Consider the following 143,559-nt stretch of genomic DNA (forward strand, 5'->3'; position numbering starts at 1 on the left):
TGCCATTTCAGACATTCCTTTGACGCTACAACATATTCAAGAATTAAAATAACAGAATTCCACGGTGGTTAATTTAAACACTCACCCTTTTTTTTTTTTTTTTTTACAACTGAACTTGAAAAGCAATTAGGAGATTTAATTTTAGCACAAAAAGGTCCAACATTCATTTAATGATTTGTTGAAGGCCACATAGTGTACACATACATAAAACATTTTCATAGTGTTGTGAAGACTGGGTTTGTTACCGTGCTTATGTGATTCCTGCCTTTATATTATGGTTTGTATGGAAGTCAAATTCAGAGTTACTTGTAGGACTGAGACACATTTTTTTTAAATTGACCCTGAGGCTGCTTACAGCATTTCCGACTAATGCTGAGTGGAATTCTCCAGGTAGGAGCTGTTGATAAATACCAACAACTTTTTTCAAATGATGATGAATGCATCCTACACTTCTTTTGGCATCTGGTGAGTTTGGCCTCAGTTACTTATATACATTTAAAAGAAGGTGCTGGTCATGTGAGAGACTGGGGCTGTGCGCAGGGTCCCCAACATAGGTAGAGCAGAGATTCTGCACCGATGTGAATTACAGGGTTTTTTTCCACTCTTATTTCAGAATGGATCAGTGTTGGTTTGTACATACTGTCTCATCCACTGTCAACATGTTCCCCCAAAAGTTGATGGTCTTCCTATGCTTTCGGTGCATTTTACTTGCCACTGTTTATAATGTCTAGATATACAGTATATCAGTCTCACGATCAAAAACCTTTGGTTTTCGGAAACAAATTCTGTCTTATTTTACAAGCTCATCCTGCATTCTGGTCCTCTGTGTGCATGTGTCTTACTCTTTTAATGAGATGGAAACAATTTCACATTCTTTGGTCCTTTTTTTAACAAAAACATAGTCAGAAAAATGAATGAAGGGACTGGAGCCTCTATTTCTATCCCCCTACTTTTGTCCACATCTGCTCTTTAATATGTTGCAAATTCTGTCAAAGTAACTGGAAAACAACATTGTGAACTAGGAGCGCTACCTGTCTGAGTGGGGCAAATTTAGAAAGAAATTGATCATGGGAAAAGTAAAAAAAAAAATCCTTCTCTTATCGTAGCCAAACTACAGCAAAACACAAACAAAACAAAAGTACCAGCCAAGATTGTCAGTGACAGAGACTGAGCTCTTTTCGAATGACGCATTTCTTACACTGAACTACACAACACCAGTGGAAATTACACAAGCAGTTCTCCTCAAACACCAACGTTTCCTCCTGGTAGCCACGCTCGCAGCACAGCAGGTCACAGCCGCTGATGTCCATGGCTGTGCTGTTGCATATGCGGCCCTTTGTCCCCAAGGAGCCAGTTTTTCGATTCGCCAGGCAAAAATCGGGCGAGTCATCAGAGTAGATCAGGTCCTGCTTGTCCGGCGGCTTTATGTTCTCCCCAACAGGAATCAGGGTCTTGCCGTCGTTGCCACCCATCACTTTGAAAGCGCCGTTGAAGCGCTCCAAAAGTTTGTCCCCCACCTCGCGGAAATTAGGCATTTTCCTCCAACACGTTCTCAAGGTGCACGACCCTGACAGTCCGTGACATTTGCATTCTGTCCGCATGTAGAGCTTCACCGCCTGGGATGGAAAACACAGAGGGGGAATTCATATCAGGATCAAAGGAACATGTAAAAGTTGCAACATATGATTGCATTTCTTTAGTATGTCAGAACACTCACTTTCTCTCTCTCTCACACACACTCATATTTCTATATTTGTGTATTAGCTTTATCGTTGTGTTGCCCAGGTACTTACCCTAATCCTTCCAACAAACTCCCAAACTCTGCCTAACCCTGACTCTAATCCGTGACCTCAACCCAATTCTAACCTCCGCCTTAAACCCATGCTTTAACCTTCAAACAGTTTGGAAAAATGTCCTCACTTTGCTGGCGGAATGGGGATGTTGGTGCTCAATATGTAACAAATACTAGCACACACACACACACACACACACACACACACACACTGATAGATAGGTAAGATAAAGCAGACACTATTCAGAAGGAATTTAACTCCACTACCCCCCCCACACACACACACACACACACACACCCACACGTTGCCTCTGGCCTTCCTACATCTAACAAGCCTTGACAACAGATCGTTCACTTATACTGCACATAATTAACTCATCACATACGCACACACACCTGCCAGTTAAGACATACACAAGAAAAATGCGTATACCAGGATCCCGTCATGCGTGCACACAGCCAATCGTGCGTGTCCACAATGCGCTTATTTCTCAATATCTGGGCATTTGTGTGCAAGTCTCGTCTTTTGTTCGGATGATTTCTTCACTAATGCTGAATTTGGACTTTTTCCCAAAATCCTTTGTACCTGCCTCTGACCCCAACCGAAGCGCATTTTGTAACTGTGTCCTGCCTGTGCTTGTGTCTGCGTTTCTGCATGTCGCTGTAACAAAGCAGCTGCCACACTATATTAAAAATTTGCGCAATTAGCTTCTCCGCCGAGCTTTCGGAACCACGTCGGCCTGTCAGTGTTATTCTTCATGTGAGCAACTGAGGGAACCTTTTGCACCTCTAGGAGGACAACAGAAATGTTGGCCTGCCTCGGGGGGTTGAAAACATGTGCGGCACGCTCTTTTTTGTGTGTTTCAGAAACTCGATTCTTGTAAGAATATCGACTTACGCCACCATCCACAAACATGGCCGCGGGTGACATCTTTCACTTTTTGTATTTCTCTTTTGTTCGGGGAACATTCAGCGGGACGCTGAGCAGGTTTGAGTTTTGAACTCATAACAGTGGCATGCAACACTGGAGGGGTCTGATTTGACAGGATGGGCTGGACGGTTCACTCTTAAGATAACTGGTGTTTTGAAAGAAGGCCGCCTGAGTGACATTGCCAATAAACATTGAAAAGAAAATAAAGAGCATAAAATAACACCAGGCAATACAGACACTACCCTGGACTCTGAATAAACATCTCTCACCAGCCGTCCAGCCTCGTTGTTGTGCAGATCAATAAGTGCCCTGATGTCGCTCTTCCCCCGTCTCCTCTTGGCATCCATAAACTGTTTGGACTTTTCGTAACCAAACTCCACGTCATCCGCGCACCCCCCCCACTCCCACTTCACTCCGTCACCATAGGAGGAAGGTGAAGGGGGCTTTGGAGGGGGTCGGTTCCTGGTCGCCTCACAGCCGCACTGCAGCAGGTCTCCCATGCTGCAGGCCTGGGTCACAGCATGAGTGACGCCCGCAGCCGTGATGGCATAGACAAATGCCGTCTCCCGGATATCTGCAATGCGGGAACAAACAAAGGCAAACTGGAGTTTACGTTACGAACTAGAGAGTCTACCGAATGTTTACAACACAGATTTGAACAAGCAAAAAGATAATGTGGTAAATCCGAAATAGCGAAGTCGTCGGAATCAACTATTTCTAACTATTTATCAACCTTCACTGAAAAAGAGGATGGGACTTAGAGCATTTAACACTTTTCAATATAAAGTTTTAGCTTTCAGCTATTCCGAATAGTGAAATAGCAATTAAAAGTTAGGAACGACCGAGGACATTACAAAAATCAATTAGGATTAGGTAATTTTCACTAAATCCAATTTGGAAGTCTGCTTCAAGGGTTGGTAGCTGCCACAGCGACGACTATCACAGCACATCAGCCCCAGCCTCAATCTGGGATCCAGAAGGAGAGATTTATCTGTGGACCTCAGAGGGACAGGTTTAGGGAGGGTGGAGCAAGCCTCCTGACAGCTTTATAGGTAAAAAATAAAATTTAACCTTCATATTTAAGAAATCATGTTTCTAAATATATCAGAGCCTTGATTTGTGTCCATATCACATGTGCGGAGGGGGCTGATCTAGAATCGGTGGTGCTGGGAAGGAGGCAACACATGGTGGTAATAGATTTCCCTGTTAGTGTGAAATTCCCAGTAATGCCTATCAGTAGTGGTTCTCAGCAGTGTGTGCATGTGTGTGAACTGGAGGGTGCTGAGCACATAGCCTCCAAAGATGCACACGGCCAGTTCCGCAACATGATTCGATGAGTGTGATTCATTAGGAGCTGTAAGAGGCAGAGAACGTCGCGTGAGACAAAAACTGCACACCCCAAACAAGCTCTTCTATCAATACCAGCTGTGTCCTAGTACCCAGCAATAGTGTGTGTGTGTGTGTGTGTGTGTGTGTGTGTGTGTGTGTGTGTGTGTGTGTGTGGGTGGGTGGGTGGCTGTGCTCCCTCTGTTGGGATAGGACCACACAAATCTGTTCCCATCGGACAGCACATGCAACATGTTGCAAAGGCAAGCTCAAATCAAGATGTGTCATCTAAAAACTATCTGTGGATCCAGCGAAAAACACGTGTGCGAGACATCAGAACTGACGAATATTATCCAAACAAGCTGGGGGACTGTCCAGATGTCCCTGGATGCAAATGCACCAAACGTGTGCAGGAAATCTGCGTGGAGAGATTGTCATGATGATTTAACATTGATTCAAAGCGATAAAAAAAAAGAAACAAATGATCCGAATAATCCCCAAATGACTTTAAATATCAGCGTTTATTTTTATCCATCAGTATCTGAGCTGGAAATGAAAAACACTTTAGACTTTCAAGCGGGAGATGGATTTACAGTTGGGCATAAGAAGCTATCAGAATATATTTTTTTGAGGAATCTGTTTCCTATTTTCCTTGGAGACATGAATTCCAAACAAATTCCCTGCCATGGCGGGTGCCTGGGCCTGTCTGCTTCTAATTCCAGCAGGCCTTTTTGGGGAATTAGCACTTACTCTTTTAATGCCCTGACTTTAAGGCAATAATACAGGAAGATTTGGGACGTGAGAGCCAAAAGCAATACAGGGCAAAAGAGTTCAAACTCCTACGGCGCCTTCTGTAAAGCATCATCACATTAAATGTGATGTCATTTTATAACATCACATTGGCAAAATATCATGTCCAGTTAAACATAACTTAAAATTGGGCCACTTATTCTCTTATCAAATATGATAGAAGCCTGGGGCAGCACTGCCCCAACTGTACAAATTATATCAGGAACTGCAAGAAGAATCTTTTAATGTTATTTTAGACTGAGTCTATTTACAGATAGGATCTAAGAGATAATGAGGTGACAAAGAGCCTTGTGCACAGACATGCTCTTCACAGCTAACATCTGAGTTGCATTGTCAGACCTCTTAAGTAACCAGACATTCCAAATCCATCCAAGTTTGGTGTTGTAATGAAATTAAGTTTAAAATACATTTAATGCCACTATTTGAGAATCAATTAAATGGATGATTCCTCAAGTAATAAACTACTTGGCTGCACTCCGTCAGTAATCACATATTCAGTTTCTAGTTGTGGATACCAAAAGTAAACAGCAAAGAGAGAGAAGAAAACAAACTACCGGTAGAATAACCAGAAGAAAAACAGAATACAATGTTGTACTTTTTCAGTTGGTACATGTACAGCCTCATTATTGTAATTGACAAATTGGTATTTAAAACTATGAAGAACTAGCCAGTGCAAGTTAATTCTTGTGATATCAAAACAGGGCTTTTGCTTTTGTCATATCATCAGTTTCTCATTGCCAACTTGTCAAACACAGCTCAGTCAGATGCCACATAAGTCTTCACACACTGATGGAAAAAGGTCGCTCTCTGGCATTAAAGCTCTTTAAAATCCTTTTCTCTGCCGAAACTTTCACCAACAACCACGCTGACCACTCACAGCCCAACACTGACATTTGACCTTCTTCTGATCCTGAATATGTATCAACATCCAGTTCTAGAGTTCATTTCATTTCAGATCCGAAAGGAATTGTCATTCTTGTGTCAACGTGCTCATTCATTCACGCCTCTAAATGGCATGGATTCAAAAACATTGTGAAATCAAGTAAAAACCAAATAGCGGTGTACACACACACACAAGCACACACACACACACACCAAAATCAAACAATTACTGTCTAAAGGTGAAACTGATAAAAAAAAATAGAGAAATAGTGCAATGATGTTAGTATTCCTCAGCCTTCAGTTTGGAGAAATGAAGCATATGACAACATTTACGCTTTAAAATAAACCCAACAGACCAATGTTTAGCTTCAGTGGTGGCAGTTCTTGTAGTTCTTCCTCACATGTGTTGCATGTGTCCTGTACCACAGATAACAACGTAAGGATCGTGTTTGAACAGGGCCTGACCATAGCCTGGAGATGTTTTTTGTAATAAGAGACAGAAAAGTATAACACTAATGGCAGAAAAAAACAGATCTACACCCTTCTGGTCTAAAAAACTTTATTTTGAGGGAAAGATCAAAGAAAAATGGGTCAAAACCTTCATGGACCAGGATTATCTCATTTCCCCGTCATTAGAATAATTATCACAGTCCAAAGGGAGTTTACTTAACAGGGGTTATGTAAACCACTTAAAGAGAGTGAGCAATAAATACAAAGGCAGTTTCATTTTGACATTTACTAGTTCTACTTCATGATAAACAACTATTAAGAGCCAAAGAGCAATTAAGGACAAAAGCTTCAAAAAGCAGTACTTTGGCTTCCCCTCATAGAAAGACAGGAATCTATGATTAAGTACCAGTTTGTCTTCCACTGGTAGATCCTTTTCCCATCCCATGTCTGCTTGCCAGTACCAGTTATATATTTTTTACAGATGTTTTGGTTACATTGAAGAGTATGAGGTCAATAATCCCAAAGTGCAAGAATCCTCTGACTAAACTACACTTGACAATGATTTAAATGTCAGGTGTCATTTGATGTTAGTAACACTTGAGCAGTTTCTATGACTTCCAGCAGCGAGATGAAATGTGTTCAATGCATTTTTCTTTGTAGTAAAAGTGCTAATTCGCTATTTGCTGACTAAATAAAGGCTCTCAGTGGCAGCCCTCATACATGAGGTGGTTTCTCCGTGGATCTAATCACGCAGGAGAAAATCCAACATCGTAATTGCAGAGGACCCAGCCGTGACCCAGCATCAGTTACATTACAGACTTCAAAGAGATGGAGGAAGATGTTAAGAGATCTTCAGAGAGATGCTGGGAGAACAGACCAGTCTTAGCTGATCATGTCAAGCGTGCCCAATCTGATGAAGAGGAGAAGCAGTCGAGTGTGGATATGTCTGCGCTCAGATACAGCTAGCCTTGTCTTATGGAGCGCCATCAGAGAGGCAGGTGACCTCAGGTCGGCGTAGCGCTGGTCAAAAGGTCACGGGTTGGCTTCTTAAGGAACTCATTGCAGGAGACAACAGCAGCTCATTTTAGTGTGAGAAGCTTTGCGTGAGTGTCACTGCAAGATCTCTGTCAGACAAGGTCCAGGTTAGTGTTGGGGAGTTACTGCATTCATTTCAATGGGTGGTTTCACAAAAAAAATAAGGTTTTGGACAACCGCCTGGGTTTATTGAGTTATCTGGGTGTAAATGGATCTTATTTTATGCTGAAAATGTTTTTCTGGTTATTGCTCTGACAGCTCTGCAAGAAGCAACCAGCCAATGATGATGTTCCACAACTTGTAGCTGACAGCTGCTGCTACGCCCACAACACAGTCAGGCAAAGGATACACACTCATGGTCAAAACAAGCTTTCAAACACTCCTTCACAGTTTGATTATGTCGACGCGGAGGACGTTGGACCAATAGGTAGGTAGGTAGGTAGGTAGGTAGGTAGGTAGGTAGGTAGGTAGTAGGTAGGTAGGTAGGTAGGTAGGTAGATAGATAGATAGATAGATAGATAGATAGATAGATAGATAGATAGATAGATAGATAGATAGATAGATAGATAGATAGATAGATAGATATAGATAGATAGATAGATAGATAGATAGATAGAAAGAAAGAAACTGGTGCATTATTGTATTGGTTTAAAACTGTGGAAAAATACAGGAACTAACAGCCAGGTATCAGCAAGTTAAGCGTTCCATTTTCTCATCCCTCACCTTGTTGCAGTATTTTTCCGAAATACTTGTTGTGGCTCGTGCAGTTCCATCGGCGGTACCTAAACTGGTATTGGCACTCCCTCACGCCCAGCCTGGCCCCTTTAGCCACCTCTCTGACGATCTCCGGCTGCGTCTGGCACAGCTCGGCCTGCTTGCCGGCCAGGCGCTTCGCCTTCCTGCAAATGGTGTTGGGGTCCATCACCAGCGGACTGCCCACCGCCCTGGAAAAGTTGGGGAAAAAAACGACGTCAGAGTAGAGGACAGGGCATCTCTATCGGAGCAGTGGCAGGAGACAGTCTGCTTTCTCTGGTTGTTGAGTAACACCTGTTCCGTTCACCACAGCGTAAACAGTGTGGCTGAAGTCATCAGCAGCCACAAACCTGAAGGCTTTCTCTGCCGCTGGCGGGCCTGCCAACCCTACCCACCTCTCCTCAGCTGTGATGACAATGTGTTTTTTGAACAGGCACGTGGGAGAGGACAGAGCGCACACTTTCCCTGAGGCATCTTAGCCCTGACGTCAGAATCTCAAGCCTGTGTTTGGCTGTTGGACGGCAGTCAGGAGAACTGTGTGGTCCTTCACGAAGCTGGAATACAACAGTTGGAGGTCTCTGACCAGACGGGCCGCTGACAGGGCAATCTTAAAGCTGCACTTTTTTCTGTTTAAGCTGAAGGCAGACTTTCAAGATTTCCTTGAGATACTCATCTGTGGAAAAATCAAGAACTTTACAGCTTAAACACACATATCTCTGGAACCAGCATTCCTTTATTAAACCCACTGGGATGAAAAAAGTACAGATTATATTACCAATAAGATCAACAGAATAAGAACCTTTAAATGTCTGGCAAAATAAATTGCACATCGCGTGCAGTTCAAATATTTAAAACATTAAATATGCATACATACATCTTGTATTTGATGAAAAGGCCTCTGTGGACCTTTTTAACGGTTTTGACAGATGAGTGTATATAATAAAAATAAATAGTTTATTCAAACTCTTAATGGGAAAGGGGTACTTGGCTCTGCCGCTCATAAGACCTGCCAGAACGTCTATGGATGTCTTCATTATGACGTTTCCATCTCTCCTCAACTTTTCCCTGTTAACGGTACCTAATTTTCATTTACACATCTCTTGCATTCTCCAATTTCTCTATTGAATGCGAGCAGTTCTCAGCAGATAAGATCTGTAACTGACTTTCAGTGTGAAATGAGCCAAGCGTGTGTGCACGGCGGTGGATGAGGGGAATAACAGAAGAAAAACACACGGCTAGTTGGTCCTCGCGGGTCAGTCAGCTCGGCCGCCGTGAATCACATTGCCCGATATCAGTCATCATCAGATATTTATATTTCATATAGCAACAATACAGCAGTCCTGCAGATAGTAAATCCTGCTGTGAGCCATAATATTTACTGAACCATGTGAAAACATTACCTTCAACACAAACTACCCACAAATCCACCACACGGCACACACCATCACCCACTGGTGTAATACACAACTCCACTGTGGAACCAGTGCTTCATTTTCAAGTGTCCTCTCTCTCCCTCTCTCTCTCTCTCTCCCTCTCTCTCTCTCTCTCTCTCTCTCTCTCTCTACCTCTCTCTCTCTCTCCGTGTGTGTGAGAGAGAGAGTTAATTACCAGCTACAGTTACATGACTTAGCAACACTCACTCCCTCTCAACAACCATTCATTATCTACCCACTGTTTTTAGGGTGTGCGTGTTTATGTCTGAGTGTGAGACACACAATGAAAAATGATATGCAGTGTGTCTGCGTGCGTGTGTGTGTTTTATGTCTGTGCACGATAGTCTGTTTTTCAGTTATCTCGTCAGAGATGAGACAAAAGATTTTGAAACCTTTTTTAGTTCCGATAATAAAAGTTTTAAAACCTTTCAACCATTTTATCTTACCCTCCTAACTTTTCACAATGACCTACGACCTGCATGAGTATTTAGTGTGTCGGCATGTTTTCAGCCTGAACAAAAACTTCCCCAGGCAAGTTTTGCAGTACCGGTATTTTTGTTTTTCCACATTAGCTTTTTACCCCACCCTAACATGTCACATATGAAATATTTTACGTATCACACATTGTGTGAACTACACAATACTTCACCCCAGCTGACTTTAAATGCACTGCTCTTGTGGCGTGTGCACAAAACCACTACACATACATTTAAAACCACAACTGTGGGTCCTAATAATCCATTGAAAACCTCTTTAATGCAGAATAATCTCTTAGTTTCCACTCTTAACTCTTGCAGGTGACAGCTGCACTTCACTTCTGTGTGGTATGTGAACTTTTTTATGTTTGTTTCAGCAGTAGCACTCACAAATAATACATGAATTAAGTCAAAGTGATTACACTAAAACATGACTGTAGGGTAAAAATTATCAAACGATGATTTTTTGGGGGGACGATTCCAATTCGGCCAACAGTTGGACCACTGGCTGATTTGGAAAGTGGAGTGAACTGAGGTGTAAAAGCACATTGCAGATCATATACCCAAAAATGGGGAGCATTAATAGGATAATAGGATGACTGTGAGTAGTTTGCATTCTTTTCCTTGTTGGGAAATTGGTCTTTAAACATGTGCATCCCTGTGATGTTGGAAAAATATTGAAATCTGTCACTTGCCCAAACTTTGTTTGTTGCATCGAAATAGATTAAAACATAAGATATGTTAGTTAAATGTCATATTGTATATGAAATTTAGTTGTGATGCGTAATACTGACAGGAAAAATGCTCAGTATTGAATGTAATGATTGGTCAACTAACACTAATGGCAAAACTGCTTACTAATGACTTCAAAGCTGTATAATAGAAAGCCTTTGGAACTGAAACCAAATTTAAAATAAAAATAAATAAATTTTGCACAAGATAATTCACATATTTTACCTTTAGCATTTTATTTAATTTTTTTAAGTGAGTTACGGTTATACCAAAGAATTGTTCGGTTTTAGAATCTTACTCTAATTTTACTTTATATTTTAATTTTGGCTACTTTTCAATAGGAATATAAGTGAGTGCAGAAATACTATCCAGGAATGACTGAATAAACACAGCAAAGCTTGGACCAAGCCTCCAAATTCCCTGGATCCTACTTATCAAGAAGTCCCCCCTCGCTCGGTGACACCCACACGCAATTCAATGTTGTGACGGGTTTCTGTACATGATATAAAGATCAAAGCATGTTTTTAATGTGGGATGTTTCATTTTAAAAGTCCCCTCATATGACACACAAGCGCACGCAACTTGGTGCATTTGCCTCTGTGCAGGCATGCGTGCGCAATAATAAAAATCATCTATGCAAACAGTAATCAGATCTCCTTTGTGCACTGTGCCGCGATTCTTTTGCCTGTTTTATACCACGCCTGGATAGATAACTACAGTGGGGCCATCGATATTATCAGGATATCATCAAGGGAACGCGGTCCAACTTGAAGAGCGTACCGTGATGATGTTCCAAAACACAGACCATGAGTCATTTAGACAAAGCAATGCAAATTAAAAAATAAAATGCATGGATAGCAGGACTTTCAGGGCTGCTACCACCTGGGAAAAAATGTGCTAACAATTCAGTATTTAAAAACTACCTTCAGAGTTGATGGATGGTTTTAGAAAAGCATGCATGATTTTTTTTTCTCACATCGCAGCAATAAAAAGGGTGGGGAGGGGTACATTCACTGGGGTTGATAAAAGATATTAAAACTAGTCTTATCCTGGGCACAGAGGTGGGTCAGAAGGAGATTAAACTGTTGGTCAAAACAACCTCAGGTTTCATTAAGGAACTGGCAGCGGCATAGATAAAGTGCTGTACTGTATGAGGCCCTTTTTTTGTAAACTCCACCCACGAATGAGTGAATTTCATCCTCCTTAATCCCTCAAGTATGCTGGAGATGAAGACAGTCACGACAAGTGCTAAACTGAGACGGCAGAGCGAAGGAGGAAAAGAGGGTGAAGGGAAGAGGGCGGTCTGTATAATGTATTCACTTTTAATACAACAACAAGGTATTACAAGACAAATGGGGCAAACATAAAGAAAAGTCAGAGACACAGACACAATTAATTTAGTTCTCTGCAACATGTTAAACCCCCATAGTCAACTAATCCTTACCTGGGCTCATCCTTATCCCGAGCTCTGAAATCTAGTTTGTTTAAGTGTTCTAGAAGAATACATTTTCTCTGATATTGAGTCCATACCTGCCCTCTGACCTCTGGCCCCACTGACCTGAATGCATGTATGATGCATGCGTCTAGACTTCTCCTCTTTCTGTCCTATCTCATATTCTTCTCTTCTTTTACCTGACCAGCCATCAGCAGGTGGGTCCTCCCACATGATTTTGGTCCTGCTTACGGTTTCTCCCTGTTAAAAGGGAGTTATTCTCCCAGGTCAGGCTCTGAGTTTCTGTAAAGCACCTTGAACAAAGTGAACTGAACTTTAGGATGAGGTTGAGCAGAAAGTGTGTGATAGGAGAAAATAAAGAGAAGTCGGTGCCAAAGCTACGCAGTGATATCACCACAAACCTGCCTGTGTGAGGGTGCGTGCATGTGTGCATGTGCACCCGCAGGTCTGTGTGGCACAGGCCATGCAGGCAGTCTGCCAAACATACACACGTGCACACTGTGGCCAAAATCATTGAAAGAGAGCAAAGGCATCCTCGATCCTCTCTACTCTCAGGCCAAATGATTAGTGGGTTCTAATCAGCAGAGGCTCTGAAAGGACAGCTATCTCCCTGCATTTCATCTGTCTCACTCTCCCTCTATCACTGCACCCCTCTCTCTCTCGCCCCCCCTCTCTTCCTTCAGCGACAACCTATCTATGTGACAGGTATTTTCCTTCTAAAGACAAATATGGCTACAGACGTGAGGAGATAGAGACGCCGGCGAGGAGTGAGCGCGGGACAGAGGAGAGCAGAAGAATGATGGTATGTCCAGCAGCTTTCAACAGAGACCATCATTGTCTTGGCAGATGTGGGAGCAAACCGCAGGTGTGGCTTCCATCTCAGTGCACCTTAGATGGCCACTGTGTGTGTGTGTGTGTGTGTGTGTGTGTGTGTGTGTGTGTGTGTGTGTGTGTGTATTTCGGGAGTGATGAAGGGAAGCAGCCGATTTTTTTAATGAAGTGGATCCAGTTTTATTTGCATTAGGATGAGAAAAGCTCTAATGTTGGAGCACCAAAAAAAGCGCAAATAAGCAGTGATGCAGTAGCATCATCCACAAAAATTGCCCCAAAGTCCATATCCTACTTCATTTTTTATTACAACTTAAATCTACCAATGTGAGTTTATTAACGTATTAAAGTATAGTAAAGTATCCCCGTTTAGTGTGAGAATACAATTAAACTGTATTTTCCCTTTCTGAAGTCCAACTAAATGGAGTGTTGTTATTAACTCATTTATGGACCAAAACAGAACTATAATAATTACAAATCACTCAAAACCGGTTAAGGGACGGTGTTCAGTACGTTCTGTGAATGAATGTGGAGATGGTGAACACAGTGAACTGATGACCTCAGTAGGGACACTGTTTTTCCTCTTTCCCTCCACAGCTGGGTCACACAGTTTAGCCACAGAGCAGCACCCCCCCCCCCCCCCCCCCCGCTAAAGACCTTTTAACATTAATAGTGCTGCAGAGAACACCCCCCTCTGGTCTGTCTTTACTATTTACTCACCGGTGGATTGATTCATTTTTTACATGGAACCAAGGACACTAAACTCTCCTTCAGTGTATAATTTTCAACAGGCATAGCTATATTGCTGTTTTAAATTATTTTCAATCCAATTTCCACATGTGGGGGAGAGATTGACGTCCAAACCACATCGAATCAACATTACATGAAATGACAGGAGATCATTTTCCATTCAGAGAGCACTTGAGTCGTGACCAATTGCTTTTAACCCCAGATATGCAGCACTATCTATATATTTAATATAGAGAAAGAGGAGCGATTGATATTTAGAAGTCATTAAAATACCTGGCGTATTACACTGCCAAAGTAAGGACTAGTTTTTCTCGCTTGTAACATTTGGTGGACTTGTCCAAGGCCACCCACTCACTGACCAGTCATACCAGGACAATCGGCGTCTCTGACACTGCAGCCCACTCTGACCTTGACTGAGCTGTGAATGAACAGTGGGAGGATTCAAAGAAAAAGCAAATCACAAAGCCCCACATTCAACGCACCCGCAAACAAGCGCGTGTGTGTGCGAGATGCACACACAGGCAGACGGATGGACAGAGACCCGGGTGGATAAAAAGTATGTTATCAATAGATCTGCAGCCGCCGTCTGTCTGTCCAGCTGTCACACACCTTGCAAAGCTGAGCCTATATGGATTGTTTTATGATGACATATCTGCTGCGCCTAGAGGGCCACCTGACATTCCAGAGTCCGACCATCCAACACACACACACACACACACACACACACACACACACACACACACACACACACAGTTCTGTCTCCTCCTCTCTCTCCTGTGTGACTGCAGGTAACGAAGAGCCGACACCCCTCTCAACACCCCTTCTTTTTGTCTTATTGTCCTTCACCCTAAAGAGACATATTTCCCAAATGTTTAACAGAAAAGTTGGGTTTTGCAGTGTCCAGGATATTATGAAATATATTTCTTATATTGTGTTGTTAAAAGACAGAAAAAAAACACAAACCATGAAATGATAATTATAAAGTTTATTATTATTATTATTATTATTATTATTATTTATTGTTATTGTTGTTGTTATTATTATTATTATTGTTGTTGTCATTATCATTATTATTATCATTGTTGTTGTTGCTGCTGTTGTTATATTGTTGATGTTGCTGTAGAAGAATAAGTAGACAGGCTGTTGTCTGGTGTTTAGACAAATGTCAGTAAGTCAATGCCGAGCTATGTTGTTGTATAAATATAGAAATTGGGTGTGATACTTTAAATCACGGGTTGACACGGGTCAGAGACACATGAAACACGTGGTGAACAGTGGGCACTTACCACCAGAGTCCGATGATATTGACCGGGCAGAGGAGAATGAAAAAAAGTGCCAACTGGATCCGTGAGAGACGAACCGTCATGGTGAATCCTCCGTAAGGTTCCCCGCAGCAGAAGCTTTAAAGCGCTGGTGAACTCGGCTGATTTCTTAGATGCATGGGAGGATTTTCGGAGTTGCTGGAGGGGGGGAAAAAAGTTTTACCAGGATTTATCAACCGTCAGCAACAGCGCAGAAAGTTCATTGCCCAGATCCTCTCCTGTCGGGCGCATCTTAATGCGCAAAGTCGGTCAAGATGCTGCCGGAGACAAGTCTGCTCTCAGAGGTGCGGTTAACCTCTTCATTGTCGCTCTGCTCTACACGCGGCAGCGTATTACATGCGTTTAAAGTGGTTTGAGGAGGAGCGGTAAATCACTCCTGGTCTTAAAAAGAGTCCCCTCTGACAGCGCAGCAGCGCGCTCAGAGAGTTCTGGGTGTGGAGAACAATGATTCGCACAAAACAGAGCAGATGCTGATAAATAATAATTCTTGTTTTAAATAAAAAGTAAATATATATACGAATTTTGGCGCTGATGGATGCGCCTTCCACACGCGCACTGACAGATTGGGAGAAGAGGTCGTTGCGCAGCAGCTGCAGGTACAGAGGCGCCTGTGCGTCACACCGTCCGCAGATGTGTTTTCCTTGGATGAGGAAGGGGAGAAAACGCGCTTCGTCTTTTGCTTTTTTCCCCCTCTTCGTCTTCCACCTTGGTGTGACGTTGCTCCAGGCGAGGCAAAAATCCTTGCTGTCACTCAGGAGGACCTGGCAGAGCAGAAAGAAAAGTGAGAGAAAGATAGATAGACACGTGGAGAGAGTGGAGAGAGAGAGGCTTTAGGGTGGACCTGAAATCAGGTGTGGTTGCACTTTTTTTTTTACATTTGCACCTGACACATTGAACAGCCATTATCAATGTCCACGTTGTTGTCATGCTCCTCGTGCCAAACGCATTTGTGCATGTGAGCCTGACTGGGTAGGATTCTGGCCAAGGGCATAGCCATTGAAATCCAACACCACTGTACCGTAGTCACCCATAAAAGCCCCGACACCCGATGGTTCCACTGCAGTGATGCAATCAATCACAAGTGTAACACACACTCTGGCATCCCAGTGGGTCAGGGTGGCGTTCATTTATGACAGTACAGTAAGAAGAGCCAGAAATTGGAAATGTTATGTGTATACAGTTTTCTGGAGGACTTGTTTCAGGACCTACTGTACTTTCTGCAACCCTTGACAGAGAAATGTTGATGGAACATAAAGGGTGCAACATACAGAGTTCATCCAAGCTGGTTCCATTTATCCACCCGTCCTCTGCGAAAGACTGAAACAACAAACCCATTAAAACGTGACGCAGTTTCCCTCGATTTGGTCCATTTGCATCAAGTATATTTTACGCCGCTGCCGAGCACGGCGCTCCGGAGTCAGTGCATGATGCACTTTCCTAAACTGTCTGTCTGTCGTGGTTTCCATCCTTCCGACTGCACCGCTCTTGACGTCGGCTTGAGCCGAAGCTTTGCTGTAAAACCCAAGCATATGAGTCCTCTGGAATCCATTAGAGCACGATTCAAGTTAGCCCAAGTTCTTGTCTCCTCGTCAGCAGTACCTTTGAAAATGCAACATTTAATGTCCATAATGGCCTGGACACACACACACACACACACACAATTATTTTACTTTTTAAATAGCAGTGAATATTTCACATGCATGGGTTGTAACAGATTTAATTCTTTTATTCCTTGGGTATCACGCTTGCCGATAACACAGTACAGGTGTTGCATTAGAATATTTCTGTTTCCACTTTGATAACTAGGCCATATCTTGGCTACCAAAGCACACTTTAGTATCCATTTAATCGGGTTTGTCAGGCGAAAAAATGTGCCGTTTCGGCCTTACACACCCACCGCTTCAATTCTTCTTTTGTCTGACTTTATATATAATTTCACTGATAACATTTAGTCAGATGCAGAACTTTAACCAGGCCAATGAAGACCAAACACTGTTACTGCAGGATGACTCGGCAAATTTAGACGCTCCAACTTGAGGTTAGATTGCTAAAAAATGCCAGAAAAGGTCCACACAGGAAGGCTCTCTGCTCATCTCCGCACTCATGTTAGCAGACAGTAGATGTGCTTCTATTTAAATCTAAAAAAAACATATTTTTCCCTCTAGGAACAGGACAAGAAGTGTGTGAATAGAGCATTCAGTATGCCCATGTTTATAGTAGTTTACGGAAATTATTGTAAGGGCTAAAAAGTAATTTCAAATAGATTTATTTCTGGAAAATCCCACACAGTGAAGCTATAAATAAAATCTCTCTGGGCTTGTTAACAATTGCTGTGATTATTTAAGCTTTGCAGTTTAAAACTCATTTTATTTTGGCTGACCTACAGATCCACGTGTAAGAGAATTACGTGCTTTAACCCCACTGACACAAAGAGGGCTATAAATATAAAGGTTTTCGCTTTCTCTAATTTCACACACACGCGGGTGGGGTGTGTGTGTGTGTGTGGGGGGGGGGGGGGTATCTGGTGTCCTCCACTTAATGTTTTCAGGAGAAAGAAGTTCATACAATTAAATTTAGCTTAGCACAATTCTGAAAAGAGGAATACCCGACGCGGCATTCTTGTCATGTCAGGTGTATGTGGAGTATTGCAGCGTGTTGGGGGGGGGGGGCGATGATTGCTTGCTGCTGTTAGACCCTTGTAGAGGCAACCAGCAGATCCTGACATTTGAGTTCAGTTAGGTTGGAGGACAAACTTTATAGATCCATTTACTGGAACATCAGATGCTGCAGAAAATCCAGACCTATAAAGTTTAACTATTTTCAGCCCGATCAAGAGAACCCCTTATACAGCAGGACTTACATTTTATATTTGAATTTCTGTCCCCATGAAATCCAGATTCACTGCGACAGTAATGCAGAGCATGAAATGCACCCTGGGACAGTGACAAGACAATGGGAAAATGGGAGAAACTTTCAGGAAAAGTGCTGTCTGTTACTATATATTTCTTTGTTTTACCTACTATTGTATGGATTTTGTGTCTGTAAGCATCTCAAATGTCATGTACTTCCAGAAACAACTTCATGTTTTGACCTTTTTTTTTTTCATTTTACATTCAAAATGCCATCAATGTCTCTCCCAAAATAAAATATAACCTAGAATCCATCCATCAATCTTTAGATAACTGCTGCTCATTCCTGATCAGGGTCAGGGGGAGTGGTGGAGCGTATCCCAGCAGCCACAGGGACAGAGGTTTAAATAAACACTCACCAGTGGTAACCAGTCATCACAGGACACACACACACATACACACACACTTAAATCAATCCAAGCCGAGGCTCAAGTCAAACTAGTGTGTGTGTGTTTTTGGACCGGGGTTGTACATTTGTATCCACATGTGTTTCGTGTGGTGTCTGAAAACCAAAGGCAGCATGATAGCACAGAAAGCTGATCTCTGTGCAGCTGAGCTCTGTATTGATATGTGAACTGTGACCATCCAGAACAAATTTAGAAAGTTATGAAAATTGAATTATCTCTCAATGGCCTATAAATAACTATGAGCATGAGCATTGTACTGTACTGGCTGCTCTCTCTCCCTCTCGCTCCCCTACATTTACAGTATCCCTTATCCACCTCGCCCTTTCTTTTCCGTTCAGCACTTCGAAATGGCCTCGACTCTCGCCCCTCTCTCTCTGCTGGATGAGCCTGTTTTGGTAGAGAGAGTTGATTCTTCATACTTGGCTGCAGCTTTATGGACAATAAAGATCTGATTTCAAAGTCCAGCAGGGTGTTGGGCCTGGGGTCTTGGCTCACAGCTTTAGTCGCCTGCTGGGAGGAGACACTTCACAGCCCCTTAACAGATGGCCATTAACCCACATATAGATTCGTATTCTCTGTTATACGTATGCAAATTCCCGTCTTTCTGCAGCCTTGTGCTTCCTGCTATAGCCACTAATTGCAAATAACAGTTTAATAACCATTTAATGAATTTAGTCCTTGTTGACCCTCAAATAATCTAATTAGTTGTGATGCTATGCACAAATGTTCAACATCACAAGTAAAATGTAAATTTGTTCCATGAGGTGTCTAAACTGTAGCAGTTGCTCTGAGCGACACCACCGCTGGCAATTATGAGTTGCACCTCTAAACAAACCCGATGGCCTTCGCAAGCCCTCCAGACATGTAAACTCTTTTTCTTTACCTTCTCTGTAGATTCTCTGCGTGACAAGCGAAGGCGCTCCCTCCCTCCTCGCTCCCCTCCCATGATGCTTTGGTGACCTTCGACAGCTTTTCAATGTTAAATCCCCCCTTAGTCATTTCCCATCTCACTCTCACAGCTCAGGGTGAATATTTGATTTGTCCTTATAGTGTGTTTGATACATCTGTGGGGGATTAATTAAGTGTCGTGAAGGAAAACGCCCTGATAGACACGGGAGCTTTGCGAACAGCTGCCAACAACACATTTTTCAGCTGTTACATTCAGGCCTCTATAATGTTGTTTTTGTTTTCTGAGTTATTTCAGTGGGTGACAGAGAAGAAGCACTTAAGAGGTGACAAATGCTGGACCTGACCCGGGAACCATGTGAGGGTCCAGAAGAAAAAGTTCCTGCAACTGTTGAACGCATGAATCCAGCATCCCACTGATGAACCCAGTTATCTCTATGGCCTTGACACTACTCCTTGAGTTTGAGTAAAGGTCCTCACAATATGAGACACTTGGAATTTTAAACCACCTATATTCATGACAAAAGAAGTAAAAGAATATGTTGATGAACACATGTTCTTCAGTGTGCTTTAAACCTTAATGCATCCTCTTTGATGCTTTAGCATGCGAGCATTTCGGTGGTACTGAACATTTATAGGATACCCCTTTCATACCCAATGAGTCCTAGCACCTGTTACCAATGAAGCTATTTACATGTGGAATGTTCCAAATGGGTATTTTTGGACCATTCCAAAAGGAAGAAGTATTTTTGTTGTCTGTTTTCCAGCTCGTTTGATAAAATCTTGGGGAGGAGTTGTTGGATATTGCAGTTGCGACCGTCTCTGCATTCTCTTAAGATTGGCTTGTGTTCGTGTTGTGCACCTGCAGGTTTTCCTGCATGTTTGTGTAACTTCTTGCATGTGCGGCAGCCAGTGCAGCTAGCATAGCTATGGATTTTCTCTATGTGTTCATTTATGAGATGTGTTTTTCAATGTGTTCACGTAGATGTTGGTGTGTTATGAGCAGGCCGGTCGGGAGGATTATTGTGTGTTGCACTGACATTGGACATCGGACTTAATAACTAATAAACAAGTAGCAACAACAGTTCCATTTTATTGCTTTCATTTGGGTTTATCACAGATCTATATGAACAAGCTTTGGTCAAAGGCATGACGTATTCTCTCCCTCCCTCTCACTCTCCGTACTCCACCTCGGAAAAGCTAACAGGCCTAACCCCTGTCCTGCCACACCTATCATCCACAGGCTGCACACACACATTCCCCCTCTCACACTGCTTTCATCTGGGCGTGAAATGGATTCCTACTGTCTGCCAGAATGCACCACCTATCTCTGGATGTGATTCTCTCTAACCCTACCTACCCTTTTCCTGTCTCCCAGTGCCACATGTGTGTCCTTTTATTTCCACAGATAAATGCCTGGCCCACTCCCACCAACATATTCCCAGGGAGGTTATGATCGAGAATGGGTAGAAGTCCCATTGTAGCTAATATACGATACTCGAATTAGATCCAAATCAGAAACATGTGGAAGCTGCAACGATTTTAAAAACAAACCACAGACATCTTTGGAATCCCCAGGTGAAGGGCATGCTCCTGGAATTCCTTTATAACTGGCACACACACACACAAATGCGAGACACCACAGTATAAAATATTGATACCTCCTGTTGCCACATGATTCTACATGTCCATGTGCCCTTAGTTTGTTTTTAGAGTAGAAGGAACTGTGGTTATGCAAAATGATGGTCTTGTTACAGCAAGTAATGAAGGTGATTCCCAGTGCAGACAACAGGCTTTCCACAGAAACGACCTCATTTGGTGCGATTTAGAAATATTCTCCTTTTTTTCTCACAGGGTTGGTCCTGTGTCCGCTCAGCGTCACTATTATATAGTAATTGAACACACATTATTTGAATCACAACAATCTGCAGACAATCAGGCAGTTGACCAGTTATCTGGAAGAATAAATTTGACCTCAGTGAATCATTAGTTCACTTCAACCGCCAGGGGAATTTAAACGGTTCAAGTGGTCCCTGATAGAATCTCCTCCTGCAGCTCTGTATTTGTACACAAGTAGAGAGTCAGGAGGAAAACACGCAGCACGTTGCCTCTGCTTGGAACTCGGCGTTTTTGACTTCGAGGCGGAGATGCTTTCACTGTGTGTCTCCTGTTGCTGGAGTTATCCAGAGGACAGGCAAGCAACAGCCTCCGCTGCAACGGAACACAGAGATGCTGGGATATTTTGACAAAGCGTTCCAGCTGGGAGCTCGGCATCAGTGCGGTCGCTTGATCGCTTTCATCTGTCGTCTGCTGTCTGTCGAGGAGCGTGGAGAACTCCACCATCTGAAGCTTCCCGAGATATCCAGATGGGATGATCGTAGATGTGATGGAAGGATGCAACAGTGCCATGGAGGGAATAGCTGCCGCAAGGCACTGGGACGGTTGCTATTATCACTGTTATCAGGAGAGGAGGGAGGAGAGGGAGAGAGAGGGAGAGTGAGAGGAGAGAGAGAAGGGGAGGGGAGGGGAGGGGAGATGGAGAGGAGAGGAGAGGAGAGGAGAGGAGAGGAGAGGAGAGGAGAGAGAGGAGAGGAGAGGAGGGAAGGAGAGGAGAGGGAGGTGAGGGGAGGGGAGGAGAGGAGAGGAGGGGAAGAGGGAGGAGAGGAGAGGAGAGAGAGAGGATGAGGAGAGGAGAGGAGACGAGAGGAGACGAGAGGAGGGGAGGAACTAAGATGATAGATAAACTTTATACCAGGGTTTTCTGTCCAACAGGTGAACAACTGAAGCGTTCTCAAAGAGGGAAGAGATCAGTCTAATCTTAAAAGTAGCGGAGTGTCAGCCTCCTGTACCTGGACAGGGAGCTGCTTCTACAGGAGGGGGGCCGGATTGTCCTTGTTTGAGGCCTGTTGTACTTTCATTTTTAAAATGGTGGGAACCACAAGTAGCAGTCTATTCTGGATTTTCCGGACAGCCAATGAAGCAATCTCCCTTTCTAACTCCTGCCAGAACCCTGGTCACATCATTTTGGACCAGTTGAAAGCATCCTGTTAATAATGACTTACAATAGTTCAGAGGTAACCTGTGCATTATTCTGATTTAATATGCCCCTGATCTTTGCAATGTTAAATATATAGCAAACACACAGCTAGAGAACCGGTTCGGTGCCAGTAATTCATCAGAATTCATCAGAATTACCGGCAGACCCAGTAACTTTGTTATAACAGATCTTATCTGCGCTGCCATGCTCCCTATTTGAAAGCTCTGGGCCGTTTTACTCTTTCTTCTTTGTCCAACTCATGACCCCAGGCGTGCAGTGTTGAAAAGAGAGAGAGAGAGGGAACAGATGGGTAACACACACAGTCACACACACGCAGAGCTCACACACAGATTGACTCAGAGATATGGCGCGCAGATGACTTTTGGAATCGGCCTCCATTTGCCACGCAGAGAAAAGTGTCACTAAAACCCATCACTTTAAGGTTTCGGGGACTAGACGACTTTATTCATCTGCAATAAACTTTAAACTCCACACAGACAAACACGAGTGTAAGGACATGCAGAATGGTCCAGCTTAAATCTGTGAGCCAGAAGTCTCAGGACTCTTAAAACTCAGTATTGTTGCCACTAAGGCTAAAAAATAGTGCAGAGTTGCGTTTCTGCTCTTTAACAACAGTTTTAACACTATAAAAATGCGATTTTGAAAGTGGAACATCCTCCTATAATTGGCTGCTTAATGTTCATTCATTGTAAAAGACATCTTTGCGGAATTTTCATAGATTTTTACTTAACAAGATAAAAGGAATCTTTCAGTTACCACATGTTGTCTTCGTTCTGTTTCAAATTACGAAAAACTATCCGCGGCATTCAACTGTTGAAGTTCACACTAACACTGCGTATTGTGGAAAATACTGTGATTTACTGTCATTTGTCAAACGAAAACAGATGAGACAGGATTTCATCCACATTCGTCTCAGCAAACTGGACCCTGCCGTCGTGGGCTTGGGGCTGAAGTGGGCGGGGGTCAGACTGGAAAGTGCAACTAGTTTTACTGAACGTGTGCCTGGCAGTTAAACAGTGTTGCTGCCTCTCTTCCTCCCAGCGCGGATGATATTGAGTCAGGACAGTTTCCTGGATAATCTGAAAAAAAAGGGAAACAAAGACTGCTTTTGAACTCTGCAGCAGTCTTTATAATACAGTTTAAACAGAGGATACAGATACAGGATATTAAGACCTAATCTATTAAATAATTATATAGACTGTTTCTTTTTAAGACTTGAATGAACATGATCTGTGATCCACTGCAAAGACCTTTATCGTCAGTAGAGACAATTAAAATTGTCCTTCTGGAGCTGAGATGACACGGCCAAGATGCTGCTTTCAGAAATCACTGTTATAAATGCAGAAATCTGTTATAACTGTCCTGCCACATTATGTACCAATTATGTAACATACCATCCCGGTATTCCATTATCTATAAGTAAAACACATACCTGTCTAGGAGGATCACAGTCCCCAATAAAGACAGGGTTGAAGACATGCTGGAGGATGGACAAGCCTCTGTCCTCTGTCCCCCCTCCAAGATTACCGAAGGCAACAAACGTGTTACATCTAAGCACTGCATTATGTGATTTTTTATGTTTATTCTTCAGAACTCTGGTCTGTCCTGACAAAATCGTGCCTGTGAAACAGTGCAGTTATTTGGCTGATGCTATTACTCTTATATCAAATCCCAATCAGCTGGTTACCCTAGTACTTGTTTACATTGTGCAAAGTGAATCTAATATGTAGGATTCAACGTCAGCATGACACACCTGTAACGGAAGTGTACTGCCTCCTGCTGGACGGGGAGTAAAGTTCCAGAACAGGGAAAGATGTTGAAAAGATGTTTGGCCTGAGCCTTTTAAGAGTCAGATAAAAATATATACGGGTTGTTTTGAGTTATGTTTTACAATTAATATGTAAGATCAGGGAATATTTATGATTCATGACAATAACTCCGTTTTGTATTAAAGATCACGAAGGTCAAGATGAATGAAACGCCAACAAAAATGATTAAATTTTATTGAATGATATTATTTTGGGCTGATCATTCCCTTTATTTTCAAGAGATGAACGTTGGTGAGCAGATCTGAGTTGAATTCTTGTTTGTCCTTTTTATTTTTCAAATTTCTTTTTCTTCTACTGTGGCTTCTGTTGTCCCCTGTAAAAGAATGCAATGTGAATTTTCAATTTCTGATTATAATTAAGGTGTCAATAATTAATGAGCCAGTGTCTCTTGAACCTGTGAGAAGCGTGAGGAGGTGCTGTTAGGTCAAACTCCATTCGGACAGTTTCCACCACCAGGTTGTGGAGGGTTTTCAGAAGAACATCCTCACACATGTCAGGCGGTGTGTCAGCATGTAGCATGTTCTGGGGTTGAAGCTCGCGCCCCGATAGTTCTGCAGTTCCCTTTTTGTCCAGCATGCTGTGCTGTTGCGGCTGCCCACTTATTCTCCCTCCCTGCACTGTCAACCGTTGGGTTGTAGGCTGTGACGACATGTCTTGGTCCCGAGGTTGGCGGGGACTAAAGTTGAACGTAGTCAGTTGCTGCATAATGGCTGGTCCCGTGAGTATGTGCCTAAAAAGAGCCAGATGGAGACAAATTCATGATGAGACACACATTACAACTGACTGCAGAGCAGGTTGTTGTTGGCAGGATTACCAAAACAAAGAGGTGAGCAACTCCATGAGCATATTTCTATCAGGACCATTCGTCAGTTGGGGCAGAATCTTGGGGAGGGATGTGTCTGATACACTGGCTCCACACTGCTGAAAATTCAAGGACCTAAAGGTTCTTAATACAGCACAACACAAAATAATTTAGATAAAGTGATACCCAGTGTGACACATTTTAACCTCTGTTAAAAAAAACTTGCTATGGTCACTGAGTAAATCATATTTCACCCGTGAAGCTTATTGAATTGCTCTGGGAAGTGTTTGAAGCATTCCAAATGTTCATGGGAGCGCGCTGTGACCTCTAGGTGAATTAGGGCAGCTTGGGGGGGCTCTGGACGCATCAATAGTGCTGCTGCTCGCTGCGCCCGCCTCTGAGCTCTCTTGGCACATACGGGAACCACGGGGTCACTGACAGCAGCTGCAGTGATAGGAGGCAAAATCTGCAGGGGGAAAAATGAAAGTGCAGTGGCCATCAGGCTGTGCCGTGACAAAAAATAACACCTTCATTATTTGTACAGTAATCCAGGACAATGTACAATGTACAAAATACCTTGTACTTTTTGAGGGTGGGGTGTGTTATTTTTGTTGCTTCGGCTTTCTGTAACAAGGAAACGACTGGTGATGCTAAAGGAAGTCTGACGTGGTCAAAACTGGTTTGGAATTTTAAAAATCACCCATTCAGTGGAGTTTAAGGACAGCTTCTTGTCAGCGGCAGAGAAGTCGTGTTGGTGACCCACTTCCTCCCAGCGCTGCAGAGCCTGGAGATATGGAGTCAGGAGAGTTTCCTGGGTAATCTGAAGACAAGGGAGATGATGAAAACAACATAAACTGCATTTAAGGAACGCTGCCTCGAATATATGATTCATGGTGTTGTACCTGACAGATCACATCCAGCTGATAACACTTGGGGTGGTCAGAAGCAGTGAAGGTCAGGTCACTAATTGCAGTTTCCCCAGGAGTGAGAAAACCATCTTCTGGATTGATCAGCACAACCTAAACAAAGGATGATCGTTACACTATTATTTAGTATAAAGTTTGAACGGGGGAATAAAGACATATTCACAGCCTACACAAACGCCTTACAGCACCTGCTGATCATCCGTGACCCATTTATAATAGATCGTATCTGTACTGGAAGTGTTGGTCAGGCAGATAAGTCTTGAATACTGTGAGCGCACGGGGATGTCACCGAGACAAATGCTGTCCTGAGAGAGCGATGCCGCCTGTACATGCACAAAGAACCAAGGAAGCAATGTGATTCCGTTATGATGATCATCAAAAGTTCAACGCTGACTGAATTCAGAGGAACAAAATGAATGGAATAAGTAGGAAGACGAGAAGTGTTTGCACCTGTTCTGGGAAAGGTCTGCTCTGTACGCACTGCTCATATGACCTATTTGTGCCCCTGAAAGGTGTCTTGGAACCAAGTACCGGGGTTGTGATTCCACATCCTTCCAATCGAACCAGAATCGAATCCCTGTTCTTTATCTGGATTGGAATTTCAATCTGGGTGGGGAGAATAAGCAAGACTTAAATCACACACACAAATTAAAAGAAAAACAAAGGATTGAAATCTAATACCGGTGTTTTCACTCACCTGGTACATTTTAGCTTCAATTGGTGAGAAGATCCACTCCAGCATTACTCTCCGGTCAGGAAGAACTTCTCCTTCTGGATTGAGGCAGCGCAGAATCTGATGGTTAAAATTGTCCTTCTGGAGCTGAGACAACACGGCCAAGTCCACTTTGTAATGAAACGGCACCGCACAACCATTGTAAAGTTCAAGTATCTGCTGGAAAGAGAGGAAGAACAGCGAGTCAGACAACAACCACACTTTTGTTGCTATAGATGCTGCTTTCAGAAATCACTGTTATAAATGCAGAAATCTGTTATAACTGTCCTGCCACATTATGTACCAATTATGTAACAGTGCTCCCGTATTCCCTTATGTCATATAAGTAAGACACATACCTGTCTAGGAGGATTACAGTCCCCAATAAAGACAGGGTTGAAGACATGCTGCCTGGGTGGACAGACAACACAGAGCCCGTCTCTCTCCACTGTCACCCCCTCCAAGATTAACTTAACGTGGAGACATGGCACAAACACATGAAGGTAACTGACGTTTCAACTACATAAACACTACATTATGTTATTTTCATCTGGTAGTTTATTCAGATATAAAGTGAAACTGAGTTTCTTCTCACCAATAACTCTCTGCCATGTGACAGTTGAAAAACAACAGAAAGCTGGTCTGTCCCGACAAAATCGTGCCTGTGAAACAGTGCAGAGTCATTTGATGCTGATGCTATTGCTCTAATATCAAATCCCAATCAGCTGGTTACCCTAGTACTTGTTTACAGTTTACAAAGTGAATCTAATATGAAGGATTCATGACACACCTGTAACGGAAGTGTACTGCCCCCTGCTGGCCAGGCAGTAAAGTTCCAGAACAGGGAAAGATGTTGAAAAGATGTTTGGCCTGAGCCTTTTAAGAGTCAGATAAAGATATATACGTGTTGTTTGGGGTTGTTTTACAATTGATATGCAATATCAAACAATCTCAATGATTGATTTTGTAACAAAGACACATCTGACCTTTGACTCTGCAACATTTACTATTCCTGTATCAGCCCGGAAGCCCGACTTTATATGTTGGTCATCTGGAAATAAGAAGGCCCTAAAAATAACCACAAGTTCATGAGTATCCAGTGATTGTGTGAGTGGTGATGCAGCCAATATGTACGGTATCCATCAACATCCAGTAGCAGTATTTCTGTACAATAAAAGGAACTGGATGCATATCATACATTATGTTTTTATACCACTTGTATAATAATTACCAGTCCACACTCAGAGAACCCGGGTTGTACAACATCAAGAAAACGGTTGATGTTTCGGAATTGAGTGGCGCTGCATTGAACTTGAGTTCCAGGGCAGTGTTGTCGAAGCTGAAATGGCAAAAACGAATACCAAATTGTAACTAAAGCATTATTTTAGAAAAAACCTTACAAAAACCAAGCGTTATGTATGTGCTCAACCTGTGCCTGCTCGGAGGTCTCTGGGTCAGTTCAGCAGGAGACGGGGGAGAGAGCAGGAGCCCGTTGAGGCTGTCCAGTGAGAAGAGTTTCCACAGATGGAGCTTGCTAACATTGCCAAGACTACCACCACCGCACACATCAACCACCTGTAGGCTGGGAAACAAAGCTTGAGCTTGAACCTCACACACAGCCTGTAGAGGGGATAACACACATCCTAGAGGGAATAAAAAAAAATTGTAGAGTTATCACGCGGCAGCCTCCTATTAAGATATAGTTTGGGTGTTTCTTTACTTACCTGTGGTGCTCAGAATCTGATAACTGATTGTCCACAGGTATCTGGCTTGTCTACGTGGTTTAACAGTCAGTTGAACAGGAAGTTTGGAATGTGAGGCAATTGTTCCCTTCTCAAACTCCAGCTGTATAGCTAATAGATCAAATATAACTGGATAATTAAAGTTCGACTTTGGGACATTTTATTTTACAATTATACATTATTTTCCACAATATACTGTTGCCCAGGGTTCTTGTTGTTAGGCCCTCAGCTGTATCGATATGTAAGAGTGCAATTAGGACTATTTGTACAGTTCTATCCATTTTACACATAATTGAAGAAAATACTTTCTAAACAACATGTACAATCATTTAAAAAGTAACAACAGAAAGTACCATTTGGCATGGTTTTAGGGCCAGCAGCAAAGTTCTTATCCAGCACAGTCTCCGTTACAGAGAGACAAAATGAGACTGAACAGGGGCTCTGGTTCACCAGTGAAAGCTCAGCTGATCGATAACCTCCTGCTACAATCTCTCCAATATCCAGAAATGCTTTTTCTGCCTGGGGAGAAAACAAAATATTGTCTATATACATATTTTCCACACTGTGTGTTTGGTTCCACAATAATTCCTACCAATATAAACCCTTTGGAGCCCACTCCCGTCACATTAAGGATGAGTTCTGAGTTGTTACATCCAGGGGTGTGTGTTGGCCAAAAGGTGAGTTTAGGTGCAAATGTGTATTCTTTTTCTTCCAGTGGGCTGAATGACCACATTTGGACCTGAAAAGGTTATAAGCTGTCAAATCCATAGTTCTCTTTATGGGGTTCTTAGAATGGCATTTGTTGCTCACTGATTTGTCATTTGGATGGAGTTCGCCATGATTTGGCTGAACAATGATAAACCCCTGGTCTGGATCGGCAATGCTCCACTGGAATCTGTCATAAAAGAACAATCACAGAGAGCCGCACGAGGACGCCGTTATCAACGGAGGACCATTATAGACCTTGTGCACAGCACTGACACCATGCTAACCAACCGCAAAGGTAGGTGACTGAGGTTCCTGATACAATGGCGGCGTTGTGTACTTGAGCCCACCACCGTAGGCTGGAAATACAAGCTGCCATCCGCTTCCAGAGACATAGATGGTTTTTGCATCAAAATGGCAACTGTCAACACCTAGAAGAGTTTGAAACATTAAACATCAGAAATAACTGGTGTATCTGTTCTGTGTGCTCAGTATACTGTACCATGGCATTCTCAACTCCATTTAGCTGGAGGTGTATGCTAAACTCCTGTCCAGGACTGTCTTCTGTGGGGTTTGACCAGAGGGTGAGGATCTGGTGGCCCCCAGGGTAGATCAAACCACACCTGGGTGCTACAGCCACAGTTTCAGCCAAGGTACCATACATGTTGTGGTCCAGACAGAAAGTTAAAGGGCAGTCCCCACAATTTTTGAGGAGTGCTGTCTGATAGGAGCGAACATTAAAGGGCACGAACACCTACAGCAGACAAAAAAACCCACACATTTACATCACTGAATATTTGAACAGTGTGTAGTTTGGTATATTTCAGTGTATCATTTTAAATCTTTCATCTCCAAAAAAAAAAAAAAAGGTCTCACCACTCGTGAGGGCTCTAAAGAGCAGCTTGGGATAATTGGTTCTTTGACACGCTGAAACAAGCAGCCTATGACTCTGACATTAATGCAGTAAGGAGGGTACAGCGACTGCTTCTCATCGCAATGGGTTCCCTGCAGCATCCAGATATTGAGGCAAGACAGCACATTTATTCTAATGTTGACATTACTCAAGCGTGCAAAATACATGATTCAGATTAAAAGGCAATACCTGATGGTAGGCAAAGCACTCTAGCTGCACTGCATGAAGAATATTTGGTTGCTTGGGGTCATAGGTCACTATAAATGAAGTGCACTTCAGTGGCATCAGTTTACATGATGGAGGGAATATGGAGAACGGAGAATCTGATGCAGTAGTCCACACCAGGCTGGAAGAGCATCACGTGTCATAGTAAGAAGCCAAAACAAATTATGAGCATATAAATCACTGTGCATAGCATGCTGTATACCAGAGTTCCAGCTTGGTGTGGTTGGTGACAGAGACAGTCTGAGAAGATGACCAAGAAGCGCACACAGGGGATGACATTCTTATATTAAACATGAGATTTGTCGGCTCCACAGTCACAGCCGGAGATGTTGGAGTAGTAAGAGCCAGCGGACCACTGCACCCGAGGCAGGATAGATAATATTCCTCCATGGCAGATTTTTGTTCAGTGGACTCTGGTCTCTGCAACTGTGAATAGAAAAAAAGAAACAGAGGATTTCTGTTGTTTGTTCTATTGTTTCCTTAAAAAGCAATCTCTCTAAAATCTGCCTTTTTCTTGTTACCTTTTCTGATGGTTGTGTGGACTTTGAGTTACAGGTACCAAGCAAGGTGAGGAACACGGGCTCCTGAGGGGGAGATTACATAGATGTAAGGACTTAAATATATGTGCTGTGATCTCCATACTGCCTCCCACCATCCGCAGGATGAGACAGGGCACTCTTCGGTGATGTGCAGCAGGTTGTGTGGGCCTGTAGACTGCCTTCAGGCTGGTCTGGCTATGTGGGCGTACGATCCCACATGCTGGATGGATGTTAAACACACTGTGTGCATTATAGTCCAGGTCCCACTGGTAGACAGCCTCTGCAGGAGAAGAATTTATCAACTCCATTTGGTGCACACGTTCTTCTCCTTCCTCAACACAGCCAAAATCCAGCACAGGTGAGGACAATGAAATCTTTGGACCTGGTTGCAAAAGGAAAAATTAAGATTGTCTTCCTTGGAGATGATCTGTTTTTGGCCGTATGTGGGTCGTGCATGTGCTACCTATGCAGCCTCCACTGAGTTTGAGTAGCGTTTCAATCACTGCTCCTCTGCATTTTAGAGATAAGTACTGAATGGAGGATGAATCCACCACAGTAGGAGTGAAGATAACATTAGCCCACTTTGATCCACCAGGCACCACTTCCCCATCGGTCATGTCACAGGTGAACTCCAACCCCGTCAACGGTACCCAGTCAGTCAGCAGTGAAAGTGTGAAAGAAGTTGTTACCTGGGACAAGCAGAGAGAGAGAGAGAGAGAATAGAGTCAGGGCCCTTAGGAATTTACATTTGCACGTTATGTGGATGCGTATTGCTGTGATTCTCACTGGGGTGGGATTGAAGATTTCAATGGATTTTTGTGAACTTTTGCCAACGGCTACAGAGCCAAATGACAGCACTGGATCACACTGTTTTTCAACACCTGGAATTCGTAGCTGAAGACAAGGCATCTTAGCTGTAAAGCAAAGCACAGATGAGAATAAATAGACTGGAGTTCTTATTGAATTCTCCTCTCAGCATCATTGAAAACAACCAGCCTTTATGGACTACACCCAAAATCTACACTTCCTGTTTAGCTTGTTAGATACTGTACCTTCTCCCTCCAGCAACACCGTGCAGGACCTCTTTGCCTCATTGTTTTCTTCTCCAAACCAGCAGTGGGCATGTTCTCGGTGTACCAGTGCAGCTTGTGGCTGGAAGACCACCGTGATGCAACAGTTCTGTCTGGGACTTAAAAGGCCTTTCTCTGGGTGTAGCTGGAACGGAGGTTTACACTCCCACTGGAAAAAGGTCTCAAGTTTACTGCAGATGAAGGAACAATGGGAGAAAGAAAAAGCAGAAGAGAATAACAGTTTGATTTATTTTGGTAAAGATACACTTCCCTTGTGACAACCACCTCTGTGTCTTTGTCATATACACACCTCAAATTTCTGAGAAGAAACGAAGCATTTGTTGAGTGTTCAACAGCGCATTTTGGCAGCAGAAGAGACTCTGGCACCTCCAGGGCATGATGGGGAACTGTGGCACGAAGGCAGACTCTAAAGCTGCCACCTTTACATTGAAAGTCAATGCTGTCTTCATACTACAAATCAGCCAAAGCATTTACAGACACACAAATGGGACAATAAGATAAAATATGCTAACGTAACGCTATTGTTTAGAATTAAATTTAAAAAGAACATTCTTTTTTTAACAGTGGTGATTTTCATTATATTTACGTTTTGTTTGCCGAAGTAAAGAATGAACCACAAGGTCTGTGTTTTCTATTACCTCTGTTAACTGGAGAGGTCTAAATCTGATTGGAACTGAGAAAGTTGTCCCTGGGCTGATAAAGATTATCCCTTGAGTCAATACAGTGAAAACCTCAGTTGCTGGAGGCCTGGTTGAGAAAAGGAGGTAAAAATAAGGTAGACAGATGCACTGTAACTGTGTGGATTTTATAACTGAGAGTGAGCTTTTTGTATATAATCATGTGTATATTTACCTGACATGAATCATCTTCTGTTTACTGTGAATATTTTTTAGTACTAAGATCTTGGTGAGCTCCCCTTGAAGGTTCCAGTCCTCCCAGACCAGTTCTGGATCAGTTTTGAACCCAAGACTGGCGCTTCTTTGGCTGCTTGTCTGTTGCAGGGTCTTCTCATCCTGCTGCCTCTGGTGATGTGGGGGTCAATATTAAAAATCAATAGAGACACGATTTAGTTTTAACTAGAAATATTTTTTACGTAAAGCAATATTTTGCATATCACACCGCGATCTACGTATCGCTATCCGTTACTTACGTATAGCATTACTTTGACATCTTTCTCGGGGGAGAGTGGTTTCAATGGGGGGCCAGAACAAAGTGAATCAGGATCCTCATCGTCAGCTAGCATGACTAGAAAAGAGACAATGCCTTCATAATATTAACTGTAAAATATGTCTGGACCTTTGCATTCTGCGAATTGCAATAGTGAATAATGAGAGACATAAAGTGAGCAAAAACACCTAAAATATGTTTAAAACTTCACATTTTATCTGTTGATTGTGTTTGATTTCTTTTAATTCTGTCATGACGCCAATTTGTTGTCTTTGATGCAAATATCTTACCTTAATGTATTTTTTTTATTTTGTTCTATAGTTGCTGACTGCGTTTGAAGTTAACCAATACCAGTAGTACAGAGAACAGTGTGTTGCTTTGAACCCTAGGCCCTTTGATCTTTCATCATTGAAAGATGGAATGTCAAAGCTTCTTTTTTAATGTTTTGGGATGTATGGAAAAGGTGAAAGCGGTTTTTTTTTTCTTCCGCTGCCCTGCTCTCTGGGTCACGTGATTCCAAAGCGCGGCTCCGGTTTGGATGAGCGGCGCATGCGCGATGCGTCTTCCCTCAGTCTAGATCTGGGACTGCTGCGGGTCGCTGCGGGACGCTGCGGGACGCTGCGGGCCGCTTGCGCGTACTTTGAAGCGCGTGAAGGGCCTCACGGCAGCAACCGGCTGCGCGTCGCGGACAGTAACAGCAGAACGTTACATGCTTTCACGTCAGTCTCCAGCGCAGCAGCATAAGTTTGTCGCTCTTCGTTTTGAAGTTATAAGTTGCCCAGACGATTTGAAAAGTCGCAGGTTATAGCTGGGAGAAAAATCGTAAAAGAAGAATACCTGCTCGGTCCCGGTACATCTGGTGGAAAAGCCTCCAAACCGTTCCGTGTCAGGTAGAGCCGCGCTGAGTAGGTACTAGTGTTAAAGCGGTTTGCATTTCCGGTGTTACCACGGCAACAACGGGCCGTATGGAAACTGAGGAGGGACAATTGCTCTTCGCAAAAAGTTTGTTTCAATAAGTATTCACTATGGAACCCCCAAACTGTGTAAAACTGTATTGGTTCATAAAAATATGTTCATGGAGCAACTCTTGTATCCACTGTGAACATAATTAAATTCTTCACAAATTCAATCATGTATCTTTCCTTTTTATTTCATACCTACATTACACATAAACACTGTTGTTGCTTTTAATGTGAATATATTACAGTCTATGAAGTTAAATTATGACAACACAACACGCTTAACAAAAAATAGTTTTTCAGAAGAGAAAGACATGATGGCAACAATATTTCAATTTAAAATATATTACAAAAGGGTAGAGACCAAAACAAACACAATTACATGGACAGACAAACAATATTTGCCTTCTCTTCAATCAGCTCAATACTTTTAATATTTAAAGTCATCATAAAGCTCCATTATAAGGTTCTTTTCATAAATTAAATCTGAAAGTGGAATTTTATGCAATGCTCTCTGTGTTCTACCATCAAGTGCTATTACCAACATCCATGCAATTTACACATTTCTAAATAAATTAGATCTTCAGAGTGGGCATACAAGCTTGCATTTGTAGTCTTGCTCCGGAAAACCAAATATACAGTTAAGATTATGCATATTTATAAAGGCAGTTGGATTACAAGTCATTAACCAATTAAATACTTATATTTCTCCGAGAGCCCATCGTGTACATCTCAACACGTGTTAGTTTAAGAGCTCCAGACACACAATATGAAAGTGGGAAAAAAGATGTCCAATTTGCACTCCGATGTTTGTGCCCTGCACTGCTTTATGTATTGTCTTTTTAATAGAAAATAAATATTAGTAAATACTTGATGTTTTTCATGCTAAACTCCTGTTCTTGCTCGTGCCCCTCCCTCCTCCAGCTCCTCCTCTGAGTAAGAGCTGTAGTTCAATGTCCCATTCTTCAGAAAACCAACAGGGGGCAAAGATCCGGCTCTGAGTGCTGCCGTCTCCTCTTTTTCATCATTTTCCTCCCCTTCAAACTCGTCTTCATCTTCCAGGCTGGAGCTGTGTGAGTCATTCTGAGGCTTGATGCTGTGTACATCCACGCTCACATCGGTCAATGGGGAATTCAAGGCTCCTTGTTCTTTGCTTTTACGGCTTCTCTTCCACTTCATGCGCCTGTTCTGGAACCAGATTTTAACCTAATGGAAAGCAAAGTGAACAATGAAAGTGTTGCACATCTCCATTTGTGTGGGATTCAAAGAAGAAATGTGAGAGGGGGATGAAGAAGATACACAAGGCCCTGCCTTGAATGGACATAATACTCGTTACATAATTGTCTACTTATCTTCCACCTTTTGTTTTGTGTGGCCTGTAAAGAAAAATCCATCCATTTGAAAAGACAGAGTTGTCAAGCATGACCATATGAGACCATATGTCCCACAGCCTCCCTCACCTGTGTCTCAGTCAGCATGAGCGTAGTGGCCACCTCAAAGCGCTTTGGTCTGGACAAGTACTTGTTGAGCTTGAACTGGTTTTCTAATTCCAGCAGCTGCTGACTGGTGAAAGCCGTCCTGGGTCTCCGACATTTCCCAAGCAACCCTCCCTGGGATATGGCTACGTGGGGGAAATGCGTGGACAAAACAACAGTAGAAAAATGATATTCCCCTCAGTTTAGATAAGAACATAATGTGTATCTTGTGAAGCTGTTGTGCAGAAGTCAACATTTTAAGCAGACAGTGCTCCCACTGTTTAGATTCCTTCAGCCTGTACCTGTCATCTTGCCAGTACAGTATATCTCAGTTTATCTGAGGTGTCAGATGATATTACTTTGGAAGGGCAATAAATTACACAGGCCCATTATCCTAATGAAAACACTGTCGATTAAGTAGTACTGCTCTTTCAGGTGCTTCTCATGTGATAAATATTGTTATTTTATACAAGATGAATGTTCTTTAAGTGAGAAAAGTCAATATCACAATGTTGAATGAATCCCTGCGTTTGGCCTCTCAAACCCATGACCAAAATAAAACATAGTAAAATAATAAGTAAAAACATTTTTATTTTACTTGGAACAAGCATGGACATCCCTTTGTTAAATAAATATTAAATATGAGAAAGTTTGTTAAGATTATTGGTAATAAAAGTTGTAAAAGTAGGATTTTTGCAAGACCAAATTGACATAGCTGGAGTCTTCTTATATGATCTGCTTACCTCCATACTCTCCAACTCTGGGAACCATCATTCCAGATCTGAGCCAGTGCTCCAGCGGGAGCCCAGCGGCCATGGAAGCGCCCTTGAGTTGCTCTGGGTACGGCTGCAGCAGCTGTGCGAACCCGGGGTACATGAATCCCTGCGTTTGGCCTCCGAGGGCAGCCATAGGATACACGGAGCCGGGGTGAATTCCTAGTAGACCCGCTTGGTGCAGGGCACTGATGCCGGACGGGGACAGGTGGAACCGCTGGGATTTGTATTGGACGTCCTGGGGGGGTGGAGAAGAGTTTGTTTCTTTGGGGTTTGAATGAGGGGACGGCGAGTCGGACCCGCGCAGTGACAACGTGCTGCCGCCGGGGCTTCTGCGGTAGTAAACCCCTGAGGATGCGCCATCCACATCCGTCCTCGGCCCCGCACCGTGCGCCAGTAACGCGTCAATACGAAAGTTATTAGATTTCTCCATGGCGGCAGTCATTTTGCCCCACGACGCTTCAACTTTGAAAGTAGTGGCAGAAGTATTTCCTCTGGGTATTAACTGGATTTTGTCGGCTCTTTTTGTTGTAACAATTTGACACGAATCCGCCTCCTCCGGTTAACTTTATAGATCTTTAAATGTCGATTGGCAAAGCGAGGGACGGCCCAGTACGCACTCACTGCTCTCTTCCCTCTGATCTGCTCTTCATCCACGTGCGTAAAGAATGCGTAAAGAACTGTGGCCCACTCCAGTGTCGTGTGCGTAAACACTCCTTCACTCCCGCGTTGAAATGAAACATCAGCTAAAGGCGCAATAAAGTTTTCTGCTCTCTGATTGGCCAAGCAGCCTTAAAGGGGGGTGTGCTTCTCAAGGTTTAATTTTGGCCACTCATTTACTACTCTGACCTACTCTGATAAACTAACGGGATAAAAAAAAATTGTATTTTCTGGATAATTTGCGTAAAAAGGCAAGCTTTTCTTTCTTTCTTTCTTTCTTTCTTTCTTTCTTTCTTTCTTTCTTTCTTCTTTCTTTCTTTCTTTCTTTCTTTTTTGCTTGCTTGCTTGCTTGCTTGCTTTCACCACAAATATTATATCAGCTGTAATTGAGGTGTAGTTTTCTCACACACAAACACACATAAACAGAGACCCAAGAGTACACTGTGTTAATAACTGTGATGTCACTTTAGAGATATTCATTATTTTACAACTAACTCTTCATTACATTTTATTGCCAGCTGACGGTCACAGAAACAGAGAGGCTCTTATCAGCCGTACCTGCTATGATTATCAGTCATCACCACACTGTGATGCCGATAAAGAGGCAGTAAAGTGACAACAAACTCATTTCCCCCCACATGTGTGATTCCGACCGACACCCAGGCAAGCCCAGATCAGCACGAAGGATTCTGTAGAAAGCTGAAGTGTATTTTTTTTTATGTAAAAAGGAAGTTATCTGGAGCTAATTGAGCAGAAAATACACCAAGATAGCAAATTACTTTCAGTCTACTGGATATTACTTGATAAAAACAACTTAGTGTCAGGTGGGTCTAGTGAATTTCACATAAATGTGTATATGTTTCTGCCATAGCTTAACCAATAGTGATTTCCAGTGCCCAGTTTATAGAGGACTGATAAGGCGGCGTAAGAGGCCTGGGAAAACAGACCCTCTCACTTCAAAAACAAACACATCAACACCTGTTCAACATGCAATAAAGGAAACGGCCTGTGTGCTTACCTGTGGGACCATCGTGACTAATTATTATCGGGTTATTTTTATGTTTATTGAGTTTCTGAGGAAAGCAGAACAGACGTGTTGTAATTAGACCATAAACGGAAAAATAGTCGCCAGTATGGAGTTTTGTCTTTTGAATCATGCAGAAACACAATGAGGCTCTTTGTCGCCACTCATGAATCAGACAAGGATGATATTCAAGTTCCTTTATCAGTCCCGGCAATAAATCATAATGAGCTTTATATTACTGTATCCGAGGTGACATCAAAAGAGGAGCCATATAGAAGTGAAGGCTGGTGGAAGTTTTCAGATCAGACGCTTGCCTGTAATATGTCGATAAGGTTATCAGGGAGAGACACGATTAGCCTGAAGTTACAAAGAAATTCTGACTCATTTTGACAATGACATCTCAGGACTAATAGCACTTTGTCTGACATGGGTTCTGTAAGAACACGGCATTTAGAATCACGCCACTCAGAGGTATCATGGGTTCAACGTTGTGATTTAGGGCCATTGCCTGGTTGGTCATAATTATATTGAGTTTTTGTTCTTACAAACCATGAATGTAAAGTTCCAACTACCCACATGTGGTTTTGTGACGTTCAATCAGGACAATCACTTACAAGAACAATCGCTTATTTTTAATCAGGGCTACGTGGATGCTGGAGCGTATTCCAGTCCGGCCAGGACAGGTCACCAGGTCATCACACAGTCCACACTATTTACTCACACACTCACACAGAGACCAATTTAGAGTCATAGATCAACCTTTAGTCAGGAGGAAGCAAAGTTTGAGCTAAAAACCCACACTGAGATGTAGAGAATGTGAAAACTCCACACAGAACCGCCACAAAAATGAAGTGAATCCAGAACCTCCTGCGCTGACTGCTGCGCCACTCATTTTATGTTTAAATGTAGCTCATAAACAGCTCCGTTCGTGCCAGCATACAGTAACAAAGTCAATATTTACTTGGCATGCACTGTGGCTGCACATTAACAAGTCTTGAGAGTCCTGCATTTGTTTCATTTATGACTCAACTTAACAGATAAATTCTCAAAAAGGTCAGCACATTAGCAAGATTCAAATATAATTTGTCCCAGGACACTTCCAGAAAATCCCCCCAAAATCCCAACACGAAAGAATATAATACAGCCTGTTGTTCTGCTCCTGCTTCTCCTTTTCTTTTGTGATTTCAGTCCTAATATCTCCTTTTGCATTCTATTGTTGCAGCTATTGTGGTGTCCCATCACTGCTCAAATAGGCCTAATGGGCCATGGGGGAATAGGAAACTTCCTGGTTGATCAGAGGTGGGAGTTTGGGGTTGAAGGGTTCAACATCACTCCAAATAAGTTGATTGATGAGCGCCGTCACAACTGAGACTGCAGGCCATAATGTGGAGGACAAGAGGGTGGAGCGAGGGGGGGTGAGGGGAGGGGTGGTGGTGCTGAGATCGGATGATTATTACTCAACACAGTAAAGAGCAGGATGACAGTACAATGAGGGGCAGAAACAGAGGAGCAGAATAGCTAATTAGTCCTAAACAGTAGGCGTGTGAATGAGAGGAGGAGAGGGACACGAGTAGAGCTGGTTACTGCACAAAGACCTGGGAGGAGACGGGGTGGCGAGGTGGTGTCTGCACGGAGCACTTAAACATCTGTTGCTCTGTGGAGGGGGAACCAGACTGCTCGCTCTGGGCGGCACCTTTAAGTGACCGAACCCAGAAAATAGAATTTCAGTTTCCTGGAAAGACCCACTGACGTGGATCTAGTGGTGTTGTTACTGTTTTCTGGCTTGACTTGACACTTGTTCTTCTTTTGAAGATTTCTCCTTCTGTGCTGCATCTTAGCTTTTTGTCTGAAAGGAGACTGACATTTAACTGGTGGTTCAGGATGAAGAAATAGCCTTAGTGAGCTATCCAACTTGAATCATTCAACTGGAATCCAACCTCATCTGATGCTGGAATAACTGAGGAAGCATCAAGAGATGGTATTTATTAAAAAGGTCTTTATTTAATTATCATAATTGTCCCCATAAGGAGATAAACTCCTGCAATCATGAACCCTGCAGAACGGTTGATTCAGATGAATGTAAAGAGGAGGAAACTCAACACAATTCTTTTCCATGACACAAGCTGTTCTTGAGCTGTCACTCAAGGCCAACCAACAAAATCAATCCTGATGTGTGTCGTTTGTTCTCCGGCCGATGCATCCTTGCGCCTCGTACCCTCGTCTGTTTAATCTGGTCACCATCATTCTCCCCACACACCACCATTCTGCCGGTGAGGAGACAGTTCAATTAGCCTCAGCGGCCACGGACACACCCACCAATCCGTGTCTCCAGCCTTTAATCAGGTGGGAGCACGTATCCGCGTTTGCAGGGAAGTGTTGGGGCAAGCCGACGCGAGGAATCATAACTCTCCTCTCTCCTCTCACTCCTCGCTCTCCTCATTGCTCCAGAGGCAGAAACACCTCCACTCCTCCAGTGAGAGATAAAACAATAAAAAAAGGCAGCAGGGAGAGGCGAGAAGGTTATAGGTTCTAGGATGATTACATTGTAGTCTGCGCTGCTCGCGCCTGTTTACACTGAAATGACCTGCCTGCTGATTTATAGCTGCAAAGCAATTTGGATAAAAGAGGCAATAAGCAGTGTGGGTGACACATGCCCTCCACAACGACACATTTTAATACAGGAATTGATTTGAAAAGATATTTGGAGTGTAAACAGCGCTTTTGGTTGTTTCACTCATGCCAGATTGCTGTTGATCACTTGGAGGAGCAACTATACTGACGTCTGGTCAGTTTTATCTCCCATAAAGATGAACAAAACTTAAAAACCAACCTCCGATGAATCCTTTGAACTTGTGTGATGTTGTTTTGGAGTTTGGGGTTAAAACTAATAGTTTTAAGGTGATTTTTTAAATCCCTGAGTGCCAGTGTAATGTCATTTCCTGTTTTTATTCCATGACACCCTCAGTGTCCCTGTAGTCCTCAATATAAACAGGAAGTGATGTCATTGAACCTCTAAACATTGCCCAGTCACACAGAAGCACCGCTGACCAACACACACCTGAGCGGCATTTTGAGAACTACAGCTGTTATACACAGCGCAAACGAGTAAACAAGACAAGCATTTAATGTCTACTGCACAACGCATGTGTTCATGAGCTGGAAGGTCTGAGTTGTCATTAGCATGAGGAGTTAACTGGGGGGGTAATCTTAGACTGACATGTTGGGGGGAGGGGCTGTCATTGTTGATGTATGTTGCCCCACACTGAAGTTGAGATTTCATTTCCCTAATTGCCCCCCATGTCTCCCGACCTCAAGCCTACCCCGATCTTTACCTTCTGCCCCCTCCACTCCCCCCACCCCCACCCCCACCACCATCCCTACCACTCCCACCCCAGAGTTTGCTTGTCTAACGACAACAATTTCATCAGTTGCAGCAACGAGAAAAATGAGATATGAAAAGAAAGGCCAGGTGTAGAGTCTATTAGTGTGATTAGAGGTGTTGTGAACTTAATGAAGACAGGGCGCCACGCCTCCAAACACACACACACACACACACACACACACACACACACACACACACCAGACCCACCATGCTGAAATCCTCTGAAAACATTAAAGCAACCGTTTTGGGAATGAAACCAAACAGGGAGACGCCAGCAAAATGGCCCATGTTTGGTTAAAAAAACCCAAAAAACAGGACTTTAAATCTTTAGAGTAACGACCCCTTTCCTTCCTACAATATATCAGCTCTTGTGCTGCATTTATTTCTGCATAAATCATGCCTAATTATATGCACAGCAGAGTTTTAACTTCTAAAGTTTTGTCTTCTCTGTTTTACTGCACAGTTCACTGTGGGACATCAGCACCTCCTGGTTGATTAGTTCCAGATTGCTTACTGAGCCTTGACCTTGGACGGACAAGTCAAGGTTAATACAGGCTGTGCTCAAAAAACGTAAAGAAGAAGGTGAGCAGAAACCGTCTTATCGCCTGTGTGAGGTGACGGCGTGAACCTGCTGGTGGGATGGTGGGAATGATGCGCATCCTCCTCCCGTCTGTAAATGAGCACCTAATGATGTGTGTGCAGCTATTTCCTTATCCCTATCAGCAGCACAGCTGCTGGTGTTCGCAGGAAAACGCAGCCTCACGCCGAGTCAATCTCCACCGTTGACGCAAAGATGCATGAGCACACCGATAGCAATGAATTCTTATTTAACTTGCTAGCTTAGTGGCACAGGTGTGTCTGCTATACAAAGAAAGCAGAGCTGAGTAATCTTGGCTGGTTTAGGGCACTTTTGACCTATTTTGAGCTGCATTGCTTGTTATATATACATATTTGACATTTTTAAGTCAAAGTTGCATCATTTTTCCATCACCTATCTCTAGATATCTAGATTATACCTGATGGCATGAATGTGACTTTTATTCTCATTGCCCCATCCACTGCTATAATCTCTCTTTTTTTAAAACACTATAACTTGGAAGGAAGTACTTAGAGAGGACATAAGTGTTCACTGCTCAGTGTTTAGATATCCACAGATGGTGCAACAGAAGTCCCCCCCACCACCACCACCACCACCTAGACAATCACACAATCCTTAACTCTGTCTTCTCTCCATTCTTACCTATTGGCCTATTGACGTGATAATGGCTGCAAATTGATGAAGCCATTGAGAACGCCAGTGACACAAGGGCGAGTGGGGACACAAACTCTCCACCACCCACAAACGCTCATTAATCAGGCCCGTTCCAGCCTCCGGCCCTCCCTCCGAGCTGCCCTCACAGTCCCAGTGTGTCGTTTTGGGTCCGTCCCCGTCTGCCACCCCTCCTTCCTCATTTCTCTAATCTCTCTGCAGATTTATCACCTCATCACTGACGCTCCTCAATCAGCCCATTTGGAGGAATCCCCATCCCCACTCGTTTGCTTTGTTACTTGTCTTTAAAACTGACCTTCAAAGGTCGACATTCATCTTGTTAATCTGGCATTGGAAGTATTTCCACCTAATGACATATAGTCACTATCTGCTCATGCAGGAAGGGGTGTTTTCATTTAAATCACAACATAGATTTCTGCCAAAGTAAATCAACAGGCCGATGCAGCGACGTCTACATTTTGAACTCCTTCACTCGAGGATGAAATCAGCCTTGACGCTGTGGCAGCTCAGAGTGGTTAACTAACTTCCAGCGTGCGTACAAGGTGTCGGTAACGTCTCACTGATCAGAGCGCAGCTGGAAAACCACCACTGACGTCGCTCGACCCCGGAGCTGAAATATCATCGTGCATACAGCTACATCTCAGAGCTCATCTTTATCAAACGGTGCTACTTATAGGCATTTTTATATGCTATATGTGTAGATATACACATTAGGTAGGAAGAATAATAAAGATTGGAGGGAGGATGCATATGCTGAGCATTGCTTAGATTAGTTTGCGCTGACCTTTGCTCTTATTGACTATAGATGGTAGTAAATTCAGTTAAGTGCAGATGCTGGTTTTTAATCTTTTAAGATCTTTGTTTTCTGAAAAGGACAGACATTATTCATAGTAGTCAGGAGGTGAGGCGGGGGGGGGGGGGGGGGGGGGGGGGGGGGGGGGGCAGCCCAGCCTTTTAAATGAATGCAGATAAAAGTCTTCCTGTTGATACCGAGCAAAGTCTGCTCTCCAAAATGAAAGAAAATCACATCAGGTTTTCCTCATAAAAAGATGAAAGAAATCATTTTGAGTGAATTATGGGTTAGGTTTTAAGTTGATTCGCAATTTAAATTTTCGGTCAAACAAATTAAACGTTCTTAGAAATGCGACAGAAAAATAACCCAATATATAAAACGTTTTTGTTTTATTTTTATTTTTTTGGTCGACCCCATCTGGTCGTTAAAGCCGGTTTGAGTGACCTCTAGTGTTCAACCTGTGGTATTACCCAATAACCGCGGAATGAGTTTGCACAAAATTAAAAATAAACTCTCACATTGATTTGAGTGGTTGTTTGAGAGCTGCTTGTTCGGGAGCGTGTGTGTCTAACCCTTCAAGATTTCGTCAAACAAAATCAGCGCAATCAGGCCAATCAGCTTAACTTTGCTGCCAACCTGCAGGAGAGAACATTATTAGACGCTGCACGATGAAATGCAATTCCACTCAAATAAGGAAAAATCCATCACAGCAACCAGGCACTTCTCGTCCTGCGGGGTAATGACTTCTTAAGTTGTTTTTTTTCTCTTTGTTTGAGCCAACCATCATTTGCTCCTGCTTTGACGTCCTCGCGTCCATTGTTTGGATGCACTACTGCGTCTCAATGGGACAATTGTAAAGCCAAATACGGTAGAATACATTCGAAATGCAGCATTTTAACGTGTTGCTAAATTTTAAAATTCTAAAAACGTCTTTATCATAAAAAAATGTTTTCTGCAATTTTTGATTTCAAATAAGTCTATTGTTACAATATTCAAACGCTAATTTAATCAACTATCCACACGGGGTCGCCAGAGACTAAACTAAACGCAACAGCACGCTCTTATCTCTTATCAGCTAGGAGCTCGAAAAAAATCAATGTCAAAGGTTTCTTCCAGGCCGTCATCTGGGTGGACAAAAACATTGATAAATCATCAAGATCTGATTTTCTTTGCCTAAATAATTCATATCGACACGCTGCAGTGGAGCCGCTGGTTCTGAGATAAACCGCGGCAGATTTGGCTTTGCAGGATGACATCGAGGGCTGCTCTCCCACTGGGCTATCCACTGGGAGACTGGGGCTCCACCTTCCTTTCCCAGCCTGCAGAGTGGTGGGAACAGTGCACTGGGCAGCTCCAAATGCTGTGCTATTTTTTGCCACTCTGTTCAATGCGAGGGCTGCTCCCGGGGGACCTGTAGCCAGCAGCCTTCCCCAAGCCACGGAATTTAACCCTGGGACAGAACTCCCCAAGAGGTGATGGAAAACAGCTGGCCAGCTGCAGGGCTACCAGAGATGGTTGTCCAGTCTCAGTGCTACTTAGATTTCATTAGTGCAGATTTAACAGTCGGATGTGACGACAAACAAAAAGCAGAACCAGACCATTTCAGAATAACATTTATTATTGATTTTTATTTAATTTAAAAAAAGGATTACTTGTAAATGTTACACAGAATTCTACTGAAATATTTTAATATCCTGTCTCTCAGCACAGGTTACGAATAGGCACACAGGAATGCAGACATTTTGCAGCTTCAACCATGTTCAGATCGGAAAAACATCGATGGGATAGAAGGGGAGGCGGGAGAAAAGGTGTCACCTTAGCAGCGGCACATTGAAACAGTGCCAAGGAAGAAGATACATCAAAAAGTGGCATTGAAAGCAAATCAATTTCTTATATCCCTGGCCTGCATGACATAAGTGAATAAACACGCAAACGGTACAGACCAAGGTACCCTGGAATGCAAAATGCATCTTGACCAACTTTGGCTGTGTTCTTACCTCACAGTTACTGCAGCAACATCTGCCCGACTTGGAAAAATCGACAGTACGACACCCACCTCCGAAACATCCAAAATAAAGAGCGTTACAAGCGGAAGCTTCTGCAACAGTGAAGTTTAGAAGTATTTCTAAAGCTGTAGCCGGCTAATTTCTTCTGAGAGGTCACGTGCACTTAATATTTGGCCTTTCCCCTTGTTTAAAACTGCACATTAGGTCAGAGGAAAACCAAGCACTATAATAACTCAAGCTGCAGCGGCAAGAAACAACTATTTCACAAACACAGCAATTGAAACGTTATTAAAGGAACCTATAGTCGCTGCCAGGCTGGAAAGCATATGTACAGCTTCTATTAGGGCTCTGCATTCTCACCAGTTTGTTGTAAAGAAGTACAATCAAGATGTATCTTCAATTATTGCACAATAAGGGTCAAAATAAAGGGTTTAATTTCATCTGGAGCAGAAGGATTTGCTCCCACTGGTGTGTCTGTCCTGCCTTAGCCAGTTTCTTTGATTCATAATGGAGTTGAGGACATGAACCGACTTGGCAGATTAAATAGAGGCTTGGATAACGATCACACATTGTGCTCTGCCGTAAAGCTCATCACGTATGCGGTTAGAGGGGAAATGCCATCGCAAACTGACAGGCTCCCTTCTAAAAATAAAAAACAAAAAACCAAGTTTAGCATCAACAGCATGAGCAGATGGGGGTCGATCACCTACAGGGGGCTTTTGAGAATTGTCGACGCTGCCACCTGACCAGGGACCTGCTCTACAGCACGTAGGACAAAAGTGTATGTAAGCACGGAACAAAAACACCCCTTTTCACACAATGTGCTAATATTTACTGTGGCTAAACCTGGTGGGCAGGTGGAAACAAGCGCAGGAAATTTGTCAAAGTCTCAGCTCGTCCTGATACTCGAGAATGAAGAATGAAAAAGCCCAGACTGGAGTTCCACACAGTTCTTACAATGACTCGCGCTCGTAAGAATGATTCACTGAACAGGCAGAACACCACCGCCGCCGGTCTGCTTTCCCTTTATCCATCTCGTTATCCCAGTTCTACAAAACACCAGTAAAAGATTTCACGGCATGTCTATGGCGGGCAACCCAGATAAAGGCTTTCTCTGCCAGAAAACAAACACGAAAAAGAATATGGTGTCGATGTAAATCTGTGGAGAAAGAGAGAGAAAGAGGCAAAAAAGACCACAAGGCAAATAACAGCACTAATTTGTGGGCTCATGGTGGACACTGGGGGGGTGACTGGTGTCCAGATGAGAGGTTACGAACTGGGTGTAACTGGGAGTTTTAACAGCAACCCCCCCCATCAATGTGAACCCTCAAGGACAAGCATTGGCGAGCAGGCCGAGGAGGCGCGCTACGCCATCGAGGGCACCAACACCTCCAGCAGGCGATTGTTCTTGCGCTTGCAGGATGCGGCGTTGCCGTTCTTGGAGGCTCCCTGGATGAATTTCACACACACTTTGTCCTGCTTGAACTGTACCAGGAACCTGCCGCACAAGAGAGAGCACGTGAAGCATCGCCCGGGAGGAGGAAAACCCGCCTGATTTGTTCCGCCTTACTCGTCCGAGATGTCGATGTTGAGCTCCTCCCTGTCTGCGGCCGTGGCCCCGGTGCGGTGGAGTTTGGTGATGATCTCGATCAGATGATCGCTGCTGAGTAAGAAGTCTCCTTTGATTGCCGAGGCTGACCCCTGAAGTCAAGACAGAGCCAAAATTGTCCCAAAAAATTCAGTTTGGTCCTGTAGGATGTTTACACCTAGTCAACTCAGACAAATGGTGATGAGTGATGCTTGAAAATGTACTCATGGACCTCTAATGCTGCACCGACTGAGACGATACAGCCAAAAATACTGTTGTTCGACATTTGCAGAATCGCCCTGGGAAACGAGAGCCCCTGAAATGGAACTAATCTTCCTGGGATTTGATTTAGGAGAGGCGGTGAAAATAGGGAATGTTCCTCACCTCTTTGAGTTTAAGAGCAAAGAAGCCATCGGCCTGTGTGCTGACTGACACGCTGGCGAGGTCTGGCAGTGGAACGCTGGCCTTCACCTGGCCCGTTTTCTGGTCAGCCAGGAAGACTCTGTTCTTCGTCAGCAAGAAGATCCGAGCCGTGCCCTTCAAATCGAAGAAGAAACCGTTAACCCTCCGATGGGATGAAGCAGAAAGGTAGAAGGGCGCGAGACAGCGGATGCACTCCAACGCGTCATCTTGTGCGTCTGCACCTTGCCATTGGCTCTGTTGATTTTGTTGACCACATCAGCCAGCAGAACCTTCTCATCAACAGCACTGCTGAGTTTCTGATACTTGGGGTTCTTGCCAATCTCCAGGTAGTCTCCTTTGAAGGGCTGATTCACGCTGTGGTGAGCGGAAAAAAACGATTGATTTATTGTGTGCACCACAGAGGAAGAGAGAGACTTCACAAGGAAATTGACTCGCTAACCAGCTCATTTATTGAGCAGCTAACTGGTTAAATCTCACTTTCATAAACCTCCTCTATCTGCGTACCTGCTGGGGTACAGAGCCTTTTTATCTTTGAAGATCTCACTGGCCTCCAGCTTCTCCTCATAAACCGCCCTCTTCTCCTCTGTGAACCGGCTCCTGTATTTCTTACACTGAAAACAAGACATTTACTGCACATGAGACATTTGAAAGGTGAACATGCACTACAAAGGCCCAGCCCCGGAGGCACAAAGCCCTCCTCGCTCTCAGGTTTAAGAACAGGACAAACAGGTTTTTCTTTTTGTAACGCTAAATTATATACGAGAAAACCTGATTCCATGTTGCTGAGATGACAAGAAAAGAGTGAAAATAGCTGAGATGCATCTGGAAACCTAACGAACAACATGATGGCGGCGTGCACAAAGCAGAGCAGCGTCCTACCCTCCAGAGATGGAAGATTTTCTGCAGTTCCCTGTGCACTCCATCCAGGAAGATGTAAGGCCTGGCAGGCCAATTCTTGTCTACAGGGGACATCGATGGCATGTTGGTCTTCAGGTCCAGGAAATATTTCTGCATCTGAGTAAATGAGATGGACATGAGAGCTCTGCGCCGGGAGCAATGGCATGTTCACCGTCATCCCAGCAAACATTTGATGAAAAAGCAAAAAGCAGCCTTCATCCCTTTTACCTCAAACTCATTTACATTTAGCCGATACTCACAATTCTCTGGATGGTGAAGGCATAGATCTTCTTGCCTGCGTTAGCTCTGAAGAATTTTCTGTACTCTCTGCGGACCTTTTACAGCCGGGAAAAAGGGGGAAAAAAAGCAGCGATCATTTACCGTCGCTTAACCCGCTTTTAAATCAGCCCGAGACAAGAATTTGCTGTTAGTGGACCGATGCAGACAGACAGCGCTGCGGTGAAAGACATGTGGTTAGTCACAAACACACACCTGCAACAGACAAAAGTCCAAGCTGCTGGGGATTTGTCAAAATGATGATGATTATCCGGCTAATTATCCAAACGTCAACGAAGGTTACGACACATGACCGACACGCTGACCGCAATCGGGCAAATTGAGGCGTGAGCAGGTGCTCTGCGCGGCCGGGCATGGTTCAATTAACGGGATGGGGAGATTAATGCCACAAACAACAATCATTGTGATGACATTTTCCAGACAGTTATGCGACATAATTAAAAACCAAAACGGGGACACATGCAGTTTACACAGCTGAAGACACACACACACGTTAGATACAGGGTTAAACACAGAGATGTAGAGGTTGGAGGGGAAGAGAGAGACAGCCTCTGCCTGGTTGTTGGGGTGGGGGAGGGGTGGATAATGCCAAATTAAAGAGGGTGTGTAACTAACTATTTGGTATATCGACTTCATTTGTAATGAACCATCAAATAAAACCTCCACAAACAGAAGAAAAACAGGTGGACTTGTATTTATTTAGATTAACATCCCCTTCAGCCAATGCAGCTTTTCTGGGTCACACAGGAGTCGCGTAGGACAGCGAGTCCTGCGAAGTGCGGAGCGCCGCAAAATTCAATTATCTGATGGAAACTTGGGAAAAACTTTAATTGAAAAGGCTGAATGTTACTGCGTTATAATTATTACAAGGATAAAAAAAAGTTTAGCCGCTTTTGGGCTTAAAGATTTGCTGGGAGGCAAAGTAACCTCTGCGCTTAACCTCTGGGATGGAAACCAGTAAGTGGTTTAAAAACAATTCCATCACACACAGAAGTGCGATTACAGCAGTGGGCAGAGATGGGGAGGGAGGAGTGAGGAAAAAAGACAGAAAAAGAGACAGTTGTGGCAGATGGGGGGGTCGTGGGGTGGTGAGTAGTAGGTGGAGGACTCGGTGATGGCGGTGCTGTGCTGCGGGGGGGCTTCTGGGTACCTGGAGTCCCTGCCAGTAGGCCCAAATCACAGCGACAGCATGCTTTTGCCTGGCTTCCTCCTTCAGTCTCCTCAGCTCCCTGCGCGCCTGTTCAAGGAGGGTGGGCGGCAAGAGACAAGAGGGCGGGAACAAATAAAGTGAGGGAAGATGAGAGGAAGAGGGAGACATCGTTTTTGCCTGAGGTCAGCAAACATTGCGTCAAATAAACACACTGCACACCAACCAATCTGTGTCCGCTGGACCCGGGAACTGATAACAGACCGAGGTGAGTAGGAGAGGTGGGAAAAGTTACATCACGGGGAGGAGAAAGGTCGCGTCGATAGTTCCGAGCAGCGCTACTGAAAGGGTGTGGCGATGGAGAGAGTGAAGGCTGGGGTCGTGCACAGGGGGCAGGCGGCATGCGTCTCAGACGGAGGAGATAAAAACACCAAAAAGCTCCACCTGGTCTGAAGTGTGTGGACCCTGGTGACAGGTCAAGAAGCAGGTACTTACGTTAGCTTAGACTAAATCACCTGGAGGGCGCTGTAATTGGAACCGTGCTTCTGTGGCGGGTGATAATGTGTGTGTGTGTGTGTGTGTTTGGGGGGGGGGTTAACTGCCTCACGTTGCAAATGAAATGCTGAGAATGGGTTGAGCGGAGCGATGATAATGTTGGGTTTCTTGATAGTGAGGCGGGAGGGAATGGGCGTGTGTGATGGTGGAGGGTGTCGAGGGAGGCGGCAAGTCACACAATCAAGTCAACAGGCTTCCTAAAATACCTGGGTGCCCTGCCAGCCGGCCCAAATAACCGAGACGGCATGTTTTTTCCTGGCCTCCTCCTTCAGCTGACGTAGCTCTCTCCGGGCCTGATGAGAAGTGGTGGCAGTTGTGGGGGGAGGATTAATTTCTGAGACAATGAAAAAGGTAACCGTCCCAGCAGAGCTACTGGGAGAGACGCATTGTTGCCAACACACTGACGACACAGCAAGAGATGGGACGAACACATCAACACTCGGAGGTCAGGGGCTCTGGCTGAACAAAAGGGGACCCTCTTCGTTATCAACACATGATCTTAGAGCTCCATTAGTCGTTTGTCCGTAAAATGTGAAAACACAATAGAAATTGTTGGATTGTGCGTAGGTCTTATTTTTTTAAACCTCAAATACTCAACTCAAGCGCATAGGATCAGAAAAGAAACCATGTAAAGTAACATAAATATGGCATTGGAAAATAAAATTAGATGAAGATTAGGAAACTCAAAACACTAGGCTAATCGACCTTTCCACCAAAGATAAAAAGGGAATCTTTAAGACATTAAAGGCCTTTAATTAGGCCATGTCTCAGTCAGAGGAGCTTCTAAACTACTCAGCCTTGTCATGGTGGGACTGGGATCGCAACGGGACACGGAATGACAGGAATGAAAGACAGTGGGACAGAAGACGCCACAGCTGGGGCTGAAATACCTTCGTTCCCTGCCAGTATGCCCAAATTACTGTCACAGCCTGTTTATTCCGCACTTCCTGCTTTAGACGTCTCAGCTCCGTGCGAGCCTGTCGGGATGCGGTGGGTGTTTCGCGAGACAGGTCGAGGGTGAGAAGAGAGAATGAAAGGAAAAGTGATAAAGAGAGCAGTGGGAGGGGGAGGAGAAGTAGCAGTTGTGTGATCAGCAAAATAAGGAAGGGAATAAAAAGAAAACGGCAGCGGCAATAATCAGGTCGGGCCTGGTTAGCGAATCTCTGACACAATCAGGCCGTCAGGCAGGAACGCCAGAAAAGCCAAAGTTTCAAACAGAAAGACGGATCCAAGCCCAACCGCCGTGATGACCAACTCCCCCCGTCATAACTCCAGTACCTGTGTGCCGTGCCAGTAAGCCGCGATGGTGGTCGCCGCCTCCTCGCACCTCTTTTGGTATTTCAGCTCTCTCAGCAGCTTGCGGGCCTGGTGGGACGCCAAACATGAAAACCCTCTTATCACTCGTTTCTTGTGGCGGAGACGGACTTTGTGAAGACGAAGCCGCTCACCTGCCAGCCTCTGGTGTAGGACTGCACCAAGGTGGTGGCGCGCTTGATCTTCTGGTATTTCGTTTGTTGCTGAGATGACAAAGGCGACAATTAAAAAAGGTAACAGTGGTGACGTTTTGCTATTAAATTAATCTGCCAACGCCTTCTCTTTAAACGACTGAAGCACATTATGCCTGTGAAGGGACTGACCGCATATCGACGGTACCACGCTGCCACCACTATCTGACTGCTCTTCAGCAGCAGGAAGTGGCTGCGACACTTCCATCCGCGATAGATTTTCTGAATGAGGGTGGCCAGGTCTTGAAGGCACTGCCTCCTCCTCTCCTCAAGGAAGAAAAGCTGAAGGAACGTGAAGAGAATTTTGTCACATCAAAAATGCCACAGGCTGCAACAAATGTGCTTTGCGGGGCAGAAAGAGTCCTGATGGGGATTCAGCCTCAGCAAGTATCCTACCGATCAATTTCTTTAAGTTTCGGTTTTAGGATTATTTCAGCTCTTCCTGAAGGTGCATGTTTAAAAAAAAAAAAAAGGGGGGGGGATATATAACTAGAATTAGTCAAAGTCAGAGCTTTTTTGTGGGATTTTATTCAGTACTTAATAAGTTATACAGGGAAAAAACCCTAAGTTTAATTCAGTAAGCACAAAATTGAGCATTTGTGCCATGTTTTCAGATTAAATGTAAAATTAGAGGTCAGAAAACGTCTCTGTCAACTGGACCAGAAGGCTTCTTCAGTTCTGAACTGAAGAAGCCTTCTGGATAGAAGGCGAAACGTCTTCAAGAGAAGAAACCCAGTCCAGTTGACAGAGAAAACTACCTTGGATACAATGACCTGGATGACTGAGAATTTACACAGACGTCAGAAAACTTGTAATGTAAAAAGAAAACCGGGGGGGGGTGCCGGCAGCACAAACAGCTGAAAAGAAACCGTCTGGAATCACAAATTAAAAACCACTCAGCTCCGTGCGTTGATTTCACAGCTGCACATATAATTGAGATAAGTAGATGAGATTGAAAAATGCAATTACTCTCCCGGTATGAGACCGTGTTATTGCAAGCATTGTTTGGTCTCTTCCTGGGTGGGGAGAAGGTCCACTCCAACACCGCAGGCTTTAGCATTTGAAGAGTCTTTGAGGGCCGACTAAAGCTGCTCATTTCCCATGTTACACTGTTAAGTGAAACCATGTGTTTGCAGAGTGCTGATTGCATGCTAATTGCTGAAGTGGGAAGGGGGAGCGCCATGTGCAGCCCACCCTGGGCTACAAACATTTCTCTGTGAGAAAACAGTTCTGAACGCAGAGACATCAAAGAAAGCTGGGAAAACTATAGCTGCGGCATTCCTGTTCTGTACCGTTCTTGGATTCCTGATGAAGATCTTGGAATGTCCGTAGGAGAACTCGTCTTTCGGGACCTGCAGGTCAGTCATCAGCACCTCCACTCCTTCCCTATTGAGAGCCACAGGGGTCACATGTGTCATCCCTCGCATACGTGACATTTCAATTGGCCGCAACTACCACAAAGGCAAAGGCGCACAAAGATAAGCTTGAGAAGAACACAACATGACTGAACCTGACGGAGCACAGAGGAGCGGCTGAACAACAAGATAGTGACGCGTGACGGGGCCGATAGAATCTGTTCGTTCTCCAGAAACATGCCAAGTTTGGGCTACACTGAACACAGGAGACCGATAAGAGGTTCTGCACATGTTGTGGTTCAGAGGAACGATTTATTTTTACTGGAGCCTCTGGCCTGACTGCAGGTCCTTTCTGACAGGGCACTGATGTGAGGGCAGGAAAAAAACTACCTGAAAAACAGTTTGTGTGTGCCGTGGTCAAAACAAGATTACGCTAGGCATTTATTAATGCGCTGCAACTGCGAGGCAATTGCTGCACATTTAACTCCACTTTGACAGCTACTGTTATATTTTCCATTTCTTTATTCATTTTTCTGCTTCCATTAAATCTTGACTGCACAAATCAGTGTATTTGCATATGTCATATTTATTTGCCCAGTCATTGCCTTACATCTAACTCTGCACCTGAGCGTGCAGAGTTAGATGTTTTTTTATTTTCTTGCTAAGGCACAACTGTTTGCATGTTATATTTCAGTTATGCTTTTCTGTCTAATGATAAACTCAACGTCTACGTGCAGAATAACCTGGTGAAACTTAGCCCAATTCTCTGCGGCTTTAAGCATTTGTTTCAAGTGTATTTCAGCTTTTTCCACCCGATAACCTGCTTCACATTCATACCATCACACCTGGGAGCTGACCACTTCCACTGCAGCTTATTAGTGCCGGGCACAGCCACTCCCCTGGGTGCACTCTGAGGTTCTGAGCTTTAGTTAAAGGCACTCGAGAGCATTCCTCCATGTACACGCTTGTATTTTCTCACCAACTGTTTTGGCAACTGTCCAGTGACAAAATCTCCTCCATGCTCCCCCTCGGCAGCCAAACAATTAGCCGCTGATTCGGGGGAAATGGCAGCATTACCTGGCAGGCCCTCTCCAGTGGGGCCAGGTTGGTTTGCAGAGCATTTTGTAGCGTTCCAGACAAGGCTCGTAGGCCTGGCGGAAGGCGTATCCTGCCCTCCTTACACGGACATTCTCCATGAGGCCAAGGTAGTGCACCTGGTGGCAGACCAGGGACTCGGTGAAGATGTGGGGGGCCTTCTTATCATTGGGTTTGATGCACCTGGGATGTAGAACAAATGGCTCGTTCATGTAAATCAAGTTTCGGATGAAAGAATGATAAACAAATCATGTTTCATACATGGCTTCTTTCCAAAAGACAAGCCCTCATTAAAAATGAGGATGAGGTCACACAGCAGCACCATCAACAAGCAGATGCTGAGCTTTAATCTATTGCACCATTACATTAACTAGCAGAGCAACACTGTTGCCAGCTGAACAACTTTACCGAATATAGTTTGGGTTCTTGGTCTGCAGGTTCTTCATCAGTGTGCCGACGGAGGCTTTGAACTGAAAGCCAGCGGTTGGTGGCCTCTTCAGGTTGACTTTGGCTGGGTTGCCCTCAGGGAACAGATGTCTGATGAGGCTGTGGGTGGCCTTGTACATGGCCTGTGACAGGTCGCGGTACAACAGGTCGTTGTTCTTGTCCACAAAGCCCTCGGCACGGTACAGCACCTTTATGTCAAGTGGAGGAAAATAAAATAAAGAGTTGCTGCAAACTTTTCCACAAAACTTCATCTAAATTATTTGAGAATGTTTTCTTTTTTGTTCTTATTTCAAAGTCAAACTCAATGCAGCTGCTTCCCGTATCTTATCTATATTTGACAATATTTCCTAATGTAGATCATTCGTGGCCCCTACCTTGCCAGCGTAGTGCTGGATACGAAAGCAGTTGTGCGGCAGGCTGTGGTCAGTCAGGAACTTTGAATTCTTGCTGAGGCGACTCTCAAAGTGCTGGTGTTCAGCACAAATGGTGTTCAGCTTATCTAGGAATGTCTCATCGGTGACTGTTCCTGGCCTCAAACACTCTTCATCCAACATGGCCAAGATGCCATTTTGGTTCTGGGCCGTGGAGGAGGAGGAGGGGGGCACAAAACACAGAATGGTTTTCAAATCCCAAAGCACTGCACACTCCAAGTATTTACACGATTGTTGATCTTTGTGACAGGAAAAGCAATTTGTGATAAATCAAACAAAAGACAGAGCTGAGTAGATCAGGGCTAAATTGGTTCGCATTGGGGGATCTGCGGAAACTCACATTCTCAATAAGGTCGCAGATAATGGCATTGTTGAAATATTCGATGTTGGTCCACTCGATGCCCTGTAACAAAAGGAGTGAAGGTCAGAGGGACAATAGCTTCTCTATAATTCAGGCCTGATGTTCTTTTATTGTTCCACGGCGACTCAAAAATGGCCCAAAATGAAAGTTTTTCTTCACTTTCACATTTCAGTACTGGCTAAGTACCTAAATAAAGAAAGGCAATAAGTCACGACTAGTCTCTCAAAATCTCCCGGAAAGCCATTAAATATAAATAAACGGCTTAAAGTAAAAAAAAAAAATCTCCATTGTGAATATAATACAGAAAAGAGTGGAGCCAAGCAAAAAGCTTCATTTGAGGTAAGGAAAGACAATTCAGGGGGAGGTGTGGCTTCAGCCGAGGGGCGAGTGGCCACAATCACTGATTGGTTGTTCTCCATCATTTCTCCAGCACTGGTATTTTCCCATGGAGTAGACTGGACAGGGGCCAGCAGAGGAACATCACTGGTGGAGCCGTTAGTGAGGGAGGGGCTGCGGGGTCACCGCTGCATCACTCACAGCCACACAGCTCTGAAAACAAACAGAACCCGAAGCTCCATCAGCGAGAGGGGAGTAAGGGATCATTTCCGCCTGGGACCCCACGGAGGGGAGAGGGGCAGAATAAACGCCGGGGCTGATGGACGATGGAATGAAGCAAAAATTGCACTTGGGTTCAAGGGCAAAAACGCAGCTCTCTGTGAAAAAGCTCCAGAGGTTAAACAGATGAGTGACCTGACAGCTCCTGAGACGATGATTAAGTGCCAGCACAAACAGGTTACAGCTACAGGTAAGGGAGCGTTGCCACGGCTCCCAGCTGGCTGATTTGTATGTTGTAACTGCTAAGTTTTACCATGGATTATACAAATGACTGAATGCAAACAGGGAGACGTGCCTCTCTGATGTATTCCTCCTGCTCCTCACGCAGAGTCAGCTCGATGAAGAGTTGCTGCAGTTTCTCGTTGCAGTAGTTGATGATGAACTGCTCAAAGCTGTTGTCCTGTCGAAATAATAAAAACAGTGTCAATAAGCTACAGGAGCAGGCAGCTACATTCCCTTTCCATTGCCAGAAGAATGTTAATGAAAACGGGACCGTTTCTAATTAAATGTGAGGATAAACGCCATCGTAATGGAATTTCTAATTTTGCTCAGGCTAAATTATTAATACAAAGTGTTTTTATAACTGAACTTTATACTAATGCTCCTGTACATTTGTCAATTCGTGGAAATGACTAAATTTAGCCGTGATCCAAAAACTACAACCACATATTAATAATATCTCTGCCTATGCATTAGACATAATTAATCATTTCCCATAAAATCAAAGCCTGATCTTATCTGCCTGCACATACCGACACCTTTTTCCAGGTGTCACAGGTGTACAAGAACATTTATATTCACCTTGAGCTAACAGCAAGGTCCAGCTCATTCCCCGTTTCCCTGGCTGAGCAAACATTTACCCTCCACAACACATTTTTCTATTCTATATTATATTTTAAAACCATACCATTGATTCCTGATTTTATTAGACAACATAATTAAAAAGCCCCAAACAGAATTTGTGTTTTTCATAATATTTCTTCATCACTTCAACAATTACTACCATGTACTTGTTTGTCATGCTTGTTCGCAGATGATCTCAATGTTAAAATTTAAAATTAAACACCCGTTCCTTGCCAAAAGGGTCGCAGCAGCATGTTTAGCTGGTTTAGTTTGATGGTGGGACGCAGCACGTTGACCAGTAAACACATCACAGTCCAGTGTTAGTATGTTAGAACTCCACTTCATTTGTTAACCCCCCCCCCCCCCCACACACACACACACACACACACACACCCCTATTCCCCAGAGGCAGCAGATACAATACCTGACTGAATTATGACCCAAAGGACTAAAATATTCAGCTGCAACTATTTTATGACAAGAAGATTATAGCAGTTTGAGGTTTTAGTATTATTAACTCCACCTGACTGGGAAGCACATGAGAAGTCGCTCTGTTGGACTGTAATCCCAAAACTACATGGAAATCAGTGAAACCAGTACTAAGTCTTTAACATTACCAGTTTCAAGATGGAGAATGGCCATGAATGTAAATCTAGACAGGAATCTGTTAAATGCAAATTATGCAGCATTGTTAAGGACTGTACGGATAAGCAGGGATGCTTACAGTGCATATTTGCTCATTTGAGGTCATGAACTGTTGAACTGCAGACAAAGATTTCTTAAATATTGTGACATATGTGATTAATGACACTGCTATAAAGTTTGGCTGTCATAAAAAATTGTGGAATTATATAAGGGTAATTAGGTGGCTAAATTATGCATCCAGTCCTCATCTATGTATGAAAAAGGAAGTCGTCAACATTTTGAGCAATACACTTTCTTGTCCCTTCTAAGAGTTAGACTATTAAATATTTGTAGGCCTCAGAAAACTCCTCTAACTCTTAGAAAGTGTGCAAGTTTATAACAAAATTTGGAAACTAGGACAAGTAACCAAACTCAAACACACTCATTTTTGCATTGCTGTTATTAGCTACACCTCGCTAAAGCTAAAGCAGCCTCAAAGTCTGGTTTTCGTAAAACATAAATTAAAACCTAGTTGGTATAAATGCGATGGACAATATGGTAAAAACACAAACACAGCCTCCAAAATTAGCATTAATAGTGAATTAACCCCTTCCTGAATCCCAAGGTTAATCCCAAGGCTGCTGCATGAGGCTGCCTCAGTTTTAGCGAGCTGCTCCCAATAAACCGTCAGCAGGGGCTCCTGCAAATGATGCAAAGGCTTCTTTAGCATCTTTGCAACTCTAAAGCTTTGCCGCACACCACAAACCCTGAACCATCATCGATACAAAGCTGAATTAATGTGCCGGGATGTTTGGATTACGGCATGCATGTTGGCACAGCAAACAGGCCGTTGCACGTGTTACTTACTCCGTCCTGGTGACCCAGACAACACAACAGTCAGAGGAGAAGGAGGATTTGTGAGTGAGGGGGGGAGGTGAATAAGCAGGGAAATGAAAAAGAACAGCAGCGCATCGGCAGTGGGTCTGGTGGCGTCGAGAAACATTTCAGCACGGTGCCCTTAAATGCTCTTGCATGCACGCACGCACACATGTCCAAATGGTGTGATAGAGAGGTGAAACACAGCCTGCACGTATGCTGATGTACATATATCACAGAAGGTGGGAACTCTTGTGCAATGAGCAGTTGTTTACTGCTACTGCAGCCTCGACGATGAAAGCCTTATTTTTTTAATGCTGAAATTCCATTGGCACTAAAAATAATTTTCCCCGGTGGGGGGAGCAATAAAGCTGAACTAATCTGATCTAAATGTGGTTTTATCAGCCCATAGTAAGCAATGATAAGCTCCTCACAGGTACCCAAGCGCACACGCAAGCAGCCCTAGGCAAAATCCTCTGTGGTTGGTCAGAGTCTGTCTTCACACTATAAGCACATCATGGGGGGGGGGGGGGTCTTACCTCAAATATCTCAAACCCATAGATGTCGAGCACGCCCATGACTTTGTGGCGAGTTTTCGCCTGAGCCTGCGGGAAGACAATTTGGACCAAATTAGAAAAATTGCCAATCCTGTGATGTATCGCCAGTGTGAAAGCAGGAGGATCAACGGAATCAGCTAAATCAAAAACATGCTGGGGGCCATTACTCACTTTAATGCTTTCGTTGATCCTGGTAACCAGCCAGCTAAACAGACGACTGTAGAGGTTTTTGGCAAGTGCGTCTCTGGCGTAGTAGGCCTGTAAACAAGCGCATTTAATTGAATTTGAAGGGCATAAAAACAAATAACTCAGTTAACAGTATAATCACAAACATAGAGAAAGAGGATTTAATACTAAGCAAAACTAAAATTCACATCTACGATAAGATCGAAACATTTAAGGAATCAGGTCGTCGTCCTACTATGGGATACAGGCGGCCTGTGTTTGGGCCACCTTAGAAATCCGTGCCAACGCCCTGAACTCCATAACCTCTAAAACACGAACTACATTTGGGTCTCCGAGGGAAATGCGGCTCATCCATAATACAGACGTGTTCCTGCAGCGCTGAGATGGATGAGAATCGACACCCAGAAGGGCGAGTCGGGTGGAAGAAAGAGCCCTTTATAGTTTTATGCACATTGAGTGTGGTCAGTGGGGGTGGGAAAGAGCTACATTTCCTCTCTTACCTGGGCGACGTTCAGGGTAGTGGACACTTTCTCCAGCTTTGCCTCCACCGTGCGGTAGCTGAAGGCTCGCTCCAGAACCGACTGCTCGATTCCCAGGAGCTCGCACATCTCTTTCAAATCTGCAAATGCATACAAATCAACATGCTGCAGTCAGTAAAAGAAAACCCAAAATCTCATTAAAGTTTGTGATGACTGCACCCAAAGCTCAGAGGTCGGTGTAGAAGAAAACTAAAAGTAAAACTTAATGCTTTGTTCCAGATAAATAGTTCTGCTGTAATATGGAAAACCTGTATTTGCCTGAAGAGGAAAGCTCTGAATTCATGCAAATCACAACAAGCTCAGTGGCTGCAAAACAGAGGGAGGGAACAAAATGCTGAAGAAGTTCTTAGATGACTAACAGGTATTTTGATAAGATTCAAAACTGAGTGGGCGCCGTGTTACGAAACACTGACGAGAGCCTCGTCGCCTGGGAAATTCACCGTTTTTGTCCTTGATGCGGCTCTCATCGGTGCCGTTGCAGCGCGACTCTGGCTTGAACTCGATGTTGCCGAGCTTCAGCACAGCTGCCACCAGCTCCAGCACGGACTGCATTTCATCCTCCATAAAACCCACGATTTGCATTGCATTCTGGGAAGGGAAACAAATAGATGGTACCAAGTCAGGAATGCGAACCCTCAACGGCACAAGTAGAATTAAACAAAGTTTAGTTCAGTAACAATTACTGTACGTGGTAGTGAACAGAAATGGTTTATTAGGCTTTATTTATTTTATTTTTTTCTATATCTGTTGTATTCCTACACTCCCGTTCAGTTAACACTCTGTGAGGGACTCATTGTTTACAGCAGCTGTGTGAAGAATACAGCAAAACTCATTGTGAGGGGTCATGAGAGGAAGGATGTGAAAGGCAGGAAAACAAGTAGGATATGACACGGAGGTGCCCACTCTGGAATATACAAGAATCCATCTTGGCGTGCTGAGGCGGGCCTAAACCAGATACATGCAAGAGAATGCTCAAACTGTTGACGCCACGGTGCCCCTGATAGGAAGCAGCAGCTCAGATCTTTCACACATGTCCCCAAACCTAAAGGATGCCGGGTTTCCTTAAAGAAGCTTCAGACCTGGTTCAAAGATCTCCTTTTTGCAGACGGGGGCCTTCAGATTCAGGACAACTGACTTCTAAATCTGGTTTGTTTTGTTATGTCAGGCAGATAAAAAAAAATAAAAATCAGATAGCTCCAGCCGTTTGAGCAGGATTTAGCTTAGTGCATCGTGATGCAACACCACTGGACCGTGCAGTTGGTATTTGTTTTGACTCCAGTTGTGATTTACACTAAAGTCTACTCAGTCCATGATCCCGCCCAGATGTGTGTGAAATACCTACCCTGACTGTCCTGAAGTTGGCTGCATCATCCAGTTTGCTGACCACAGCGGAGTCTAAGCTCAGGTAGTTGTACTTGCTGAAGTCTCGCTCCAGCTTCAGGCTTTCTGTGGCACACAAACCATGTGGTTGGCACTTTTACTACATTTGTTTATAGCAGCGTGGCTAAAAGCACTTTAAACCTTATTTACACGGAATACAAATGACATGTAATACACACCTCTGGCAGGTGTTGATTAAAATGAGGACTACCGACAGGAAATATCACCAACGTTTGTTATGCGCAAAAGACATCTACCAACAAATTTCTCACCTCCAGACACCACTTCTACGCAGTGAAAGATCTCACTGCTCCGAGTGTCCCTTTAGAAGATCAAATTCCCCACTTAAAAGCCCCCCTAACAAGCAACGGAAAATAATACATTCCTCATGTGTCACATTTCATTAGCGTGGGCATTAGCTACAGCTGAATCAAGCACTTCCCATCTGTACACTCTGGATTCCGTGACCATTATATTGTTACTCCTGCATTCAGGGCATGAAACAATGCCCAGTGTCCAAAGAAAAGCAAACAGGAGGGCCAGGTTAGCCCTTGTTCCCAGTACTGTTTGTCGGGCAGGAAGATGAAGACATTAATGCATCGGCCATGTGCTCATGCAGCTGTGGTCCCGCAGGAAAAGGTTTCAAGGTTTACAATAAACAGTAGCGCAGAGGTGCCTCCAGATGTTAGGAAACAGGGATAGTCTCCCCATACGTCCAACTGGAGCCAGTGGTTTAATGACTTACTGAGCGTGTCATCAGAGGCTCCAGACAGAAGCTGATAGAAGATGTGGAAGTTCCTCTCTCCTCTCGGCTGCTTCACCACGCGCGACTTCTCCAGCAGGTCTAAAACGAGAATGGACGGCAGAAAGGAAAAGGAGGAAATCAGGCAGGCCAAGACAAAAGCCTGACGCAAGAGTCTCCGGAAGGGAAGCCTAAACCCGTTTGGGGAGTAAAATAAGGAATCTCAATCGTGGGTTCCTGCACCAATAAGGTTATAGGCGATTGTATATGTGACACTCCCACAATAGAACATGCAGGACTCATGTAAGGACACGGCACAGCTCTTCCTCCGGGGCAAACACCCAGTGCACCAGTATCTGATCAGAGGGGAATCTGTCCCTCTCTTAGACCGAGTGTGATTTAATTAAAGACTGGGTGCAGAGTTCTGCATCTGAGGCTGCACCAGAGTCACTTCAGCAGCGCGACTAGCTGGATAACAACATTCAATTAGCCTGCTCACAAACCCTCTGAGGCTGACTTTAAAAAGAGCAATGTGAACTTATTTGTTTCCGAGCCCATCTTAGAAGAAAAACTCTGACACACGTAACCTTCAATTTTGTGAAATAGAAACAGTCTAAATGAAAAAGTCACAGTTGTGCAATTATCAGCTTTGTTTTCTTAGTTTTGCAAATGAAACGAAGTAAAACCTGACTTCATATTTAGGATACAGAGAAGACTCCAGACGGATGACTGGGTCTCACTCCTATCATGTACACAAAGGCTCAATGTAAAACTGTATCTACAGGTCAAAACAAACTATGAATGAACAAACTAAAACAATTCCAGGCTGAATGAGTGTGAACATAACAGAGAGATGGATGTGCCGCTTTAATAATCTGCCCTTTTATTGCTTTTAAAAGGGCTCATCTTTAGTCCTGTTACATGAACTTTAACATGATGTCCAGATGAGATGTTCCGTCATATTATTGCTTTTCTTGAGCAGTTTCCCGTTAGGTGCAATAAAGCATGCCGAAGGCCATTTATTGCATCTCCATGATCACTCTCCCAGAGATTAGCGCACATGAAAGAGACAATAATGCCCTTTTGTCTAAAAGACTTTGACTTTTGATTGCCACATCCTCCCTACCATTCTAATACTAAACAGCTGGTTAATGCTAGTTGTATTGTGCAATAAAGTCCAAGACGAACAGATAAGCGCTGAGAAGCAATGATTCCTCCGTTGTGTAAGATCACTGTCAGATAGCCACTGAAACAATCCTGTCTGAAGCAATCCTATGGCACTTCTTAAAAGACAGAGAGTCCCCTGTTCTGAACTAACCCAGGACAACAGACAGAGGTTCATTTGTGCTTTAGGCCCTGAGCTAGTCTCTTTGTTGCTGTGACCTCTTCCACAGAAGGCCGTACAGACAAAACAATGTGAACAGAGGCAAGATAATGTGACAGAAGAGAGCTGTTGCCTGTCAGATTCAGCGGTTTATTTATTTGGAATTCGTTTGTTTCAGTCTTGAGGTTTTTCAGGCATTTAATTCACTTGAAAATGTGAAAAACAAAGCGCAGATGCTGGTAGGGTAAAATCTAACTGTGCTGCTGGGAGACTTGAAACAAAATAGGAAGACATTTTATTATAAGACTTCTAAAATACTTATAGAAATCAATATTAGTGCTACTTACAGTTACTGATGACGCCACCCAGGGGATCTCCTTTAAAGTCAAACTCGATGTCCATGTACTTGCCCTGAAACCAAAGACCACCATGGTATAATGCACATTATCTTAATATACACTGTGAGCAGGATTCAGCGCTCATTTCATGAGATTAGCCCGAGTTTTGGAGGAAAACCTCTCCCTGTAATTTTAAGACCTCACCAACAACAGTCTTCTGTGGAGTTGCCCCCCTTTACTCATCCACCCCGGCCAACTTCTTCCACTTCTCCTCCTGTCTAAAACTTGGATCCAAGAACAGAGCCCTGTAGATTTCCATTTTTGACCCTCCTCTGATGTATTAATAGCACTTTTGTCCACAGAAGAGTCCAAAATCTACAGTCAAGTAGGCTCCAGCCAAACCCAATAAGGCTGCTGTGCTCAGCACAAAATGAGTGGCTGATGAAAGCAAATGCCGAGATTTCTGCCATGTAAATTTGCCTGAATATGCCACGACCCCAATTGGAACAACATTCCTGTTGTCACGGTGACTTGTATCTGCTAACCTAGCTTGCTGGCTGAGTTGCGTGAAGGGAAAATCATCTCTCATGTGTAGGGATTGTAGTGTATTTGGCAGCCTGCCGCTGCTGCTGCAGACGGGCATGACGAGTTTCCATTAAAACCTACAAACCAAAAAAAGATCTGTTTGCATGTCCAAAATTCTAAAGGCAAAGTGCTCTCCAGACAAACTGAGTCACTATCTGAAGAATTTGCAGTTGGGTTCGAAGATGAGCGTGAAACCGTGATTGGCTCATGGAAAAGTGCAGCCATCAACATCTGTAAACAACAAACTTGTTTTTTCCTTTGGTTGAAGCTCAGACGGGAAGGCCCCCACAAAAGATGCTGAATATCTGAAGGTTTGTTCTCCTAAAACCAGTGTCTGGTGGGAAACAAATGCATCATTCATTTTGCAGCACCGTGCTCACAGACGACACGACTGTCGGCTGCAGCTCGTATTCATGGCAACTGGACTTTCTGGAGAGGGCAACAGACTGAAGGTGAAAATCCTCACCCATGAGCCAAAAACATGCCAGTTCGAAATTTAGCAACACTCTGCCTGAGCTACATTTCTAAAATCCATTTGCAATGTTTTTCTTCATAAACCCACATGCAAACACCTACTAACAGCTGATAAAACCTTCTTTTTTTTTTTTACAGAATTAAATAAATATTGCCTTCCATGATCAGCATCGGTTCTGAAAAGGCCTAAAAGATGAGAGCAGAAGTTTGCCCTGACAGAATCACCCTCAGGGAAAGTGTGAAAAAATAAGATGGGATAAGATTGGTGATCCAACTCCAAGTTCAATTTAATTCAACAGCTCGGCTCAAGCGAGCACATGAATGAGAAACTCACTGAGCCAAGAAATTTGAAGAACTACAGAAAAGGGATGCAAAAGTGGGGAATTAAGAAACACTCTGGGGCTTAGTTTGAAGGAAAAAAAAAAAGCATAGATAAAAGTGTCGGATTATGCGCATGTTAAAATGGAGCCCGAGTGAAAACATCCAAGTTATGCATAACAGCCAGCAAATGAGGCCTCATTAGAGGAGCAACAAACTAATTAAACAACATTAGCTGTTCATTAGTTCTGAAAAATATACTTACAAATCGAGAGGAGTTGTCATTTCTCACTGTTTTGGCGTTTCCAAAGGCTGAAAAGGGGAAAAAGTGATAATGTGACACGTTTAAAGCCATCATGACCCATGCATCATTAATGACAAACTTCCCAGAGAAAGTTATAGGCAATATTTACAAAATGGCCCAAGCGTGTTTACAACTACCCTAAATATCATTAATGCCTGCCAACATTGTGCCTAAGTTGGTCGAGCTGTCACTCAGATATGAAGACATTTAGACTGATGAAGCTCCATAATTCTGGATGGATTAAGCAAAGCTCCAGGGCTTCCCAAGCTTAGGGAGAGAGACGACTTCAACGTGTTTCAGGCTTCGAAACAATAACAAACAGGATGTCCAATCACTTCACCTAAGCTCATAATGTGCCCTGCATGTGTTTGAGTCCACATCTTTACATTAAAGTGCATTTTATGGGTCGTTTGGTACAGCTATTACAGTAAACACTTGATCACACATTGTGGCATTAAAATGAAAAGGTCAACATGCTAACAAATAGGAATCCAAGAAATACATTGAAAGCAAAAGAGGGTGATGAGGACAAAAGAATCAGAGAAAGTAGGAATAAACATGAAAACAACGTAGCGTGATGAGTGAACCAGCCCTCTCGGGGGTTGTCTTAATAGCATTATAGCAATGAGATCTACAGGAGCTAAACTCTTACAGATGTGCTGGGCTGCTACGGAAACCGTGGCATACAGCTTTATCATTCACGGGCATTTCCTGTCCTCTGGCCTCAATTAAAATACAGCTGTTTGAAGGAAACATTGAGCTGTGGGAAACCAAGCACATCAGAAAGTCTCTAATTTACCTTAATGATCAAATCTTAAATCAGTGAAATCTGTTATATAATCAACATTCGAGCTATCTTAAGTGGAATATTCAATCTGAGCTTCACAATAGGAATATTGTTGGGTTCCTCGGCTCTTGAATGGTGGGCAGTGTTTGGCTACAGGATAGTTTAGTCACATTTCAGAAACGCTCAGTCAACCTGCTACCAGACATTCAAGGCAGCAAACATGAACTTGAGACTCACCCTCTAGCACGGGATTGGACTGCAGCAGCTGTTCCTTGACCTTATTCACCTCCTGGCCCTTCCCACACACTGCCGCCACATATGACATCACCAGCTTGCTGGCCTCTGAAACAGAGCAACAGGGATGAGTGTTGGGTCTTTACCAAACCTGGCAGAGGAACAAGAGCAGAGTGCCCATCCCTCTCTCCGCAGACATTCCTTTTCCCACATTCCTGCAGCCAAGCGTCGGCGCAGGATCCATATGTCGAGGACTGTTATTGCATCACATCACCCTCATCATCATCACTCTAATGATTTCAGCGGATGGCTGTACTGAAGACGTGAATCACAGATGATGTACGGTCTCAGATTTGATGTTACCGTCGGAGTTGCCCTGAGACACTATTCAGCACGAGGCATGTTCTCCAAAATGATTCTTTAGGATTATAAAGAGGCTCAAAAGTGACACGCCCTGTAGGATGCCTGCTGGCACCGGGAGAGATGATCCCGATGCCAGAGGGAGCGACCCAGAACCAGGGAAGGAGGGCTAGAAAGGAGGCTGCTGATCAGCTTGATGTGCAAATACAGTCACGTTCAGGCAAACTGAAGGAAGGAGCGCACGGCACCCGTGCAAACTTAGGAGCCACTACTTGGATGATTTTTATCATTATCATCTTTCTTAATCTCTCAGGGTAACAGAACACACTTCACGTCATGTCTCACAGAAGCAGGATTATGTTATGTCTTCTGTGTACCTCTGGTATCTGATAAAGCCACACGAGCAGAATGAAAAGGAAAACCCTGGACCAGACATGAATGTCAATGACCCATATCGAAGGGCGCATTTGTGATGGCCTTGCTCCATGAGAAAGCTTTGGGAACCTGATGAGATAAGTAAAAATCCAAATTTATCTCCTCATTTGGAACGAGCAGCTTCTTGGGGTGGGGGCTAGGTTGAACGGGCTCCAAAAACAAAAAAGAAAAAGAAAAAACAGGCCGGCACTTCACGCGATAATATAATCTGTCTGCTCTTTTTCCAGCGTCTTTTCCTTTGCCAAAGGGCATTTTCAAAGTTTGAAATGATTCTGATAACTGGCAATCTTTCGCTGCATTGTTGGCAGCTTATTTGAAAAATGACAGCGTCTTTTCCACAAAGCTGGATGCTGACTGCCAAACTGCTGCGGGCAGAGGTTGGTTGTGAAATCTGGACACCAGCCAGTCATCAAGGTATCAATACCACAGCGACACTTAAAAAATAAAAGAGAAATGCTCGAGTTCAGTGCAGCATTCTACACAAATTCCTCTTTGTTGCTGCAAATGGGAAAGGAAGGAGAAACTACAGATAAAGGGAGTGTTTCCCTCAATATATAGGACTTCAATATTTCCATTGTGTACATTACCATCCTCTTAAATTAAACATATATGGATATTTTAATTACCAAGAAACAGACACTGTAATTATAAGATCACTACCACACATTGCCTGTGTGGAATACATTAAACCTGCATCCCTGCAGCCAACTCAATACGTCTGCTACCTGTGATAGAGTGCTGCCAGAGACCAGGAAATTACATTCCTTTAGGGGTTCTAGAAGATAATACTCCATGCCCGAGTCCACAACTTCAGCTAATGTACAAGTGTACAAAAATAAAGGTGATGTTCACGCTCAAGCTGCCTCGAGCAACATTAGCTTAAAGGAGTTTTGTCACTTGTGAGTTTTGTCTTGAGGTGTATATGTAAAAAGCACCAGTATGATGGAGTCGCTGGCCAATAGTCACGTCCCAACATGTTCACAAAAACATGGCATCAGATTTTTGTTTTTAAAAAAAACAAAAAAAAAAAAAACCCATCTGATACATCAGATCTAAATCTGGATGGTGACTTTAAACACAACATCCCATATCTCAGAGACATGCTTTGACTGGAGTGGAGACAATGATTTGAAAAGAAAAACCTCTAATGCCTTTGGCCCCTGCATACTTGACACATGTACTGATTACTGAAAACAATACACAATAATACTGCATGTGAAGTCTACATAGTGAAAAGTCAAGGGGCAAAAAAGGAAATGGCTCTTAAATCAACAGATTTAAAGTATTCATGTTCTGCCATTAACTAATTACATTTAACTAGGAGCAATGTGTATTTTTTACCTTTTTGGCGGCAGGGAAATATACAAATGGCGACTAGCTTTGACTCAATCAGAAAAAATTTACAATTTCCCCTGAAGTATGCAGTTAGTCTAAAAAACAGCAAATGTCCATTTACCAGTTTTCCCAGCACCGCTCTCCCCTGTGATCAGGATGCACTGGTCCTTGTCCTGATCCCGGAGCGAACGGTAGGCTTCATCTGCCAAGGCGTAGCTGCAGAGACAGAGGAAATAGACCAAACACAGACAAGTTGACGTTATCACGGAGTGATTAAGTTTTGGCTTTAAAGACAAAAAAAAAGAAACCGCAAGGAAATGGTGGGCTACTGCGCCAAATCATATCGCATCCAGCATCTCCCATAATCAATAACATGTGAATTCCCTGGAAATTAGATCTGCAGACGACCACAGGAGCTTTAACCTTAAAAGGACTACTTTTAATTCTCCCAACTACAAAACACACTCAGACACACAACAGTTATATAGTCTAGGTGTTTATGTTCCAGTCTGACTAAAAACAAAAAGGAATACAGTCTGGGTAGAGCAGATCACTAAAGGTAGGGGTCACATTTGATGATAGTAATGATTTGTTTTTTGTCTTTTGGGGAATTATGGCTGATCCTGCATTAGCAGAAGATGTTAATGGTGTGATCATCAGGTCACATGTCGCAGCTTTCTATTCTTTTGGTGGCTACCCTATAATTTCGGTGCCTCTCACACACAAAAAAAAGAGGAACACCGAGTCTGAAAATGCCTCTTCACGGCTTCCATTTGGTTGAGAAGTACGGAGCAAAAAGTTCTCTCTTTCCCTGCCACATGAGAAATTAGCTCTAACCCCCACCTCTCAGAACACTCCTGCATTCATAGCTCGGGATTTTTTTCTTCTCTTCCAACCCCATGTCTGGTAATAACTGTAATTTTACTTTATGACACACTCCAAATGTCTCCGCTTTTGAAAAATTGTAAGGCTGACTCACACTTTAGCACACATTTGGGACGCTGAAGGATCTTTCTGGGTTGTGTCTGTACAGATTGGGACTAAAGCAGCCTGGCGGTGACATTACACCACTTTGGCTCTAGTTACATCCCATTCGTTTTTCAGAAAAGTTTGACATACTCCTGAAAATAACGCTTTCAAGGATGTACACATACGTGTATAAAAATAACTCGTATCTTCGTGGAAACAGTACAATGTCCTAGAATTACCCAACCACTCTGCACAACCTGCTGATTTTGTACCAAACACAAGTGGCTCGCGTTGACTTCGAAACCCATCAGCAAGTTTAACCCCACTGGCTGGGATCAGCATTTTCTCAAGTTAATACTTCACATTCAGCACAGGTTAAATCTAGCTTGAGGTAATTTGGGAGGAATGACTCAAAATAGCCTCTCCCAAGTGCCTATTTCAGTGCTTGCCCCAAGGCTGGGGCACCTCAAACCGCCCAGGTCTAGGTAATAGCATTAATCAAGATTTTATATGCAGCAGACTATGAATGCAGGAATGTCTGACGTTCACAGGTGCTGACAGAGATACTGAGTTGAGGCGTGATTTCAGGCTCATTAAAGACTTTTTTTGTTTCAAACAAACAAAGCCATGCCAAAATTATTTTACTTTGCTATTTTTCAGACCAATTTTACACAAATAGAGAAGAGATGGGACGTGATCCTCATTTAGGGGCAAATAGCTTACCCAAGTTATTATGATGAGGATCACAGCTGGGAGGATAGAGTCACATGGTGAACCAGCACTGACCCTGAATTTAAAGAAAGAGCTGATTGCTATGGCTGAGAGGGGACTGGAGCAGGCAGACAGATAAAGGCATTCCAGGCCACAATCATGTTAAACCTAAGGCTAATTGAGTTTAGCTTTCTGCACCACCTCACATCATTTTGGACCAGAGCAGATGTAGTGCTGCGACCTCTAAAACGACCCCCGTTACGGGTCCACCAACAGCAAACCTTCTTGAAAGCAACAGCGCTAGAAGACGACTTCAACTTAAAAATTAATTCGGAGGAGAGCAGGTAGAAAGGTCATTCACTTGTGCAATTAAACCCATCAGGGTAGTTACTCCCATGGTGTTGTTGCATGCTAATTTTACACAGGCAGGCTGGGAGGGGGGGTTGGAAGAAATTTTACTGACAAGCTACAGTTTTGTCATTAAAAAGGTAATCAATCATTGCAAGTTTTAAATGATTTTTTTTGGTATTAGTATTGGACCCTTTTGTTAAATAATCACCCTTTCCTCTTTGTGAAAATGTATTATTTTGTCCATCAAAGCGTACGCCTTGGTCTAAAATCCCCACCCACACATTCTCAGATCACAGCCCTCCTCCTCCTCTCTCCGGTGCTCCACACTTGCGTGGATGAGATGGGGCATTACATCACTGCTGAAAAGGCCAGCGCAAACCAGCAGATGACTGCTTTTGCAGTCCTGCTGTCTGATCTGATCCTGACAATGACCAAGCCACACAATTACTTTGGCCCAAGAGGAAGCCGGTGGCAGGGAGGTGTGCCCAGACCGGAGGGTGGAATAGGAGTGGAAGCTCCTGACAACCATCCACCCACCCAAACAGACAAAGCCAGGCATATGAATATGGATGATCATTATATAAACGCAATATGAATAGAGTCAGGAGGATTGAGGGAACACACCCAGATCTTAAATAATCATGTCCGAGTCTTAAATCACAGCCTCTCACAACAAAATGAGCTGTAGTTTCTATTCCCACACAGGAAAGAGGAGCAGAAATACATTTAATACCCTGGTGGCTAGAGCAGCATGCCATCAAGAAGATGATGAAAGCAGTAAAAAGAGTGAAGTGGCAGCACAGCTTCACAAGAGTGGACATCAAAATAAGGATGAAAGCACCAAGGTCACTATCAAAGGAACTGGAGCCATCAACAGGGCAGCAAAATCCAGAAAACGCCTGAGACTTTAACTTCTGCTCTGCGCCTCCCTCCCCATAACATCTGCCTGCGGGCTGTAATTTTGGATGTGCACGTGGCGGTGGTGAGCACAAAGCCACATTGGCATGAGGTAAGCGCTAGAAAAGAGTCGAGTCAGTTCTTTTTATTAGCAAACTTGGCAAGGAAGGGGAAGAAGGCTCTGCGATGTGTGACCTCAGCAGACATTTCTAGTGCAACACCAGACAGGACGTGCTGTTGACCTGTTGTTCACGTTGGGTTTTTTTCATTTTCCCTGACTACAAACTGATACTGTTCAGTATTCCCTCTTAATACTTTGGTGCTATTGTTGTGGGGGGGGGGGGGGGGGGGGTTGTCTCTGATCTCAGCGTGATGAGGAAATCCGCCTGGATCTGACGGAAGAGCTGGCCAAGGAAGCAACTTTTTCCTGTTACAGTAAGAGCAGGTGGACGCGTGGGTGGCTACTGTACGGTCCAACTCAGCTCCATCCGATTAGCACAACTGTATTTATGTTACACATTCTGCTGGGACAGGACATGCAGACATGGCCACAACACCTCCAAAACAGCCAAAAGAAAGAGCAGGTATGCTATGGAAGTTTCAAAGTGCAGTAAAGAACACCCCAAACTATTTGAATTAAAAGCTCAGGGTGAAGTGTTGTTGACACAGATCTCTAATTTATTTAACACTTACTACAGGTTTGCCCGATTTCTGTCTGCCCTTGCAAAGTTTGAGGGGGTTCCTGGGCTTTAATTTGCTTTTCTCCATAGCAATTTAGTGTTCCACAGCTGGGGAAACCACGGTGCAACTCATTGGTCGGGTCTCTGAAAAAGCCAAGTAAGTTGATAAAATCTCTTCTTAGCAATTTTCATTGGAAAGCTCTTCAGGGAATTTGTATGGATCAGCATATTAGACTAGATATTCAAAAGATTCTCTATTAAGAGGTGTTAAAATGTAATTTCATACAATGATGACTGGTGAAAAGGCCTCTGGCTGTAAGATAAATGGAAAAACATGCTGAAAGGGGGGGAAAATACACGACCACATGTAGACAGCCACAGAAAGGATGATGGAAAGAAGGCTGTATTTTTATATCCCTCAAAGCAGTGGTACTGTCAGAGAACCACCATCTCTTTACATGTCAGACTTCAATTTTGGTGATATTTCTGGTCATTTTAGAAGCTTTGAGTACTGCCACACACATTTTGACCATAATATTTCTTGAATTATTCATTCATCTAAAAAATGCTGAACCGTTAAAAAAAAAGGGCACAAAACCCAGCATAGAAATAAACTGCCATCTGACTTTAGTACTAGATCACTCAGAATGTCTTGAAACAATGCCTCGGGGTTAACACATGACCCAGTGAGCCCATTCAGAAAACAGACAGAATCATTGTCGGTCTAACCGACAGTGTCGTATTGGTTCCACTTCAGCACCATAGTGGTGGCTAACACACCAGGAAATGAAGGAGGCCAGTGAAAGAGGTCGTTGGTTCAGGGAAATTAAGTTGTCAAGAGTTTCCTTCTCCAGAACCTAAACACTTTTATAGCAGATGCAGCATGAAAAAGCAATAAAAAAAATGAGCTAAAAACCAAAAAAAAAAAAACTGGCAGAGTTTTGGCAAAGAATATCTAAGTGTTTCGTCGGTGCCGACACGATGACTGCAAAATACACCACCACGCAGATGAACCCTGAAACCACACAAATCGGTTCTTATTCCATTTTTGCTGTTTGACTGCTCGTTTTATTCCATCTGACAACTACATGCACCCTCATCAGGCCGTAGACCTGGATCTTCACCAAATGAGAGCGGCGCTGTCCTCATTGACATTCTGCGTTGCATAGCTGCATTGTTAGAGCAAGATTATGCAAAAATATGCCCAACATAATTAAACGTTTGTCTTTTTGAGCAGGAAATAATTACAGAATTAATATAAAAAGGTATAAGATTGCATGGAGGACCAGCGTTCTGTACGGCCGGTCTGCTCTTGTCTGTTTGCCTTTATTTTACATGACTCTTTCCTGCTCTTGTGAGAGCTGCACCCACATTAAAAGGGTTGAAGCCAATTGTTCTCAGTCTGAATAGAATGTTTACTGCAGATCACAGACAAAGGAAGGACTATAAAATAAAATCTCAAGCACACAAAAGCAATAAATGACAGCGGAGCGGGCAATGTTTAACCAGCATTACGTTAACTAAGAGCAGATAGATGCATTATCTTTGAAAAACAAACATAAAGAAAATCATAACCTCAGTCTATTAATGATTACCAAAGGGCTTCCAAACCTCTTCCACAGACAGCAGCTGTTACCATAAAAGGAAAAATAACATATAAAAATTTCTGATTTTGAGATAGGCCTCTGTAATGATTTATTATTATTGTTACATACAATAAATCTCCCAGTTTTTTCCCAGTCATTTATAACTAGGGAAAAAGGGCACTGAAAATTACACTTTGCTCTTAATGGGACAGAGTATACGCTCTGGAGAGCCCAATTTTCTCTCCAATATTGTAGGGGACTATGTCTTCTATATCTTAAATTCATGCAGCAAATGAAAGCAAATGGCTGCATTATCCAGTTGGATACACTTGCATTTCTCTCCTGTGCCGAGGTGGTGGGTGGAAAAAAGGAACACGTAACTACTGTTTCCCAATTGTGTTTCTCCAGGTCCACCGTGCTCTCATCACGCCAACGCACATGCTTGTGAGGGCGTATTCAGCCCACCTGAGTCAAAATGCCACTTCAATAAGTGCCCACTTAAATCTACCTACATACAGGTTCTATGCTGCCGCTTGTGAAGGTCTTGTTATACAACTGTGCACGTGGCAAAGTCTGACTGTCATTGCCATTATCAGTGGCTGTAATTTCTGAACCTTAAAGGATATTTACAACACCTTTTCGATTACAAAGAAGGGAAGGGCAAACAGGGCAGGGTAGGGTCCATAGGGCTTCATCAATAATTCCTTTCAGACTTCAGTTTCAATTTACTATATAATGAGAACTCATTTTAAGTGTATGCCCATGCACAGGGTACAGAAAGGGCTTTCCATCAAGGGTTTATATGCATTTTCTCCATATTTCCCCATTTAATAACTTGTTGAAAAGATCATGGTTCAACAGTACTTACACCCGACGTAGGATGAGATGGACAGAACACAGTATTTTTGCTCACCAGAGAGGCGCAGAGAGCTTCCTCCCACCAGTAAAGTGATATTCAGCACGACACAACTGTACATCAGGAAAAAAAAAACTGTACTGCCTCTGCTTCGTGATCCTAAGGTTAAATTGTGCAATTTTGATACGTTATCAAGAGCTTCTTTTCTTTAAATAAATTGTGTAATTATCCTACATGTTTCATAACAAATAAGTATGAAATGTTAAGTATGCGAAAGGTACTTTTAAGGTATGCAATTAGTCACATCTAAATGTCAATCTCTATACTGCGGCAGGGTCCAGACTCCCGCCATCATAGCAGCTGAGGACCCCCGGCATCCACATTGTGTGAGGCCTCCGTGCTCCATTAGACAGTCATGCTGCCCCCTGTAACCAAAGCTCTGTAGTAGCACGAGGTATCGAGCGCTGAGAGCATCGGGGGTCTCAATACCTCATTAAACAGTGGAGAAATACAATCCTGCCCCAGAGACAGTATCCACACACACATGCATACACACACAAAATCTGTGCCTGGCTTGAGTTGCAAGGGACACACAAAAGATGACTCCAGGCCATCTGTAATGCTGCACTGCATGGAGAAGGGCCAGTGATTAGTTGCCTAATGCTGCAACTGTGTGTGTGTGTGTGTGTGTGTGTGTCACCTGCCAGTTAATTATGAGGAGCCTCATCTGGATAGAGCGCAGGTCCCTAAATTGGTCGAGTGAGCAACAGACTGCTCTTTAGCTGGATATTTATATTTAAATGAGATTAAAAAAAATATATAATTTCTTCCCATAGAAAAAAAAAGCTGGAACTTACAGATACCACTTTTATTTTTCTATTCCACTAACTGTGGTTATGAAACCTTTTTTTTTTAACTATTTTAATTTAAGGACCAGAGTGTTCCATCTCACTGATCACACTGAAGAGCCAGCGAGATAATTATGGTGAAGTAGGGAGAGACTGTGACTTGTTTTTAAGAAACTTTCACACAGTTAAGTCATCCTGGACTTTGTCACTGTGCACAATGTGCACAATACAGTATCGGTACTGTTGATTCTGCACTTGCAAGGCTGAAACTCGACATCACGAGGAACAATAATATTTAAAACGCGACTTCCAGATGGTGCCTGCAAACGCCACTGAAGTGTTATTCAGCCTGTGTGTGTGTGTGTGTGTGTGTGTGTGTGGTGTGTGTGTGTGTGTGGTGTGTGTGTGTGTGTGTGTGTGTGCGCGTGTGTGTGTGTGTGTGGGGGGGGGGCGGGGTTCTGATGGCGCTTGTGTTGCTTGCTAATTGTTATGTAAAATATCTGAGTGCTGTAGAGTCTGTTACTTTTCTAAAATTTTCCGATTTGCAGTCTGTGTTTCCGCTGTTAAGTTGGCTTTTGTTGCAGTTTCAGTTTATTAAATCGATTTGAGTTTATTCCAAAGTGGTTAGTATGATTGAAATAGATCATGACTCCCACTCTATTGAAACTACTGGTCAATATTACTGATATAATTTAGGGTATCTGTCTGCCGGCACCAATAGCAAAGTGCGGGCCATTATTAAGTGTGGATACCCCTGCTCACGTAGGGATCATTGATTCCCACAAGTATAGAGGGATTTAAGACACACAACCCAACAACCTAGTACCACAAGACCAAACACCACAGTGAACAACTTTGGCTTTGACGGATCCAACCTGTCCTGAGCTGCTGATTTTAAAGTGATGAGGATAAGACAGGAAATACACGATTCCGCGAGACCCCCTGTGGTGACCTTAATTAAAGCCAACACTGATCCTCTCTGGTCGGTGCGGTTGTCAAGCCCATCATTCAGAAAGCTAGTCATGCACAACAAATGTCATGGAGAACACGCACACAAATGGTTTTTAAACATCACTTTGAGGTTCTTGTAATATTCATATATGCACATCCATCAGGCCTCAGCTTTTTTAAATCTATTTTATAAATTGAAACATTTTTCAAATCCCTCCCAAAAGCCCTCTCTCAAGGGGATTTTAATGTGCCTCCAGTGTTGTGTTTTTACTGCCTCTGTCTTGTTTACTGCAGGATTGATTGGTTACAGATTCCTGCTTTGTTAAATGTTAATGTTTCCTGGGCTAATCTCAAAACAAATAACTGAAGAAGATGGGTTCATATTCTCACCGAGGGTCTCAAATCAATGATGATTCTTTTACCTTTTTGAACAGTGGATGGCTTTTAAGACCAAGTATCAAACTGGTTTTGTCGTAAAACCATCGCACCATTTTATTTTCCTCTATCTGTGACTCGACCATGTAGTCCCTCAGGGATCTAATCCAGAACTGATTTAATTTGCATGCTAAGCAAAATGCTTTTTCCCCCTTTATTTTTTAGCCCAGTCTCTGTTGTCCTTTAAAACAGACTAGGGGACCTGAAGGAACTCTCATTATGGTAAATAGAATCAGTGAACAGTAATAGCACTGGTCATTATAGCTTTAAGTATGCCCAAATCACAATCACAAAACAGCTAAATATTAAAAAAAATAAACTACATCGTTATCATTTCTGTTTAGTTGGATCAAAGTCACATCATTAAAAACTTAGTTTGGATCCCAGTTGTATTCTTTAGTCACTGACTGCAGTCCTCGCTCACTTTTACATCTTGCAGTCACTTTTGTTGATTTTGTCATCACGAAAAGAAGAATTTCTACACGCACGCATTTGACACGAATTAGGGTTAAGCGCACGCGAGGACGATCGATGTTAAACCACAAAGCTTGAACCAGATGGTCTGATAGGAGGATTAAGATCAATTTATATGGCATGTTGAAACATTCTGTCTTTTGAACGGCATTTTAGGTCTTGTACAAGAGCCCGCCATTGGAAAAGGGGCTTAATCTCATTTATCTGAAGACTAATGAGTAAGGTGATTTTAACCTGTTTATAGGATGCACATTTTATCCAATGGAGGATTTCTCTTTATGGTCAAAGAACAAAGTCATCGAGCCGCAGCCAGACAGTTCAGAATAAGGTGGAGTTTTTTCTGTGTGCCCGTGTTTCTAAACCAAATCACTTATAAAAAAAAGTTTGCAGTTTGCAGACATGTTTCGTCTTTGTACTCGATTAAACTGTTCTCTGGTCAAGGTAAAATATCATAGCCAAGGCATTCCAATCCCTTTCCTCCATGACAACAGTTTGCAATCATATTTTAGTCCCTCCGGCTGGGGTAGTACTTTTTGTTAAGACTATACAAATAGTTCTGTATATTTAGTGTGTGTTGGCTGTCCTGGCGGTGTCTGTGTAAAGCAAGATCAGACAGAAACAATAATGTAAGAAAAAAGGAATCTGAAACTGTGTCATGTTGGTTCTGCAAGAGGCTATAAAGTAAAGCCAGGCAACTTTCTTTGTCTGCAGCAAGTGATGTCTCCTCCAGTACAAAAGCTCTTGCTCGCTCTCAATCTGTCGCCCGGAGAGGTTGTGTCGCAGCCTGGAGACACAGCAGGCTAATTGACGATTGCTGGGCTTTGTTTTGTCTTGGCAGCATAAGTAATGCTGACTTAGTGCTGCCAGTAGACAGATGGCGTGCCAAAACGCTAAATGGCTGATAGAAGCTTCAGAAACACTCGTACGTTAATATCCTTCTGAAGCAACCCCAAAACAACCCATCTCAATGGGTGGCTACAAATTGACGGGCCTTATAATGATGTGCGATGCGTCGCGGGACCTTTAACATAATTGAAACTTCGACATAAATCCCAAGCAAGACAAAGTAAGCACGGACAAAAACATATAATTCACATAAATACTAGGTGCATTTGAAGAGGATGTGGGAGGTGAACTTACATGTGTGGACTGAGCTCATAGAAGTTCCTGTTGCGATACTCCTCCACTTTGTCTGGCGTGTAGATGGGCAGGGACTTGTATGGGTTCATGGAGATCACCACACTGCCAATGTATGTCTAAAGGGAGATAAAAGCATTTTACCCACAATTCCATATATTTTCACAAAGTGCTGCATAGGCTGACAGGAGCTATTAACAACACAGCCATCCACTGGGATGTTGACGGCGTAGAAGCATCGTTTCTGCTGTCTACGATTCTCAGTTGGCTATTCCTTACACACTGCTGAAATAACTAAAGAAAAAGGGGAAAAATATGGATAGCTTTAAGAAATCTGTGGGTAGCAGTCAACGCAGACTGAACAAAAAAGCAGACAGGCCATGTGTGAAAGTATTCATGCTGGTGTGGCTGCAGGCCAACGTATTACCACTTAAAAATCCAGCTGCAAAGGTTTTGAACTTCAACCAAGTTTAAAACATGACAGCGTCGACTGACTGCATCCAACTAGACCCAACATATGCAGTATGGGGGGGTTGAAATAAAAAGATAGAAATAAATCAATTAATGTGTCAGTAAAATGTTCAAAAGCTCAAATTGCATCAAATAACCTTTATTCAAGTTTAACATTTATTCAAGTACTCTACAAAACATTTCCTTTCTGAAAGCAAATGTAACCAGTCTTCATCATCACCATCCTCCTCCTACGTTCAAAACAAAACCTCACACTTCCAAACATCAATCCGAAACATTTTTCTCTCATCCACAGTAATGGCTGTTGCGTAACGCACTCTGACAAGAGCGGAGCGCGGCCTTCCCCGTGGCAACACCTCAGCCTCCTACAGTTGCTCATTCAACAGCCCACCATGGGCAAAACAAGACTTTTTTCAAGTGCGCACATCGGGCACAAACAGAAAGAGTGCTCACAATGTAAACAGAGATCACATGTCGCTGAGCGGCTCTCTGAACTCACAGAACCAGCGGGCCCTGGAGACGACAGGCAAAGCTTGCAAATATATTTTATTCATCAACGTCAACCTTGATACGACTTGTATAGGAGACAAAAGGAGGAAAAGCTCTTCATTGCAGGTTATGCTGTAAAATCAGGTCTTATTTTTCTATTCATTTTTATTCACACTGCCTGGTCTAAATACCACATGGCTCTACTCCTAATTTTTCTTTGAATGCATCATTGGCCTGGACTTTAGTAAACTCCTATGTACCCATCAACACAGATCAATAACGTAAGCAGCTTTGACCTTTAACCTCGCTAATGCACATGTACAAATGCTGTCCTGCATGTTAGCATTAACTCCACCACGAGCAGAACTCCACGTGCTAGAAAACTACAGACACACAAGTGTTCCTCCCCCTCCCCCATCACTGGCCATAGTTTTACACTTCATGGAAATTAAAGGGCAGATTAAGATTTCTGTCACTTGATTTACGTTCTTTTATGAAAGTGGGACGTCTATACAGGGCCGTATTTCCTGTTTGGGTGAGACTTCCAGATGTTTGCATCTACTCGTTATACATCCACGGGATGGAAGCTACTGCAGGTGCAGATCAGCTGCTGCTGAAAACATCTGGACATGATGTTCTGCTCTACTGGAAAGTCGTGTCTTCTACAAAGTAAAAACAGAGTGTCGGCTAATATGCAATTACAATGAAAAATGATCCAAATAAAATAAAATAACTGGGCAGCAGAAGAAGCAGATTGGAGAGTGATTGTTGTATTGGATAGGCCAGTTTCTCCTACTGGGAAATGATAGTTTGTTCTGGGACCATTTTGAAATGAATGATGCCTTGAGAGGGCTAAACACCCAAATAAAGGAACTAAGCAGCAGAGATGTAATGGATAAGTATTTTAATGTACAAGCATAAGCTTTGGCACATTTGGCCTAGCGTCACTCTTGAGGAGCAGCTCAGACCATAAAAACTGCTCCATTATAAAATCCAAACCGTTTACCTTTCCATGAAATGGGTATTTCACTTTATAGTGCCATTAAAAGCAGGAACAAAATACTTTTCTGCTTAAGGGATGACAAACATTAGGACTTTGCCAACGTTTTGACCAAACTATACATGTAACTGTTGCTTATGTAGGTGACATCATCCCATGAGCTTTTAACCTGGGGAGCCTCCAATAACCACAGAGAAGCTGAATACGTCAGGCCCATTTCAGAAACAGCTGACAAGAAAAGCAGAAAATGGCAGTGCTGCAGAGCATTCATTTTCATTTGCATTCATTCCCAGAGGGAGCTGTCAGATACAAGTATGACACTTCAAAACCACCTCTCTTCAAATGCTAGAGTAATGGGCAACCAGCCCACCAGAGCCTTCTTGTCCCCACATTTTGGTTTTCATGCACCATTTAAAAGGAATTATTGACATTCCTTGGTGATGCGATTTACTGATTTTCTGGTTAGTGTGGTCTCTGTATCTGAGCTGCCTATGTAGCAAGAAAAATATAGTGAAGGGAAACAGGAACAATACTGTCACGAGATGCATCTGGATGTTTCCATTTTGCAACCAGCGTTGGAGGTCTCAGAGGTGGGGGTAAACACACACACACACACACACACACACACACACACACACACCACACACACACACACACACACACACACACACACACACACACACACACACACACACACACACCAAATCCATAAAATACTACTTTATTTTGGTTATTTGCTGCTACAGTGTTGCCTGACTACTTACATAGATCTCATTGTGGTCAAAGCGATTCCTCAAGTTCTCCAGGAATGACTCTTCAGTCATGGGTTCGAGAAGGACCATGTCGCCGACCCCAATCATGTTGTCTAGAAGTGACGTCTTCACCTCCATTGTGGCTGTGGTGTCCCCCCTGCAGAGACGCAGATGGAAAAAATATATCAAAAACACAATAAAACTGCATCCGTAACAATGTTCTACCATTTTGTTCTTGTCCTGCACCAAATGATGCGACTTTAAAAGCCTGCAACAAAACTAACAGTGAGCCAGAGAATTGTGTAAACTATATCGATATAAACATTATAAATGTTTTAAACTTTTATAAGTAATTGAACTGTGAAGACAGTTTTCCCTTTATAATAAATCAGATTCTCTACGTGTTACTGGATGGACGTGTTCACAGTCTACAGCAGTGCTTCCACTCCGAATGAGGAGTGGGGACTCTGAATTGGATAATCTTGTTCTCCTCTATAAGTGAGAATATCCCGTAGGCAGTTACATAACTAGAGAACTTTGACCTTCACCCCCGGGTGCACAGCTGGATTCTCCCATTTCAGAGCTTCCTCGGAGCTTCAAAGGACGTTCCCCTCAAACACTCAGCTGCTTTGTAGCTTTGCTCCATCCTGCTCCGTTTGGTTGTTGCAACAAAATAATATTTACGGCTGGAATCTGTGCTGGAGTGGAGCGTAACAAAGACAGTGCTGCTGATGGCAGTTTTTAATCAGTGTTGCCTAGTATCTCCTTTGGGACAATAATCCCAAAGCTATAGGGCTGTGGCTGAAAGGGGGGCCTAGGGTACATTCACAGGCTTGACACAGGGCTTTGTAACTCTAAAAACCCATGTCTGCTGTAGCAAAAGACAGATGAGGTCATGAACGCGTCTAAGGTTCATTGCTTTTTAGTACCGATTCGTTTTGCTTTTGCAGAAGAGGCAGAGACAGTTGAAACTAGCTGTAAATTTTGGATATAGCAAGGGGCTAACAAACATGCATAACGAGAACAGTTTGACAGGTTGATGAAACAATAGGGCTGGGAGGGTGAGAAAACAAGCTGGCTTGACACGTTCCCTACTAGCTCCAAAAGAGTGAAGATGTATTCCTTAAAAGGTAAATTCTGGAAAAAATCTACCCTTCCACCTTCTGAAGTTTCTTTCCCTGGATGTCTTATCCTGCAGGGCACAGTGTTGGCCACGGAAAAAAGTCTTCCTGTTTTGGTTTGTTTTTTTAGGACAACTTCTTTCATCTAATGTTCAGGATAAGAAAAATCTTTTCAAAAGGGGACTGTGCAATTAAAGCAACATATGAGCAGCTTGATTTCAGAGGAATTAGCAGAGCAGGAACACAACTTTTTAACAAGCGGTCCAGATTTACAAGAAATTAATGAAGGTAACCCAAAATATTCCAAGTGGGGATTCACATCCACCAGCTGCATTTGCATCAAATAAGTTTGTTATTTTTAAATATATACTAAGGTTGCTGATCCTCCAGCTACCCTAAAACCTCAAATCCTTAGAGATCTCAGACCATATGTTAGCTTAACCAGAGGCTCATGATGCTGTTCCTTGCTACAGCAGGCCAAGGCTTTTTCTATCCTCAAAGATGCTCCAATTAAAGAGGTTCCTGAAGTACCGTGCATTAATTGTTCTACCATGTGACACATCTGTGGGAGAGTAATTTGCTGCCCAAGTATTAAGACCCACTGGGGCGAATGGGGATTCTGGAGTTTATAAATAAAAGTGACCTAATCTAACATCTAGAGGGCACTAAACAAATCCAATCACATTCACAATTAATGACCTATAGTGAAGAATGGCCTCCAAGAGCATTAGAGAATGCATGCATTAGCCTAGCAGGATCAATATTTGTTAATCCAACTGCAACACAGTAGTTACCAGCCCCTGGAAACTAACTGCATCCTTGGTGGAAACAGATGTTGAAGACTGTGACCCCAGAGCGAACACAGTGTGTCCACAATGCCGGAGAGCTTGCCTTGCTCAGGCTGGCGACATATTGCATGTGTCTGCTGCCTGGGTGCTGGATGCCCTTAGCTCCTTTGCTGATAACCCACTACCCCAGATTTAGAGATGGCTTCTAGGCAGCCACTGACACAATCCCATTAATAATAGTTGCTTCCTGCTGTTAAATGCTGAGCTGGATCCAAAGAGCAAGAATGGTAGAAAACCTGACAGGCTTTGATTAATATGTGGGGGATAATCTTCTTTGCTTCTAATATGCTTCAATGTGGACCCACAGCCGACAAAACAAAACTCGTGCAATTATTACAATTTCAGAGCCGTTTATCAGTCTGAATCAGAATGACCCCGATATGAATGTTTTCCAAATTACTCCATCGCAAAATGGATTAAAAACATTCAGCCTCATCAATCTCTCAGATGCATGAGATTGATTAAATCCCTTTATTGCATGTTTAGAAGGTAACCATAGCATGATCCCAATGCTTTAGCCTTTATTAATCTTAAATCTCAACCTCACGGTTTAAGGTGCAGCAAAAAGTTGTGGTCACCAGCTCACGTGGATGTGTGTTACCTAAAATGGAAAAATGCAATGGGCACATTGGACAGGAGACCAGAGTGATTTACACATCATATATGTCTAGCAAAAGTACTCTGAACTAGCAAGAACAATGTTGTGCTTTAAGGGGGATTACCCATTTATTTCTAGGCCTTCCTTGTTATTCAGTGTTATCTAGCACCAGCTATCAAACTCAACTCAATACCTGCTACTGGTTAATACCCGCCTCCAATTACGCAGCACACCCAGAATGCCAAGAAAAGGGTATTAGAGTGTCACTGCTAGATTAGACAAGACATACGGAAGAAGTCCCAACATTCATTTCCAATTGCAGTTTGTGCAATAATTCAGACAGATTAGTGTTTTACGTCACAGCTGTTTACAGGGAAAATTCATATCAAAACTGAAAGATTTTATCGTTTAACCTCTCTGTGATGGACAAGAGATTTCAGTAAAACACAACAAGGTCAGCCTTCACTCCCACATTCGATGCTGACCTAGTTTCCTGGGATGAGCAAGCCATGAAAAAACATGTATAAAACAGTAGTAAAAATATATATTATTTAGAAAGTTTAGGCTTGCTTAATGTTCCTTTAGAAGGATGAGATCTTAAAACCAAGAGGCATGAGCATTTATGACTGGTCCTGTTGATATTTCATATAAAGGTTGAGCCACAATAGTTGCGTGCACATTATTAACAAAGGGGTTAAAACTATAGGTTATAGAATGGTCAAAAAAGGTGCAACTTTTAAGACGAGCTCAGAATCTACAATGAAATCTGCCAGAAGGCAAACGAGGCATTGTGTAATAGCTGATTGGCGTCATTCTACCTTGGGAGCTGTTGTTTGAGAACACAGAGGCATGGCTATGTGCAAACAGATGATAATAAAATCTATTATGCAGCATAAAAGTCTTTAAACCCCACCACCACCACCAAGATCAAGCCCGCATCCCCACAGGACGGGTAAGCAGCATAATGGACCGGCTTTTGGAAATGATGGCGATTAAGGTCTCCATTACATGCCCAAACCTGGGAGGCCGCTATAAAAAGGCGACTGAAATAAGCAACTTGCCCTTAAAGGCTTGAAATTTCACTTTGTCTATGCACTAAAACATGATTTGTGAGTCAAATGGAAGTTTCGTGACACTCATCGGGTCTACGTGTAAACCAAACAAACATTGGCTTTATTGTTATGCAGCTTCCCTGCACACAGCAGGGAAATGTCAATATGGGTAGACGAGTGAAAAATGAGGCTGACAATACAATAATGCTACGCAATAATAAATCCAGTAGGTATACAAAAACCGCCATGAATAATTCAACTGTTTAATTATCACGTCAAATATTGGCTTTAAAGCGTGTAGAACGAAAAAACTAAAGCACCATTTTCTTTTTCATCATCCCAGCACATCTGCTGACTACTGCCCCATCTGTCCAGGAGCTTCATGCCCTCAGACTGCGGCAATACAAATAAGGCCTCTTCTTTCAGGAATGTTATTCATTTGGTGTCTCACAGCACTTTGCTTTCAAGGCCACAATAAAATTTTGAAGAAATAAAAATAGTGCGGTACAAAGGGGGCACGGCAGTGCTTTCCTTCTGCAGGCTAATATTACAATATTTCCTTCCGAGCCCAATTTACCGAGTACATCGGGCCATCTAACTTAATTTCCTGTTTCAGCTATTTTGAACATGTGGTGCATTGATGAGGACACACCCGGCAAGCAAATGCACACTGGATGCTGATTCAGTCGGGATGTGACACTATCTGCTTGCTCACGATGCCGTTGACAGCAGCCAGACTTTTGCTGGGGTGCGACAGTTGGAGGTTGTCAACAGAGCAAGAATGGAGCGCGCTGTATACACTGTATAATTAATACAGGCCATACGGATACCAATATATCTGGGTTTGACTAGCAATCAAATTAATCCCAGAGGAGAACTCACCCTGGTTAAGTTATTCACTGCATTAAACTATAAACTCTTGTAAATGCTAGCCAGACTGCTGTGGATTTGCAGTTTCAGCATCGTCAACGCAACAGGCGGTCAAACACATGGTTGGATTTTCGTCCTCCTCAGCAAACGGAAACGGCAGCTGTATTATAAAAATGAGCCGCCTGCAAATCTGCCACCGTATTGCTGTAGCGCTAAACAACGGGAGAATGTGGCAGACGGTGAACTTCAACAGTTCGAATTCTCCAGCAACATCAACAAAACAACTTAATGAGGCGTGCCGTTGATGCACAGTCAGGGGCGCTGTATCTCAAGTCTGGCTTCTCGTGACTGTCCAGCAAACAGGGCCTGCCTAATCTTTTCGTGGGCCAGCCAGGGGATAGCCGTACATCTGTGCACCGGCTATCTCTATTGACGCAGGGTTGACACAAGGCACACGCCTCACTACACTAAGCGGCACAGGCAGACACTATTCATCACCATGGCGCTGGCTGGGGGACTTTGGTCCTCCAGACACACCACATTAGACCATAGCATGTCATTCAACAAGAAGCTTTTGGCACATTTTTAAAAACAGTTTCTAATCTCACCATCTCCACTCAACATGCACATGTTTAAAACTGTGCTCCAAGGACGCAACTGAAGGTTTTGCTTTGAGAAAAATAGAAAGGCGCCTTCAACTACTAGTAAAATATGTGTGTAGTGCTGCTGAATATTAAACTACACCTCTATATCTGCACCAGTTATTTGAACATGTAAGAAACGGTGGGATTGATATTTCTAAAGGCTTTCGAGTGGCGCTGGATCAGGTGTATCAGCCCTGTACGTTTCACTTCAGAGAAGTTTCAGGAAGTTGGAAAAGGTTGGAATCATGTATTTTTAAAAATGCAAATACATGAATAAACAAGGAGAACATGGTTCAGTCTACAGGCTTATGCCATGTGACTCGGCTATATCCAGCAAATCAATGTCAACAAGCATTTCTGGGATATAGAGGCCAAAATATGTTTTTACATTGTATATAACACACACACAGCAAACAACTCCGCACACATTTGCTGTGGACTTTTCACGGCTTACATCATTGTTTGATCAGTCCGGGTAATAAAAGTTCCCATCTGGTTTCCCAACTGAGACTCTGGCCAACAGTGGTGGCACATATTTGAGGAAAACCGCAAAGAGAAAGTCAAAAATTCTCTCCCCCCCCCCCCCCCCCTTTTTTTTTAAAGGGTTTAGCTGATCCACTTGGGATTTTCAAGTTCACAAATGGAATTAAGAGTTGAAGCATTCCAAAGTAAAGTCAAGTACATCGGCATCGAACGCCAAAGAGCAAGAAAATATAATGAGAATCTTAGTTGGTAAGACTTCCACTGCGATGATTCAGTCAATAATTTAGGGTATTTTTATCTAAAAGAACAAAGGTGTGTAATCATGTAATGCGGGGTAGTTTATTCCCCACGCTTCCTCTCCCAATGTTTTCCTTGACTTGTTTGATTTGATTAGTTTCAAGCTGGATCCCTCAGGGAATCCCAGCAGAGAGAAAAAGCAGGTCAACCCCAGCAACTTTGTGATGTTTTTCCTCACCGAGGTGAATAGTTTGATTCATGCAGCTCATGCTGAGCAATAATTTATTCCATGCGGCAGAACCGAGATCTCCTTAAAAACCTGGAGCCAAATAATATAAGTGGACCTTCAGTCAGTTTTATCCACTCAATAGGAGACACTGATGTCTTTCTTCATCCATGCCACAGACAGGACAAACACAGATGACTTAATGCCATTTTAATCAAATGAGCGTGCAGGTTTTTGTATTTCTTTTCGTTTTACCTGTATAAAAAGCCTCTAAATCGAGATCTGCATTTAATGTTCAGCTGTGTGACGACAGCAGACGTGAAGGCCAGATCTAAAACCAGCTGCCACCTGAAGAGACTAAACAGTGATAGAGGATTGACACATCTGCCCCCGTCCTGCGCCCTGGAGGCAGCAATCAGAACCGTGCTCAACTTAAACCAGCAGATGTGCGCAATTAGGGACCGCTTGTGTGGTAATGGTGCCAAATGAGCCTCGGTTCGGCTTGAAACACCGTCTGACTTCAGTCAAACTCTCAATCTCATTTTATTCCCACGCAAACATTCACCGGTCCGCAAAGAAAAGGGGGAGAAAATCAGAAAAGAACCCCAGCCCCCCTCTTCTGAGGACAAGGGGTGAATGAGAGCAGCAAATGGTCTGCAGACTATGAAAAGTTAACTTTTGGGAAAAGTTACAGCGAGCGCAGTAGGCTGGAGGAGACAACAAAGGACTCAAAGTTGTGCGTTCAGCCCCCGAATTGAGCGTCAAAGATGCCAAACTTGCCTCTTTATCTTTACAGAAAAGTTGCTCCCTTTCGCCTTAAATCCAATGTGCAGGCAAAAGTCGGATCCCGGCTGCGGTTCCCCAGTTGTGGAGCAGCTCCTGAAGCCCTTCCCGTCTGCTCTGGTGCTGAATGAGGGCGAACGTGGCTCTCATCCGGAGTTCAGCACGATGAATGGAGCTCAGGATGGACTTGAATGCAGGGTCCGCTGGGCGTAGGGAGTGGCTGGAGCGGCGTTTGGGATCGTCCAGCGTCCCCTAATCACCTCCGGCGCGGGGGAGGTGGGGTTGTGATGCCTTCACGTGTTGTCCGACGAATCGGTTTTTTTTAAGTCTACCAAAGAAAAGGGTACTTTTTTCCAAATTTAAAACTTTCGTATTGTGGAAACCTTGTCCAGAATAGACCATTGAGTGTGATACAACGTGTTGATATTCCAACCACGCACATGCTCTGCAAATCAGAAAACCATAGCCTAGAAAGATAACGCAAGTTGAGGGTTTAGAAGTAAGCTATAAAGCAAAGTTTCTCGTCGTGTTGTACAGATAGTATTTGCCCAATAGCACAATATCCCCCTCCTGTGTCTCGATGGTACATAGCATCGACTTGCTCATACATTGTTAAACTAGAGGTAGTTGCACTGTAACTCTGTTTTTTTTTATTTGAGAAAGTGTTGGAAGACTATTCATATTGTGGAATCATAGATTTAAACTATAGTAACATTTCCAGTTTGTTTAGAGTTTAAACTAACTAAAGAATATGACAAGTGCGGAGGGGAGCCACGGATTTTCTTCGTATTATGTTCCATCTTACGCAACGCGCCGACAATATGTTTAACCATATTACGATTCAAAAAGAGAATATTTTAAAAGACATTATGGTCACTTTACTTGGGCTTCTCTAGCACCATTTTTTTAAATAATGGAAACGAAGTTCTCCCCCCATAAATCCAGCAGTCCATAAAGATTCGGCGTTAATGCGCATGCGCATCTTCCTGGCATTGATCTCAGTGTTGTGAGTTTTTTGTTTCACGGACCGATTTTGCACAACCAAGAAGATTTCTGTGAGTTTTTGGTTTATTATCTATCTGCAACGGTGATATCGAAGCCTTCGTTTTCTTACGTCTGACCATCGTGTCAAAAAAATAACGAAATCTGGAGCTAAGGCAGAATCGTTAATCAGCGAAGTCAGACGTTACGAATGGCCTTGTGCGTTTGAGAACTATGATATTAATACTGTTAATACTACTATAAGTATCCGTCAAATCAACATTCAGTAGCAAAATGTATATGTATAACATCGGTACTACGCAGTGAACACCGATCTAGCCCTGTTAATCTCTATCTCTATCTCTCTCCCTGCCCATATAATTTCATAATTCTACGATTGTGTAATATACGCGTCATAAAATAAATGCATCGACCCCCTTTGATCCAGCCAATGAGAACAAGTTTGTACATAATCTTTATTTACTTCTTTATTTTGCTCTTACCGTGTTCTGTGTCGCTTTAACATTTCGTTATTGAGTTGCAGTTATGTCACCGCTGTGATTGATTTTCCTTTCTGTTCTCCAGAGTGTCTTTTATGAGTAATCAAAAGCAGCAGAAGCCAACGCTTACAGGCCAGCGTTTTAAAACCCGAAAAAGAGGTGAGAACCTTTAAAGAAAAATAAACTAAGAACCACTATTGCAACCAGTTATCTTCCATGATTCCATGATGCAGGTTTAAAGTGTGGTTTCATTGCAGATTTTGTTTCATATGTAATTCATATGCATTGTGTTTGTGTGTTTCAAAAGATGAAAAGGAGAGATTTGACCCTTGCCAGTTTCAGGACAGCATCATACAAGGTCTGAACCAAACTGGCACTGATCTGGAAGCTGTCGCAAAGTTTCTCGATGCGTCGGGTGCCAAGCTTGACTACCGCCGCTATGCTGAAACCCTTTTCGACATCCTGGTGGCTGGTGGAATGCTGGGTAGGTGGCAGGTGTCTTACACGGCTTTTACCCTTTGAATTACAAACACCCACTTATTCCATCTGAAGTATTAACATAACCGATGTATTGAATTTCATTTGATTCATCGTATCTGGGGGTTGAGGTGAGAATGCCATAGATTATGCTGATGACTATTATTACTCTGATCTATGAATATCACTGATGCGTTGACCAGGGATTCAGATGCTCTTCAAAACATCAATTTCCATCTTAGGAGTTAATTGTACTGGCTTTGTTGCAGTGGTGTGCCTTCTATTCAGAAAGGCTGAAAGCTGATTGCTAATATCCCCATGTTTCTATACCATATAAGAGTTATTGTGATGGCTTGTGTACCATATTCAGTCAGTTAATGGTAACTTTATTGATTATACGTGATTAATTCATTGTCGAGCTTATAAATGTCTGGAATCGTTTCATGTTTGGTAAAAGCATCCATATTCACAAGCTGATTGGACATTATTATTATATGTCTTTCAGCCCCAGGGGGCACCCTGTCCGATGAGGTGACCTCCACTGAAGTCTGTCTCTTCAAAGCGCAGGAGGACATGGAGACCATGCAAGCATACGCACAGGTGAACGCTTCTGAATTCCTGCCCAGAGACAGACTATTACTCTGTAATCTTCAAAGCATGTCCGCTGTTCCTTTTTTTTTAGGTCTTTAACAAACTCATCAGGCGCTACAAGTACCTGGAGAAAGGTTTTGAAGAGGAGATTAAGAAGGTTCGACCCATGCGACGCATTTAAACTGCTGCAGCCCAAATATGTGCCTTGATTCTGTTCAGCCCACGAGAATAAGAGTGATGTTTTGGTGTCTGCAGCTGCTGCTGTTTCTCAAGGGCTTCACAGAGTCTGATCGCACCAAGCTGGCCATGTTAACAGGGATTCTGCTGGCCAATGGCAACATCTCTGCGTCCATTCTCAACAGCCTTTTTAATGAGAACCTCGTAAAAGAAGGTACCTCCCTCTCTGCCTCATACGTGCACCTTTGTGTTTTTTCCCCAAATGTTTTTTCTTTTACAGTAAAGTATATTTCTCCTCTTTAGTACAAGGTGGAAAATCTAAGCACACTAGTGTAGCAACCAAAGAGCCACTAACCACTCCTGCTGCACACTGTTTGGTTTCATTCTAACACAAGCTAGTTAAACTCTCTCAGTTAATACATCTGAAAGTCATAACACAGACACAAAATCATGGTTAGTTGTAAAAGGAAGAACAGTGGGAATAATTGTTGGATCAAAAAAAGCATTTTTTGAACAGACACTTTCGTTAAAGCGGTCTAAATGTGGCCCTTGGCGTCGTGGTGTGCCAGCGTCTTATTCTAGCTTAGCTTCATCCTCGCAGGTCTGTTGGCAGCATCTGACCCGTCCTCGTTGCATTTGTTCAGGTGTCTCGACATGCTTCGCAGTGAAACTCTTCAAATCCTGGCTTTCAGAGAAGGACATCGGCTCTGTTGCTGCCAGTCTTAGAAAGGTTGGCATGGACAACAGGCTCATGGTGAGAATGACACGGCAAATAAAGAAACCCAACCCCGCTTAACTGCAGTGATGTTGAACTGTCAGCCCGTGTACCCTTGAGATCGTTTGATGAAGAAACCTCACTAATTTTGCATATTAATGCTATTCCAAGTAATTGTGTGCACCCTGTGCTTGAGAAGATGAATGAACAAAGCCGGCTGATGAAAGCTGGTTTCGCCTCTGGCTTCTGCTTCTGTGTGCTTTTTCAGGAGTTGTTCCCTGCAAATAAACGCAGTTGTGAGCATTTTGCCAAGTACTTCACGGACGCTGGGCTCAAGGAGCTTTCAGACTTTGTGAAAAACCAGCAGACAATAGGTGCCCGGAAAGAGCTGCAGAAGGAACTACAGCAGCAAATATCACAAGGCGAGCCCCTCAAAGATGTAAGGCTTCTCTCTCTTCTTTACATTTACCCCTGGGTCTTCATTTATTCTCATCATTAAAAAAAACCACAGCCATCACCTTCTGACTAACAGCGGTTCAGGGTCTGATTTCACCGAGATGATGTAAAGCCGGGTTATCAGGCATTTCATCTTATTGTTCACATTTGTGATCGCCGGAGACACGTCACATCTCTGGAAACATGGCTGAAGGCAAACGACAATCAATTCTTGAAATGTGGAGAACCCAAGGAACACCCTCTTAGCACTGTGTCAGAAATGAAGCCTGCTAATTTACACCAGACAGTGTGACAACTGTTGAAAGTGAGGTTTGCCGGAGAGAATAAGCAGCAGGATGTTTGGAACATCAAGCCGAGTGTTCTTTGCTCCTCTAACCTTGTCTTTATTCCCAGGGCTTTCTCACCTCAGCCTTGTGGCAGGATTTGATAAGTAATAAGCCTCAGCATATGCTGGCCGTGGTCTGCCTGCTCTGCCAATAACCTGCTCTCCATCTGTGACCTGGATGTCTTACAGATCATTGCCTACATCCGTGAGGAAATCAAGAAGAACAACATCTCGGAGCAGACGATTATTGGACTCATTTGGTTCAGCGTAATGAGCTGTGTGGAGTGGAACAAGAAGGAGGAGCTGGTCACAGAACAAGCCATCAAACATTTAAAGGTGACACCTCCCATTATTTTTGTTTTGCTTTTTATTCAAATGTGCCTTGACTATTGGTAGTCATGACAATGAGCTAGCTAAGGAGAGTCACTGTGACATCTATTCTGTTGGCAACGTGCAATTATCAATGCCATTATTTTCTCTCTCTTACCCCTTGTGTGAATTTGAATGCCTTCTCCTAAAATTCATTATTTCTTATCTACATTTCAGCAATACAGCCCACTGTTAAAGCCCTTTACCTCCCAGGGCATCTCTGAGCTGACGCTGCTGCTGAAAATTCAGGAGTACTGCTATGACAACATCCACTTCATGAAGGCCTTCCAGAAAATTGTAGTTCTCCTCTACAAAGGTTAATTTTATGTGCTTCCTAGGTGCCTTCCCTTTCGTGCCTTTCCTGTGGTAGTGTCATGACAGGTGTTGACTGTGTTCGTTTGCTTCTACTTTGTCGTTTTGTTAAGCTGACGTCCTGAACGAAGAGTCGATTTTGAAGTGGTACAACGAGGCCCATGTGCCCAAAGGAAAGAGCATCTTCCTGGTGCAGATGAAGTCCTTTGTCGAATGGCTCAAGAATGCAGAGGAAGGTAAGCGCTGCGAAACGTGTTTTTGTGCGCGAAGCGTGCGTCTGTGAAAGGCAGAAACATTGCCAGCTTCCCCTCGTGTGTACTGAGCATCTGTTCCACCTGTTGTTGCAGAGTCGGAGGAGGAGGAGGAGGAACAGGAGCAGGAGGAGGAGGAAGCAGAGTAAGGACCTGGAGGCGCAACTACATCTGGATTTGTATTTTTACAATATTACAGTAAAGATTTGTTAATGTAAGTCTGTCCAGAAGGGAGGATTTGTCCTTTTCTTCTAGTTAAGGGCTTTAAAATTGCTTTTATCTTACCAATGATTTCTCTTTGAATCAGTACTTGTAGTTCTTTCATGCTTTATAAGAAGCCAGTTAAACTATTTTTTCAGGGTTTGGTTTCTCAAGAGTAGAAAAAATGGTACAATGTGTCAATCTTGTGAATCATTGCACCATTTGACTGTTTCTTGAATAAATGGAAATTACTGCTTTTAATCACCGTTGCCTTGGAGACATTCTTTCTTATATGGATCATACACAGCAGTCATAAAAATACAGCTAATCTGTCACACTGGCTCATTATTGCAGTAAGTTTTGGAGATGCGAGTACATCCACCTGCACTCCCGCATATTTTCCATCGGGTCGATGTCGAGACTCGCCTAATCAAGCAATCATAAAACGGCCGCCTAGCAGGTGTGACCTGAGTTGCAAACAAACATTTCATTCATCTCACCTCGAGCCCACTTTAAATGGTAATTATGGCTCAGCCAAGCATGCAAAAACGAGCGTAAGATGGGGATTCGCGATGTTGTGAGAGTGGAAGGCCGTGCGTGGTCGTTATGACAAGTCATTTTGGCAAAGCCTATAAAACGCGGACTTCAAATTTAAATGCCTCCCCTATGAACAGGTTGGGAGTTTTAAGGGTCATTTACCATGATGTCAGACAGCTTTGCAGAATCTTTACATGTAGCCTAAAACCAGCAGAGCAGCAATTTAAACCGAAAGCAACATCTACTGTGAAAACTGGCATCATTCTCTGCTGTTACGCTGTAAATGTGGTCTTGCAGCAGTCTCCACAGCACGGCTGCAACGGGATCATCATTGATTGACAATCAGTTTGACTCAGTACCAACAGATGGCAGTAAATCCTTGAGAGATGCTTCCATCCCTCGTTAGAGCGCCTCTCAGTTTAAGAGTCAGTTTCAAACAGAAAATGCTATTTTGAAGAATCCAGAAAGACTAGAAAGTATTAGACACAGCCGCAGCTACAAAGTATCCAAGGAGTAGTTTCTCTGGCGCTCTGTCCCGGGAGGATTTGTGCGCCTTTTGGTTTTATTTAGTCGCTCTAAGGAACATGAAACAATTCGAGAGTGACACGCCAGCCGAGGGAAACATGGCTGCTTTGGAGATTTGTGCGTGAACACGCATACTTGAAAGGGTGTGCAGCTTTCAATGGCAATGATGCCGCCCTGCAACCCGCTTGTCCCTCTGCAAAGCGCTGAGCTTTACCATCGTGCCGCCTCTGTTATCTGCTTGTTAGCAGCGCTGCCTGGGCTGAAACCTCACACAGAGGACCCCTCTCCTCGTGTCATCTCCTGCAGGCGCAGAGCACCACTGTGGTCTGTCACATCTGTTTGTGTTGCCCATTTGCCATGTTGACCCCCTGCTTATGCTGCTGCATGTACATTAGGGATCCATCTGGATGTCGCGGGTGAAGCACGCCCATTTGCATTCCGTTTTTTATGCAGGCCATGAAGTCATTATTCTACAGCAACAAGGCTGTACTGTTTTTAATTTTCAATTCAGATGAGGGAAATGAATTTTTATTTCTTTCTTTATTTTTAAAGACTGCTCTTTCTCGTTAAGGCTTTCTGCATGAAGAGAACCCACCATCACAATGTGCCGGGGTGTGCCAGAAGGGTTTGAGGAGAGCAATTATTCTGGATTTCACACTGCAGCTTTGGTCAGTAAACACAGCTCACGCTGCAGCGCAGAACTCATCTAAATAATGTCAGGAAACAGAGAGAGGCTTGGGATCATTTATTTTTCAATAAAAACAAACCCTACTCTAAGCCCCCAGCCACTCCGATCATGCCATGATTTCCAGTCTGAAAGAGCTGCTGCTTTTGTTTTGGCTAAATTGGAATTTATAGGTATTTTCTCTGCTTTTTAACCTGTGTTGTGCATCGTGCCATTTTGTTTGTTTGTTTTCCGCTCTGCCGCCTTTGTAGGCCACACTAATACCGGGCTTAACACCCAGGTGAAATATGGAAATGAGGATCAGTGTGTTGACTCTGCCACTTTGTCGTCCGGCTAAACTCAAGGCAAACCCTCCACAGCAGCGCAGCCTTCCAGCCTCAATGCAGCCATATTATGGACAACTGAGCAACCCCATGATGGAAAATAGCCACTAAGCTCTTAAAACCAAGAGGTCTGGAGAGTTTCTGGCTTATAGGCTGACAGCCGCTGTTGTCTGTCAGCTGTCCCCGGCTCAGTCCCTGGAGATAATGCGGCCGTCCCATCCAGTTTTCGTTTGCTCCCATTTTAATGCTGTGGCCCGGAGCCATTTTTTTTCTCTCAAGGTTATTCCTCACGTATGATACTCCTGTCACTGTAATTAAAGATGACAATATATGTGGGGCGCTTAAAGCAAGGCTGTTGCCTCCATCTCACTGAAAACACTCCCCTTCGTATTGATTTAGAGAATTTGCGGTCCTCGCATTGTAAGTTCAAATTAACAGCAATGTCAAGGCATGAACCACAGCATTAAAGGCTGCATGTCGAGGAGTGTGACATGAAATGATGCAAATCTGGCACTAATAGAATTTTGAAGGTCCGAGCCTTGCGGGTAAATCGGGTTTTACCTGTTGAGACCCACATCATTGTCACAGCTGTTGATTTGGCACACGGTGCAGACAGGAGCAATTCTCATCAAAAATGCCCACAGATCCTGAGTTACAGTCCTCCTCTGCCAACTGTGCGAGGCAACAACACGTTAACAACAGATTTATCGTACTGAATGAGGCACAGGGCCAGAGACACAACTATATGGGTGGGTGTGTTATTACACACTGCATATTTAATGTGTCTCTATCTGCACTTCACTTTTCCCTCCCAACTAAAAGCTGATATTTCCATGCACTTAGTTCTGTGCAGTTTTTCATTTTAATGTCAGGCTTTCACTGCATCCTTTTATTTTCTTTTTATTTCTTTTTTTTTGGGGGGGGGGGGTCCTAAAACATCGATCTGCTGCTCATGATGATATCAAAATTATACAAGTGGCTGCTTTTTGTGACATTTATGGCGAATGTTGCAGGGACGTGGTGACGGGCATGGCTGTCCTTCACAAGTATTGTGTCAGCAAACACAAGAACAGCAATCATTGAATAGAAATTTAAAGGAAAGTGAAGGAGAAAAATGTGCAGGGTTCAGCGGTGGCCACCACAGCCCCATATAGGAGCTTCTCCAGCCACTAAAGGCCCTTCTGCAGCTTATGGCTACCACACTGAGGGATTTAGTGGCTTGAGTTGAGTCAACATTGGGACTCATCATAAACATCATTATTTCCTCTCGGCTTGTCCTTCTTCCTCTTCGGTGCAGATCTAGGTCTTTAGGTGTGTGCGAGGGACTTGGAGGAAAGGGGGAGGATGGCCTGGGATGATAAAGAGTGATTGACTCCAGGGCTGATGCTTATTGGGACTGTGCTCATCTCAGGCTCTGGCTGTGGGAAAGAGAAAGATCTCTCAGACATATGAGAGTGCAGAGGGTATTGCTCGTCAAATGCTATAGATTTTGCATCTCCAGTTTTACGGTCTCACCAGAGTGTGTCATAATGATGGGAATACAAAATTCCACCACTACAAAGGCATCATAAGTGCATTTACTAAGAACTACATTAAAACTCTTGCATAACATACAAGTTATTAAATGACTAGCTCCAAAAACATTTTGTTCACATAATTGCTAATGCCTCCAAAGGTTAAGTGGCTTTTTACTTTGTCTGCAAATCATCGAAATATATAATACAATGGCGAAATGACAGAATTTCATTTACAAGGCTGCTTGTGTTGGAATACACAAAAAATATTCAAAAATATTCAAAAACTTACATGATGAGAGAAAAGGAATGCGGTCAAGAATGCTTCAAGCTGAATAAAGACTGAAGCCATTAATGAACTGGCTTTAAAATAAATAAATAAATAAAATAAAATATCAGCCCAAAAAAAATTCCTCAGCACTTGTAGTTTTGGAGTATTTTTTAACAACGCACCAAAATTATTCCTCAACTTCCGCCCTGTCTACTTCTGTTTCTCTTTAAATTCCCGCTTGAACTTTTGGAACCATCCCAAAAGAGGGATTATGTTTAAAACAAAGCCATTTATGAATAGCTTTGTGGACCAACCGTGTATCCTTCTGGCTTCAGTTCAAAGCAGATTCACACAGGGATGCAAATGTCAACCAATTCCGGCATCTGAATATCTGTCAACATCAGGATGATCCCCGCACACAAAAACTTCACCTGCAGAGGACACTTGAAGCAATTTCGGCAACTTTCAGTCCAAAATCAGATTTTCAATTGATGCATATTCACTATAGTGTCAAATGCCTCTTCTCAAGTTCATTTGGCTATTCAGAACAACCTTGATATAATTATTTCTATCAGTCTGCGCAGCTCTGCAACAAAATACAAATAAGCGCATTTCTCATAAGGTTGAGTTTTTCCCCCTTAGTGACAGCAGCCAAGACACAAACAGGTGAACAAAGCTGAAATGCTGAGGTGAGACATTGAATAGAATATTTTTTTCATGAGGGTCTGCACATTCATTTGCACTTACAAAGGCAGAATCAAAATCTGGCTCTGTAGTGTGAAAAAGGAGGAGCCAGTTTGCGTTGACCTTTATTCACTGCTGTCTGGCAAAAAAGGTCACCTTGACAGCTGCTGCAAAGACAGAAAACAATCACTATCACCGAGGACTATGGAGTTCCAACATCCGTTTGCTGCACGTGAACAGCACCGTGGACCCTCCAAAGCTCAACCTGACCCTTCACATGTATTAATTCCAAAAAATAGATTAAAGATCCAGCTGGACATCAAAATCCAGCTGAACATCAAATTATGACAAAACTTTGCAGGGAAAAAGTAGCTGAAAATACCTGCTACATGTCCTGATACCGATGGTCCTGATTGATCACGCTTGACGAGAAACAGTTGAGCACATTCAATCAAACACACTTACGTGTCAATTTTCAGGCTTCTGCTAATATCTGGAACAATCATTTGCTTTTGTTTCGCTGGCTATTTTATAGAATAGAAACAATAAAGACATTGTGTCTCATTGATTTCACCTTTCAAAGAAGAATAGGAAGATGAATAAGCCACTTACAGAAAGATTTCTGGTTGTTGTGTGTGAACCAGGTCGTTGGAGTGCAGCAGCAGCAGCAGCAGCAGGACCATCGCATCTCCTCCTGGCTCCTTTTATCACCTTACCAGCAATGGCTTCTGTGTTTACAACCACTTAAACATTTTGTGAGTGTGTGTGTGTGTGTGTGTGTGTGTGTGTGTGTGTGTGTGTGTGTGTGTGTGTGTGTGTGTGTGTGTGTACATTTTTTGTCATTTTAAACTTTTTTTGTGTGATGTATGGTGTCTCTGTGGTTTAGATTCACCGTGAATTTCCTACCCCCCGGCATTATGGCAACAAAGACTGTTCTGCTCTATTCTATTCTATTCTATTCTATTCTATTCTATTCTATTCTATTCTATTCTATTCTATTCTATTCTATTCCATTAGGTTTTGAGGTTTTATCTAATGAATGTAAATCTCTGCCAGTCATTGTTTGCAGCCACAGGTCCCCTCATTAATTTTCTGATGGCTTGAGCAGACTTGCGAGCGGCTTTGCTGCCATCATCGGTTTGTAAAATGCACCTTTTGTAATGTTGGTATTGCGTGTCACAGTCACAGTTTCCTTAAAAAAGGAAGCTCCGGATATTTTCCATGCATCACTGCACACCACTGGCCAACGTCAGGTCAGAAGCATCCCAATTAAAGCTGCTTCACGCTGACACCTACTAAGCCAGAGCAGACGTGTTTTTATGACCAAGAGGCAATTAATCATGTGAAATACAGTAGTTAAAGTTAGTGTGGCACAGTGGCAGCGCCTCTCCTTAAGCCACTAATGCAAATAAAGACGAACAATGGTACAAAGATCCATCCCTCCATCCACCCGTCCGTCCGTCCGTCCATCCATCCATCCATCCATCCATCCATCCATCCATCCATCCATCCATCCATCCATCCATCCATCCATCATCCATCCATCCATCCATCCATCTATCTATCTATCTATCTATCTATCTATCTATCTATCTATCTATCTATCTATCTATCTATCTATCTATCTATCTATCTATCTATCTATCTATCTATCTATCTATCTATCAGCATGTTGAGAATAGAAACATATAAACAGAAATCCAACATATACGCCTACCTTTAGAGATCCTTTATGATCCAAACTATATTTTGGCATATAAGAAAAATAAAACACATTGTGGTATTCACAGCCACTGATGCTACATCCTGTTCAATATTTGAGCAGGGTTCTAACCTGAGTCCTGTCCTGAGTTCCTGATGCACACTGCTCCCCAAAAGATTGGGAGATATGCTGTCAAGCCACTTTAACGAATGTCCTGTGAAGCTTGGCCATAGCACTATTACTTTTCCAGCGTACTGCTTTATATGGATGGCCCGACTCAATGTTACATTACCAGTGTCACCTTCAGTCCAATAAAATAATAAAAAAAAATGCTATTTTTCTCTTGCTGTTTAATCTGACTTTAATGGTAAATAGGCATCAGAACGCTGCAGACAGGCACTGCTGGAGAAACCGGGACAGGCATGATTAATAATAGCCCTGTTGATTTATTGTTCTTGTGAATTTATTTTGAACAAATGTGCTGATAACGTGGCAAGAATTGTAATCAAACAGACATTTTCATCCGTATTCTCTGCTTACTGTTAGAATTATTTCTGTTTCCATCTCTGTTTGAGAAAACACATCTGCCCCATGTGATTTATAGATAAATGCAGTCGACACCCCTTTTATCACTGTCAGCAGCACCACTGAGGGTGTGGGTCAACCTGGACAAGTATGTCTAAAAAACCATGAATGACTGTTTATCCACAGGACAAGGGGCTTAAATTAGAATAACTGCCTGAATAAATATATTAAAAATTAGAATAAGCAGCCCGGTTAGTGCCTGAGCAAGAGCCCAACAAGCTCTGATTTATCTCCTCTGTGCCGATAGAAGACAGGGAGGTCTAAGTCATCCAGGCGGTGTGTGTAAAAAACTGCTGCGTTACAACTCCATAATCCTGACAAAAGTGGTGGAGGAAGTGGACGCACATACCGAGACACATAGACGGGGGACACCAGCAGTTTGTCATGGAACATGAGAGTAAACCTCTGTCACAGTGAAACTCTGACCAGTGCCGCCTAAGAAAGAAGGATTTTTGAGTAGTGGCATTTGAACATGTATATCGGTGTAATTACAGTCTCATTTCACTTTGATTAATTTTATCCCGCCATCAGGCCTGCTCAGCCGCCTACTGGCAGCAGGAGCTTTCCATCTCGCTTTAGCAGCAGAACTGGAGCAAGGTTTAGATTTAGGGTTATTCAATAAGACATCTGGAGGAGACAAATATTACTTTAAAATGACTTTACAAAATTTGCCTACCTAAGTCCTGAAAGCTATCGGGAGGGGTTTCTTGCCTGGGTTTGCATTGTACTGTGTTGCTGGGTTCTTTCTGAAAAGAACAATCAGAACAAGTCCATCTTCTTTTCAATACACACAGTAATGCACATTGAAATACCACATTGCCACAGTAACTAGTTTAAAAACCTGTAATTACAGAAAGCAAGATAATGATGATGATGATGATGATGATGATGATGATGATGATGATGATGATGATGATGATGATGATGATTGTATTTGAGATGAACTTCCAAACTCTGTGAAAAACATCATGCATGTAGGTAATGTCATTTGATGTTCTTTTCTGTCACATATGTTTGTGTAACACTGCAATTTTGCACCCATGAGTGACTGAAAGCCAAGACTGACAAGCTAATTTTCAGGCTTTACCTCTGTCTCAGAATAAAGTCTTCATCTTGACAGCAAGAAGACTGGACAATATGAATACAAGGAAAAAATATCACCAAAGGGCCAAACATTTTGTTTCTGATGTATATGGCATATATACTCATCCAAAACATCAGAAAACAATGGTATATTTGAGCTTTTAGGGTGATATTTATTGCACAGAATTGATCTTTCCTCTTCTCAACTCTGATGTGCTAAATCTCTAGTTGAAAGGCATTTTATTAAAGGAAAGTGGCATGAGGAAGGCAGACAAAGACAGGTCTGTGCAAGCTAAAGGATGCTAATTAAAAATAAATGACTGTATGAAGTGATTCTTTGACAAGAGGCGATGCTGGTTTTTGAAGAGGGTCAGGGGTGTTCCAGAGTCCCTCAGAGTGATAACACGCATGAAAACACGCCACACAGGCCATTTTAATGGAAGTCAAGGAACTTGATCCATAAAATAAAGCCCGATGAGGATGGGATTCAAACCCACGCATGAAAAAAAACCCCACAATGGATTAGCAGTTCATCGCCTTAACATCTTAGCCACCTCATCCTTGACCCCTGTATTGGTGCTTACTACCTCTCTCTCTCTGTTTCTATCTCTCCATCACACACACACACACACACACACACACACACACACACACACACACACACACACACACACACACACACACACACCACACACACACACACTCTCTCTCTCTTTTTAATTGCCATTGTCTTGAAATAAGCATGGTTGGTAAAGGTCAGCGCTCGATTGATTCTTTGGTTGTAACCTTTAAACTACTTCTCAAATATTAACCTTTGTAGAGTGAATAATCACATACCTTTAGGACTGATTAGGTTTTTGGTTGTTCATCCTTCTCTTTTTAGGATTTTATTATTGTTAGCGTCTCCAAAACTATATGGAAAACACTGTATCCTTTTTCTGTCTCCGTAACTGAAGATGTGAGCCTGTGCTCAACATGTCAATGGTTTGAAAGTTTTCTTGAGTCTGCCACAGTAATACCAGCCTTATCCACCGAAGGTAACATTAATAACACATGGCTACGTCCTGAGATAGAAATGAAAGCACATCATATGAAAAGTGACTCATGTCCGTATTTGATTCTGTAGCCTGGCTTGATGACAACTGATAAAACACCAACCTTTGCTTTGAAATGACCAGATTTCTCTATGATAGCTATAACGGATTATATTGTAGGCCTAGTTATCTGAAAATACATGTTTTTCATTTTTGGTTTACAGCGATTGTTTCCAGTGAGACAGATCATCTCCTTAGCAAGTGTCACAACACACTATTCATACATTTCTGTAGGAGGTTAAATGTGAAATAAAACAGCATTGACGTCAATGGAACAATGAGAGCTGAACATGGAGGACCTGCCAAGCTAATAAAAAACACACATTAAATTAAAAGGTAATTTGTGTTATATTGTCTTGCAAGGTTGAGGTTTTGAGCCTATGCTGTGCAACAAGGACGACAATTTATGAGTCGCAGAGATAAATCACAGTTATGTGAATCAGACAGCACGAAGCTGCATGCATGTGGAATCTATCCAGTCACAAACCAGATTGTAAATGTTAGATAACATATTTACCTCCTAGGAAATCTATGGAAAACAATTTGACTTAAAAACATGGTGAAAACCAAAAACACTCATGCTACTAAGAGTGAACATGTACTGTAAGATACTTTTTTTTCCATCCTCTTACTGTGCACCTTTATATCTTGACACCACTTACATTTTGTAAATTGCCGAAACCCCAGGTTTAAAAGCTCTGGGCAATAGCACACTTCCTGTTTATTTTCTTTCCGACTGTATCCAAGACACTCTCAGAATAAACTAGGCAGAATGTGACATCAGGCCTGCAAGCCGACACCATAAAGTTGACAGTGTTTATCTGGGAGGATGGCAGTTAAGATAATCAGAAGGTACAAGGCAAAGAAAGGCAGCACAGATCAATCTCTTGGTTGTATTTCACGACCACACTCTTTATTTATTTTTTTTAAATTCCAGGGAGAAAAAGAACTCCAAACAACATAACATCATCTAGACTACTGGGCTACTGAAACTATAAGAACACCTCAACATTTTGTATCTTAAATAATGCAGTAAGGAATGGGATTATGTATGTCTCTAAATTTTAATGACAGATACATGATGATGATGATGACGATGATGATAAAGCGCCCGCTACCTGAGCGTGATTGACAGATTGCAACACACCTGCGTGATCAGATGGGTGCGGAAGACAGGTACGTACGTGCCCATTGCGAACTAAGTGTTAAAACTGTTATGTATCAAGGTTAAAATAGCAATGGATAAACTATTTTTTTCGCACGCTAATGAATCCATATCGAACTATCTAAAAGCAGCCCGGAGTGCTAAACTAGCGGGCAGGTGCTAATGTGGCTAACGGGTGACGTATGTTGTGTGACGCAGACCCCATGTTGTGGAGTCTGGTGATGGTTAGCGGCTTAGCTGCTAATAGTGAGTTAAAGCACTCGTTAACAGCGTAAATAGTTTGAGTGCCGGTTTAGGCACACTTCCCATAATGTAAAGTGTAATGGTGTTTTGATACGTTCGTTGTTTGCTACTTTAGATTACACCGACGCATGCTGGTAGTAAAGTACGGTGCAATAATTCACATATTGATAGTCAGACTTTGTCGAACCAAAGTGTAAAGAGATGCCTAAAATTGTACTAAATCAACAGGGTATGATTTGTTCCAGGTTCAGGGGGGGTCCCATTTAATGTTTTTTTTTTAATTAAGGTCTGTTAAATCTCCGATTTACCGTAATTGTCAGACTACTGAGCGCACTTAAATTAAGCAAAGCTTTACGGCCCCCACACGGCACCACCTTTCACTTAAAAGCTGCATCATGTATATTTTTCTTTGTCTTTCTTTCTTTTGTCTTTCTTTCTTTGTGTGTGAATGATGCACAGAATGACAATTCAAAATAAAAACTAGTGTTTCCTTCGGTGCATAATCTTTCTCCATGTCTCTCACTTTTACGTGTACTGCTAGAAAGTGCCGTTAGCCAGTAAAAATCTATAGATGAGAAGCACTTTTGTATAGGCCACAGGGTTCAAGACATGTGAAAAAAGTAGCAGCCTATAGTCTGAAAATTACAGTACATCACTGATTAATCATTGAGGGGAAAAAAAGCTTGAACCTGCTACTTTTAAATCCTCGTAACAGCAAGTGTCTCTTTATTTGTCTTACAAAAGAATTAATAATGGCTCAAACAAGGTGGTACCGTGGCCCAACAATGGGGTACAGATCTTCTGAGCTGTGTGACTGATGAGACACTCCAGAGTCGCCTACACCGTCAGAGCTGAAATGAGCTTTACAGGGGACGAGCAGAAAGGGGTGGAAGTGATTTGATTAAACGGAGGCTATTTACGGCAACGGGAGGAATAGTTGCCTCAGCCGAAGAGTTGGTGGACAACTCGGCTGAGTTAAACATTTTTCATGTTCTGGTGGAGTTTACTTTGAGCAGACATTTACAGAATATACAGTATATTTTGAACGTACCTGTATGTTGTTTCAAGAAGCGGTAGTTGTGGGGTCCTGGGCTGAGAAGCAGAGGGTTCTCGGTTCAAGTCCTGGTGTGGCAACTCATCCAGGGTTAGACCCTTCCTTCGCCAGGTAAAGTAAAAAAGATGTGTTGATGTCCTCCACAGTTATGTGTTACATGGTGCCACAAATCGTGTAGACTATAGCCAATACTGTGTAGTGGTAACGCACCTTCAGTATTTTACTGTGTTATATCTAATGTGACATCGGTGTTATACTTTGGAGTGATTGATGTCCAAAAATGACTGGAATGAAATGTTAAAATCCTGTTTATAAAACCAAGCAGGTCAGGTCTTATGCACAGAGTGAGTTTCTCCTGGAAACTGATCGGAATTGATGGCAAACGCCACCTATATCAGTTATTGATGAGATGATGCCAGTAGCCAGGACACTCATACACACGTCCACATTCATTTATTCATATTCCAGGAAGTGTCCAAAGGATATTTGGCAGTAATAGGAAATCTACAGACAGTGGATTGGAAAGGAAATGTTACTGTGAAAGTGAATAAACTGGCCAGATTTATCGTTCAAACAGCCCAGTTCGATTTCATCTTTTCATGTATTTTGCTAATCGTGGTTTGGGAAACAGCTAACAATCCTTGTTGATTGTGTACTTTCCTGTACAGCTATTGTTGTATAATCTTTCAGCCCCACACAGACCTAGATTGACAGCGTAGCCTCCAGGTTACAAGGAAAGGACAGAACCACTGATGTGCAACCTAAACTTTTGGGATGGCAAATTTAACAAAATCTCTCTTGTTACATAAAATGACCTGCGAGAGTTTTGTGTGACGCGTCTCTTATCAGTGTCTCTTATCAGTGTCCGTGTCTTCATCTTTGTCATCTTTGGGGCTCCTTTATTGTTCTGGGGGAGCGCTATGCAGTCCTGAGTACAATCTATAATGATCTACAATTGTGTAGTTTACTTTCACTCATATTCTCACTATCTTGCTGCTCATTTTAGCCTTTTCACTGCAAAAACGTTCTTGATTTTTATCCAAGACATTTCTGTCCTGACTGGGACAGAAGTCAGGAGGGTTGGCAATCCAATAATTGCTTCACAGGAGGAGTTTCTTTGGTCCCCAGAAGCGCCCGTAGACATATTCCACCAGGACTTTGTCACAAAATCAATAACCCCAACCTGTCGGCTCGGAGGATAGACGGCTTTACGCGCTAACCGGGTGCATCCTCTCAGCCAGAGCTCCCAGAACAAAAGCGTATGACGACGAACGAAGACCTCTGCAGCTGGGTTGTGAAACGCGCTTCTACTTGTTCTTTTAAGCTTTCTAGTAATGACCGAAGACCTGAGAATAATCACTCGGCTTTTGAAACTGCTGTTTTTTTCTTTCTATTTCCATTCTGATGTGCTCCTGTGGGCATCAAGGGGCCCAGCAGCTTGAGGGAATCATGCAGCCGTCTGTGGAGCCGAGTTGAAAGGTTTTACTTTGCATCATTTCAAACCTCACTTTCAACCTCCCCACTGTTGCCTGTGTGCAGCAGGAGACGGCAGCAGCTTCATTAATTAGATTCCTTCACTGCGGAGGCTTTTGGGTAATCTAGAGGATTCTGATATAAAATGTAATTTTTTTGGTTTTATCTCAGACTGAAACTGAAAGAAAAATGATTGTGTTCTGGAGGAACTGAGGCAGAATTCCCTTATGTTTAAATAAAGGCAAAATACATCTGTTTTCTGTATATGGTTACAATTAGATAAAGGATAATAATCCATGATCCACGATTCTACTCTAAAGTGAAGTCACGTCATTGTTTTCTTTGAGTAAACACACATTACAAAAATGGGAGACAGGATAATCACGATGCATTTGTTCCTGTCATTTCTCTTGTTTGTAAATGTAAAGTTTTACAAGTGAGAAGGAAAAGGAATTATTCTAAACACCAGTGCTGTACCAGAGTGGCAGTTTGGATGCAGAACTACAGATTTAATTCCTGAATTACATCTTTTAAATTGCAGCGGTGGGAACAATCTCACAGCTTCAGAATTCGAGCCTTCTCGAGGAGAAACGCTATTTGTGAGCGCTTGCTGACAAGCTAACATTCAGCTCTCAGTTCCCTTCATGTTTTATCTGGGTTTCTATCACTCTTTTTATTTGCTGTCATTGGTTCCTCTTTGCTCGCTGTGTACACCCATTTCTCCGGGTGTCTCGCTGTTAAATGGAGCTAGCTTCTGAGAAAATGAAATTCCTTATCCACACAGACGTGCTGCTTTTGGGCTTTGTCTCAGTATTCCAGGAGAAGAGACGCCGACAGGGATCTGTCCAATCAGGCCGTCCAGGACAGATGGGCATTGTGGGCTGAGTGTATAAGTAAAAATAAAAAAAAAAAAGAATATTGTGTGACAATTTACAACAAAGGTTTCATTCAACTGCTAGATATGACACTGCGCATCCATCCTCCTTATCCGTCCCGCTTGTTGACTTTGTCTCTGCCGTTTGTCTGGACTGTTGTTTTTGTGTTTTAGCCTAACCTTTGATAGCGCTCCCTGCTGGGGAACAATACTGACTGGTTCTTGCATGTGGTGCCTTTACACCGCTTTTATTTCTAATCTGACGGTGACAGGATTGAGACTGAACGTGGGAGGTGGGCTGTGAAAATTAGAATAATTATTATTTATGTAAAGCTCTGATATATTTTGTCCCCAAAGCCGATACCAGTCACTCCTCAGGTGTCATCTGGTAAAAATGTGAGATTAATGGTTTAAAATGGTGTCTCTGCCTACATTTATTGAAATGACTTGTTTTAGATAATAGAATTTCAACAGTTAATGAGTTTTTGATATGCTGATTGACTATAAAGTCGTCGTGTGGAGCCGGTGGTGCCGTGTGACCAAGCCTCATTATATGATGCACGGCAGTATGGACATAGACAGCACATACATTATGCAGATGAAAATGACTTTATTATAGTGTCAGATTAAAGGCTACTGGTCTGGTTTGCTGGTCTGTGAAGAAAAGCTAGAAAGGCCACAGTCTTGTGCTCTAGTAAACCAGTCAATTATCATTAATATCGGTGTCTGACTGTAAACGTATATAAACATCATTTATGTCTCTGCGTTCCTCAAGGTTGATATGAGCTTTCTTTGCTTTTCTCTATCATAATTTTATCTGTTCTGAAGTTTATTTTGTGTTTGTTTGTCTCCTGATATACTTTTCATTAACATTTTTGTGTCTCCAAGGCCAAGATTTGCAAAGAACTTACAGCGATAAGCTTAGTATACACACTATGGCAGGTCTGTTATACATGAGTTTGACCTCAAAATATATTTTACTGTACTCAAACCTCTGGCGCTGTGAGAGGGTGGACGTATATACAGGCTTCAAAAATGGCTCGGGTAGTCAAGGGTTAAGAAGAGAGTAGTGCTGGGATGCATTTCTTTAAGTCTTTAGGCAAGAATAAAGAGAACAAAAAGAAACAAAAACAGAAATATCCCATTTGCTCATAGCAACATATTGTTTCCACTTCATGAGCCAAATGGTGGACTCGGTGGTCCAAACCTTCTACCTGGAGACCAAAATGAAAATGGTTGCAGAGGCTCAGTGGCACCTCTGCCAGTGACAGCAGCATTAATGTGTGCAGCACCTTTACTGTTACAGATGCAAATCCGTTAGCATGAGACGGGCAGTGGCGCGCTAACGACGGCACAAGCGGTTAAAAAGGTTCAGTGAGTAATAGCTTCTGACCTTGGGCAGAAAACAAATGGGTTGACTCAGGCCAATGTTGTTGTTGCTGATTTAAGATAAATATAATTTCCTCACTTTAATCTGACTCTTACGATGTTCTGTTTTCAATTTGGGGGAAAAAGCATTTCACTGCTATGTTATTTAAATTTGCTCCATTCTGTACAATTTGTCCAACCTACTCTAAACTGCTGTGTTTTTCTAACATGCCGACGTGCTAATGCAATATTTCCTGGATGGTAAAGTTGTATATTTCCTCCTTGAATGTCATTCGGTCTTTCAGACCCACTGCTGTTTCTATCAGCAGGCTAATCTCTACTGTATATTCCGAGCTGGGAGAACCTTTTTTCCTCTAAATCACTTTTCACTTGCATCAGCATTTCACCTCACAAGGTGCATTTTCCCCTCAGTAATAGAAGCTGTCCCTGCCTGGGAACACTTTTCTGTTTTGAAGACAGATTTTTTTTTAAAGTGAATATGCTAACTGGTGTCAAAGTGTAACAGATTATGTTGGCGACTGTAAGCCGTGAACTAACTGTATGATGGAGCTTTTCAAGGACAAGCTGCCCGGGGTCCTCATGAAATTAAACATGAAAAACGGCATTTTCTGCCTTCTAAACAAATTAAAATTTACTGACCTGTAAATTCTCAGGACAGATGGGTATCATTAACATGAAAGGGCTCACTCGAAGTATTCCTTCTTTACTGTAACGTCGGAATATCTGACAAAACGCATATGTGGATCAGTGATTAGACAATTCAACAATTTTCAACAGTCCTAAATGTTTCTCCTTTATAAAACTTTGGCATTTTTAGTCAACTGCTGACTAATGTTTCAGTTTTCTTTAAATTGCTGTATTCGGAGAACAAGGCAGATCAAAATGGAATCAAATGGAAAAGAAAAACTTAACGCCTGTAAATCCCCCTTCCATATTCTCACCACGCTTTAGGAGCGATTTGAATGATTTCATTCTGTTGTAAAGGTAACGGGCAGCTCAGATGAAGAAGTGCAGCAAATCTGGCGTCGGTTTAAAAAGTGAAAATAAATGTAAGTCAGGCATTAACTTTTTGGCCCTTGGATATAAAAGCTTTTCCTCTGAGTGCCTTTTCTGTAACGGTGGGAGCTGTTTGTCTGTTTCATTAAAGCCGGAAGAGTCTACATCCATAACCAAGTAGAACAGTGCAGCATGGGGATCCAGAGGGTCCAGCGGGGTTCCCAGCAAGGAAGGAGACTTGTTTATTTACACTAATGTCTCCTATAAATAAGTTATTGACTGATATTGCCCTATCCGGTGTCATACATTCAAAAGTAAATGGGTGTCAGGGTGAGTTGGGGGAGGTATTAGGAGGATAATGCAGAGTATTAGTAATGTGCAATAAATTGATACTTAATGTGAAAAATGGAATGCAATTGGTGGCTCTTAGAGAGCATATTGATCTAAGCGTCACAGGAACCGCTGGGTGACAAATTGTTATGATAATACTGATAAATGCTCTGGCTCGACTACGCCTGGGCTTTATCTGGGCGCGCTGTCCGTGTGACCTGTTAAGTGGCACATTTGAAACCAGCCTCCTATTAATGGAATGCTGACATCAGCAAAAAGACAGTAAGTACCCTTTATAGGAGGGTTGGGAACGATGAGGTGGAGCGATTAGTCAAGACTAAGAGCCCGGGCTTTAATTTAAACTCATCGGGCAATTAAGAACCGGCGAGATAGTGCTTTACAATGCATTTCTGTCTTGTCCATTACTCAGGCTTAATCTCAGAAATCCTGTCAGTGATGTTATGAGCTATAAATGTTGCCTCAGTATATGGTCAGATATACTGTAGGTAGGCAGTGTTTGAGATACGCTTTTGTCTGAAAGCATAGCTCACTTTCCAAATGTGTGGGATCTGTAAATGAGTATGCAGAACTGATGCATAAATATGCTGCATTACAGTGTCATATTATAATCGAACGACCTACAGAACCACCTTATAACCGTCTGCTCCCTCATTGTTGGTCTAGGAAGTGTTGTTCCGTTCAGCCTCCTTATGAACTTTTAATTTACTGTATTTTGAATTGATGACCAGCATGATTGATTCGGGCTGTGTGAGGAATGAGGACACAGCCCACAGTGTTGGGAGGGTGGTGTTGCAGACACAGAATCCACATTGATCTGCTGGTGCCTGTGTCCCGGCCCAGTAATGGAGTGTGAAAGTGGCAAAGATGAAAAGTAGCAGACGGGGGGGGGGGGTGAACTTGACCAAGTGAGCAGTCACAGCGAGACCCCAGGATTCCTCAGAATGATTCAGCAGGGTCAATATTTATTACCGCGGCTCCATTAGCAACGACTGCAGCTCATTAATATGTACACGGTGGCTCCTGATGACCTTCATAACTGCAGTTTCTGCTCAAGTTCAGGCTCAACAGGACACGATGATTAGACAAAGACCTCAAGCTTTAGCTAGGAAATAGCAGCAATTTAAGGGGTTCTGGAAGTGTACCCCGTGTTTCAATCCGACCCAGCGTCTGCCTCAAACACGAACAGTATAACTCCTACAACATTTAGAGTTTGGTATATTTTTATCATAAATATACTAAATCATGTGATACACATTTGAATCATTTTTCTTCTCATGCAATAGCTCGCTAAAGCAATAAAAACATAAGGGACACTCTTGCTTACTGGCACATTAAACCCAGTAATGAGGAACTAATCCGGACGGCTGACTGGTGAAAGAAGCAACAAGCTGACAGTTGACATATGGACCGTGCACAGAGCCCAACATGTGGGCAAAGAAAATAGAGATTTACTGTCTAATGAGGTCTTGATATTAAATGATGGAGTTAAGTGAAGTGGCGTTAACTGAAATAAAAAATGGATAAATGACACCTAGTTCTGCCAAGACGTCGCTCGTGTTTCTTCTTATTGACTTCAGAGTTTCTTGAACCAACAGTTCGGAGTTGCCCTGCAGAGCACATTGCAGTTATAAACTAAAGTAGATTCAAATCTAGCTAATTCATAAACGTGTCAAGAATATTTTAATGACCTTTCTTGCTGAAGCACAGCTGTCATTTACGGTAATTAGGCAGAATACGTACGCTATCACGGATTCTTCTAACGATTCACTGCTTCTTTCTATCGCATCCATATTTAATGACTTATAGTTTCAATGATCTATTTGATGTTCTCACGTCTCTGAGACGTTCCACTGTCTCTATTGTACCGGTCTGGCTTTCCACTTTGAAACATTGATAATGGGAAACAGTGGCCATCGGCACATTATTGAGTTAACTTGTGTTATTGGATGTCTCAGCTGTACTTGTGAGTTTTATTAAATGCTCCTCTGATTTCCGGGCAAATCGACAGAGCAATAAACCCGTCTAGTGAAAGAAACCTGCCCTTGGATGTTTGACGACAAAACCCCAATCAAACTTCACTTAATTCTGGTTTTGATCATTTTGTTTTCTCCAAAACGGACATGACAAATGACCCAGATGCACAGGATCTGGTTTATTTGACAGGTGTCTTGCTAATCCCCTCCTTGGGTGAAGGCGAAGAGTCGGAGCTTGTTGGGAGATGATTAGAAGAGTGATGGAAACATCCTGGAAAGACTGGTGCCTGGCAGGTGCACGTTTAGCCAGGAAGCAGGAGAGGAGGAAGTAGCACATTCTGGCAGATTGGAGCAGGCTGGACTGGGAGCACTGGGGATAGCAGGAGAAAGCTGTACATCATGTTACCAAGGAACACAAAGAAAGATGATTATAAAATAAAATAAAACTCCCTGAGAAATACCAATATGGAAATGCTTTGAGACTGTTCTTTTCCAAATTAGGGCAATTATCACTCCAGTGAACATGTGACCCATTAAAAGACAAAAGAACTGTCATGATTCAAAATTGCGGACCACGTTTCTGAACCTGGAGGCAATAATGTAATGAATCAATAGGGATAGAGCCTATAGAATAATGAATAAGATGAATTATTAATTCATCTACCATTAAGGTTGCTGCTGACATTTTTTCCATTTGACATTTTCCATTTTTTCATGACAGTTGTCGACGGTCTTGGTGCTAATTCTGCTGCACAACAACCAAGGATTTTGTTGTATTTATGAGCATAGGATTCAATTACTGTCAGCGCGTTGTAAATAATGAAATATGAAAACTTATATGAACAGAGGTGACAGCATGCATATTTTCTCCATTGTTTATGGTTTTGGAATGATCCCCTCCACATTTTTTTTTTATCAAGTAATTGCTGCCGCGCTCATCTCAGGAATTTATAAATCATGCTGAAAATGTTGATATAGTAATCATCTCTGCTTTCAAGTGACCTTGAATGTGGCGTGGCAGTGTTTAAATCTGCCAGCCAAACTTCATTTGACAGTGTTTCAGGCGGGTGAGGTGGTTTTTGCTCTTCACATGAGCATGCTAATCAATCATCCGTGTCATGTTGTTACATCAGGGACTGGGTTAAAGCAGATAATATTCTGGGCAGAAAAGCCTCATCCTTTGTTACTATGTTTCAGTGAGAGCAGGGAAACCTGTAGGTTTATCTAGCTCTTTTTGCTTTGCAGGAATTTATCACTAGAAAGCCTGCTCATTGAAATAGAAATGACCCAAAGATGAAGAGGGTAGACAGCTCTCGAGGTGCAAGATTGGATGCACACGTGCTCTGGTGTATTTCTAGTGGGACAACCTAGAGTGCTATGCTACTTTTTCAGTCTCCATTAGGCTGTAGTGGCTGATCTTGACCCACAGCAGAAAGGCCTCCGTTGACACGCAGGTATCAGAAAATGGCATAAATGGTGCACATCCCTTGTGGCGTTGTCGGCACCTGGAGACACGTTGGGGCTCGGTTCGGGTGGTTCACGCCATAAGCCTGTCTTTGAGCTCAAATGGCAGCAATTCAGCTCTGACATGTTAATTAGCAACGACTTTGCCTTCTGGCTGCGGTGCGAGACAGCTACAGCAAAGGTGAGACACTTCAGGGAGATAGGCAGGAAAGATCTAAGTGCTGAACTCTGTGTTTGATCTACTGGGATCTTCAGTCTTATTGTATAGTTTAACTTCTAAGATGAAAGTATGGCTCCTGACACCAGCACTGACAGCATCGTAAAAGCTTTGTTGTAAGCGCCTGACTTCATACTTATGTTAGAATTTAGGCTAACATGTATTCCTTTGTGTTGGTGCTGAAATATTCAGTGCATGATACATCTTTAATCAATGTGTTCAAACCGTTTAAACATTTAACACAAATAAAATGCTGGTCACATGTGAAAAGGGTCATTTTTGGGGTTCAGATGACGCTTAAGAAATGCTAAATGCATCTACGGTGTGAAAAATGTTGCACGTGAATTATCAAGATTTGAGATTTGTGTCTTGAGACATGATTATTTCTAGTTGCCACAGATTAAAGTTAAAATGGTTCTGACCAACTCCGCCATCCTTCCTGTGGAAAAGAAACACATTTGTGAGCGGGGATCATAAACCGGACAATAAACAATAATACAAAATGTCTGTGCAGCCATGCAGCCAAGAAATCTGCCCTCAAACCCAGTAGTTATATTTTACACTGATTCTTCTAATTTATTATTTTTATTTAATTTTTAAGTTAGCACTATTGCTGCTGGATCCTGGGGCCTTTCCGAGTTAGCATGTTCCTCGTGTGTCTGCGTGGGTTTGCTCTGAGTTCTCCATCTGCTTCCCAAGAGGGAGGATAAGAGGTGAAACGTCTTCAAAAAACCAACAGGAGCCCAGTTGAATTCTCTGAAGCCAAGATTCTTTTAATAATGAGGTGATCCGATGCTCTTGTAAACGCATAAACACAACTCGTTAATTTCTGATAATTTCAGTCTTAACACCAAAGAAAAAAAAGATTAATAAATACTTTATTCCAGTCAAATAGGTAAAATCCACTTTACATTGTGCAAAATCCAAATTGCAACACACAGACAACTTTTTAAGTAATGTAATGAAGCAATTGCCAGAAACAAGCAGTTTATGTCTTTTTTGGTGCGTTAAACATCTCCTCGCTACTGACATTTGTCTTCATTTTTGTTGTGTGTACTCCCAGTTCCTGTCCGTACTGCCGATGTAACCATGGGAATTACCAATGCAGTCGCACTGCACGCTTTAAGATCAGACCACTGATGGAAACCGGTGAAACTTGACATCCTTAGTTACCTGGTGTCTTGTCCAGGATGTATCTTGCCCTCTCCCCCAAGGAGTACTGGGATCTTTTCCAGCCCCCCTGTGACCCTGTTAAGGGAAAAGTGGTAGAAGATGAATGGCTAACACTGATTCCAATGATCTATCAAGCCACAAACTGTGGTCGTACATCAAATGTGATGTCCTGTAGTGGGGAAGATTCCTCATTGGTGCATTGGCTCAATTTGGCTTTTATTTCACTGCCTCGATCATAAACTGCTTGAAAACACTTAAAACATGAGGCAGCGTTTGTATGTTCCCAAGTTCCATGTACGTTATTAAAGGTGTTCCATGTTATTAAAGGTGTTACTTTGTCAAGCTGCGTGTTTAAAGAAGCTGCACTTTGATGTGTTTGATATTTGCAACTGTTAAAGAACAAAACTACCCCTGGCCAATTAGCCTTGAGATAAATCCTCGTTCCATCTGACGTCTATAAATATTCTTTTACAGAATCCAAAATAAGGTGGGCCAAAAAGGTTGTAGATGAACTTCTCAGGACACTTTCATGTGCACTGTGATCCCTCCTGAACATCTTCTGCTCCATTTTTAGGATTAAAGCAGTGCAAAATTGTCATTTCAGCTGCTGAGGTGGTTTTGGAACACTCTTGGTCCGGATCAGATAGATGAAATGCTCCAGTTTGAGAGTCTGTCATTTGAATCAATGTGCAGCCATGCTCGGACACCTTATCCTCCTCACTAACACATTTTGTCAGTCTGTAAATTCAAATATAAATAGTTTAGGCTGTGGATGTGGGTGATATCATAACTGGGTGAGCTCTTTAACAGGTCAGACTTGTCATTCGCTATAATATAAGCCTCAAGACACACACACACACACACACACACACACACAGAACTATAGAAACTTGAGTAGAAAGCCAAGACAAGTTGACATTTCAACATTTTATGTAAAACAATGCAACATCATGCTCTTAAGGACAGAAAGCTGCATTTAGCAGCATTGCTCAGGCAGGCAGACATTTAAAATGGAGACAATCTTGTGACATTTTTAAGATTGCGGCACCATATATGATTGCTGAAAGGTCAAACAGACTTCACATTCTTTCAAGTAATGCACGCCCACCGATTACCCTGCAGTAGACTTTGCAAATAGAAAAATTTTTTTCTTCCCACTAAAGTGGTGTGTAAATGTCGTTCATACCATGTTAAATATCTTCTCACAAAATCACGATTGTAAAAAAATAAATAAAAAAATTCCAAGACAAACTGGTGCGTCTGTGCTCGTGTAGTCAGTGTTGTGAATACACGCCTATAGTGTGTTCCACTTGTAACCACCATACATTATTTCCCCTATGGTGATCATCCCCACCACTCCAGTGCCTTTAGCCCAATTATAGAACTGAATAATGCAGGAAAAAATACAGCCCTACAAATTTCAAACGGGGCACCAAGCACACACAGCATGTAGTGGAAAAGTCCTTTAGAAAACAAAAAGCCCTGTGCAACCAAGACCCACGCTGTTTATGGCTAACAAAACACTGAAAGCAATTCAAGCTTGCAAATCTAGCATCAATTAATCAAAAGCACAGGATATTTGAACCAAGGCGACGGACAACGTTGCTTAATTTTAGAGTCACGTTCAAGAAATGTGGGGGGAAATTATTACACATGCAAAACGCGTTTGAAAAGGTCTCGCGGATGATTTGAATTTCATGCGGTGTAATTAGATGTTCGTGAAGAGTGGGAGTAGCACATGCTTTGCATATCAGCAAGTGTAACTTCAATTGTATCCCTACAAAGAAAAGTAGCACACAAAGAGGAGGCCTGATTTTCCAAAGGATAAACAGAGGCAAACACCAACGCCCTGTGATACGGGCAATTTCATTAATTTAATCGCAGCAAATCATCTTATCTGCCTTTGTTCAAATGGCTATGTTTTGTCACGACATGTTTTGTCGGACAGTTTTATTTTTGTGATGTGATATTCGAAGACTCCCTCTCCCAGTCGGGTGCTTCGTAACAAATGAATAAATTATACAACCATTTCAACAACAAAAAAAAACCCCATCTTAAAATAATAGCGCAGGTGTTTGAGAATAGATGCGATTTACTTTTAGTCTGCTTGTGGATTCTGCTACCCTGATTATCACATTTTATCCGTAGTGATTACAGCGATGCTTGAATTTTGATTAAACGCAGCAGCCAATGAAATCTTATCCACACGTTGTCAGAAAGACGGCAGCGTATTCACCGTGTTGGCACTCGTAAATGAGCTGCGTACAACCCAAGTCGGAGGGATCGGGACAAACCGCGCTGAATTTTCATTTTCACTTTGCTGCTTCCAATATGTGCTTTGCAGCATTTCCCCAAACAGTTCCAGATGGCATCAGAAGCTCGTGAGAGGCGCGCTGCATTCAGAAACACACACCAGCCTTTGACAATCCCTGTTACCATTTTACTTTGTAAGTCATCTGGATCACTTGCTCATTTAATTTTAAAATAGGTGGCATATGCCGGCACAAATGCTGCTGTAATTTATGCAAATAGCGCTGAAGCATATTCATATGTTGACACGTTCCTCCTTTCCACTGCGTCACAAACTCCATCTACAAACAGTGGTCAAAGCTACAGCCGCACGTCTGGGGAAAGGAAAGTCAAACAAGTGTAATTTTATGAAGGAGAAAGATGTTGGCAAGTGTTCACCGAAAGCTGTCTGAGAGATGGGGAGCGGAATGGTCGCGTTGTCAAATTGCCACCTGATATAACGTATGAGTGGGGAGATGAGCATGAAATCCTCATAAACCAAAATGCAGCAGTCTATCATGAAAGGGAAATGAGAGGGAAATGTTTCATGCAAGGTCACAGTGAAGCAAATGTGACATTAAAAACAGCTCATGACGTTAATTCACTCTAAATGTGCCATTTATATCCCACGGAAAGCTTACCTGACAATATGTTCCTTGAGAAGCTTTGTGGAAAGGTCATTTTGAGGTTTTTCCAACATCATTAGAAACTTTGCAGGACTTCAGCCTGCGTTCGCATTGTTTGCCAATAACGGAGGGAAGAGTGAAAATAGCGTCCATATTTGGTCCGATACTTGCAGACATGTGATGGAGCCTGATCGAGACGCGCTGTCCGTTGATGGCTTCATTTGTGAAGCTTCCTGTTTTCTGTTTCCAGCTCGGTAAATGGTCTTTATTTGTTGCCATTTATGTGGGCAAGCTCATCATGTTTTGCAGACATCATCTCAGTAATTTGCTGTTATGGATAGAGGTTGTGCCAGAAGCAGGCTGTGGTAAATTAGCCTGAAATTTATGTCTTCCATTGTCCTCTGCATGGTCACTGGGTTTGATTTTCTCTTTCTCTGATAAGGTTTTTGGGTCCCAGCTGAGGCTTGTTGATCAGCCACGGTCACGGTGTTCAGAGATGGTGGGAGCAGTCAGGTGTGAGGGTGAGGGACCTGGAAGTCTTATATGTATGAGCAAGACAATGCCTGACCTTGGCCTCGCTCTGTGAGCTGCTTGGCAAAGAATGGAAATGCAAATGCAGGGAAAGACTACAGGACAGGACGAGCCACTTGGAACACATCCACCCTACTCCTCACCTCTTTAGTATGCACTTCAGTCACGCACCGTGCCATAATATCGGCCTTATGTGACAAATGCCTTTCAGCCATTTAATGGATGTGAGGCAGTCATGTAATCTGGGTATCTGAGACCAGGCCAGGCACTCCTGGTGATTCGGCTAAATTCAGCCTGAGCTGCGAGGAATACCCGTTGAGAAGAATTTGACTTTAGTCTTGGGGCTCAATGAGAACCGCACAGCTCAAATACGTAACAAGTTAAACGGCCCACTAACATTTTAACATTACAAAAATCAGTGCTGATTTGATGCTCATTGTAGATTAAATCGGGAGGCACTAATAAATGACACAGTGAGAGTGACGTAGAGGAATAAATGATTTATTTGAGCATAAAATATTTGGTGCTTGAAAGGAGGGAGCAAAGATTGTGGGTGTGTGATCCAGAGCTACCAAAAGGAAAAAAAGAAAAATCCCCTTGGGCCTAATTCATGACATTATGATGCAGGACTCCTGGACAGTGTGATTGGAGAAGGCCAGGCCACCCCTGATGAGGTGCACGAGGGGAGGAGGTGAGTTGACAGTGCGATGAGGGGGAAGAGAGAGCACTTTAAAGTGACGAGAAAGAAAAAGAGGGCGTGTGAGTGATTGGAGCAGGAGGGGACCCGAAATCAAAGAGCTGGAAATGCGGAGGTTCGTGATGTGTGCATGGATAGATGGTTGAACTTTGGCTTAGCCTCATTAAATTAATAATTTCTTGTAATAATGTCATATTTTACCACAGTTGCACACCACCTCTGCACATTCCCATGAGTCATTGTGACATTTGGAACGTATGAGATGTTGAGCAGGGACGGTGGCATGTGACTGAGTTACAACCATCAGCAAGCTTTCTTTAACTTTATGTGGTCCCAGTTCGACAAGATAAGATATAAGTCGATAATATAATATAAGTCCATACAAATATAATGACAGGGACTTGTTTTACTAATTGTGGAAGATGTGTCTTTGATCTTGTATTAGAGCTCTTAAATCAGATATGTTCCCTCTGTTTTGATCTTTCTCCACCTTCTATGGGTTTTTTTTTTCTCCAAACATAAATGTTTTCATTTTTTGAGGTTTAATAACGACCTTTGTTGACAACGGCCCGCTCACACCTACTGTAACCACAGGCATCAATCACGTGCGCTTGCATGAACGCCCACTGACAAGGTTGAGAACTCGCTGTGAAGGACAATCGCACTTTAAATGACGAAAGCAAAATAAACGAACAAATACTGCATTTGGACTGTATTTATTATCAGTTTAGAGATAGTTAAGTATTACCTATATCGGCGTTTATTTTCCAACTGAAAAGGTAAAACTTTACTAGCTCCAGTGTACATTGAAAAACCTGGTGATGGACGAGTCACAATAGACGAATATGTTACTCAGAAAATCTCCAGTTTCCAGCAGACACTTGTTCACACAGGTGTACAGCTGTTGAGCTGGACATTTCAAGGTGCTCTGCCAACTTCCAACTGCTGTGGAACGCCAGGCCTGCAATTGTAAATACCTAAATATTATCTCAGTGCAAAACTATAGAAGCTGGAGTAACAAATCATAAGCATTTCCTCGCCAATGAACCCACATATTGGGAAATTTGTTCACAGATGTACACCCGATATTTAATCTTTGCTTTGCTGGCGCCCAGCTTTAGCTGCCATTTGGCAGCACAATGTAAGATTTCCCAAGAAACTAACAGCATGTAAATGCTGCGGCACAAACGCCATGTGTGCCACAGTCACCTGACATTTGGTGAAATATGGCTGGAAGGACCAGATGGAGAAGACACTGTGATAATGTTCTTTAGGAGAGGACAAAAATCCAGCCTGCAGGTGAGAAGCTGTGTTATATGTTATAACCGCAGGTGCTCATATTGAGTTTTCTTATATGAATATTTCAGACTGGACAGACAAGGACAAACAAGGTCAAAGACACACATGGAAGGTGTTTAATTTAACAAACTGTAGAGACCCTTGGTATTCTTCATGCAATTATAAAGTAAATCCATGAAAGCAATAAAATAGGATATGAAATCAGGCCTCATCTTTGGACTTTACTTGTTCAAGTCTGATACTGATGAGAGATTTATACTGAAGAAAATTTAAAATGCAGACACAGACCAAAGAATAGATTCTACACCTGGGGAAGACACCAAGGAGCATAAAAGAGCTTTAGTATTTAATGCCCGGGGAACGAGAGCAGGCGGCTCAGGCTGACTCTTTATCCAGGTTCAGTGGTAGCTCGTGTTCCTGTCGTCACACATCTCCACACAGCATTTACTTCTGCGCTAACTCTCACTAAATAATGTAGAAATTAAACTAAATTGAACTAAATTCTTGCAATAATTGCTAACATCATGCAACATAAAGAGTTGGTGATAAAGGAAAAGAAAGGTGAACAAAGGTGGGAGAAGGTGGAAGACTGGACAAGTAGTGCCTGCATTTATACTTTATCAAAGGCCCAAAACAATAGAACAAAGAAAATAGGCAGTTCACATCTCTGCCACAGGGCAGGAAGCTGCAAGGAGGGTAAACGATGTGGTGACGGCCACAGGAAGCCACCCTTGATTTACTGCAGCCTTTCGCTGGGGTCCTCATCGGACAATGCGCCAAGATCCCATCAGAACACACACTCACACACACTCACACACGCTGAGCCGCGGCATGTGGTCGTAGGCCTGTCAACTGTTAAAGTGACACATAACAAACACACGCCCTGATGTGATTAACTGGGGTGGCAGTGGGGCAACAAAGCTATGGCCTAATCATCAGTGTCAGCACTGATGTATGTTGCAGATGAACTTCTACCTTCAGCAAGAAGTGCAGATTTCAGTTTCATGGAAACCCAGGCATCTGGAGGAGTAAATCTGATGGATATCAGCCTCACTCCAGCTCCGTTCTAATGTTCACTATAACTTTAGCTACTTCTGGTTTGATTTATTACAAAGCGCACTCTTAAACTGTCTAAAACGCGACAAGGTGAAAATGTAGGAGAGGCGGCTCAGGCAGCGCCTCAGAAGACGCTACGCCACAGGTGAGGGTCGGACAGCGTGATCACACATTAATCAAATATGTAATAATCTTCTCCTGCAGTGGTTCCTCCGTTCCAGCTGTGTCATGCTGCTATTTTAACAACTCGAAGCCAGAAGGATCTCGGCTTAGCAAGCATCCGTGCATCCTTGCGCTTTAAGATTTATGATGTATTATAATTAAAAATATTATAGGAGTGGAAGCATATTTACAGGGCTGCAGACAGTGATTTCTTTAGTTACAGACACGGGGCTGCAGGAGGGATGGAGGCACTAAACAGCCCCGAGAAAATACAGGGGTGGGATGTAAACCCAAGGATTCCAGAGGAATTTACAGTTGCCAACTTCCTGATAAATACATAAGAGGGACATTTTGTTGGCAGGGCCGGCGACCTTGCTGGGTTTTCTCCTTTGTCCGTTCAATGATTACCTAAACATTTGACTCAAGCCTCATTTTAATTAGATGCATGTTGTTGAGTAGTACCAATATAAATGGAAAACAAATTATTTAACAATTTAGTTTTTAGTGCAAAATAACAAAATTACCAGAATAAAATGAATATTTTAATAAAAAATCTTTAAAGTACCTCTGTCCTGCTTACATTTCTGTAGTATTGCAATTAGAAAAGGAAAAACAAGAAGTCCGCCTCTAGAGCAATTTCACATCAAACACAAGAGAACTGCAGTGCACAACTTTCTAGACAAACTCGTGCACTCTTTCCAGCCTTATAGGTCCCTTTGCCCATTTGACAAAGAGCACTGGGAATAAATCCCGCTGTAAAATGTGAGATAATTCATTCATTCTGATTACATTTTACAGACTATCTTTGATTCTCATGATAATACGGAACAAAGGGCGTCCCATTTGATCTCAATAGGGGATTTTGTTTCAAAATACAGAGCGGTTCTGTTTTTCCAATGAGGTTTGTCAACCTTGTTAAGTGATGATGAACAACTGCAGCCTGGGATCAGAAAGAAATCGAATGTCTTGGGTAGATACAGCTAATCTATTGTAAATATCACTACTTGCTCGGTGCCAAAAAAGGCTGGTTTCCTGAATGGCATGAACGTCACATAGGAGATAGAAAAGCTCTTTAAGCACGAGCAGATCATCTGGTTATTTAACGTGTTCATAAAGGTTTTATTATCCTGTGAGTTAAGTGTGGTGGTTTTAACAAAGCCAACAGACAGACAGTATTTCTGCCAGGAGAGGACAATTATGGTAATGTGGGCCCAGTCCAGGAAACCAAGGAATGCGCTCTCAATTCCTTGGTGGATTAAATATTTGGAAATAGGATCCAGAATTGAAGACGTTGTGATACACCTGCACCCACATGTTGACATCTTTCAGGACTGGATAGCAGGCACTCGCCCTCTGTTCACAGACCTCTGACTGTGCCTGGGCGCATGGAAACAGGGCCTTCTGTGTTTATTTCTCACCACAAATGTGTCCTGAAACCAGTGGGAAACTATTACCACAGGATGACATTTTTCATTGAGCTGGAAGTCAAAACATCTCCAGGGGACAAACTGTCTTTATTTTTTATGTTGGCACACATTTATCAATCCGCAGTAATAGAACCATGACCCGGTGTGGAGGTTAGAGCCTGTAGAATGGCAGGCACGCACACACACACACACACACACACACACACACACACACACACACACACACACACACACACACACAACACACACACACACACACACACACCACACACACACACACACACACACACACACACACACACACACACAGAGGGATGTCTACAGCAACATCTAAATAAGTAATTATCTGACAAGAGGAGAGGACCTGCATGACCCCTGTGATCAGCATAAAACTAAAGCCCTGAGTCAGCACATTAAGTGTGATTGTCTACACATGGTAAGACAAAGAGAATAAGGATTACACACAGCTAGTTAGCACAAGCCTCCTGTCAGCCACCATTATCTCCATCTCAGCCTTGGAGAGAGAAACACGTCTATCACAAGCTGCAGTACTGGTTAGAGGGCCGGCACGAACCTGCAGAGACTCTGCACCACTACTTGTGACGCTGGTGAGAAAAGTATTGGGTGTTTCAGAACCTCATTCACACTGAAGGCTTCGACATGAACGCGTGAAATGAGCGGATTTTGATTCTACTGATCAGATGAGAGACTCACAACAGTGTTCTCAGTGGTTCTACCTCCAGTGCAAAATTATCAATTTCTACTAACAATGTGTGAAGGTTCAATTTGCATCATGCTACAACTGTCATGTATTTTAGCCAACATTAGCATTTTCATGTCAGATGGAGATGACAAACGCCAGCACTGCCAGATGATAAATAATAATACAAAAAGGTTGTCACAGTGTTCTAAACCTCAAATTATGTTTGAAATGAACCAAACTTTGCTTAGACGTAACTAAAAGCTCCGATTAAGTGTTTTTCCTCTGCCTGCCTGTTAACTTTAATGCTATTTTATTGTTTTCTGCATGAAACTATTTACCTCACAGTCATTTGTGATTTTTTTATTTTTTATTTTTTAGTTTGGCACCTTGGCAACAGACATTTTATCAAAGTGCGAAACAGCTCTTGAGATGCTAATAGAGAATTATGCTACTTCTGGCAGGGCGCTGATTGATTGATGGAAACGCCAGCACACATTGGCTCACGGTTCAGCGCCTCCCTTCTATATATTCAATTGGTGGAGCTCATATAGAGTGGAGCATTTGAGCGGGATTGAACTTCTTATTCTTTCTTTCTTCTATTCTTCGTCGCCTGCAGCCTGACTACCACCAATTCAGCTCCTCCTTTTCATGCTGTGTTTGACTTAATCAATTTCATCTCTGTTGTCGTTGATGCTCTGTTGCCCCGTCCTCCCATTAGGCACACGGAGGCGCACGTCTGAAGAGAAAATGGAAGGAAAGTATCAAGGCTATTTTTTAGCTATAGTGGGTGTGAAAGGACTACTGATGGTGTCCATATTTGCAATGTGTGTTATTTAGATTTAGATTGTCTTTTAGGGGGAGGTTAGGGGATAGCCAGTTGGATTCCAGACAAATTTGGTGTCAAGCCCTGTTTCCCCTCTCAGCATTAATTAATGGACAGGTGGGACACTTGGTTACAGTGAACTTACAGATATCTGCCTTCATGTTGTGTACATGATTCAGACGACCACTTCCTCAATCCCAAACTGATCCAAGAACTCCAAATTGGTGCCTTGAAATATCCCAAAGGGGCTTAATAGAGGCTATCAAGGTCTCGTCATTTGTCCACGAGAGCTAAAACCTGCCCTAGGTTTTTATTTGTCCTTTTCTTTACTTTCTGCAGTCTTCCAGCGCTGTTTTTTGCATTTCCAGAGCTCTCAGAAATCCCAGTTTCCTACAGTAAAGAGCTACAGTCCTCTGAGGAGCAACTCCTTCTGTACTGGCCAACTCCCCATGTTTCAGATGGGATTGTTTGTCATCTCCTAGACCATCTGATCATGGTCTCCTGGCTATCTTTCCTTCCCTCCATTTTGTGACAGTTTCTGGCTCTATTATTACATCAACTTAACGTCAACTTTATCAAAGCAGTGAACAATATATTTTGACTGATGTAAGTCCCATTAAATATGGTGTGAATTTGCCCTCAGAAAATTACAAATAAGCACTTGAGCTAATGTAATAGAAAGCTAGCTCATTATAATAAGTTACTTTAGCAGTTAGCTGCGGGGTGGCTGATTGTGTAGATATAATTTCTCATGATAGAATCCAAAAGAATCAGGGGTCCTTTGGCTGACTGAATTGAGTTCAAATAATGAGACGCGTTCTCCACAGAAGTTGTGCCTCCTGGAAATGTTTGCATAAGTAAAACTACAGCCTGCATTTAGATTGCATCGTTGTTATCATGGAGGATGCATCCACAGACAGGCACCATCTGTTTCTGGAATTCCATGCCAAGCTCAGAGTCACCCTTGAGATGAAGAACATGCATCTTAATGTAGCACTATCGGCTGGATACACACCTGGTTATTTTAAGATGTCCAAGACCTTCTCTCATGTCTTTAAATAATCTACATGAATAATGATCAATAAAACTACAAAATCTTTATTAATCCCCATTATTTTGACTATTTCTGAACCCGTCCTCATGCTGCCTCAAAAACCAGCAACGTTGATGGACCAACATGGGTGAACAAGATGGATGAATGATTCACTCCACGTTAATGAACATGACGTTTTGTTCTAGACCTGAGCTGTTATTTTGTTTGCATTAATGTTTCACAGATCTCATTCACAACCCAGCTCAACGATCCATGTCTCTGTTTTGGCCTTAGCTTGTCTCCAAAGCTTTGGCCCTGCAACTGTGTGCAGGCAGACCCGACCTGAACACCAATTATTTTTATTATTTGACAAAGATCAATGGGCCAGATTCACCAATATGTTCTTAAGAATCTTCTTAGATTCTTTCTGAAGTTGTTCTTAAGAAATTTCCTTAAGGAAACCCTACGTCGGATTCATCAACGCGTTCGTAAGCCCCAGAATTGTTCGCAGCTGTGTTCTTAGATTGATGAATGCCATCTGTTCGTAAGTTGAAAGCGCGTGCCAGGTAAGTCTAATTAACATATGATTAGCATAAGTCACCGCCCACTAATGCCCATAAAAGGAACTGCAGCAGGACCCTGTAGACAGCAAAAAGCAGCCAAATGCCCAAAGCCAAATGCCCAAAGCTTGCCTCTCCACGCCTGATTTCTGACGCCGTGTTGAACAATCAAGAAAGGATGGCTAACACGCTTGATAAAATTGCCTCAACCCTGATGACTATAGCCAACACGCTTAAAGAAATCAACGAGAATGTAAAAAAAAGAAGAATGTAAAAAAAATAAATGTGTAAAAGCTGTGCTCGGATTGTGACAATAATGCATTTTATTCACAAACGGGCAATTAATCGCGCTCGAACGTGAACCGCGTGCCTGCAGTCTGGCCCCATGATTGCGTCAGGACGCACATCCTCACGGGGTTGTGGCTCTGTGTCCAAGCACATCCAGCGCCCCTTTAACATGCCGATGGTGCGTTCAATGGTGGAGCGACTGCGCGCATGCATCTGATTGAATGGAGGGTTGGTCAGTGGTGTCAACAACCAGGGAGCCAGGGCATATCCTCGATCCCCTAATAAAATAAATCAAGACAGTTTTGGCATGGTTTCCAATTTGGTTGATTAATGTTAAGTCATTGGCACATTTACGTAATTTTAAAATTCTCCGTAAATCACCAAAAATAGGAAATAAATAAATATGACATAATTATCATTGTAATATTGAATTGTATTGAACTCCACAAGAGAAGAAAACACAACCATGCCAACATGTCGGCACTGAAATGTGCGTAAGAGAACTCCTGAGTGTTCTTAGGATTTGTTCTTACCTACGAATAAATCCAGGATAAGAAGAAATTGGTGAATGCCACAATCTTCGTAAAATGTTCGTAAGTGGGACTTAAGAACAAATTTGTTTGTAAGAACATTTCGTGAATCTGGCCCAATGTCTGCAAATATCTGCATTTCTATCCATATTCATTTACAGTATCTAAAACTTGACAAACCCTCATTAACTCTTGCACGAAGCTCCGGTTAATATTTGCTCCTTGATCTCAGCCTTGTTTCTCCTCCTTCCCAGTTCCTCTGGGGTCTTCTGGACTTCTGCCTCTTTCCACCAGCACTGGATTCACCTTGGACACTCAGTCAAAACTCATCTCTTACCTGGCTGACATTCACCCCTCCCAACCTTGCAATAAACCATCAATCACTCTTCTTCCGGTCCCTTAGCCTGTTTCCTACTGTGTTTGTTAATTTAAAAAAAAAGAAGAAGCTTGTTTGTGCAACATGGTTCTGAGTCTTTTAACAGACACTATGGAGTTTCTTTATAGTTAAGTTGTGTGCAAAGTCGTTTCTGTGTGTGTGTGTGTGTGTGTGTGTGTGTGTGTGTGTGTGTGTGTGTGCGCCCGTGTATATGTGTGAGCCATGTGACAAATTGACTTCGTGTGCAGACAGAACCTTGTCTTTACCACTGACATCACAACATCGCACAGGTTCCAGGCCCAGTGTGACCCGGCGGTTGTGACACATGAGTATTTTTGTGTCTCTCAGAGTCCATCACATCATCTCCTGGGAGCATCTTCACAACTACTGCAACCTGTGTCAACAATGATCAAGGTCCTCAACAACTTTTTTTCCTGTGATACAGCTTTCGCCTTTATTCTGTGTCTCAGCACCAAAGCCGATCCAGTGGTGAATCACACCGGTACAAACTGGATATCGGGCAGGTCTTTATCTCATTACTGTGCAAAGTTCTTGTTCTCTGTATTCCTCACTGCCAGGGTGCTGACCATGGTGCTGAAATTAGCTGTGGCACTCGCGGGGCTCCACACTGTGTTTAACGATGCAGGGCGATAACAACGCTCCAGAGCAGCACATTTCAAACATCAGCCCTCTTTCTTTTTTGCCTGTTTACACTGATTTTAGTTTATACCGTTTCCTATATTTTCCCCTCCCTGTCTGTGTCCATGCTCTTACCCTATCTGGGCTCCGTGTGCCGCCTCTCCTGATCCTCCTAATTGCTCTCCGTGTGCCTTGTTCTGCCTCCCCCTGTCACTCAGTTCTCTGTCAGATTGTTAGACGTCCCAGGTCATCAGTGTCTGCGTCTGTTGACGACGCTTCCTCTCTTCCTCCCAGTTTGATTTTGCTTTCCTTGTGTTTCGTCATGCATTTATTTATTGTTAATCACATAAATCCCAAATTCCATCCATCCCATGGTCGGCTCTCGATTTACCGGTCGATCTTCATTCCTACCCTCACCTATGGTCATGAGCTTTGGGTGATGACCGAAAGAACAAGATCACGGGTACAAGCGGCTGAAATGAGCTTCCTCCGTAGGGTGGCTGGGCTCTCCCTTAGAGAGGGTGAGAAGCTCTGCCATCCGGGAGGAGCTTAGAGTAGAGCCGCTGCTCCTCCGCGTTGAGAGGAGCCAGATGAGGTGGCTTGGGCATCTAGTTAGGATGCCCCCTGGACGCCTCCCTGGTGAGGTGTTCTGGGCATGTCCCTCCGGTAGGAGACCCCCGGGAAGACCCAGGACACGTTGGAGAGACTATGTCTCTCGACTGGTCTGGGAACGCCTGGGGATCCCCCCGGACGAGCTGGAAGAGGAAGCTGGGGAGAGGGAAGTCTGGGCCTCTCTGCTTAGGCTGCTGCCCCCGCGACCCGACCCCGGATAAGCGGTAGAGGATGGATGGATGGATGTTTTGGCCTTAGCTTGTCTCCAAAGCTTTGGCCCTGCAACTGTGTGCAGGCAGACCCGACCTGAACACCAATTATTTTTATTATTCGACAAAGATCAATGGGCCAGATTCACGAAACGTTCTTACGAACAAATGTGTTCTTAAGTCCCACTTACGAACAGTTTACGAAGATTGTGGCATTCACCAATTTCTTCTTATCCTGGATTTATTTGTAGGTAAGAACAAATCCTACGAACACTCAGGAGTACTCTTACGCACATTTCAGTGCCGACATGTTGGCATGGTTGTGTTTTCTTCTCTTGTGGAGTTCAATACAATTCAATATTACAATGATAATTATGTCATATTTATTTATTTCCTATTTTTGGTGATTCACGGAGAATTTTAAAATTACGTAAATGTGCCAATGACTTAACTTTAATCAACCAAATTGGAAACCATGCCAAAACTGTCTTTTTATTTGATTTTATCTTGATTTATTTTATTAGGGGATCGAGGATATGCCCTGGCTCCCTGGTTGTTGACACCACTGACCAACACTCAGACTCCACAGGAGTTTTATTCAATCAGATGCATGCGCGCAGTCGCTCCACCATTGAACGCACCATCGGCATTTTAAAGGGGCGCTGGATGTGTTTGGACACAGAGCCACAACCCCGTGAGGATGTGCGTCCTGACGCAATGATGGGGCCAGACTGCAGGCACGCGGTTCACGTTCGAGCGCGATTAATTGCCCGTTTGTGAATAAAATGCATTATTGTCACAATTTCAGTCTAAGTCTTGATTCACTATAAAAAGAAAAAAAAAGAGAGACCGGTTTCAGAGCACAGCTTTTACACGTTTTTTTTTTTTACATTCTTATTTTTTTTACATTCTCGTTGATTTCTTTAAGCGTGTTGGCTATAGTCATCAGGGTTGAGGCAATTTTATCAAGCGTGTTAGCCATCCTTTCTTGATTGTTCAACACGGCGTCAGAAATCAGGCGTGGAGAGGCAAGCTTTGGGCATTTTGCTGCTTTTTGCTCCGTCTACAGGGTCCTGCTGCAGTTCCTTTTATGGGCATTGGTGGGCGGTGACTTATGCTAATCATATGTTAATTAGACTCACCTGGCACGCGCTTTCAACTTACGAACAGATGGCATTCATCAATCTAAGAACACAGCTGCGAACAATTCTGCGGTTTACGAACGCATTGGTGAATCCGACGTAGGGTTTTCTTAAGGAACTTCTTAAGAACAACTTAAGAAAGAATCTAAGAAGATTCGTAAGAACATATTGGTGAATCTGGCCCAATGTCTGCAAATATCTGCATTTCTATCCATATTCATTTACAGTATCTAAAACTTGACAAACCCTCATTAACTCTTGCACGAAGCTCCGGTTAATATTTGCTCCTTGATCTCAGCCTTGTTTCTCCTCCTTCCCAGTTCCTCTGGGGTCTTCTGGACTTCTGCCTCTTCCCACCAGCACTGGATTCACCTTGGACACTCAGTCAAAACTCATCTCTTACCTGGCTGACATTCACCCCTCCCAACCTTGCAATAAACCATCAATCACTCTTATTCCGGTCCCTTAGCCTGTTTCCTACTGTGTTTGTTCATTAAAAAAAAAGAAGCTTGTTTGTGCAACATGGTTCTGAGTCTTTTAACAGACACTATGGAGTTTCTTTATAGTTAAGTTGTGTGCAAAGTCGTTTCTGTGTGTGTGTGTGTGTGTGTGTGTGTGTGTGTGTGCGTGCGCCCGTGTATATGTGTGAGCCATGTGACAAATTGACTTCGTGTGCAGACAGAACCTTGTCTTTACCACTGACATCACAACATCGCACAGATTCCAGGCCCAGTGTGACCCGGCGGTTGTGACACATGAGTATTTTTGTGTCTCTCAGAGTCCATCACATCATCTCCTGGGAGCATCTTCACAACTACTGCAACCTGTGTCAACAATGACCAAGGTCCTCAACAACTTTTTTTCCTGTGATACAGCTTTCACCTTTATTCTGTGTCTCAGCACCAAAGCCGATCGAGTGGTGAATCACACCGGTACAAACTGGATATCGGGCAGGTCTTTATCTCATTACTGTGCAAAGTTCTTGTTCTCTGTATTCCTCACTGCCAGGGTGCTGACCATGGTGCTGAAATTAGCTGTGGCACTCGTGGGGCTCCACACTGTGTTTAACGATGCAGGGCGATAACAACGCTGCAGAGCAGCACATTTCAAACATCAGCCCTCTTTCTTTTTTGCCTGTTTACACTGATTTTAGTTTATACCGTTTCCTATGTTTTCCCCTCCCTGTCTGTGTCCATGCTCTTACCCTATCTGGGCTCCGTGTGCCGCCTCTCCTGATCCTCCTAATTGCTGCTCCCCCGTGCCTTGTTCTGCCTCCCCCTGTCACTCAGTTCTCTGTCAGATTGTTAGACGTCCCAGGTCATCAGTGTCTGCGTCTGTTTACGACGCTTCCTCTCTTCCTCCCAGTTTGATTTTGCTTTCCTTGTGTTTCGTCATGCATTTATTTATTGTTAATCACATAAATCCCAAATTCCATCCGTCCCATGGTCGACTTTTGGGTCCAACTCTGATAGAAGGCAGCATCTTCTGATCCTATCTGTCAGTTCTGTATGTGGGTTGCCAGAGCCTGACAGACTGTCTTTTGCTATGGCTGCTGCATTGTTGGAACGCTAGTTTGGGTATTACAACTATCTAGCTGTAAACGGCTGGCATTGGCACCCCCACAATATCAGTTCAAATGGTCAAGAACTCTGTTGAACATTGGACAGCTGCAACATTTTATTTTATCCTTCATATCTTGCCAAATATTTGCAACCCTTATATAATTCCTGAAGCGGAGATCCCTGAAAACTGGACGGTGGTCTTCAGGCGACGGCCCCACAGAGACAAAGACAGACTTGAAAGACAAAGCGGGGAGTATTTCCATGGAGAGGAATGTCCACGGGGAAGAGGAAGTGAAGAGGCTCTCGAAGTTGGATGCTGACGTCCTCACCAAAACATGCAACTTGGCTCTTTTCAGAGCTGAAAGTTGCCCACAGCAAACTAACACTGACCAAAGAATAAAAACAAAAATGGGAAAAAGATAAAGGATCACATTCTCAGCATCAATCACTGAAACTACACAGGATGGTTGTTGTTCCAGCACTTCTAATAGAAATGTCATCATAAATGTCAAGGCTGTTGGCCCAAAAACCTCAAACGCAACCCCTAAACTCTCCTTCGTGCACTACAGTGCACACACAGATTTACATGGATTACTATACATCTTGGAAAAGCCTGTATCTTATATAGGATTTAGGCAGGATTAATGAAACACATTGGCAGGCTGAGGGCAACCATACTGATACCTCACTCACTGACACAATGCGCCCAGATGGCATATAAGAGCACGAACCGCCCCCCCACCTCCACCTCCACTGCAACAGTCTCATGGTTCTAAAGAGTTCCTCAATATTTTCTGGCACACACAATATGAACCCACCGTAATGTGTGAATAATCTGAGAGGGAGTCTTACTTATGCAGCACTCTGCTTCCTGGCCTTAAAGGTTGAAGTAGTCAAAACTGTCAAAACCAGAGTAGATAAATTGTGAGGCTGTTAAACTTGTATAGCCTTTGCCTGGCAATGGCTCCACCATCAGCTTCTGTGTCAGGCTCAGGCTCAAGAAATGCATCATCCTCACTGCCAGGCTAAGGCTCTTTGCCAGAGGCAACGGGGAAAAAATCTTAATATCGTGGGTATTTTCCTCCTCTTGCCCAGTTATCCTGTTAGCTGGTTTTATATTTTAAGTCCCCGATTCTGGTGTAAGAATTTATGATCAGCCTCGATGCTCCCGTTGTTACAATTATTCTTGCTTTGCAACTAAACTAATCATATGTTTTGTAATAGCAAATAAATGCTAGATTGGACTAGAATCTTTGCACCTCTCCCCATTCCAGCCCAGGTCTTTCTGCCCACGACCTCTTGCTGCAGACTACTGACAGCTTGGTTGACCTCAGTTTGAGCGTTCCACCTTCGGTCAATGGGAACCTTGGCGTTTGCATTCCCTACTGACTGATTGGTGGACTCCATTAGCTAGAGACCCGTCCCCGCATTCTCTTACATATAACCTCCACTGATGGACGGTGGTTGCAGCTGGAGGGCATTCTTCCTAAGCAGCCTGTTTCAGAGAGGCACCATGGCGGCCACAACCACTTTCTGATGAATGAGATGGCTTTGTCCATCTATTTTACATACAAAGATTGGAGGGTTATAAACAAGCACAATTGTTGAGGTCAGAAACCTACAGCTCTATGAGATTAAGGAGATCCAATGCTGATATAGGATATTTAAGTTGTTTTATCATTTCAGTGGCCTCAGTTTTGTATCGGTACTGTGAGAAAACTGATCCAACTTGTGTTAGATTTGATAGCATTAGGGGAAAAAAATCCCGATACCACGTGGAGACAGCACAAACACAGGGACGGGTCACTGATGTAGAAACCAGCTGTGACACCCCCGTAAGCATCCTTCGGCGATCAAATAGATATTCTGATAAACACCACACCACCACACAAGTGGAAATCCTACCTGTAGATAAAGGAGATGCGGAGCTTCCATTTTGCCAAATATGATTTAGCGGGGAGCGTGTTGCACTGCGCTGGTTAGCGTTAACGTTCGGCCTCAGGGGAAGCGGCAGGTTATACTCGTTTCTATACATTTTTCATCACCCCGTCTCCTTGTATTGTTGCACATAAATTGACTGGTCTGCCGCAAGGTAACACAGTCATCCAGCTGCAAAATAAGTTTTAAATTCCATCACTTAGGCAGCATGTGTTCAGCGAACGTGCCCCTCCACCGGTGTCATGATTTTCCAGCTTGCTGCAGCTCTCCCACAGTGCTGCCACTTTGATGAGAACAAGCAGCGTCGAGCATGGTCCCGTTATGAGCGAACTGTCTCAATATGAGTCCTTTCCACATGAGAAACTACTGGAGTGAATATTTAAACCCAGTTGCACGACCTCTTTCATGTGCAGAAGCTTTTATTTCTTTTTTTTTCTCCCCATACGCTCTAAATTGTAGCAGGACTTCAAAATTTAGACAACAAATGTTGATATTTAGCTGAAAATATAATATTTCTTCAGAAGGAAAAACACAAATAATATAAAAAAATAGTTAAACAGATCAAAGACAATTAAATGAGACACCAAATTTGTTTTCTTATTTTCCAGTTGTTTAAGTTTTGTCCAAAACCCCCCAACCCCACAGTGCTGAGTAGGGCAATAGATTAATAGGTCTGTTTATGATGAGCATTAAATAAAACCAGTCTTTTTATGATATATGTTGTTTTGGTCCACCACCTCTGCTGCACTGACTGAGGGGGAGGAGGAGGAAGATGATGAAGCGAAGGGGGATGGCATGGGTATGTACGGACTAAAAATGAGCAGATTGGAAATATAACAAATGTATTTATTTGCCCAGACAACACACAATCACCGTTCTGTACAGTCTGGTTTGATAATCACAACATCCGGTGATAGTTGCTGCATATTTAGCGCCAGAGTGTCGATTTGAATGTAATTCCTTTTTATGGCCTCGACCATGATGCAACACTGCGAGTGTGCGTTCAGGAATCTGCAAATTTTAGTAGGAAAGTGAGTGTTTTCTCAAATTAGCCGCAGTAGTAACCGTTTGGAGTAAGTGCCTCTCTTGGTGTGGCAATTGTTTTCTCTTTTGTCAAGGTAAGGTGTACTAGCTTGAAGGCATATTATTTTAAAATCACCACGCCGACGTAGGCAAAAACAGGACAAATTGTGCATAAAATTTGAGAAAATAAGAGTTTTAGGACAAACAAATAATCAGAATCAAGTGCCGCTGGTGTAATTGTCCACGAAGACAAAGAAACGCCACTGTGATGGTTTCCTTAATTTTGGTTCACTCTTTTCAAAGCTGCAGTGAAGGTCTCATTGTGCTTGGAGTCGAGATAAAGCGCCTCTCCCCAGCTGCTGTGTACTGGTGAGGGGAAGAAGAAAGGTTTAAACATTTCCTGCTCTCAGATGAATCACCTGCACATTGTTCCATAATTAATAAGCCCATAAAGAGTCTGAACAAAAGGAAAGGAAGAGGCAGCATCTTGTGAATCCACCAAGGTAATTAACATGCCTCCCTCAACCTGTAACATTGCAACTCTCTCCAAATAATTGCCTCTCGCACCCACTGTGCTATAACGGTCGAGTGTTTTTCTGTTTATGCGCAGAAAGGTAAGAGTTATATTTAGAACAGGATCCATTTCAAAGGCTTCGCCGTATTTAAGTCCCTAACTGCGGAATAAGAAAGTGAATTATGATATAAAAACCCGTGCGCGCTCCCCCTCCTATAGAGCAACTTTTGATGAAATGAACGACCGTTTCCATTGAAACATGCAGCGATTGTAAAGCAAACCAAGGATGAGTTATCACAAGGGTCTTTCACGTCCAAAACCTTCCCGTTTGCAACTGTACAACCTCAGGAACTTGTATCTGTCAGAAGCCCGGGGCTTGTTGTCAGACTGAAATGGTCTCATGCAAAATAGATGCATCCCATAACGGTTTGTTTAAAATAGCAGCAGCTCCTGGCACACGGGGCCACACCGAGAGGCCGAGAGAGTCCAGCAAAGATCTGGGGAGTTAGCCAGTTAGCGTTAGCGTTGCATCCTTCCAAAGGCAGCATAACAAATTCCATCAAAACGACGATGCTCCGGAAGAAAATGTAAGTGTACGGATTAAATATTGATGGATCGTTGGGGGAAAAAAACTCTGCTTCGTTTTATTTCGAAGTTTTGTGTCTGAGGGTGTGATTTCAGTATTAATCGTGGGACACAAAAGTAATAAATAACAGGGAGCTTTTGGAAGGGGAAGGGATTCAGACAAAAGCCCAAGCATAAGTGTTTGGGCTTTTACGCCTTTGAGGCACACTCGTATCTAAGAAAAGAGAAGACTTGGCTGTCAGAACGCAGACAGGACATCGGGCCGGGCCTTGAAGGAACGCTTGTTATCTCCATGAAACCCAACGTCTGTGTGGCAAAATGGGAAGCTGCTTCTATCTACAGAGGTTCCCTCCGACATTTTCACTCCCTGTCAGTGTGATTATTAATGATAGTGACGTAAGAATGTGCTCATAAACAATCGCGCCGCCGTCGGTGTGGCGTGTGGCACCCGGGCTCATCCAGAGCTGCCCGTCTGGAGAGGCTGCCAAAGCCACCGGCTGCTGCTCTCGTTTCCCAAACCAATCCCTTTCGGTGTGTGTGGTGTTGCCGAGCAATTTTAATTGCTACTCTGAAGAGAACTTCTTGACTCCTTATATGGTTTAGCCAACAACACAGACACAGACCGTGTTCGGAACATCCTTTAGATGAACCTGGCACGGTTTAAACCACCTTTACAAGTTGCATCATCATCGGCTGCCATGATGACAGTTACACGAGTGATTTAATATTTATTAACTTTAAAACCGAAAGTGACCAGATTCATTTCCAGGGTTTTTTAAGGAGTGTTTGTTCTTCCCATCTTCATATGGAGCTTTCTCCAGGTACTGAGGGTTTTTCCAGCGGTCCAGGGACACATTGGGGTGAGTGTGTACGTGTGTCTGCCTGTGTGTGCAGCTGAAATTAACACTATTGCTATTTCCAACTTTATCATTGTGTTGCCAACGCTCAAATTCTCTCAGACTATTGTGCTGCAGGAAAAGGATAATTATACCGTGGAGATAATTTCATTGGTTTGGCCGGTAAGGTTGCGTAAAATGGAACAATTAAGAACCTGCACATTACTGCCGATGTAATGTATCACCGAATCTAAGCGTTGATCCTCAAACGCCTTTCTGATCAGATCTATGGGCGTTAATGTCTCTTGCTTTAGTCTTGTGCCACCCCTTACCATGCCCAAGTGGGAGTAAACAGTCAAGGTCAATAGCTGATAACACTCTTAAACTGAGCATGACCTGGTGGAACCTTGTTTCACATGAGGGACCTCACGGCGGCGGAGGCAATTTGTCATGATGGCGGTGTAACCGGCAATTACCCCGCATCCTTATAGGCATCATGTATCATTGACTCTCACAGTCCTCAGTATCTGTGGACCATAGAAATCCCAGCTGATCCACACAGGCCAAACATAGCCGCCACGTTGGTCGGACTTTAAATATGGCCCCGTTTTAATGGAAGACGTAGAAACTTCTGCAGCGTACGACTGAATAATGGAGACTTTTAAAATGTTTACTATTGAATCATTACCGCAGTCAGTAATTTATTGTTCCCATTCATTATATTTTAAACATTTTATTACTATCATTAAAACACATAACTCACAGTTGATGTGTTTATAATCTCAAGAAGAGGAGTAACCATCCGTTTACCGAGCTGCTGTTGATTACAAAACAGAAAATAGCCTGCCTGAGATGCTAATTAGCCAATGGCGTTAACAAAGAAATCTGTAATTGTGACAGCTTTTTGCAGAGCCTCGCCACATTTCCCTGTTCCCTCTCTCATTCCCGAGATCCTCCATACATCACCTTCACGTATGGATTTAAACTGGGTCAGCCATACTTCCCTCGCTTCGTGGAAAGGAGAATCCACATTCATCTTCATGGCGCGTTTTATTTCCAGGCGCAATTATCCCTAAACAATAGCACTTGGACGAAGATTTCCTTCTGTGCAGCCCAAGTCATTTCCAGATTACGGGATTCTTCACTGACTGGCTGTACGTGAACTACTTTTGAGTTTTGCATTCGCTTAAGGAAGTTCACTGCCAACTGGAACTTTAAATCTCATTGTCACCGACTCTTTGTCTTTCCTGCCGAATCGCTGTTAATTGATAGACAAATCAAAGATGTTGAGGAAGAAAAAGAAATCCTACATGAACTATTCCGATCTCTGCAGTGGTCATTTCACACTGATGAGCTGCTGCTGATCATCAGAGCTGGAATCGATGACCCCCCCCCCCCACCAAAAAAAAATAAAAATTCTAATCTGATGTCAGACACATTATGGAATGATTAGCAAACCATCACAGCGCTGCAGCTTCAACCAGACTTCTTCCCTCAGCAGAATGAAGCTATAATCACTTCAGCCCCCATCTCCAGACCAAATATATCTCAAACTCTACATACGTCTGCTGCTGGGGCCACTGCAGCCATTATTTTTGGTCAGATGTAGTTTTCACCTGCGCTGCACATCCCATCATGTGCAAAAACATTGATGGGAACATTTAGACATGTGACCTTCACTCATTATAGATTTTGGAGATGATCAGGCAAAATCCTTCAACATGAGATTAGAGATTAATGTATGTGCACCACTATTTGCTTCAGAACGGGTCCAAATGCTGCCCTCTGGACTCCCCAACCAGAGCTGGTTCTGCTTCAGAACGGGTCCAAAAGCTGCCCACCAGACTCCCCAACCAGAGCTGGTTCCGCTTCAGAACGGGTCCAAAAGCTGCCCACCGGACTCCCCAACCAGAGCTGGTTCCGCTTCAGAACGGGTCCAAAAGCTGCCCTCTGGACTCCCCAACTCCCAGATCTGCACTGCAAAGGAAAGCGAGTATTTGTCTCCTTATTCTTGTCAGAACTTTGCCAGCAGGCAGCCTCCCCGTGCTGCTCTGGGGGCTTCATGTCTGTCCCGTGCTGTCGTCATTACTGACTGTGAGGCAACATTTCCCAGGCAGATATCCAGTCTGAACCGCGGGTTAGGATGGGGGGGGGGTCACCCCCAAGGCTACTACACCACAGGCGTGACACAGAATGAAGGAGCCCGTGCTTCTGCCATGCAGAGAAATCGTTTTGAGAAATCTGTCATACGTGTTTGCCACAACCAGCAGGGTTTGATTCTGCAGGCTGAATGCTGAAATACATACTGAGCTTTTCTAAAAGGTTGAAAAGCACAAATGTGTTCAAATTGCAGCCTTTCTAACGAGATATGTCAAGATCAACTTCGTAGACATGCCGTAATTCTTATTTCATGCTATTAAAGTCAGTTATTTGCTCCCAATGTGATGTCAGGTGGTCCTTTTTCAGCTAGTTCAAGATTTTGTTGAATGTTTTTGACACAGTAATATGACCCCAGCGGGACCTTTTGAGTACTTTTCATGGATAAATGGAAGAAAGAATCGCAAATGCTGACCAGGTTTTCAAATACCATGAAACCAGTTCACAGATCAGAACCAGATCAGAGGGCATTTCGTTCCATCAGTGAGCATTTTTCTTTTTTCAAGTGTTTTTTCTCAAAGTGGAATTCCAGTGATGATGGTCGCAATATCTGACATGTCAGAAGTGAAATTGGGCCAACTGTATTTTAATAGATGTCACATTCCACAACCGCTGAAAGTGGTTTTGTCTTCCATCCGTGCCAGAAAAGACCACACAAAAAGATACGCTGTGAAATCGAAAGGCTATAGATCTTCCTGTTCACGTGGGGTTTTAAAGAGGTAAAAACAAACCTAAAGCCATTTTATCTTGGCCAAGGTCAGTGCGCCATGCACGTCAAAAATAGTGTTAAATGGAGAGCGCTTTGAAGCACTTACTGTCACTGCTGACATGATGCTACCAATTAACAGCAGCCTCTGTGTTTATAAAAGAGCAGATGAAAGAAAAACACTTATGATGAGCTGTAATTAACAGTTTGGACATGTTGTCAAAAGATTTGCATTTGTCATAAATTCCAAATAATAGCTTCTTGTGAGTAGCTTTAAAAAGAAAAAAGTGACAGACTTGAGTGATTGTAAAGCCTGAGGAATTATTCTCACGCAGAATGGGCTCAGACTTGATGGCTGACATTTGTAACAAGAAGAAATATGTTTAAAAAACAAACAAGCCAAGAAACTGCTTTTGAGGTCCCGACTTTTAAGTTAAGCCCAGTTCAATAATAATAAGATAAAAGGAGATCATCGAGGGTTTCATCAGACTTTACCGCGCCACAGCTTCAGGTCAGGATTTTTAACTGCTGAAGATTGTTTGCAGATACACTTTTTTCCACAGATAAGAAATCATTTTGAAGCTAAAAACTGGAAATAAGTTACTGGAGAGGATGGTAAACAGCCTGGTTCAATCGGAATCAGCCTATTTAAACAGCCGCAATCCTGCCTGTCAATTTGACGCAACGCTGTGGCAATCATCCCTCATTGACATTCAGACAATTTCCGCCTCTAACGTCATTGGGTCTAACGGATGACATCATGTGATTAAACTGCCATCTTGGGGGTTCAGCCTCTGAACAGCATGTGAACTAATAGGCTAACACGTTTGCACCGGCGGTATTAGCTTATATCTGTCCATTCACACCAAGGCGACTGTGAGCAAAACACTATCCTAATGGGGTTTTGTGGCTTGTCAGTCTGAGCCTGAGAGTCTCACAGCAACAAAAATGTGTTAATCTAAATGATTTAGGTTGTCATCACTGCCATCACCACGTGTCATGTGCAAATCTTCTGAACTATAATTATAGGGTTAGTGACAGACTGGAACCCAATTGAGAGCATTAAAAAACCTTCAAAATGTCAAAAAAAGCCACAATTTACTTGGCATTTAGCAAAATTTCAATCATTTCTCTACATGCTTTAGCTCCGAGGTTCTTTCTATTGCTAAGAATATCAGATTTATGTCCAAGAATCTTCTGCACTTAGAGCATTCGATGGTGATATGATTCAGTGGTGATATGTTTTTTCAGAGCCTAACCCAGCGATATTTCATAAATTCCACCATATATCCACCATTCCATCCACAGCAGAGCAGATCACCTTCATTCTCTTTGTAAGAATAAATGTCTGGTTTGCTTGTTTGTGCGGGTACTTGATGCAAAAGGTATGAGCAAAACACAGTGTGTATCAGGAAATCTCCTCTAAAGACGTCAGAAAGACACCAGATCATATTAAATTCTTCTTTGGTGGATGGCTACAATATTAAATGTAATTTGTCTTCTACCCAAGAGAGAGAGAGAAAGAAAGAGAGAGAGAAAACCTTCAATCCACTATTATTTCAGATTATTTCTGCCCATACAAGCAGATTCTTTATATTTTTGCACGTTGCTGGAAGGGACACAATGCCAGCCAGCTTTATTAGCAGGCCTGGGATAAAAGGACCAATGTGTGTAAAAGATTTAAGACCGAAGAGCTTCCTGTTTTTAGCTGAACATCAGGTGCACGCAGCGTTGCTGTGAAGATCATGTGTCGAGCTGAAAAGACTAAAAAGGTTCAGTCAGTTTGGACGATACTCAGCGTCCAGACATTTCTGTTTAGATATAAAACTCACGCCCTCTTGTAAACTTCAGCGGCTAACGCCATCCTCCTCGGCTTCTCCAAGCACAGTTCTTTGTCCAGCGGTCAGATGGGAGACGTGATCTCTCGAGCATGACTCCTGTCCGCCCCAGGGTCTCCCCAGCACGGTCAGAAACCCCTCTCGAGACCATTGTGGCGTTCTGAGCAGACACCTGGTATCTTGATGCTGTAGCTTGTGAATTTCTCTTGGACGTGTGTCCGGGTCCATGCTCTCGATTTCCTTTCCTTTCCTGAGGCCTGCTGGAATTTCCAAGCTGAGTTGGACTTTATGTTTGGCAATCCTTTCCTCTCCCTTCAGGTGAGGAACATTAGTGAGGATCCTGCTTTAACTTGTCAACAGTGATATTGTGGAAAACTCTGACAAAGCTAGAAGAACTACTGTGCTGTTCTGACCTTGTTCGCTTGTGGACCTTCTCACACTCATCGTTTGTTTCTGCTCTTCTCACACACTGTGTAATCCCAGCCCTGACCTCGGCCAGAAGCCAACTCTTCCTCCGCTCAGTGTTTCTGCCCAATGCCAAGTCAGCCCCAGCTCTTTGTCCTAACCACCCGCTTACTCAGACTCAGCTCCAGTCTAAAGCCAGATGCTGACCTGGCCTCTTCAAGGAACGCCGCCGCGTGTCTGAGTATCCACCTACAGGTATCGCTGACTCTGAAGTTGCACACTGACCTCCAACCCTCTGACCCACCCAGGTCTACTTCTGCATTTTTATAGAACAAATTACATCCATGTATCATGTATGAGTCTGTTCTTCACCTCCTGCTTTGCCCAGTTGGCCATTCCCCATCAGAGCTTGGTTCTGTTTAAAGTTTCTCCCTGTTATAAGGGAGGGTTTCCTTTACCTTGCTTGTTCTGGGGTCAGATTTCGGGTTCCTGTAAAGCAGCCAGAGACAAGATCTACTAACAAAATACTTCCTGTTGGAACTCCTTACTCCTTCATCAATAGTAGTAGTAGTAGTAGTAGTAGTAATAGTAATAGTAATAGTAATAGTAATGATAATAAACAGATACAACAATTCTTTTGTTTAAATGTTGGCCAGTTTAAACAGACATATAATGATGGGTGGAATTTGATGTTAAAAAAACAGCATGAACAAGACAACCCCCCCTTTCAGTTATACCACTATTTCTTATGGTGAAGCCTCAAAACAAAACAAGCCTCAAAAATAAATCATCAATCCACATTTGGTACCTCAGGAGCACAGACCCACCCAGAATTTAAGAAGTTTGCAAACTAATTGAAACCAAACTCAACAAAAGCTGAAATATGTCATTAACATTCAAACTTGTGCCACTCTGATGGTTTCTGATCATTTAAGTGGCTTTGAGCTGGTTCCTCAACTTCATTTGATGAATTAAATGAATGGACCTGGTTTTTAAGGCACACACCCGTCTAAATATGGCCTTACATAGAAAGGTCATAGAAAAGAGGAGATCCATGAGGTCAAAAGAGTCTTGGACAGAGTGTTGGGATTTCTGGGTTGTGTCTGTCTTTGGCCTGCAGGGGGTGGTGTTGAGCACAATTGGGTGCAGCTGGCACTGCAGGCGGGCGCACCTGTAGGCAATTAGTTCGTCTAGTGTGGGTGTCTGTTCGTGGTGAAGCTGTTTGGTTGCTTCCCCTGTCGTGTGTTGGTGCTCTGAGTTTCCTGGAGGGCCGCTCCTGTTCCCAAGCTTCCGGTTTCCCTGGAGGGCCGCTCCTGTTCCTGTTCCTGTGTTCCTGTTGCCCTGGAGGGCCGCTCCTGTCCCTGAGCTTCCGGTTTTCCTGGAAGGCCGCTCCTGTTCCTGTTCCTGTGTTCCTGTTGCCCTAGAGGGCCGCTCCTGTCCCCGAGCTTCCGGTTTTCCTGGAAGGCCGCTCCTGTTCCTGTTCCTGGTCTCCTGGAGGACCGCTCCTGCTCCCCTTGCAGCCTAGGAGGACTGTCTCTGCCTTCAGTGTCTTCAGGGGACGTTCGTGTGGTGAGCGTGTCGCGCCGGACTCCCGAGTCCTCCCCGGTCCTGGAGGACTGCTGCGGGTTATGGACTCACCGGTGTTCCGAGTTCCCCGCAGTCTGGTTGGGGACTTGCCGATGGACCTGTGAGGGGCAGACGCTGCCTCCTAATCACCGGCAGTCCAGGAGGACTGTCTTGTCGCCAGTGTGTGCTCCCCCCCCCCCGTAAATAAAGCTGTTGACTACTCCACCACTGTGTCCTGGCCTGCGTTCGGGTCCTCTACCACCACGTCTCATAACAGACAGGTCAATAAGAACCCAAAGATCACTCTGACTGATCTCTGCAGATCCAGATGGAGAAAGTTTCCGATCAACAACCTTGATGCCGCTCTGCGTCAATTTTGGTCAATTGGTCAGTTTAATGAATTTTGTTTTATTTACTATTTCTTATGAACTTAACTCAATTATTTGTTTTTTTCCCTTCGTGTGTGATCTTGACATTCGTCCTTTGGTGAACAAAGTGGTTTCAAGGTTCTGCTGAATTTCTTCTTTGAAGAAGAGCCTGGAGCCTTTTGTCCTTCTACCGCTCTTAGCTTTTCTTCTTTTGCTCTATTATTGACGTGAAGTTTGTGAAAATAAAGTGGCTACAGCCCCTTAAACACGCTTTAGTCTGACCCAAAACGGTGGAATACCCAGCTAAATGTCGAGCGGTGAACAGTTTAAACAATGCTTAGCTTATGCTCCCAATGTATGTCTGTCTTAGGTAACATGAAATGATTAATGCCACTGCTGTGTTGTTTGTTTGGGGTGAACACGCTGGTGGTGATGCTGAGGCTTTTCTTCTCTAATAACGTTGTTGTAGCCTTTCAGTGACACTTGCAGAGACCCCCATAGCTAATCCTTGTTTTTGTTGCTCTCCAGGATCACGCACCTGCCTGCTTGCCTGCTGATTGCCCACACATCCACATCCACAGCCGTTGATCTCAATCTTCTGCCCTCTGCCTCATCCAGCTGCCTCTCCACCTCCATTCTCCTCTGTTCTTTTCCAGT

General features: G+C 43.1%; 5 protein-coding genes and 1 long non-coding RNA gene across 14 annotated transcripts in view; 2 read left to right on the top strand and 4 right to left on the bottom strand.

Annotated features, from left to right (window-relative positions):
• Positions 1 to 436: 436 nt before the first annotated feature.
• On the bottom strand, positions 437 to 15,778 carry wnt6b (wingless-type MMTV integration site family, member 6b). Of its 2 annotated transcripts, none has more exons than XR_008952171.1 (5): positions 14,938 to 15,778; positions 7,950 to 8,170; positions 2,993 to 3,297; positions 781 to 1,616; positions 437 to 748 (listed from the first exon to the last, which is right to left on the bottom strand). XR_008952171.1 is itself a non-coding variant. In XM_057043816.1 (5 exons), exons 2-5 carry the CDS (start codon positions 15,015 to 15,017, stop codon positions 1,155 to 1,157), a joined length of 1,068 nt encoding a protein of 355 aa, XP_056899796.1. In that variant the 5' UTR covers positions 15,018 to 15,111; positions 15,491 to 15,778; the 3' UTR covers positions 437 to 1,154. The 2 variants fall into 2 exon arrangements, 1 of the variants encoding a protein (XP_056899796.1); XM_057043816.1 differs by having other exon boundaries at positions 437 to 1,616; positions 14,938 to 15,111; positions 15,491 to 15,778.
• An 8,461-nt stretch (positions 15,779 to 24,239) lies between these two features.
• cfap65 (cilia and flagella associated protein 65) lies at positions 24,240 to 33,854 on the bottom strand. 2 transcript variants are annotated; one of them, XM_057047467.1, is made up of 35 exons: positions 33,742 to 33,854; positions 32,888 to 32,982; positions 32,590 to 32,759; positions 32,376 to 32,484; positions 32,027 to 32,187; positions 31,699 to 31,907; positions 31,433 to 31,560; positions 31,110 to 31,335; positions 30,760 to 31,028; positions 30,629 to 30,691; positions 30,310 to 30,533; positions 30,072 to 30,228; positions 29,846 to 29,974; positions 29,472 to 29,723; positions 29,261 to 29,400; positions 29,075 to 29,159; positions 28,857 to 29,003; positions 28,618 to 28,783; positions 28,247 to 28,375; positions 27,952 to 28,165; positions 27,754 to 27,861; positions 27,509 to 27,590; positions 27,313 to 27,398; positions 27,118 to 27,184; positions 26,882 to 26,992; positions 26,508 to 26,699; positions 26,261 to 26,416; positions 25,999 to 26,133; positions 25,787 to 25,903; positions 25,585 to 25,704; positions 25,461 to 25,508; positions 25,139 to 25,350; positions 24,897 to 25,028; positions 24,477 to 24,812; positions 24,240 to 24,395 (listed from the first exon to the last, which is right to left on the bottom strand). In XM_057047467.1, the coding sequence occupies exons 1-35, from the start codon at positions 33,758 to 33,760 to the stop codon at positions 24,374 to 24,376; spliced, it is 5,016 nt and encodes a 1,671-aa protein (XP_056903447.1). In that variant the 5' UTR covers positions 33,761 to 33,854; the 3' UTR covers positions 24,240 to 24,373. The 2 variants fall into 2 exon arrangements, with proteins under 2 accessions (XP_056903447.1, XP_056903438.1); XM_057047458.1 differs by having other exon boundaries at positions 26,508 to 26,702.
• Positions 33,855 to 34,028: 174 nt separating this feature from the next.
• LOC130533782 (motor neuron and pancreas homeobox protein 1-like) lies at positions 34,029 to 36,840 on the bottom strand. Its single transcript, XM_057047475.1, has 3 exons — positions 36,082 to 36,840; positions 35,324 to 35,484; positions 34,029 to 35,069 (listed from the first exon to the last, which is right to left on the bottom strand). Exons 1-3 carry the CDS (start codon positions 36,554 to 36,556, stop codon positions 34,749 to 34,751), a joined length of 957 nt encoding a protein of 318 aa, XP_056903455.1. The 5' UTR covers positions 36,557 to 36,840; the 3' UTR covers positions 34,029 to 34,748.
• An 8,000-nt stretch (positions 36,841 to 44,840) lies between these two features.
• Positions 44,841 to 88,143, bottom strand: myo1b (myosin IB). 6 transcript variants are annotated; one of them, XM_057030134.1, is made up of 32 exons: positions 87,670 to 88,143; positions 80,823 to 80,967; positions 78,102 to 78,217; positions 68,325 to 68,419; positions 66,077 to 66,181; positions 65,014 to 65,060; positions 63,381 to 63,444; positions 61,713 to 61,811; positions 60,930 to 61,033; positions 60,028 to 60,175; positions 59,549 to 59,667; positions 59,034 to 59,120; positions 58,845 to 58,910; positions 56,258 to 56,362; positions 55,327 to 55,389; positions 54,930 to 55,130; positions 54,517 to 54,743; positions 54,091 to 54,291; positions 52,951 to 53,044; positions 51,791 to 51,940; positions 51,602 to 51,670; positions 51,432 to 51,518; positions 51,044 to 51,130; positions 50,360 to 50,446; positions 49,602 to 49,688; positions 48,415 to 48,489; positions 48,137 to 48,271; positions 47,762 to 47,868; positions 47,479 to 47,611; positions 47,219 to 47,371; positions 46,817 to 46,947; positions 44,841 to 46,744 (listed from the first exon to the last, which is right to left on the bottom strand). In XM_057030134.1, the coding sequence occupies exons 2-32, from the start codon at positions 80,946 to 80,948 to the stop codon at positions 46,612 to 46,614; spliced, it is 3,501 nt and encodes a 1,166-aa protein (XP_056886114.1). In that variant the 5' UTR covers positions 80,949 to 80,967; positions 87,670 to 88,143; the 3' UTR covers positions 44,841 to 46,611. The 6 variants fall into 6 exon arrangements, with proteins under 6 accessions (XP_056886114.1, XP_056886135.1, XP_056886125.1 ...); XM_057030155.1 differs by lacking the exon at positions 49,602 to 49,688; XM_057030145.1 differs by lacking the exon at positions 51,044 to 51,130 and having other exon boundaries at positions 87,670 to 88,142.
• Positions 88,144 to 88,587: 444 nt separating this feature from the next.
• On the top strand, positions 88,588 to 93,288 carry LOC130524242 (eIF5-mimic protein 2-A-like). Of its 2 annotated transcripts, none has more exons than XM_057030200.1 (12): positions 88,588 to 88,727; positions 89,239 to 89,312; positions 89,461 to 89,637; positions 90,136 to 90,230; positions 90,313 to 90,378; positions 90,477 to 90,612; positions 91,043 to 91,152; positions 91,382 to 91,552; positions 92,084 to 92,230; positions 92,441 to 92,579; positions 92,689 to 92,811; positions 92,923 to 93,288. In XM_057030200.1, exons 2-12 carry the CDS (start codon positions 89,249 to 89,251, stop codon positions 92,973 to 92,975), a joined length of 1,281 nt encoding a protein of 426 aa, XP_056886180.1. In that variant the 5' UTR covers positions 88,588 to 88,727; positions 89,239 to 89,248; the 3' UTR covers positions 92,976 to 93,288. The 2 variants fall into 2 exon arrangements, with proteins under 2 accessions (XP_056886180.1, XP_056886171.1); XM_057030191.1 differs by having other exon boundaries at positions 88,626 to 88,678.
• Positions 93,289 to 142,534: 49,246 nt separating this feature from the next.
• Positions 142,535 to 143,559, top strand: part of LOC130528950 (uncharacterized) — a 7,782-nt gene continuing 6,757 nt past the window's right edge. The window contains exons 1-2 of the long non-coding RNA XR_008951463.1: positions 142,535 to 142,921; positions 143,431 to 143,557. This is a non-coding gene — a long non-coding RNA (uncharacterized LOC130528950). The remainder of the gene's footprint in view (positions 142,922 to 143,430; positions 143,558 to 143,559) is intronic.

Source organism: Takifugu flavidus, chromosome 1, assembly GCF_003711565.1.
Source record: "Takifugu flavidus isolate HTHZ2018 chromosome 1, ASM371156v2, whole genome shotgun sequence".
Taxonomy (NCBI): Eukaryota; Metazoa; Chordata; class Actinopteri; order Tetraodontiformes; family Tetraodontidae; genus Takifugu; species Takifugu flavidus.

What these genes read in the sequence shown, in the direction of transcription:
- wnt6b (XM_057043816.1), bottom strand. Translation starts at nt 15,017, where the DNA reads ATGACGGTTCGTCTCTCACGGATCCAGTTGGCACTTTTTTTCATTCTC. An exon ending in AATATCATCGGACTCTGGTG is followed by an intron (nt 8,171 to 14,937) that starts GTAAGTGCCCAC and finishes CAACTTTTCCAG; the next exon opens with GGCGGTGGGCAGTCCGCTGG. An exon ending in CGGAAAAATACTGCAACAAG is followed by an intron (nt 3,298 to 7,949) that starts GTGAGGGATGAG and finishes CCCGCATTGCAG; the next exon opens with ATATCCGGGAGACGGCATTT.
- cfap65 (XM_057047458.1), bottom strand. An exon ending in CTCAGTCACCTACCTTTGCG is followed by an intron (nt 29,160 to 29,260) that starts GTTGGTTAGCAT and finishes CTTTTATGACAG; the next exon opens with ATTCCAGTGGAGCATTGCCG. An exon ending in CCCTAAAACCATGCCAAATG is followed by an intron (nt 28,376 to 28,617) that starts GTACTTTCTGTT and finishes TTGATCTATTAG; the next exon opens with CTATACAGCTGGAGTTTGAG.
- LOC130533782 (XM_057047475.1), bottom strand. Translation starts at nt 36,556, where the DNA reads ATGACTGCCGCCATGGAGAAATCTAATAACTTTCGTATTGACGCGTTA. An exon ending in CAGAGTTGGAGAGTATGGAG is followed by an intron (nt 35,485 to 36,081) that starts GTAAGCAGATCA and finishes TCCCCCACGTAG; the next exon opens with CCATATCCCAGGGAGGGTTG. An exon ending in TCATGCTGACTGAGACACAG is followed by an intron (nt 35,070 to 35,323) that starts GTGAGGGAGGCT and finishes GCTTTCCATTAG; the next exon opens with GTTAAAATCTGGTTCCAGAA.
- myo1b (XM_057030134.1), bottom strand. Translation starts at nt 80,948, where the DNA reads ATGGAGGTGAAGACGTCACTTCTAGACAACATGATTGGGGTCGGCGAC. An exon ending in GGGTGGCGTCATCAGTAACT is followed by an intron (nt 61,812 to 63,380) that starts GTAAGTAGCACT and finishes TTCTCGTTTTAG; the next exon opens with ACCTGCTGGAGAAGTCGCGC. An exon ending in CCGGCTGGCAGGGCACCCAG is followed by an intron (nt 49,689 to 50,359) that starts GTATTTTAGGAA and finishes CTCCTTGAACAG; the next exon opens with GCGCGCAGGGAGCTGAGGAG.
- LOC130524242 (XM_057030191.1), top strand. Translation starts at nt 88,641, where the DNA reads ATGCGCATGCGCATCTTCCTGGCATTGATCTCAGTGTT. An exon ending in AAGGCGAGCCCCTCAAAGAT is followed by an intron (nt 91,553 to 92,083) that starts GTAAGGCTTCTC and finishes GATGTCTTACAG; the next exon opens with ATCATTGCCTACATCCGTGA. An exon ending in TGTAGTTCTCCTCTACAAAG is followed by an intron (nt 92,580 to 92,688) that starts GTTAATTTTATG and finishes CGTTTTGTTAAG; the next exon opens with CTGACGTCCTGAACGAAGAG.